This window comes from Dasypus novemcinctus, chromosome 1, assembly GCF_030445035.2.
Source record: "Dasypus novemcinctus isolate mDasNov1 chromosome 1, mDasNov1.1.hap2, whole genome shotgun sequence".
NCBI lineage: Eukaryota > Metazoa > Chordata > Mammalia > Cingulata > Dasypodidae > Dasypus > Dasypus novemcinctus.
Window position 1 is genome coordinate 18993097 of NC_080673.1, and position 144179 is coordinate 19137275.

Consider the following 144179-nt stretch of genomic DNA (forward strand, 5'->3'; position numbering starts at 1 on the left):
TTTAGATTTATGTTATTTTATATTTTATTTCTATATTGTTTTGAAGAACAGAAAGCATTGATGTGAAGAACCATTTTCTTGGAAAAGCTGATGAAAAAAAATGAAAATCCCAGTGACCTCAGTTTTTCCATTGTTAACAACCTGGGGATTAACTTTTCAGCTTCAAGGAGATCTCCCAATAAGGGTCCCTTAATCAGAATAATAAAAACAAATTCACCAAAGAGGAACAGAGTAATATATAAATATCGTTCTTAGTATCCCTAGTGCTTCTAGGAGAGATGATACAGTAGAGATAGATAGATAGATAGATAGATAGATAGATAGATAGATAGATAGATAGATAGAGAGATAGATAGATACCTAAATATATAATTTTTATCAAGTTAACTGTATATAATTCTTGTCCCATATTAAAATTGTTGTAGTATTTTTCATAAATAATTTCTGCTAGTTTGTTAAAATTCTGAGTTTAAAATAACTTTGGGTATTACCAGAGATATGTAAACCCAGTGGCACTAATTGAGCATTGCATTTAATAAGTATGTTTGGGAGGCAGATGACCAAGTAGATAGCGCACCTTCCAGAATGAGTGCGGAAGGAGGCTGAATCAAGGGAGGCTATGCTTAAGGTTCTTCGAGTCTGTTGTTTATGTTCTTCATTTTACATCATTATAGTAAGCTGCATAGCATTTTTGCTTGTAAGGGTGTGTGTTTTATTCAGTACAGAATTCTCAGTTCCTTTTAGTGAAAGATATAGAACGTGAGTTAATTAACTCAGGGAAAGCATTCTGTAGAGAATAAGTATCCATGATCTGGGCCCATGGGTTTTTCATTATTTACCTACTTACTCAGAAAGATTTAGATAACTTTGAGAATTTTGTAACTGAGGGTTTAAGAATTAACAAATCATTATGATTACTGAGTCATTGCAAAGTTGTCCTTTTTCTTCCACTACATTAGAAAAGAGCCAAAGGTTAATATCTGAAATTACCGAAACTGGCTAGTGACCTCCCCCTTTGCACATGGTCTTCTCCAACTAAAAACCTGCAATTGTGAAGATTATGCTAGACAGGACTTACCTTTGTATATTGTCACTTCCAATTAAGATCTGCCATTATGATCATTAGTCCACATTGTTCTTACCACTGTATATGAACATTTCTATTGAAATGGTAATGACCCTTCTTCTGTACCCTTCCCCTATACCCAGATGCCTTCATCTCTATTAAGGATTGTTTCATGATGGTAATAACTTTGAGAATCACCCTCCATCATGTTCAGCCCCTTAATTATATAAATGAAGGAACCTGAGTCAGCCTCACCTCATTTATTAGCCTAAACTACTAAACCTGGATATTATAAAACTACCAGGATTACTGCAGTTTCAGGAGGGACTTTGGGGGAACTTAGGTGAATGTCCTCCTTTACCATGCACAAGTAAATAAACTCTGTCTCTTTCAAACCTCTGGTGTCTAAGGAATTGGTCATTAAAGTGCATTGGGCGGAAGCAGACTTGGCCCAGTGGATAGGGCGTCAGTCTGCCACTCGGGAGGTCCGCAGTTCAAATCCTGGGCTTCCTTGACCCATGTGGAGCTGGCCCACATGCAGTGCTGATGCCCACAAGGAGTGTCATGCCATGCAGGGGTGTCCCGGTGTAGGGGAGCCCCACGTGCAAGGAGTGCACCCCGTAAGGAGAGCCACCCAGTGCGAAAGAAAGTGCAACCTGCCCTGGAATGGCACCGCACACATGAAGAGCTGACACAAGATGACGCAACAAAAAGAAACACAGTTTCCCATGCCTCTGACAACAACAGAAGCAGACAAAGAAGAACATGCAGCAAGTGGACACAGAGAATAGACAACTGGGGCAGGGGGCGGGGGGTGGGGGAGAAGAGGAGAGAAATAAAAGAAAAGAGAGAGAGATTTAAAATAAATAAAGTGCATTGGGTGGAAAGAACTTGCTTTTGCTTGGTATCAATTTCAGCTCTCTTTCCCATGCTTTCTTGCTCTTGTTTACTCTCTTTCTCTCTCTCCCTCTTTTTTTCTTTCTCTGACACACACACAGACACAAATTTACACACCCTTATTATATTCTGGGTTCCACATCATTACTCTCTAAATGAGACATCAATTCTACAAGGTAAGTGGTCTGGTTTGGTTGTTATAATTATAACATTATGTCTGGTAAAAGAAAAAAAATGAGATTTAACTATAATTATGCCTCAAATATTTCAAAACTGAATTACAGTATAGTCCCTAAACAGGATTGATCTATTTTAGAATAGGTGTGTGATGTTAGGTAAAATACATAATTCTTCTTTAGAACTGTATATACTGCAAAATATTTCACAAATATCTTGCTGAGATTCTAAATATTAGTGTCATTCAAATAGGAGAGAGACTATTTGCTGAAAAAAACTTAGACCTGGTGTCCTTGCTTGTCAGAAATTATCTCAAAATAACCCATGTACAATTCATTTCATAGAAATGCATCATTCAGATGAGTTCGGGACAAAATACTACCCAAATTATTTTTTATTTTTATATTGTCTTTTTTTGAAAGATAAATAGATCACACAAAACATTATGTTAAAAAGCATAAGAAGATAAGAGGTTCCCATATACCCCAATCCCCAATGCCCCAATGCGCCCCCCCCCCCCCACTCCTCCCACATCAACATCCCCTTTCATCAGTAAGGCACATTCACATTGGTGAATACACCCTGGAGCACTGCCACACCACATGGACCATAGTTTAAACTGTAGTTCACAGTCTCCCCCAGTCCATGCAGGATAAACAATGTCCTGAATCTGTCCCTGCAATATCGTTCAGGACAACCCCAAGTCCCCAAAATGCCCTGTATCACACCTCTTCCTCCCTCTCCCTGGAATGGAGGAGATTGCCTTGCCACTGTACATGCAGGGCAACACCTATTACTGTGATGAAAGGCAAAACGTCAAAAACAAAGTTTTATGATATTTTTCATTTTTTAATAACCCAATTTATTTTTTATTTTATTTTATTTTTTCTGAATTATTATATTCTATTTCTAATTTTAAACCTGTCAATATTATTTCATTTTCCTACTAATTGAACTTGGTAATATATAAGGCTTTATTTTTGAAGAAGTTTTGGATCACAGAGGAATTCAACTATGGCAGGGAAGGAGCACTGGTGTGGAGTGTCATTAATAGGGGATGCATGGATGGGAGGGAGTTCTCCAGGGCATGCATATAGGGTATATAGATGTGTTCAGATGTTTGTTGGGTATTGTTATAGTGCATAGAGTTACACATGAGAACTGGGGAGTGCTGAGTTCCCATCCTGGGGAGCTCTGCACATTCCCCAATGGAACAGCAACAATCCCTGAAGTGCCAGGACAAAGACCAGTGTAGAAGGATGGTCCAATGATGGGTCCTTGATACTGCTGACTATGCTTATGAGCCTGTGTGCTTGAAATTTCAACTAGGCCCAGAGCTGTAGGGTGCCTAAGATTTACCTCCTGAGAGCCTCCATGTTGCTCAAATGTTGCCACTTTCTAAGCCAAACTCAGCATGTGTTGTGGGAAACTGGCTTACCTGTTCCTTATTTGTTGCACTTGTCCCTAATTAATATACTAATTAATAAACGTTGCCGTGCTGATGAGGAACAGCTCCTTTGGAGTTCCTAATAAACAGGATGTGGAAACTAGGGTCTATGCTCTCAGTCTAGAAGCTGGGTAGTCCCCTAGACCCATCTTTATCTCCTCTCATGTCTCTCTCTCTCTTGTCCTTTATTTTGTAAAGTTCTGCATTGCCTTTCCTTTGAGCAAAGCTATTGCTGAGCTGGCTTGCAGCAAGGATGTAAATGCATTACCTTCCCCTCAGCATGGGACATGACTCCTGGGGATGAACCTCCCTGGTACTGAGGGATTATTACCATCACCAGCTGGTGATGTAACTAGAAAGACTTTGAATAAAAGGGGGAAATAGTAAAGACAAATGAGTTTATATGGCTAAGAGACTACAAAATACCTAAATTATTTACTCAAGTTTATATTTTGGTGCTGTTACCCAATTTTCTTCATTTAAGTATAGAAGAAAGCTCATCATTTACAAATACTTTTTTGCATGTTTGTGTGTGTGGTTTTTTTTAAGTTGACCTTTAATAGAACTATTTATGTTGGTTCTAGACATTTTGAATTGGGAGAAAGTCAACCCAACTAAAACAAATTTGCTTAATGTTTGTTAATTTTAATTAATGATAAATTTGATTTATGATGTGTCCACCCCAAAGTTCTATTACCATGTTCGCATTTCCATGTAGAATCCTCTGCAAACATTAACATAATTGTCTCTCTAAACCAATCTCTTGGTCTTTTATGTATTTTAAACCATTTCATCTAAAGTCACTCATGAATTGGCCCCTAACTATCGCTTTATCCTTATTTTCCACCCTTTCAAAATAACATAGATGAAGCTGTTTATATTCTTTAAACATACAATCATTGCAAAACAAATTGATTTGTAATCTATAATTGCTATTTTAAAACATATTATCTCCTACCTTGAAAGATGTGGTGATCAGCATTTTACAATTCTTTCCACAGCCCATTGCCAGGTTCCAGCAAGTTAAGGAAGCTATTTCTACTCTCCTATTCTGCAGCCATGGGCAAAAAGCTTGCTTGAAGTTATATAAAATCCCATGCAATTCAGCTTTCTGTAAATACGGACAAAAAAGCTAGAAAGGCCTGTGGATAGTTCTCTGAAGGAGAGGTGTAGGTGTGGATTTGGGGAAGCAAAAACTTACTAAAGCTGAAGAGAATATCCAGAAATTATGAAAAGACATGGAGGAGATCTGTGTAGAGCTCTTGGTAACAACACTGGGTTTCAGATATTAATGAATTTTTTTTTAAGTGGACAAATTCCCATCGTTCATCATGCAATTCTCATGACATCTTTCAATAACCTGTTTTCATTTCCCAGTTATACAATTAAAACTTCAGAAATATAATGAAAGAGCATCTAATTTGCAAAAATTAGGCTTTGAGTATCAGGTTTGTGTCCTGATAGTTACGTGGCCTAAGACAAGACATTAGATCTTTCTGAATCTCAATTTCTTTATTTGTTAAATAGAAATAGTAATACCCACTTTATTCAACTATTTACCAAAATTAAAGAACATAATACTTCTAAATGATTTTTATATTTACTGGACTAAAATTGAAAGTTAATAAATTATTGTTTTATCCCATTGTCTCTTTTAAAAACACTGGAGAATCATGATTTATAAAAAATATCTAAAGAGATATTTCTTTCTTTCTTTCTTTTAAGAATGTATGGGGATTGAACCTGGGACCTCGTACATCTGAAGCGGGCATTCAACTACTGAGCTATACCCATTCTTCATTACATTAATTTTTTTCAGGACAGTGGCCTTATCTTTATTTGCAATCCACACCCCTTACAAGAGCATAGAAAAAGTACCACTAAACACCTTTTGATTAGCATGGCTCTAACAATTCTTAGGCCTGAGTAGACCAACTTAAATGTTTTCTACTGAAGATACTCTGATTATGAATTCAGAGTAATGAAGATACACTCAAGCATGCTTTCTCCTAAATTTCCCTTGTATAACTGTGACCAGTAAGAAACTACAGAGAGAGTTAGTATGTAAGTGAGTAATTGTTGAGTGATAGATATGTGCAAGAGAATATTTGGGGGTTAAAATTAGAAGCATGTGGATTTTGGTTGCTCACTTACTGTAATCAACAAAGGTTGATTAATGGCATGACCTCATGATATATCACATCATTTTGTCCTCTGCTTGGCTTTTTTCGGATAGCTTGATCAATGACTTGAGTGAATATTATAAAAGGTATGTCTACCACATTTACTGAAAACCCACATGTGTGATGACAAAATAAGTCCTCAAACAGAAACTAGGTAGTGACTCCTCAGGTTTACTTGAAATGAATTCCTGTGTTGACTAGTTACTTGGACTAAATATCCCCTCAAATGTTTTCCACCTAAGTTACATTTTTCAATTTAGCAGTTTACATTCTCAATACTTTTATTTTTAATCTTGAGCCTCCTCCTCACAAACAACCATTTATTTATTATAAACATAACTTTCTCTCTTTTGCTTTTTCCTAAGACTTCTTTTTGTCTTCTCTTTACTCTCATCTTTAGGGATTTTAGAGGGCCCTGGTTAAAAGTAATCTTTATTTTGCTCAATTCAGTGCTATAAATTGTTTATCTACTATTTTCAGTGACATAGTGACTTTAGGCAACTGAAAGTTCTCAGATAATTTTTATTATCTGATGAATCTTATTCAGAATTGAGCAATAATTAAGACATATTTTGTTGTGAATCCTTAGATAACCCATTTCTGTATAAATCTCCTGAATCCTCAACTCTCGAGATAGAGAGTATATATTTTACCTCTAGGTCAACAGCACCTAGCAATGACATTAATATTAACAGCTAATTTATATTAAGTACTTACTATCCATATGGTAACTTATTTATTCTGACAATTTTTTTTTAAAGATTTATTTAATTTATTTATTTCTCCCTGCCCTCTTGTTTGAATTTGCTGTGTCTGTTTATTGTGTGCTGGTCTTCTTTTTTTAGGAGACACTGGAACCAAAATTGAGACCTCCTATGTGGAAGGGAGGTGCCTAATTGCTTGAGCCACCTCCACTCCTTGTCATGCTGTGTCTCTCATTACATTTTCCTCCATGTGTCTCTTGTTGCGTTTTCTTATTGCATCAGCTCACCATGCCAGCCCATCACATTAGCTTGCTGTCTTGCTTGTCTTCTTTAAGAGGCACCAGGATCTGAACCCAGACCTTCCATATGATAGGAGGGAGCTCAATCACTTGAGCTACATCTGCTTCCCTATTCTTACAATTCTGTAAAGCATGAGCTGTTATCATTCACAGTGTACAGATGAGGAGAATGGGTGAGTACTCAATAAATGTTTAAGTCCTTATTTAAGCTCATGCCATTAAAGAAGACTGATCTATATGTACCAGCACAATAAACAAATATATGCTGTTATGACAATTTGGAAGCAACTGGGAAGGTGTTCCGTTCTGGTCTGTAACTGTCACCATTTGGCAAGATATTTTTATGTCACTCAACCAGATTCATATTTAAAAATAATATAATAATTGGTTTGGATTCTCATGGGTCATAATTTACTATTGGGACTCAGTTATGGTGGATGACATTATGATATAGTAACAACAGTTATGCACCAAATAGAAGGAAACATGGATCTGACAGAAGGTAAAAGAAAACATTTTCCAGTATCACATCTGTTTATTATGTAGAAAGATAGCTGAAGTTTGCTACCTATAGAAAAAGTTGTATTTAAAAGGGAAAATAGAGAGACTTTTGCAGTTCGTTAATACTCTTCTTTTAGAATGGCAGTGACTCAAACTCCTGGAATTTCCACTTGGATGACTGATGTTCAAAGGGACGAGTCTGTCTCTTGCTGAAAGTGTTACAGTAATTACATAGTCTACTGTGATTCCAGATGGAAAGGGAATTGACAGTTTCCACAGAGGCTTAGTTAAATGTCTTAGACATTTATTTGCTCATTTCAAACTCCTGCCTATTAAGGTATATACCTGCATCTTCATTATTCACACAAAAGTTCATTCTTATTTGATTATTAGTAAGTAAAGTTGATATACTGTCTAGGAGAAATCAAATTAAGTAAGCACATTTACCTGACTATCAAAACACAACACATGCATTTGAAAAATAAAATAAAGTATATGTATGTTTTTGCTGTCTTTGCTATTTAGTATGTGTAGTGTTATAAACTTAGTGAAAAGTAGTTTTTATTCGTTATAATTGTGAGATTTGATAGACAGTTGGTGTTGTTATGCAAATATTTTTATTATTGGGAAATGAAGAATTACATTTCCAAATTGTGACTGGGATATTTCTATTTTGCATATTCAATATTGACAAGAGCCGATATAATTGATCACAGATTGCTTTGCTTCTCTTTGCTTTCATGAAATTAAACTATGTATTTTATTAAATTTTGTAATAATTTTAGTAATTTATTTTGAAATGGTCAGTGTATTTTATGGGGCACATGATTCAATCCCCAACAGTTGGGATATTGGTTATATTAATAAATAAGTAAAATGATTGTGAAAATAAGTAAACATGTTGAGGATAAGGGCAGATGAGTTTATCATTGTGAGAGAAGAGATTGATAAACACGGAAATGGGGAAAGTAAAAAGAGCCCTGGAGTGCTGAGTTGGAAACAGAGCTTTCAATGTGAATTTGTTTATATATATACAGAATCACACACACACATAGTATACATACATATGATATTGTGGTTGTGAACTCATTTGTAAATAGAACACTCGAAGCTGTTATTAGTTAAGGTGTGCCCAAACTGAACTGAATGAGAGTGGGTAGTTTTTTTGCTTTGTTTTGGTTTTTTAGGATAGGCAAGAGAATAAGGAGTTTATTAAGAAACAAGAAAAGAAAAGCAGTAGACAGCTCTAGACATGGTAGCAGTCATGCTACTGGATGAGATGTGCCAAGAGTGGGTCTTACTCCACTATGGCTGAAATAGTTTTAAGCAAAGGAAATTTGGACACAAAAGGAGAAGACATTGGGAGCTGCCAAAAGCTGGAAGTCAATAGAACCGGGAACAGTAAGGAGAAGATGCCACCTCGTGCTATCATCATGTGATAGAAAAGCCAAGAAATCCCAAGGGTCTCCAGTCAGCGAGAAGACACCGGCCCTGGGAGGAAGCAAGCCTTCTAGCATCTGACAGAGCAAGCTGATAAATTCCTGCTTTTAAGCAAACCCATTGTGTGGTATTTGTTTTTGCAGCTTGCAAACTAAAACCGATTTTCATACAATAAAGTGGGCAACTGTTATTGCAAATACCTAAAATTATGGAAATCCCTTTGGAATTGGGTAATGGGTAGAGGCTAGAAGACTTGTGAGGAGTCAAAAATGAGTGAAGGCTATAGAGAAAGTTTGTATTGTTAAATAACGGACAAGGCCTTGAGAAAACTTATCCATATAAGTCTAAAGCAAAGGCTACCATATATGTACATGGTGAAATTGCCCACACTTACCTTAAATAAGTTATCTGTAAGATAAATTATTAGAGACTCCTAGATCTTGCTCAACTGGTATGTTGTTCTGACTTTCCTTGAACCTGAGACTTGATTTCCCTGAAACTAGGATTTTTGTTGGGGGTAAATAAGTTTAATTAATTAGCATTCCATCCCCTTATAACACTGGCTTTTCTTTTCCTTTTTGCTTAACCAATCATATTTTTGTTGTGTAACCTCATTGTACTTACTACGTTGCCTTTCTCAAAACAGTGTTCTTGTCATGGCATTGAGCATTCCCCAATTTGGAAATTGTATCCTTATGATAAATAAATTGTCTCTCATTTTTAAATTATTAGAATTTGACTTTAATTTGGCAGTGTCATCTTAGAGAATATATAATTTGTCATTAACAGAATATTGGTAGAAATATGGATGTTAAAGATACTTCCAGCAAGGTCTTAGAAGGAAATGATGAATATATCATTTGAAATTGGAAGAAAGGCAGTGCTTGTTTTAAAGTCATTGAGATCTTGGTATAACTGGGTTCTAATGTTGCATGGAAGGCATAACTTGAAAGCAATAAGCATGGATATTTAGTTGAGGAGATTTCCAAGTTATTTCTGGAAGGTGTCCTCCAGTATCTCCTTGCAGCTTATAGTGAAGTAAGAGGGGAAAAAGATAAATGAGAGAGGAAGGATATTGAACTGTTAAGGACAAGGAAACCAGAAATGAATGACTTGGAAAATTCCTGGCTTATTCAAATAGTGTGCTCTGAGACTAGGTTCATTAGCTGCTCTAGCAGGGACCTTCCTGAGCTTCTGGGAAATGAATTTCCAGAGAACAATGCTCAAAATGAGCATTTAACTTAAAAAACCTTTGCTAAAGAGGTTTATTGTACTTGAACACAAATCCAATCAGACATTTCAGAGGAAATCAGGATTCAAAATACAGTTATCCAGGAAGGATATGTGGAACTTCTATTGTCCAGTGGTTTGGACCTCCCATAACTACACACAAAGTCAAGAAGATTTTGGCAAAATTTGCATGAATGTAACCACTGCCGACCTGAATTTAAAGTGGCAGAAAAGGGACAAATTGAAAGAAGAATGACTTTAAGGGCAGAACCATGGGAGCAAATGCCTGGACCAAAAAAATTCTTCAGACCAAGAGAGCAAGCCCACTCTCATGAATAGAGAGGAAAGATCCATCCCTGTACTTGGAGGGAGAAGGACATCTGACCCTTTGCTTGAAGGGAGTGGGCCTTGTGCCCCATTATTCAGGAGGAGTGCCACTACCCCAAAGTTCTGAGATGGTGGGGCCTGTGCCCTGACATTCATAGAAAGCCTGGCTGCCTTCCCAATGCTTAGAGAGTGTGGGGTCTGGGCCCCAGTGTTAGCAGGGAGCACAATCATAATTCTGATGTTCGAAGTGTGTGTAGTCTACACCTTAGTGTATGGGAGAGCATAGTCATTGTGCCAGCCCTTAGAAATGGTAAGAGTGCCATCTCATCAGGCCTAGAGGAGAAAAATCAATCCTTAGATGATTCTCAGACCTTGAGAACTAATGGAGTTTTCCCTGCTTGGTCTCACATTTGTTTCGGAACCATGAGCTTTGTTTTCCTTATAAAATGGGAATGTTTTTCCTAAAGGAATTTTGCTCCAGAACAGAACGCACACATACTGATTTTGATGAGACTTTTTTCTTAAATGACTTAAGGCTTCTGGGATGTTGCAATGGAATGAATATATTTGCATGTGGGAAGAAAATGTGTTTAAGGGTTCAGAGGGCAGACTGTTGGGGATTGAATCATGCCCCCACCCCCCACCCCCCCAAAAAATCATATTCGGGTCTCAACCCCTGTCCTGGGATATGAATCCATTCATAGACAAAGACCTTTGAAGATGTTGTTTGTTAAGGTCCATATGATGGTTAAGTTCATGTGTCAACTTGGGTAGATTATGGTGTCCAGTTGTTTGGTCAATCAAATTCTGGCCTGATCATTATTGTGAGGCTATTTTGTGGATCTTAGTCAACAGTAATTTGATTATATCTAAGGCTGATTACATCTACAATCAACAAAGGAGTTTGCCATCAGCAATGAGAGAAATTTCATCTTATAAGTTGAAGGACTTAAAGGGAGAAGTGATGACTTCAACAATCCAAAGGAATAATTTCCATCTCTACTTCAAACCATCTTTTCCTGAGGAATTCATCAAAAGCCTACAATAGAGTTTCAAGCTTGCAGCCTGCCCTACAGAATTTGGACTTGCCAAACTGTCATGTTTTGAAGCTGTATGTACCCCAGAAAAGTATGCTCTTAAAGTTAACCCATTCCTGGGGATGGGTACCCATTGTAAGTAGGATCTTTTGGTAAATAGGATCTTAAGTTAAGATGTGACCCACCTCATTCAGCAAGGTCTTTGTTCCCTTACTGGAATCCTTAATAAAAGAATGAAATTTAGACAAAGAGAAAGCCACAGAAGCAAGAAACTGAAAGCAGCAAAACCCAGAAGAGAAGGAAGAGATTTGCAGATGTTGCCATGTGCCCTCCCATGTGCCAGAGAAGTCCAGGATGGCCAGCAGGTGGTCTTCAGGATAAAACATCATCTTGATGAGGCCTAGTAATATTTTCATGACTTCAAAACTGTAAGCTTTTAAGCCAATAAATTCTTATAGGTAAAACATTTATGGAATCTGCTTTCAGCAGCTTAGCAGAATAAAATACAATTCCTACAGTCGTGTGAGTCAATTCCTATAATAAATCTCATAATAATTTCATTCTGTAAATATATGTGTGTGTGCTTATATCTCCTCTTGGTTATGTTTCCCAGGAGAACCCTGACTTGAACACAGAATGTTCAACCTGAATAAGGGTGGGGCATAACTTATAAGCAAAGAAAATTTGACATGGAAAGAGAACCCAGGGTGGAGCATCCAGAAGCTGGAATTCATTGGAAACCAGTGGAGAATGAAGATACTGCCTTGTGCATTGTCATGTGGTCGAAAAAACAAGGAACCCCAAGGATTGCCAGATAGCCAGAAAATAGTGACCTTGGCATGAAGCAAGCAATCTAACCTCTGGAATAGTGAACCAGTCAACCTCTACTTTAAGCCAACCCATTGTGGTATTTGTTTTAGCAGTTAGGAAACCAAAACGATGCCAGAATGACTATCATCTCTTCTACCAGCCTTTGCTGCACCCTCTAAATCCCTTTTATGACTATCTGCTGGTGTTTCTTCAATCTTCTATGACCTCACATCCACATCATATTTCCTTGCTCATAAGACACCGTGCTAACATCTCTTCATTAAAAAAAAAAAAGGGTCATATATATTTTTAAAATACAAAGAAGCAGAAAAATGACATAATTGGTGTGGTGGTTTGAAGCTGTGCTTAGCCCATTAAAACATTTTCTTAAATCTTTTCCATTCCCGTGGGTGTGAACCCATTGTAGGTAGGGCCTTCTGATGAGACTACTTCAATTAAGGTATGAACCACCTTATTCAGCATCGGTCTTAAACCTTTTACTGGAGTCATTTATATGTAGATGAATGCAAAGAAAGAAAGAGAAAGCCATGAAAGCAAGAAGCTCTAGTCAACAAAATTCAACAGAGAAAGGGAAGACAAGGAGATGTAACCATATGCTTTGCCATGTGGTGGAGAAGCCAAAGATCATTGGCAGCTGGTCTTTAGGAAGAAAGCATTGCTTTTATGAGGCCATGATTTGGATAGTTTCTCAGTCTCAAAACTGTAAGCTAATATATTCCCATTGTTTAAGCTAAACCATTTCATGATATTTGCTTTAAGCTGCCTAGAAAACAAACAATTGATGACAGGTACTCATATTCTATATAGACTTTTTTAGGAAGATATATGAATTGGCTGATGAATACATGTTGATAGAGTAGTCACAAGTGACTCAGAGGTTTTGGCTTGAGTAAGTGAGTGATTAAATTGGCATTGATTGATATAAGGAATAATTTAGGAGAAAAATATTAAGGTGGATTGGAAATTTAAAGCTCTTTTTTTTGACATATTGAGATTAAGATGCCTCTTAAGTATTAAAATAGAATAATAAAGCAAAGATTTGCATAAATGAACCTAAGTTTTAGGGAGGAGGGCAAGCCAAAAGAATTAAATTCCACAACATACAGATGATGCTTAGCAGTATGGACTAGATAGTTTCACCAAGGTGATTACTGAATGCAAAGTAAGAAAAGAAATAAGACTGTCAAATACTGAGAGGACAAGTAAGATGAGAATGAGAATTACACTTGGATTAGTTCTTTAATCTGCTTTTGGTAGATGTGGTGATAGGAAAATAGAATGTGAGAATTTGAGACAAGTATAAACAAGTCTTATGAGATATTTTACTGTGACAGAGTAGAGGAGTGTGAGTTGCAAAAATATGGAACCATAAAGGGTACCTGTATATCAATGCAAGAAAGTTGATAGATTTAGTGATATACTAGGAAATTTTCTTCTCCTTACTTCAATTTTCTTAGAAGGAAAGATCAGTAGTGGGTAGGGAATAGGAAAGGAGTTGGCTAGTTATAGGGATATAAGAAATTTAGAAAAACAGTATTGAAGAGTAAATGAGTGAACAGTCTGTGAAAACCTAACCATATTGCAAATATTACCAAGGGCATACTTCAAATTGTGGTGATTAAATTTAAATAAGAAAGGGATTGTGTATTTTTCAGGTTCAAAACAGGGAAGACAAAAATTGAACAAACTAAGTTTGGGATTTTTGCCAGATAAACTCTGTCTTAGTTTCCAGGCTAAGACAAATTCCACACAATATATTGGCTTAACAATGGAATTTATTGACTCACAGTTTCAAGGGCCACAAGATTTGCTTCTTCCTGGAGTCAGTGGCATTTTGGCTGGCCCTCAATCCTTGGGTTCCTTGGCTTTCCCACCACATGGTGATGGCCTCTCCTTTCTCTACAGATTCTGTTGACTTTCAGCTTCCCATTTCTCCCACTGGCTTTCTACCTATGACCCTCCCCAACAAGCCTCCATTACTAGGATCAAGACCCATCTTGGCTCAGCTGGCCACACCTAAAATAAAAAAAAATCTTTAAAAAGTCCTACTCACAATGGGTTCACACTCATAGGAATGAATTTGATTAAGAACGTGTTTTGGTTTTTTTTGTTTTCTGACATACATAACTCAATCTTCCACAATTCACTAGAAGAAAAGGTTTGAGGACTGGGAGTATGTGTAGGGCTTTGATTTTAATGATGAATGCTAAACCAGGGATGTTGAATACCTGTGTTGTATGTTAGACCACTAAGGTTATATAATTCAGTGGGTTAGAGTCCCCGTTGTGTTGGAAATTGTAGGAATATGATTTCTTGAAAACATGTGCTGAAAAGATAGTAGAATATGGTGAGAGATATTACTTGAAATTTGAATTTTTGAGGTGATGAAGATATTGGCAATATCCAGGCATGGGATATAATACAAGGATGCTAAGATCATGGCATGACGAATAAGATCATTAGACATGATGAAATCAAACACCTAAGAGGCTGAGCTAGGTCAGGTACTGAAGATCAGCAAGAATAATATCTTGGATCTAGGTCAAAGTTCTTTCTTCTTCATTTAAATATAGATTTTGCCAAGGAATATAAATGCAGTGAATATAAGAATGTGAGTGAGTAGACACAAATTCCTAATCTTTAAGGTAAATTTTTTAGATATGCAGCCTGATAGGTAGTTCAGATGAGTCCACAACTGCTGCCCTGTCTACCATTGGACTAAGAACTAGCCTTGTCAGAACTCAAGAATCTTCTATCCCCACGGAAATTCCTTTCTGTGCTCTACCTACATGCACACTTTATGATAATTTTAGTCTACCTACATACATGCACACTTTATGATAATTCTTAATCATCTTGCTTATAACGTGTACACATGACTAATATGAGGGTCTACGTGAATACTCAAATCATTAGAAATTATGATATTAATAATCATGGAGAGGGAGATGGGTAAGGAAGCTAAAACTCTCAAGTCATAGTACCACCATAAGTAGTTGTGGCAGATAGTGCAATTTGATTTCCTGTGTTTCCAAGGTGCTGCATAGCTGTAGTACCCATGGAAATCTAGGAGGAAAGTTGTACCACCTACAGCCCTGGTATCAGATAAGGGGAGATAAGAAAAAGCAGCCTTAGCTTGTTAGGCTAGAAAGAGCAAAGTACTCAGATAGAAAACCTGAAAAGTTTGAGAAGTGAGTCTTTTTCTGGTGATAGACTGTTAATTCCCATGAAAGAAAGTGAGTAATCAGGAAGGGATGAAAGATTGGGTCAAATTAGAAGACTTACAGAGTCTTATGAGGAAGGGTGCAGATGTTGAGGAACAAGCTTTGTGGTGACCCAAATAACTAAGGATGTTAAGTCATGATAGGAATAGACCTAATGGGCTTTTAGATTAAGGAGGATAATCAAACGTGATTATATCCTCCTAGTTAGAAATAGTCTATTAGGCTGTGGCTCTACTGAGATGAGGAATGTTAGGTAAGGGTGAGATCTCATCGAGAGCAATGAAAGGTCTGTGGGCCTCCTCTTCATTCCTAACAAAGGCAGCACTGGGGCTGAATGAGACTTGTCTCATCAGGGACACCATTTCAGAACAATGACTAAACTTTGTTTAATCATTGTTATACCCTCAGACTTTCTTTCTCTGTATTTAATCATTCTGAATAGCTGTAAGTTTACTTTCAACTAAAGAGAATACTGTTAGCTATTTAGCATCACCTGTACTAGTCCATGTGGCTTGAATAAGGCTTGCATAAATTTTAAGGATTGATACTCCTACCCCAGGTATATTACCTTGTAACACAGAAGAAAGACTGATGTAACTAATTGAAATTGTATGGATTCAGTAACCACAATATTATTAAGGAATTGGAGGATAAGGGGAAACACTTTTTTAAAAATAGGGGAGCAGATATAGCTCAAGTGGTTGAACGCCTGCTTCCCATATACAAGGTCCTGGATTCAATCTCTGGTACCTCCTAAAAACAAATAAATGACAAAACCAACTCTCATTGAGGAGCAGATGTAGCTCAGTGGTTGGGTGCCTGCTTCTTATGTATGTGGTCCCTGGGTTCAATCCCCAGTATGTCCTAAAAATATATATCTATATCTAAGAGGATTGTGGGAAGACGATAGAGTATAAAACTCCAGGAATCAGTCCTTCCACCAGAATAACTATTGAATTGGCAGGAACTATCTGAATCAACTATTTTGAAACTCCAGAGTATAGTAGAACACTGCACAGCATCCAAAGAGGAGTGAGAAGAGGCTGATAAATTGCAATAAATACTGCTGAATTTCACCATCTCCCAGCCTCATGGAGGACACCAATGGGGACTGCAACCCAGGCTCCTGGCACAGTTTGCTGGTACCAGGGTGGGACATAAAGACCTTGTACTCCAAACTCCAGAGGTGTGAGGTCTGATCCCTAATCACTACTTTTGACTAGCTACTTCACATCTCTAGGGGAGGACTCCAGAGGGAAGCCAGAGTTCTAACCTGCCTTGGGCAAAGACAGCAAAAGAATCTTAAGGACTGTAATCTTTCCTTAAAGGGTTGCAATAAATGGGCAATTGCTGAATCAGGATAATGCAGCTTTAAAAGTCATAGAAGAAGGTTCTGGTGACCTTGTTGTCCCTCCTCACCACTCTACAATGAGAAGTGAAGCCATGTACTTGTATTGTGGCTACCTGGCTTGTTCCAGAAGGAGTAGAGTGAGCCCTGTATGCACACTAGAGTATAAGTATGCCAGTGCCGATTGATCTAATGGAAATCTGAGGGACCAAACCAGGAAACTTGTTTCAGCTTTCTCTCCTAGAGTTTATCCTGGTAGCAGAGAAGCAACTTACAGGCATCTAGAGTTGTGTGAGAAACAATTAATTCAGAGAGGCTTGGAGCAAATGACTACCTGCATTAAGTCACTCAAGAGACCACACAGGAGTGGGTGAAAGTCTATTTCAAAGAGAGTAGAGGAGGCATTCACTCCTCTACTAAATGCAGGGGATTCCTGTATACCCACCTCCTTTACCTCCCACACTTTCCCACATTAACAACATCTTTCATTAGTGAGGTACATTTGTTACAGTTGATGAACATATACTGAAGAATTGTTACTAACCATTATACTTTACACTTTACCCTGCACAATTTTGTCTCAAGCTGCTTTGGCCTGGATGGCATATATTATTTGGTGGTGGTGGGGGGGGGAAATCCACTTAGAACTCTCACAAGGGGGTTTCTAAGGCCACTAGGAAGCACAAGCTCAGGAAAAGAAGGCTCTGTAGCCACACAGAGCAGATAAGACAGAAGGTCACTGAACTTTGCTTTACCTCAGGCTGATCTTGACAGAAGTGCTAAATTCTGAACAAGACCACTGCCCAAAGCAGAGCCAATTTGCAACGACAATGAAAGGTGATTTTTTGCTTTGTTTGTTGGTGTTAATTAGCTCCTGGCTTTAAAGAGAATATCTGTCTTATCTCTAGCTAGACACAAATTTATGCAACAAAGAGTTCAGGGGATGAATCCCAGTATTAACACTTTAAAATATGACAATGTACAGCATAATGTACAACAAAAGATTTCAAGGCAAGCAAAGAAGCAAAAGATGATGGCTTATCCAAAAGAACAGGACAGAAATCCAGAAACCATTAACAAAGAGGACCAGACTTTGGACTTAAAACAATGTTTCTCAGTGTGCTTAAGGAAAAGGGAATTTTGGGAAGATGAAGAAGTAGGAAATACCAGGAATCAGTCCCTGGAACAGAACAACTATTAAATGGGCAGGAACTGTTGGAACCACTTATTTTGAAGCTCTAGAGTCTGGTAGAACACTGTACAGCATCCAGGAAAGAGCAGAGGGAAGAGGCCAGTAAATTGCAGTAAATACCAGTGAATTGCTCTTTCTGTGTGACTGTTACTGTCCCCCACCCCCTACTACCACAATGGGCAGCAATGGAGTCCAGCCTCTGGAACAGCTTGCTGGTGCCAAGAGAGGGGCATAAAAACTTCGTTCTCCATGATTTGAGGGAAGGGGAGCTCCAGTCCAATCACAGATCACTGTTTTTGATTAGCTGTTTGGATCACAGGGGCCAGGCTCTGAGGGTAGCATTATTCCAGCCAACCAGGGATAAAGGCAATAGAGAGAATTAAAGTATGCTTTTTCAGAGCAGCGGAGGACAGGTGATGGGCTGTGTTTACTGGACATTTGCCAAGTCAGGAAAACAAAGTTTGGGAGTCATGGAGGAAGCTCCTGAGGCCCTTCCTAATTCCTCTCTCATTCCCTCATTAGGGCAGATTGGAGCTGGCCAGAAGTCCCTTTGTTGGTCCATGACCTTGAAATGGCTGAGGAGGACTGACTGGGGACACTACTCTCTGGATTGCCCCACCACCACCACCAAAAAATAGATGCCATCCAGGCCAAAGTAGCTTGAGACAAAATTGTGCAGGACAAAGTGTAAAGTATAATGGTTAGTAGCAATACTTCAATATGTGTTCATCAATTATAACAAATGTACCACACTAATGAAAGATGTTGTTAATGTGGGAAAGTGTGGAAGGTAAAGGAGGTGGATATACAGGAATCCTCTATATTTTTAATGTAATATTTTTGTAATCTAAAGCTACTTTAAAAATAAAAATTAAAAAAAAAAATAGAGACTAGTGACCTGGGACAAAGGCTTACTCTGTTAGGGTTCTCTAGGGAAACAGAACAGGCGATATCTGTAAATATTATGAGATATTTATAAGAATTGTCTCATGAGACTGTGGGATGTACAAGTCTAAATTCTATAGGGCAGGCTGCAAACTGGGAACTCCAATGAAGGTTTTCAATGAATTCTCCAGGAAAAGCTGACTGGCTGAAGTAGACATGGAAATTCTCTCTTCTGACTGCTGATATCATCACTTCTCCTTGTAAAGCCTTCAGCTGACTGGTTGAGATGTTTCATTGTTGAAGGCAATCTTCTTAGCTGAATGTAAATGTAATCAGCCATAGATGCAATCAAATTCCTAATAACTTAAGTCCATGAATGTCCTCACAGTAACAATCAGGCCCGTTCTTGATGGAAACCATCACCTGGCCAAGCTGACACATGACCCTAACCATCACACTTACCTAGTCTACATACTACAGCAGAACACACCCAGAAGAGCAAGAAGGTCTGTCTCATGGAAAGTAGAAGGGGTAGTCAAACTCCTGTAAGGAGAGAAAACCCTAAATTTTCATATTAAAAATCTTTATCAAGAAAGCAAAAAGACAGCTTACAAATAAGATAAATATTTGGAAACTACATATATGACAAGGCTTTAATATTCAGAGTATGTAAAGAGATTGGTCAACTCATCAACAAAAAGAAAAACAACCAAATTAAAGTATGGGCAAGATAATTGAATAGATATTTCTCCAAGGAAGTTATTCACATGGCCAAAGAGCAAAAGAAAGGGTGCTCAACATCATCAGCCATTAGGGAAAGGCAAATGATACGTAAATATAGATATTGTATGCTCTCACTGATATGAAATTATGAGAATAAACAAATTTATAGAATCAGAAACTAGAATTTAGGTTACCAGAGGTTGTGTAGGAGTAGGGAATGGGAGTTGTTTTAGTTTGCTAAAGGCTGCTGGAAGAAATATGCCAGAAATGGATTGGCTGTTAAAATAGGAATTTATTAGGTTAAAAGCTTGCAGTTCTGAGGCCATGAAAGTGTCAATATCAAGGCATCACCCAGCAAAGTTCTCTCCCCAACATTGACTGCTGGTGATCCTGTACTCCTGCCACATGGCAAGGTACAGTGGCAGCTCTGCTGGTCTCTGCCTTTGCCTCCAGACCCACTTTCTTCCTGTGTTCCATTATGGGCAATTAGGCATGTGGCTAATCTCTCCCTTCTCTTCTGGGTCTCGTTGCTTCAGCTTTATGCTGCTCTGTCATAGCTTTTCTTTTTCCTGGGACTGTTGATATCAACTTCTGGAGACTTAGCTCTGTCACTTCAGCTTTTCTCTGTGTCTGTGGGCTTTTATTCTTCTGTTTATAAAGAAATCCAGTAAAAAAATTGAGACCCAGCCTGGGTTATGCCTTACTGAAGTGATCTAATCAAAAGGAAGTTCCCTTAATAGAAAGGTCCCATCTACAATAGATGTACAAGTACAGGAAAAGGTTAGCTTTAAGAACAGGATTTTCTGGGGTTCATGAGACTCAAACTGCAGTAGGAGTTATTGCTTAATTCGTAGAGTTTCTATTTGGTTTGATGGAAATGTTTCGGCAATCTTTGGTGGTGATGGTCGTATTATATTGTGAACATAGTTAACAACACTGGATTATACATGTCAATGTGTTTCAAAGAGAAGATTTATGTTGTATTTATGATACTAGAATAAAAATTAAAATAAACCTATACACTATACAACACAAAGAGTGAAACCCAGTGAATACCATGTGTGCTCTTTCATTAGTTATAACTAATGTACAATCCAAGGTGTTGCTAATCACGTGGTACATGGGAGCTCTGTATTTTTTCCATGATTTTTTTGTGAACCTAACAACTTCTCTAATAAAAAATATTCTATAGGCAAGCAGATGTGGCTCAAGCAATTGGGCTCCCTTCTACCATGTGGGAGGCCCCAGGTTTGTTTCCTAGAGCCTCCTGGTGAAGGTGAGCTGGCCCATTCCACAGAAAGCTGGTGGCCCATGTCACGGAGAGCTGGCACAGCAAGACAGCACAACAGAGGGAGACAGTGAGAGACACAGCTGATGAAGGATCGGAGGTGATTCAAGCAGTTGAGTGCCTCTCTCCCACACTGGAGGTCCTGGGATTGGGTCCCAGTGCCTCCTAAAGAGAAATATGAGAAGAAAAGACAAGCAGACATGGGAAGAACACACAGCAAATGGACACAGAGATCAGACAATGAGTAAAAACAACAACAAGGGGGAGGGGTGGTGGGAATAAATAAATATTTTTTAAAATTCTATATTCATTTTCTAGAACTAACTATAAAATCTAAAGCATTCCATATTTAGGTTTTGTAATAAAGCCTTTGAAGAATTTTATTCTACATTTGCAGGGATATATTGCAAAATAATAAATCAACTTCCGAACTGTGTCAGATAGCAACTGGCAAAGCAACATATATGTAGTATTATTGGGTTTTTTCAGTTTGACCAGGTAGAGTTAATAATGAAAGATTTAAATGATATTTATTTCATGTATAATTTCAATTTGGAGGAATGCGTTTTTGCATATTTACTGTTGAAAAACACTTTAAAAATACATACAAACATTAAGCACCGACAATAAAAAGTAAATATCCCATTAGTTGCATAATTATTTTACAGACACAGAGCTTAAAATTCCAAGAATCTTGAATATGTTCTGAGATGTCAGGAGGAAATTATCATTTTCTTATGTAAGTGAATGTGACACAGAATCACATATATAAATGAATTTCATAACTATATCCACTTTTCTGGTCATATCTTTGCTTCCATATATTTTCCTAGTTTCAGAACTTATGTTTTTTTAATTTAACATGTTTATTATTTTCTGCCAACTTTTATAATTTTTCTAAATTCTGTTTCATTCAGTCTTTTTAAAATCTAAATAGCATCAGTGTGTATTGGCTTTGAGGTAGGATTTGCAAAACTATATAGGAAAGTCCTTTCAATCCTATACATTAAAAAGAGTGGTCCTTTTTCTTGTAGAAATTGCAAGAGGAAATTTGGTGTGCCTTTGCAACTGAGTAGGGAGTTCATATTCTCATTATATTAATCCCTCTTTATTGAACATTAACAAGGAACAATGTTGGACATTTGCAAAAACACAATTTTGTTCCTATGTGTTTATAATGTGGTGTGTGTGTGTGTATTTACATGTGCTAAGGTGCTAAAGTAAGACAGTTCTCAAATAAGTATTCAATAAAGAAAAAAAAAGGCACATGCCACAGGAGCAGAATAGTGTTCCTTTGGGCTTATCATATACATTTTAAGCCACACAAAATATTTTTACTTTGGTTTTAGTCTCATTTTACTGTAAATCAATTTAGATTCAGTTTCCTGAAGTGCTTTCAGGAGTGATTAAGTTAAGGATCTTGAGTTAAGACTATCACCTTGGATAGTTCAGATGGACCCTAAATCTAATGACAAGTGTCTTTATAAGACTGAGGGAGAAGATTGAGAGGAGATTGAGAGGAGGAGACCACGTGATCTTCAAGGCTGATTGCAGTGCTGTGGCCACAAGTCAAGGAGTGCCAATAGCCACCAGAAGTTGGATGATACAAAGAACAGATTCCCCCCTAGAGCCTCCAGAGGGAGGACAGCCCTGCTGGTAACTTGAATTTGGATTCTGGCTTCCAGAACTGTAAAAAAATAAATTTCTGTTGTTTTTAAGCCACCTGGTTTGTGGTAGTTTGTTATAGCAACCATAGGATATTAATAAGCTGATCGTGTCTAAGCATGCAAACCAGAAGAAAACAGAGGACCATTTTAAAGTTCTGGGGAAAACGTACCAACTCAGAATTCTATACTAGTGAAAATATTTTTCCAAAATCAGGGATAAACAAGAACTTGTTTTAGATAAAGAGAAACCCGAGTACAACAGACACATACTATAGTAAAGTTTGAAAGAAGTTCTCCAACAGAAGAAATATAATATCAGATGTAAACTTGGATCTACAGAGAAATGATGATCAACAGTAATCATTAAATAGAAATGAAGGTAAATATATTTTTGCTTGTTGTTAATTGCTCTAAGAGAAAAACTGAGTGTAGGTAAAAAACAGTAGCAAAGCATTGTGAATTTATAACATATGTAAGGGTAAAAATGTGTGAAGGAATAGTCCAAAAGATGGGGGAGAGGAATTAGGAGCATATAGTTATGAGGTTCCTTTACTACATGTGAGGCAATATAATATTTTTTAAAATTGATGGTTTGATGGTTATTAAGTACAAAATTCAAGAATTAAACTCTACAAGTCACAAAAATTATTTGAAAAAGTAAACTAATCAGACAATGTGAATATATATTAGAAACGTAAAATAGTAAGTTAATCCATAAGCAGGCAGAAAATGAGAAAATCTGTACAAAGGACCAATGAGGCAAACAGCAAACCATCAGCAAGATGGCAGATTTTACCTTGCTCAGTTCACCCAGGTGAAGAGTAGGCAGTCTGAGTTCCAACCTCCTACTTTGCTTTCAAGCCTGGTCTCCCCACGACAGGTGGCCCTGTGAACCACATTTCTCACTTCATTGCGCATTTGAAGGAGTATGCTGAATAAGGACAGGATGGGCATAATGGTCACACCAAGCAAGAATCCATCAAGGACCTTGCTGCTTTGGTCATGGCGGGCTGGACTCAGACTCCCAGATGGAACTATAGTCATGCTTTCAAGTAGTGATTGATGAAGTGAGATTTCAGTCTATAAGGCCGTTGTCAGTCTTCATTTGATGAATGACTTTGGCAGTGGAGCTTTTTATGAAAAGTGCAGTAATAATAAAAACCACTTGGGAAATAAATGCGTTTAACTGTAACAATGTTACATAACCAAGCTTTAGTCTTCTTGGAGGTAGAGGCTCTGTATAAAAATAATTTTTAAAAATGCCAGGTTTTGATTCAACCAAATCAATAACTACATTTGGCATAAACAACATATACACACACACACGCGCATATATGTAGTCCATCAGATTTGATATATAAGCAGGACCAAATCTGTACACTGTTTATTAGAAAGCATATAAAGATAAACACAGATAAATACACATATACATATATGAATAGTAAGAAAAAGGAAAATGATATAAAATGTCAATATGAATCAAACCAAAGCTGGAGTAGCCACATTAATGGAAGACTTCAAAAACAAGTGTTTTATTGGGGATAAAGAAGGCTATTACATAATGGAAAAGGGATTGATTCACCGAGAAGAACTCGTGCTCCTAAATATGTATGCTCCTAACAACAATTTCAAAATATATGAAGGCAAAAAAAATTGTTAGAGCTTAAAGGAAAAATAGATCAATCAAAAATGATAGTTGAAGACATCCATATTCTTCTCTCAATAATTGATGAAAAGTTAGATAGAAAATCAATAAGGGTAAAGAAGACAAGAACAGTGCAATCAACCAACTAAACCAAATGGGCATTTATATTAATAGAATCCTTGAACCAGCAACAGCTGAATGCTACTTCTCTTTGCATGCACAAGGAAGATTCACCAAGATAGGCAATATGCTAGCTGTGTTGTTTTGAAACTGTATGTACCCTAGAAAAACATATTTTTAAACCTAATCCATTTCTGTGGGTGTAAACACATTGCAAGTAGAATCATTTGGTGAGTAGGATCTTAAGATGTGACCCACAACATTCAGAGTGGGTTTTAATCCTGCTCCTGAATTCCTTTATAAACAGAATGAGATTTAGATATAGGGAGAGAAAACCATAAAGGGAATAGCCAGAAGCTTAATGTCAACAAACCCAGAAGAGAAGGGACAGTTCAGGAGAGGCCACCATGTGCATTGCCAGGTGATGAAGGAGATAAGGACAAGGGACCACCAGCAGCCGGGCCAGAATGCCACAGCATTTTGGGGAAAGTATCACCTTGATGATGCCTTGATTTGAATTTCTATCAGCCTCAAAACTGTGAGCTCAAATTCCTGTTGTTTACACCAACCTACTGCATGGTATTTTATGGCTAAAGTACTAGGCTATAAAACAATTCATAAAAATTTAAAAAAACTGAAACAATGTGAAATATACTTTCCAATCCTGATGGAATTATACTCAAAATAAATAAACATATCTAAAAGGCTCTTAACACTTAGAAATTAAGCAACATATTTCTCAAAAATAAATGTATATATTGTCAAGTTCCCTTTGTCATGAAATTTAAAAATATTTTGAATCAAATGTAAAGAGAACACTATGAATCAAAATATTGTGGGATGCAAATAAAGTAATACTTGATAGGAAAATTGTAATATTAAATGTTTATGTTATAAAAAAGAAAGGTCTAAAATGAATTATCTAAACTTTTACATTATGAAAATAGGAAAAAAGAGTTAATTAAACCCAAAGCAATCAGAGAGAAGAAAATTATAAAGACGAGAAGAAATCAGTGAAGTTATGAAGGGAAAAACAATTGAGAAAATCAGTGAGACCCGTTCTGGTTTTTAAAGAGATTAATGAGTGAGACTAAGAAATAAAAAATGGGAAAAGGCAACTAATACAAGGAATGAAAGAGGAAGATTGCTACCAATCACCAAAATATTAAAAGAATAACTATATGAAACTCTTCTGGACAACTTTATACCTATTATTTTGACAGTTTAGAATAAATGAACAGATTCCTTGAAAGGCACAAATTAACAAAGCTCACTTGAGAATAGTTAGATTGACAGGCCTATATCTCCTAAAGAAACCTCATGTATATTTAAAGATATCCCAGAAAACAAACATCTCTCAGCCAAGAAAAATCTCCATTGGTCTCTCTGCTCCTGCTATCTAACACAATATTTTCTGAACATGGCACATATTTTCTCATCCTGGTCCCTTTATTTGAGCTATAATTTTTTGTCTAAAATGCTCTTCTTCCAGATATCTGCTTGGCTAATTCCCTTACTCCTCCAACTTCTAAAAGAGGCCAACCCTGACAAACTTATTTAACATTGAAATATGCCCTACGTCTCTTCCAGCATTCCCAATCTTTCTCATTCTTTTCTGTCATTTTTTTCTATAGCATTTATCATCATCTAACATACTACTAAAACATACATATAAGTTTATTGTCTCTCTCTCACTCAGGTAAAATTGAGCTATTCAGTGGGGCCTAAGTATTTTTAGAATGAATGAATATTTTATGTATTCCATTTTTAAATATAATTTCATAATACAATTAATTTATTCTTATCTTTGCATTTCCTGCTAGATTGGGGTCCCTGGAAAGAGAGTTCTCTCTATTACATATCTTTGAATTCACAGTGCCTGGCACTAATAGATACTCAATAATATTGTCTTAACTATGGAAAATGAGTTAGTGAGAAAAACTGTGATTTCCTTTCCTACTCTAGCCCCAATGAGCAAGCCTATCTTCTATTTTAAATCAAATTCAAATTATCTTTGGTTAAATTTTGTAAAATTATTTATAAGTCTAAGCAAAGTGTTTGAACCAGTCACCATTAGCCTGTATGCCTTTGATTCCCTATAAAAACACATGTAATAAATTATGTATAATTTTCATCTGTGGAAATTATTTGAATTTATCCAAATGTTTCATGATATTTCTATATTCTACAAACTTATCAGTTTATAAAATGTATGAAATATAACTCAAAAATACAGGGAGAAATACATTTTAGATTAATTTTATATTTATAAAATTTAATAGATTTTAATGGTATCTGAAAATTATAGCTTTCAGCTTTCCATATCTAATTTTAAAATGTTCATGAGTGGCTTGTTGAACATCTGTTTAAAGAAAATAAGATAAGTTTTTATAATCCTTTTTATAAGTTTTTCATCGAGTAACTAAAGGATTATATTACATGTCAAGGTACCCTTGTTGTAAAGGGGATGGAATGAAATGATGTCTCTGCATGTTTTCAGAGTATTAATAAAATGAACAACCACTGAATGCAGAAACTCACACAATGTTGTTATTTTATTAATATTTTATTATATCTTCCTTCTAAAAGTTTAAATCATGGAAAACAAAATTTTTTGTTATATTTGCATATTTTCATTTATGTGTTTCTCAATTTTTTCAAATATTTAATTTCATTATAGTCAAATACAATGTAAAAACAAAATTTAACTTTGCTAATCTTGACAAATCAAGACAAAAAGCCAAAATTACAGTAAAAATACTGTGCCATGGTTAGTAAAATTCATACAACCAGTATGGAAATCACATATTTGTTATGTAATAGTTCTAATACATTTATTTATGCAATAATGGTATCACATTCAAGTCATTGTTACCATTTAAAGTCATCAGATTATGAACAAAAATATTCAAATGATTACTTTTCATCACACAGAGTTTATTTTGTCCAAAATATCAACTAGTTCTTTTGCAAAGTGCATTAAATAGGAATTAATGATTCACTGTCATCATAACTTAAGCTCAATGTGCATTTCTTGCCAATTTTTACTACTTTGATTATAATGTTATAAAATAATTTATTTCATGTGACTCAAATAAATTAAACCAAATACATATACTGACCTCGTATTTTGGCTTCAAGAAATTTTTGCTTAGACTCAATTAGTATTTCAAGATTTCATTGTCCTTATTTCTTCCACCATAGTTGTGGGAAATAGCTCTTAGTAAAAACTGCGTGAAAAATTTAGTGAAGAGTTTTCATAGATTACCTTTTATAAAAGACACAAGTCACAGGAACATGTAATAATTCTAAACTCATTTGCTCCTACTAGCATGGTAGAAAAGACACAAAAGTTTTACAGAAATGCCCAGAAAGATTTGTAAAACTGGCAATTTTATACGATATTTTAGCATTTTTAAATTTTTATTATCCTTCAAATATATAAATGAAATAAACATTCTTTTGCATCTGTATTATTTCTCATCACATGTTTAACTAAAACAAACAGCAATAGCAGCAAAATACCCACGCTTCCCCATACAGAACAAAAGCTGCAGAGCAAGAGGGCCGTCATGTGTGTTAATCAGGGTTCTCTAGGGGAAAGGAAATGACAGGAGATATATATATATATATATAAAAGATTTATTTATTTATTTATTTCTCTCCCCACCCCCACCCTCAGTTGTCTGTTCTCTATGTCCATTCACAGTGTTCTTCTATGTCTGCTTCTATCCTTATCAGCGGCACTGGGAATCTGTGTTTCTTTTTGTTGTGTCAGCTCTCCATGTGTGCGGTGCCATTCTTGGGCAGGCTGCACTTTCTTTCATGCTGGGCAGCTCTCCTTACGTGGCACACTTCTTGTGCGTGGGGCTCCCCTAAGCGGGACACCCCTGTGTGGCAGGACATTCCTTGTGCGCATCAGCACTGCGCATGGGCCAGCTGCGCACAGGTCAAGGAGGCCCGGGGTTTGAACCGCGGACCTCCCATGTGGTAAGCCAACACCCTATCCATTGGGCCAAGTCCGCTTCCCAGATATCTTTAAATATTATGAGATTTTATGAAATTGTCTACCATGACTATGGGAATGCACAAGTCCAAATTCTATAGGGCAGGCTACAAGGTGGGAACTCCCATGAGGGTTGTCAATGAATTCTTCTGGAGAAGCTGGCTGGCTGAAGTAGAGATAGAAATTCTCTCTTCTGACAATTGAAATCATCATGTCTCCTTTGAAGGCCTTTAACTGCTTGGATGAGACATCTCTCATTGCTGAAGGCAATCTCCTCAGTTGACAGTAAATGTAATCAGCCATAGATACAGTCAATTTACTAATGATTAAAGTCTGTGAAATGTCCTTAGCCACAGCTTGGTTGACTAAACAACCAGGTACCATTACCTGGACAAGTTGTCACATGAGCCTAACCATCACAGTCCACCCTTGTCAACTTGGGAGTCATACACATAATTTAAACGATTCTTAATCTATAAATTAAAACAATAATAAACATATTTTTCACCTAACACTACTCAAGTGCCCTGTATACAACCAGAAATGCATGGGATCTCTCCAGAAAAGGGTGCAAATACTTGAGTAATATTCACTCTTAAATTTGACATTCTATAACTTAATTATTATGACATGAAACCAATACAGTTTATGTCACATGATAAGGAGACAAGATAGGGAAAAATAAAGATATTTTCTTTTATACATATACAAACATACTCATAACAAAACAAAGAAGAAACATTCATAACCATTAGAGACCTCCTTTCTGTAACTACTCATATGATTGTAGTTTGCACTGATCAGTATCTTCTTCCACTACCTACGTGGCCAGGTGGCAATCATAAATTCCAGTTCAAGAGAATAGTTGTGTCTCCTGGTAGAAGCACTCCTCCTTTTGGAACTAAGACCTATAGACCAGCATAGCTTAATGTGACAGGAACAGGAAGAAAAATGTTTCTGTTGGATAACTTTTGGGTAATTGTGAGTGGTTCCACTCCCATCTCCACCCCTTGATTTCTGATCCCATGAATCCTGGCTATTGGAGAAGCAGCATAACAGAGTGGATGCTGATTTAGAGCATACACAGCCTCCTGGAGAACATTGCTCCAATCCTCCAAGGTACTGTCACCTGGTTGCTGCTGTAGTTGGGTCTTCAAAACCCCATTCCACTAGTCTGTCAGTACAGATACTTCAGGGTGATGGTGAATATAGTAAAATCAGTGGATTCCATGCCATGTGCCCATTCCCATACAGCATTTGCTGTGAAGTGGGTTCCTTGATCAGAAGCAATGCTGTGTGGAATACGATGACAATTCTTTGAACTCTTTCAAATACAGAGATACCTTGTGATTTTTATTTTTCTGTAAGTGACAATTAGAGAAAATAACTGTCCTATCTGCTTTACATACTGCATAGCAGAGAATCGAGACCAGAAGCAGGATCTCTGTGCTAGGCACAACCATGGCCATGAAGGTTCCAGCAATGTGCAACAATCTAGGGGGAAATGCTAGCCCATCCTGAGTGTGGAATGAGATTCAGTTTCAGGGTAACTAAATATCAGGCGACATGGAGACCCTTGTTGATATCTGGGTTACAGTTATTTTTTCTGAATGCTATGAATAGTGCTTCTCTATTCATCTGAATTTTATAATTCATTAGTAGATAGGTGTAACCGTTAGACATTGTTTATGAACTACAAAAATAGATGTTGAATTTTGTTTGAGAATTACATTCCTCTGGGCATATTAGATTATATTGGATTCAGAGGTTTCACTTTTACTTGATTAAATAATGATTAAAGGGAAACGGACTTTGGCCCAGTGGTTAGGGCATCCGTCTACCACATGGGAGGCCCGCGGTTCAAGCCCCGGGCCTCCTTGACCCGTGTGGAGCTGGCCCATGCGCAGTGCTGATGCGCGCAAGGAGTGCCGCGCCACGCAGGGGTGTCCCCCGCGTAGGGGAGCCCCACGCGCAAGGAGTGCACCCATAAGGAGAGCCGCCCAGCGCGAAGGAGGGAGCAGCCTGCCAAGGAATGGCGCCACCCACACTTCCCGTGCCGCTGACGACAACAGAAGCGGACAAAGAAACAAGAAACAAGACGCAGCAAAAAGACACAGAAAACAGACAACCGGGGGAGGGGAGGAGAGTTAAATAAATAAAAATAAATCTTTAAAAAAATAAAATAAAATAATGATTAAAGCTTTAATTGGGGCATGTCAGTAGGAAGTTGACTCCCTGCCCACCAAGGGTGCACCACAGAAAGGGGAGGTTAGAGATTTGATCCTGAAGCCTGGGAAGTAAATACACAGAGAAGCAGAAACATGAGGAAAGAGAGAGGCTTCATTAGACATGGCAGAGACCCCAGAAGAGCCATGCACCTGATAGTGTACAGCTGGCCCTGTAGAGAGAACAGAGTAGTTGAACCCAGAGAGAAACATTCCTGGGAAGAGAGGAACCCAGGAAGCCTGAACCTTTGCAGACAGCAGACATCTTGCTCCATCATGTGGCAACAGACTTTGGCGAGGAAAATAACTTACACTTCATGTCCTGGTAACTGTAAACTTCTACCCCAAATAAATACCCTTTATAAGTACCAGATTTCTGGTACTTTGCATCAGCTCCTACAACAGGATATGTCTGATATGTTCATATCGGTATACTCAGTGCCTTTTACAAGTTTCCAGGAAATGTCAGGTAGTTAACAAATGGTTTGAAGACCAATATGTGGAAAAGATAAGGAAGGCAATTTCTACTAATTAGAGCTGTCTAGGGCATCACACTTTTTCAAAATATAATGCATTCCTCTTTGCTAATATTTCCATAATAAACTTGTGTAAGTATCTGTCATGAGTATTACAGAAGAAATTATGGGGTAGGGCTTGATTCTTATGTTTCCCAACACAAAAATGTAATGAGCCAATGAACCAGAAAATATTTTTTCCTACTTTAACTACCTTGGATCCAAGGAGAAGTTAGAGGAAATAGTGTGTGAAGTATGATCTCCCTTAATAAAAGGATAAAAACATTTGCAGACCAAAAAAAACAAACAAAGAAAAGAAGACAGTGTTAGAGGGAGAGATTATAAAATTGTGGTCCCAGGGTGGTAAATTACTTGAGAATAACACTACTTGTTGAAATTTATTACTGTAATAAAGAGATCATTTCTTAAATGTAAGAAAGTAATAAGAAAAAAAACAAACAAAGAAAAGAAGACAGGGTTAGAGGGAGAGATTATAAAATTGTGGTCCCAGGGTGGTAAATTACTTGAGAATAACACTACTTGTTGAAATTTATTACTGTAATAAAGAGATCATTTCTTAAATGTAAGAAAACTCTTTTCTTTTTAATCATAGACCTATTTTTCCAAAAAAATAATTAATTAATGATTTTGCCTTCCTCAATATTGACCTCTATCACCAAAGAGTCACTGTGTGATTTTGATTTTAAAAGTGCTTTCAATCAAGATATTTTGGTTTAGAGGTGGAAAGTAAATATTGCTTCTATAAGTTACTTCTATTTTCTTTAGGATTCTCATGCACTGTTTAGTTTTGTCTTTTCTCTTTCTCTTTCTTCATCTCTTGGGACTTCATTATATAGGCTGTCTTGATGACCCTTTTCCCTAGCCTTGCCCTGTAAGGCCACTTGAGGCTTTTCTAAGTAAACCCCTTTATATTATCTCTTTTTGAAGTCGCCAAGGTCACATCCTTTACACAGTCATCTCAAACTTCTGTGCTTCGCTCTTTCTGACAGTGTTATCAGCATTTGCTCTTTTATCACATTTGACCTAGATCTCTCAAGTCGTAGCCCTCTGTCTTTTTCCTGTTTTCCATCCTTGACATTTTAGAATGTGCACTTTTGCATTCTAACAATAGGTGGTATTGACAGATGATGCAAATATAGAGTTTCTTTTCATCAAATATAAGTGCAATATTTAATCCTGGTTTCCCCAATTCATTTCAGTATAACATTTCTGCAGCCTAACAAGATTTCTTCCACTTTCTAATAAAACCAAAACTACAACTAACTTAAACATAACCTTTTACAGATAACATGGAACTGGCCTTTCTTTAGATTTCCTTAAAGGTATTGAAACACCATTTGATATTTCTCAATAAATCTTCAGGGAAAAATGCGCTTTTCTACAGTGTTTAATGAATTGGACATAAAAATATTCTTTATTATTAAATATTACTATATCTGCTTTTATTACGTATGGACATGTACACACACATTAAGGGGCTTAGTTGATAATTCTGTAATTTGTCCTTTTTAAAAATACAAAAATAAGACACTTGGAGATTCAATTATGTGACATTTTAATCAACTTTTCTAAAACGTAATTGTACTATAAGGTTTATGAATTTGACATGTTTCGAGATACAGAGATTTATTTATGATAATACAGATTGCCATATTTTTTATAAATTAGAATATGATGAGAATGTGTTGAAATCCAAGGGACATCACTGAACATAGTCTGTGTTTTTCAACAAATTTCATTAAAAATTATGATCTTTTATGGTAATAAAGTGATAGACAATTTGAGATTTTTTTTTTTAACTTAAAAAAATATTTTTATTAGAGAGGTTGTGAACTTACAAAACAATCATGCACATGTGTGGAATTCTCATACAACACCCCTCCACCAACACACTGCATAGTTATGGAACATTTGTTACAGATTATGAGATAGTATCAGAATATTACCACTAACTATGGTCCATGGTGTACATTTGGTATATTTTTTCTATATCCTTTGATTATTAGCACAGTATATATTTGGCATTGATGCAAGAATATTACAGTATTTCTGTTGACTAGAGTTCATAGTATTAATTGTATTCTTCCCATGCTTCACATTCTTACCACTTTGCAATAATGATGTACATTTGTTGTAGTTCACAGGAAAACATTCTTGGATTTGTACTATTAACCACAATTCTCATCCATCTCTGGGTTCACTATGTTATTCAGTCCCTAAATTATTCTCTAGCTTTCTTTCTTTTTTTTTTTTTATTGACTTTGTAATAATATTACATTAAAAATATATATGTGAGGTCCCATTCAACCCCACCCCCCCCCCCCCCCCCCCCCAACAACACTCGTTCCCATCATCATGACACATCCATTGGATTTGGTAAGTACATCTTTGGGCACCTCTGCACCTCATAGACAATGGTTCACATCATGGCCCATACTCTCCTCCATTCCATCCAGTGGGCCCTGTGAGGATTTACAATGTCCGGTGATTACCTCTGAAGCACCATCCAGGGCAGCTCCATGTCCCAAAGACGCCTCCACCTCTCATCTCTTCCTGCCTTTCCCCATACCCATCGTCCACCATGTCCACTTTTCCCAATCCAATGCCACCTCTTCTATGTGGACATTGGATTGGTTGTGTCCATTGCACCTCTATGTCAATGTATGCAAAATGTCCTGAAATAGTCAAAAGGGTTTAAAGAAATTATTATATTCATAATTTAACTTATTTTACCATTAACTTATATAGGTAAAATGACAGTATTCATCATTTTGAAAATATAGAACAGTAAGATAATTAATTTAAGTTAACCCATTTTATATTACATATCTTCAAATATAAATCTAAGTAATATGCATCAAAACAATTTATCCATCATCTGAATTTCAATACATGGAAAGTAATAATTTATATATTATACAATTAAATAATATTTAGTGTATTCAAATACTGCTTGTATGATTTGCATATATTAAAAAATGCAGGTATAATTTGTTGCTATGCATAAACAGTAAGTATAATAAAACAAAATTAATGTATTTGGTTGCAAGAATACAAACTGGAAATAAGGCAATTTATGCATTTTGCACTTGTTCTACTCCATATAGCATAATGTATTGAACTGCTACGATAAGTAAAAGTTTGTTTCACTATAAACAGAAAGCCTTTTACTGTTCCAATTTTAACATTTTATTGATTCTTTTACTTTGAAAACTTAAAAATTTAGTAAAAGTTAAGAATATTATTCTAGATATTATATTATAAATACAGATATACTTTAAAATAATGTTCTAAATACTCTAAAAAGTTAAATTCTGTGTAGGTAGTTAGCTTCACAGCCAAGGACAGAAAGGACACACTATTCTTTTTCGTGAACTCTGTACACTTGAGTAACAATCTATTACTGTCAATTTGAGGTTGAGTGAATATCAGACAATATTAGTGCAAACTCCATTTCTCATTCTAAGGCTATCCTTCTGTTGAGCTGAGCTGCATCAAAAATTACAATGGAAATTGCAGCCCTCATAAGTAATCCCTCTTTAGAAAGGAATATGTGAACTGTCCTTCTGGGAATATTTAACGTCAAAATCTAATACAGTGTACAATGTTTCTCCCCTGTGGTTTTTTTTTTTTTTTTTTTTTTTTTTTTTTTTTTTTTTTTTTTTTAATTTTTTTATTTTTTATTGACTTTGTAATAATATTACATTAAAAATATATATGTGAGGTCCCATTCAACCCCACCCCCCCACCCCCCCTCTCCCCCCCCCCCCAACAACACTCGTTCCCATCATCATGACACATCCATTGGATTTGGTAAGTACATCTTTGGGCACCTCTGCACCTCATATACATTGGTTCACATCATGGCCCATACTCTCCTCTATTCCATCATGTAGGCCCTGTGAGGATTTACAATGTCCGGTGATTACCTCTGAAGCACCATCCAGGGCAGCTCCATGTCCCGAAGACGCCTCCACCTCTCATCTCTTCCTGCCTTTCCCCATACCCTTTGTCCATTATGTCCACTTTTCCCAATCCAATGCCACCTCTTCTATGTGGACACTGGATTGGTTGTGTCCATTGCACCTTTATGTCAAGAGGAGGCTCAGATTCCACCTGGATGCTGGATGCAATCCTCCCATTTTCAGTTGTAATCACTCTAGGCTCCATGGTGTGGTGGTTGTCCTTCACCTCCATCTTAGCTGAGTGTGGTAAGTCCAATAAATCAGATTGTAGGTGCTGGAGTCTGTTGAGGCTCAGGATCTGGCTATCACATTGTCAGTCCAGAGATTCAAATCCCCTAAATATATCTTAAACCCCAACATTAACTGCACCTCCAGCACATTAGCATGAAAGTCTTATGAAGGGAGATCCCATCTGAGTCCAGATTCATCACACATACACACCATTTCCAAAGAGGGGCCATCTGCCCTGGTAGTTAACCCCATCGGCCATGACCATAACTCCCATGGGTCTCTTTAGCCCTCAAAGGAACCAATATCTGGGGGTTGTATCTGCTTTATCTGTCTCTCTGACTCTGCTCAGTTGTGCATGAGGGCAAACCTTCTGCCAGCCTCCAGACTCTTTTTTAGAAACTCGTAGCCATATAAACTCATTTCTCCTTTCCATTTCCCCCTTACTTTAGGTCAAACAGCATTTTAAAGTCATGGTATTTTATGTAGACATGGATATTCTGCTGATCCGCATTGAACCTTCCGTATAAGGTCATTTTCCAGTTGCATCATCAGTTGGTAGTTGATAGTGGTCCCTCGTTGCCAGGGAGGCTCATCCCCGGGTGTCATGTCCCACGCTGGGGGGAAGGCATTGCATTTACATGCTGAGTTTGGCTTCGAGACTGGCCACATTTGAGTAACATGAAGGCTGACAGAAGGAAATTCCCAGGCACAAAGTTGCTCTAGGCCTTGTTATTATTTTGGGTTTATCAGCTCACAAGCATAGTCATTAGTATCAGGGGCTCACTGTTGAACCCTCACTCCCTCCCGGTCCCCACCACTGTACCTGGGAGACTGTCGCTGCTCCCCTAGGGACCACGACAGAGCACCACTGGCCGGGAACCCAGTACCCCCCCTACTGTGGTTTTTAATTGTTGCCACTATGAGTATATCCAAACATTGCCATGCACCCTGGACATATGTTCTGTACAGCTCCCTGTCAGTCATATATCATCTGTCATTGGTATCCCATACCAGTATCCCTCCATTGCCATTGTTGAAACACTCTGTGATCCAGAACTCCCCGAAATTTGAAGCCCAATATAATGTCATGGTCCCTTACTAGGGAATGGCATATAGCGATGAGTTTAAAGGATAGATAAAGAACTTGGATAAAGTTAGATAAAGAACTTAGATAAAGAATGTTGACTTGAAAAAATTCCACATCCTATTTTTCCCCCCCCCCCCCTAATTATTCAGCTTTTCTTCACAGGAGTCCTAGACCACAGCAATGTATATATATAATATACAGCACTCCCACACATCCACCAGAAAACCTTTTCCCTTCCACAGTGATACTCTTACGCCCTATTCATATCATATTTACTTAAAGTGATGTACAGAGTCTGAGACATTAGCTTTCTAACAAGGTGACATCTGTATTTACATTATGGTGCATACTTTAGGATACACAGTTCTTTACATTTTTAGTTATCCTATGTTTTACATTATGGTTTACATTATCAGTCTGTCATCTCCTATATGTTATGGTGTAATATTACATGTTTTATATCCATCCTTGTGTACTCTCAAGAAACTCCTCTCTTACCCCCCATTTACTTTGGTTCCACACATTTAACGTCCATTTTCCCTTCCACCTTAGTGCCCTCAGTGATAGCCAACCTCTGTTTCCTGAGGAGCCACTTCCAGAGATAGATGGAATAGTGTTCAGGGCCTAACTTGCTCAACTGCCCCAATGCCCTGGGAGCCACCCTTTCTCTCGAGGGATACATTTCCCTCTATTGGATGGCATTAGTCCTCCCCAGGATGTGGGTCCACCCCCACTCTCACTACTTGGGTTTCTACCCCATGGTGTCACCCACTCTGGCAGAATGAGCATTTAGACATTCCCCAGGAGCCCGTCCTGCATCAGACCCTCCCCTCCGAGCATTCTAAACAGGTAACCCTCTTTATTATATTTTGATATGATTTTCTCGGCATTTTACTCTCCACCAACACCTGACCCTCTCCTGGTTCGTATGCTACCCCTCCCTCCCCCCACTTTTGGGCAACGTTACCCACCCGTCCCTCCCCAGCCACCCTCAATCCCGCAAAGCCCCAAGCAAAGGCAACCCCTTGCCCCCCTTTTATCTCTTCTTTGTGTTCATACTTACCACCATCTCGTCTTAAATTCCACCCCTGCAGACATCGGCTCATATCCTTCCTCCACCCTCCGATTTCCTGCAAGCCTATCGTTCAGTCTCTTGCTATCTAGGGCAGCTTGTTTATTTCATATCATTGAGGTCATGTAGTATTTGTCCTTCAATGTCTCGGTTGCTTCACTCAACATAAGGTTCTCGAGATTCATCCATGTTATCACATGTGTTTGTAGTGTGTTTGTTCTTACAGCCGAGTAGTATTCCATTGTGTGTATATACCACATTTTATTGATCCACTCGTCTGTTGATGGGCATTTGGGTTGATTCCAACTTTTGGCAATAGTGAACAATGCTGCTATGAACATTGGTGTACATATATTGGTTTGTGTTCTTGTTTTCAGTTCTGCTGGGTATATTCCCAGCAGTGGTATTGCTGGGTCATATGGCAAATCTATGGCTAGTTTTTTGAGAAACCGCCATACTGTTCTCCAGAATGGTTGGATCCTTCTGCATTCCCACCAGCAGTGGATGAGTGTTCCCCTTCCTTCACATCCTCTCCAGCACTTGTATTCTTCTGTTTTTTTCATAGCTGCCAATCTTATGGGTGTAAGATGGTATCTCATTGTGGTTTTGATTTGCATTTCCCTGATAGCTAGAGATTTGGAACATTTTTTCATGTGCTTTCTTGCCATTTGTATTTCTTCTTCGGAGAAGTGTCTGTTTAAGTCTTTTTCCCATTTTTTAAATGGATTGTTTATCTTTTTATTTTCAAGATGTAGGAGTTCTTTATATATGCAAGTTATAAGTTTCTTATCAGATATATGATTGCCAAATATTTTCTCCCACTGTGTGGGCTCCCTTTTTACTTTCTTGACAAACTCCTTTGAGGTGCAGAAGGCTTTAATTTTGAGGAAGTCCCATTTATCTATTAGTTCTTTTGCTGCTCGTGCTTTTGGTGAGATATTCATAAATCCATTACCTATTACAAGGTCCTGTAGATGTTTCCCTACACTGCTTTCTAAGGTTTTTATGGTCTTGGCTTTTATATTTAGGTCTTTGATCCATCTTGAGTTGATCTTTGTATAAGGTGTGAGATGGTAATCCTCTTTCATTCTTCTACATATGGCTATCCAGTTCTCCAGACACCATTTGTTGAATAGGCCACTCTCTCCCAGTTGAGAGGGTTTGGTTGCTTTATCGAATATTATGTGGTTGTATATGTGAGGTTCTATATCAGAGCTTTCAATTCGATTCCATTGGTCTATATGTCTCTCCTTATGCCAATACCATGCTGTTTTCACCACCGTAGCTTTATAGTATGTTTTGAAGTCAGGTAGTGTGATTCCTCCAATTTCGTTTTTCTTTTTCAGTATGTCTTTGGCTATTCGGGGTCTCTTTCCTTTCCAAATAAATTTCATAGTTAGTTTTTCTAATTCCTTAAAGAAGGCTGCATTGATTTTTATTGGGATTGCATTGAATGTGTAGATCAATTTTGGTAGGATAGACATCTTAATAATGTTCAGTCTTCCTATCCATGAACAAGGAATAGTCTTCCATTTATTTAGGTCTTCTTTGATTTCCTTGAACAATCTTGTATAGTTCTCAGTGTATAAGTTCTTTACCTCTTTAGTTAAATTTATTCCTAAGTATTTGATTTTTTTATTTACTATTGTGAATGGTATTTGTTTCTTGATTTCCTCCTGATCTTGCTCATTATTGGTGTACAGAAATGCTACTGATTTTTGCGCATTGATCTTATAACCTGCGACTTTACTAAACTCATTTATGAGTTCTAGAATCTTCGTTGTAGATCTCTCAGGGTTTTCTATGTATAGGATCATGTCATCTGCAAATAATGAAATTTTGACTTCTTCCTTTCCAATTTGAATGCCTTTTATTTCTGGTTCTTGCCTCAGTGCTCGAGCAAGTACTTCTAAGACAATGTTAAATAGGAGCGGCGACAGTGGGCATCCTTGTCTTGTTCCTGAGTTTAGAGGGAAGGAGTCTAGGATTTCTCCATTGTAAACAATATTGGCTTTAGGTTTTTCATATATACTCTTTATCATGTTCAAAAAATTTCCTTGTATTCCAATCATTTGGAGTGTTTTTATCAAGAAAGGGTGCTGTATTTTGTCAAATGCTTTTTCTGCATCAATAGATATAATCATGTGATTTTTTTCCTTCAATCTGTTTATATGGTGTATTACGTTGATTGATTTTCTTATGTTGAACCATCCTTGCATACCTGGGATGAATCCCACTTGGTCGTGGTGTATAATTCGTTTAATGTGTTGTTGAATACGATTAGCAAGTATTTTGTTAAGTATTTTTGCGTCTAGGTTCATTAGAGAAATTGGTCTGTAATTTTCCTTTCTTGTGATGTCTTTGTTTGGCTTTGGTACTAGGGTAATGTTGGCATCATAGAAGGAGTTGGGTAATGTTCTTTCTGTTTCGATGGTTTGGAATAGTTTCAGCAGGATTGGTGTCAGTTCTTTCCGGAATGTTTTATAGAATTCACCTGTGAAGCCATCTGGCCCTGGGCTCTTCTTAGTTGGGAGATTTTTAATAACTGATTCTATCTCTCTGCTTGTGATTGGTTTGTTAAGATCATCAATTTCTTCTTTTGTCAATATGGGCTGTTTATGTGTTTCTAGGAATTTGTCCATTTCCTCTAGATTGTCATTTTTGTTGGAATATAGTTTTTCAAAATATCCTCTTATGATAGTCTTTATTTCTGTGGGGTCAGTGGTGATATCGCCTTTCTCATTTCTTATTTTGTGTATTTGCATCTTCTCTCTTTTTTTCTTTGTTAGTGTTGCTAAAGGTTTGTCAATTTTGTTAATCTTCTCAAAAAACCAGCTCTTGGTCTTGTTTATCTGTTCAAGTGCTTTCTTATTTTCTATTTCATTTAGTTCTGCTCTTATCTTTGTTATTTCCTTCCTTCTTCTTCCTGTTGGGTTACTTTGTTGTTGTTTTTCTAATTCCTTCAAATGTGCAGTTAGTTCTTCAATTTTTGCTCTTTCTTCTTTTTTGATATATGAATTTATGGCTATAAACTTCCCTCTCAGTACTGCTTTTGCTGCATCCCATAAATTTTGGTATGTTGTGTTATCATTATCATTTGTTTCAAGGTAGTCATTGATTTCTTTTGAGATTTCCTCTTTGACCCACTGTTTTTCTAAGAGTGTGTTGTTTAATTTCCAAATCGTGGTGTGAAATCTGGGCTTCTTTCCCTTGCAAATCTCCAGCTTGACTCCACTGTGGTCAGAGATAATGTTTTGTATGATTTCAATCTTTCTGAATTCGTTCAGCCTTTCTTTGTGGCCTAGCATATGATCTATCTTGGAGAATGATCCATGTGCGCTTGAGAAAAATGTATATCCTGCTGTGTTTGGGTGTAGCGATCTATATATGTCTATTAGATCGAGCTCCTCTAATATACTATTCAGATGTTTTGTGTCTTTGGTGATTCTCTTTTGAGATGTTCTGTCCAGAATTGATAGTGGTGTATTAAAATCCCCCACTATAATTGTAGATGTATCTATTCTTTCACTTAGTTTTTCCAGCGTTTGCCTGACGTATTTAGAGGCACCCTTGTTAGGGGCATAGATATTTATGATTGTTCGATCTTCTTGACAGATTTTCCCTTTGACTAAAATGTAGTATCCTTCTTTGTCTCTCACAATTGTTTCACATTTAAAGTCTATTTTGTCTGATATTAATATAGCTACTCCTGCCTTTTTTTGGTTATTGTTAGCTTGTATGATTGTTTTCCAGCCTTTCACTTTCAATCTCCATGCGTCTCTGGGTCTAAGATGTGTCTCTTGTAGACAGCATATGGATGGGTCATATTTCCTTATCCAGTGTCCCAGTCTGAATCTTTTGATAGGTGAGTTTAATCCATTGACATTCAGTGTTATTACTATCAAGGAATTATTTGTGTTAGCCATATTTTGATTGGATTTGTGTTTGTCATATTTTGTTTGTATATTTTTTTTTGTCTTTTTTGTTGTTGTTGTTGGTCTTATACTCTCCTCCAACTTTGCCTTTCCTGTTTTTTCCTTTCTTCCTGCAGAACTCCCTTTAGAATTTCTTGAAGGGGAGGTTTCTTGTTGGTATACTCTTTCAGTTTCTGTTTGTCTGCGAATATTTTGAACTCTCCATCATGTTTGAATGCTAGTTTAGCTGGGTAGAGTATTCTTGGTTGGAAATTTTTTTCCTTTAGTACCTTGACTATATCATACCACTGTCTTCTTGCCTCCATGGTTTCAGAAGAGAAATCAGCACTTAATCTAATTGAGCTTCCCTTGTATGTGATGGTTTTCTTTTCTCTTGCTGCTTTTAGGATCTTCTCTTTGTCTTGAGCATTGGATAATTTGACAAGTATATGTCTTGGGGTGGGCCTGTTGGGGTTTATGACTTGTGGAGTGCGCTGTGCTTCTTGGATATGTACATCTGTCTCTTTCAGTAGATTTGGGAAGTTTTCAGTCATTATTTCCTGCAACACTCTTTCTGACCCCTTTCCCTTCTCTTCACCTTCTGGAATGCCTATAATACGTATGTTTGAGCGTTTTGCATTGTCATTCAGGTCCCTAAATCCTAATTGGATTTTTTCTATCTTCTTATTGACCCCTTCTACTATCTGTTTGATTTCTGATGTACTGTCTTCCACATCACTAATTCTCTGCTCTGTCTCTTCTAGTCTGCTGATATTTGCTGCAAGCGTATTTTTGATTTCTTGAACTGTGGTGTTCATTCCCATCATATCTGTTATGTTTTTGCGTATGTCTGCAATTTCCCCTCCAAGTGATGTCTTCATGTTGTTAACCTCTTTCATTACTGCATCAAATTTGTCAGTGATAAATGTTCTGAGATCTTTCATTGCTTGTGCCAAGTTTTGCTCCCCTTCGTGATTATTGGTTTGTTGATTGGATTCCGCCATGTTTTCCTGATTATTGGTTTGGTTCGTAGATTTTTGTTGCTTTCTGGTCATCTCTTTATTTTGACGAATTTAATCAGTTCCTTAGCTTCTTTGTCTGCTCTTGGAGGGTAATTAGTTGTTATTTTTGCACAGGTGTTATATCTTCTCTTTGTCACTTTTTTCTTCTTATTCTAGTTACTTGTTGTTGGTTAAGTTCACTTTAGAGGAAAGTATTAGTGTTGGGGAAAGGCAATTGTGTAAGCAAGGGAAAAGTGTAAAGTTGTATTGGTGATGTATGTTAATAAAGCAGGAATATGAGATCTGGAAGGATGGAGGTTAGATTCATGTAGATTGTATAGAGTTATAGCTGTAGGTAGAGTACCTTTTATGAAGTTGATGACTGAATTTGGGAGGAATATGGTATGAACTACACAGCTATTGTTTTCATGAGAGAGGGAAAAAGAAAAGAAAAGTAATAGTTTCAAGAGTGGATAATAGACAGAAAACAGAACAAAGGTATTAGAAATTAAGAGTTAGACACTTTGTGGATCAAAGAACGGGAGGTGGGGGGTGGAATATAGGAGAGACAGTAGATGATAGTGGATATCAAGATGCAGGGGAAGGGGGATAGTGTAGGTAGCCTAAATCAGTTCACACAGAAATGAGGCAGTGGAGGATGGGAAAACCCAGCAAATGTGAGGTGTTCCCTGTAGCACCTATTGTATACTTGAATTAAGGTAAAAATAAGTGGAAGATGAGGGACAAGAGGGAAAGAGAAAACCGAAAAAAAAACAAAAACAAAAAAAAAAAAACAAACCAAGAAGGGAATCCTCTGCAGGTAGCTGGGATCTCCGTGTATATTTCACAGACGAATCCTCTCTGTTACCTTCCCTCCAAATCGATGTCCAGACACCTCCGGACCAGCAAAAATCCCGAAACAATCCGGTCCCAAAGAGTCTCCAACGCCGCCCAGCCGATTCCCTGCAGAAGACTCTAACAGGGATGTTCACTCAGCCGCCATCTTGCCCCCTCTCCTCCCCTGTGGTTTTAATCTGACTAAACCAATACTGCTGAGTGGATTCACCACTTCATGCTTTGTTGTAGCTAATTTTTAAAAAAGTCATGAGAAAGGAAGTGATAAATTTGAAGTTTCTTCTAGTACTAAAATTCAGTTCAACATCCAAGGTTTTATTTTTAAAAGGGGTTATGAACTCATCGCTATAGGGTAAGGCAGCCAAGAGGCAAGATAAACATAATTGGCAGTCTGAAAGGAAGAGTATGTTCATATCTTTGCCAATATACTTTTGCAGCAACAAGAAAAAGAAAAAAAAATATTTTGAGAAATCATTAATTGTCACAGACAATAAGAGATACATAAAACAAAGTGATCCTACCTTCTGTTCAGTGCGGGCATTAGCTTCTAAACACATGTTCCTGGCACCAGCCCAGATCTACTAGGACTGACTTTTAAAATCTTGAACACCAAGAATTATTTATGATTGATTCTAGGAAAATATAGAAAATAAAGTGTTGCCTGCAGAAACAGTGAGCATTCCTAGCTGGTAGTGGGCGCACATGTGCCACAAACAAAAACTAATTGTTCACAAATTTTTTAAAAAATTATTTGTATCAGGAAGATATTGAGCATGATAGAATCAGAGTTTTATACACTGTGTTATGTAAACACACAATTGAAAATTTTTAAACTCAAAGAAAACTGATTTACAGTTTCTTCCATTTTGGACATGAAGGTAACTATGTCATTCCACATGCTCAGTTTCAGTCCTTTGTGGCATTACAGATTGGAGGATGTTGATAAGGTTCTTGACAAAGCTTACCTGTGTGCAGCCCTGGAAAATCACTAAACTTCTTTGGGCTACATTTTTAAAAATTTGTTAAAGAAATAGAAAGGTCGTATTATAATCTCTGTGGTTCCCTTCCTCAGGAGAAGTATACTAATTTATATCCATTTATGATTGTGCTAATTATTCAAAGAGAAAATAGAGTATAATTGTCAACAGAGGAGGTCTTTGACTCTTAGATTTCAGCAAAATTTTGGCCAGCACTATAGATTTCCTTGATAATCACTAAGTTTTCTGATCTGTATTGTAGTATTTTTCTAGACTCCATTGCAGGTAGGACTTTCATGTGGTGTAAGTTCTACAAAACAAGATTAAACATAGATATGTTCATGAACAATGTGAGGCAGCAACAGGAAAGTGGAAATTAGAAGCTCCTGGAACCATAATGGTAAATAATTTGGTTTTCCTGAGGCCACAGTGATTGAGTTTCTAGTGTGCATCTTCTGCCACCCTTGAGCCCAAGAAGTAGGTGTTGGCACTGGTCATTTTCTACTAGAATAGACTCTAGGAATGGTGAATGGTCTTTGTGGTAACACTCCTGGTTGTTTCTTTGGCCGTTGGCTATTTCTGAAGCTTCCTTGTACTCCTCTGTTTTTTAAAAAAAAATTCCTTTCACCTGTTTTTGTTTGTTTATTAGTTTTGTTTTTGGTTTTGTTTTTTTTATTCCTTGTACTATCAGTTAAACTTTTCTTCAGTTAAAGTTCTCTATCAGTTAAAGTTCTCTTCAGGAAAAACCCCAAAGAAAATTTTGAAAGGTGAGAAGTGGATCTTTTTTTTTTAATTTTTAAAAAATTTATTGAAGTATGTCACTCATACATAAATATACATAAACAATAAGTGTATAGTAGTAGTTGTAAAATTACAAAACAAATATATAGAACATCGTACATGACTCCTATAACTCACTCTACTGCTAGTACCTTGCATTGTTGGCAAACCTTTTTAACTAATGATTAAAGAACATTGTCAAAATATTACTACTGATCAAAGTATTTTTCCTCCAACCCACACTATTATTATTATCTTTATATCACTTATATATGAACATGCAATGGATCATTTCTTACTTGTTACATTACAGTTGGTATAATATTTGGTGATTACTTTCAGCCACCTTTGTATGTCCTTGGGATTTGGTTATCTTATTTGCTGGTCCGTCTAGTTTTATGTGAGATTCAGAGAAATTTTACTACTTCACTGCTGTTGTTGTTTTCCCATAATTCCCCAAGAGTTATTTAAAGTCATAGTAAGACAAAAATATGGCATTGTAATTAAAATGATAAGGAGAAAAAAATGAACATAGAAGAGAGGCAGGAACAGTTGCATATGCAGACAGCCAAGAGATTGAAAGTTGCCTCCTATTTATCAAGAAGTAAAGATTTCATTTTATAATTATTCACTTTGACATAAACTTAAACTTTGAGGAAATTTCAAAAATGGTGTGCAGAAATTCCATATATTACTCATTCAATTTTTCCAATTGTTTACATTTTATATTTTATTCCTTCATATATGTGAGTGTGCGAATTGAATGAATGGTTTTTAATGATTTTTTTTTAAGTTAAGAATAGGTTGAGTCATGATGTCCAATTAATCTTAAATGCTTTTGTAATGCCTTTTTTCCAACATTTCCCCTGCTCTGGTCCAAGACTGATTTAGTTTAACCTGTTACACATATATGCTATTTCTTCTATTATACATACTATTTCTTCTTAATTTGAATTAATCCCTCAATCTTTCCTTAATTTTAATTACCCTGGCATGTTTTAAGTGTTCATAGCAGTTCTTTTTGCAATGCGCTAAATAGAGAGCTTTGATATTGTGGTTAAGATGGTGTATCCCAATTTTCTCCACTGTAAATTTACTATTTCTCCCTTTGTAATTAATAAATATTTTGTGGGAGATAATTTTACTGCCTAATTTTAGCATCACGTGACAATTCTCATTAATTGTTTATGACTTTGATGGTTACCAAATGGTAATTTTCTAATTTCATCAGTCTTTCTACATTTGCTGGCTGGCATTCTACTCTAAGGAAAAGTTTTCCCATCTCACTTATTTACTTATTTGTTCATTCATTTATCAGGTTAAACTCAATGATTCCTATTTTATTCCAAGGTTCCAATTAAAACTTAATTTGATTCTCATATCATTACAGATTTGTTCAGAGGAGTCCCAAAAAGCTAATTCTTATGTGCCTTTTTAATGATTTCTAAACATTTTTTTTAGTGCTTCCTTACTTTCTCCCACAGTAAAGTAATTCAGACTCATCTTACAATTCCCTGCCCCTATCCTGAAATCAATCATTTCTCCAAGGAGTTGTGATTCTTTGTAGGGGAAAATGGTATTTTGAAACCAAGCTCTGGGAAGTAAGAGTCTTCATTGCCACTGAGCTGTCATTGCTCATTTCAGTTGATAAATGTAGGAAATATATGTATTATACACATACAAACACATACATGTTTATATATATTTCTATACCTACTATCCATATTTATATATACCTACATTCGTATTTATATCCATATATATATATATTACTATTTATCTACTTGTTTTATTAAAACCATGAGTTTGCACACGTCCCTCCAACTCCAGTCCAACTCAGTAAGTTTTAAACTAACCTTCCTCATTCCCATATTTGTAATTCTCTTCCCTAGCAGTCAGAAACCTGAATCCCATTAGCCTCACTGTATGTTCTCACTTGTTCACTAGAGCCAATCCAAAACACAAGCTGTGTCCTAAGCTCCCACAACCTCCTCCGCCCCAGCACCATTCACTCCAAACAGCTCATGTCTCTTCACCCAGACCCCCTGACCTTAGCCCAATCATACCTGCTACCCGCCTTAGCCTCAATTGCCTTCTCAGTCACAATCACATGAGTCCCCCAGGACCTGTCCACCTCTGTGACCCTAACCACTTTTCTGATCCAGCACAGACTGCCTCTCTACCCTAACCACATCCTCTGTCCTTATCCAACATGCCCCACCAATCCTGGTTTTTCAAGGGAAGGGAAAGGAAGAGTAGAGTAAAAAGAGGGAATTCTCAGATCTTTAAAGCGTCAAATTGTTGCTCAGCTAGGGGTATGTCCATTAGTCTTCTTTGAAGGTTGATGTGGCCATGTGAATAAGTATTGGCTAATTACATATAAATGTTATTTGGTACTTTCAGGAAGCCTACAAGGAAGAGTATAAAACCTTTCATAAGGATAGCATACAGTTGTACTTCCTACCTTTTCCACATGTTCTGTGAGCCAGGCAGTTGACCTGTGTGGACTTCATCAATAGAATAACTTTCATTCTTTCTTTTATTTTCCATTAAGCAATAGGAAACCATGGCAGGAGATGAGAATGAGGAGAGTGATGACAGTATATTTATTCTCCAAAATTCCCCTCTATGTAGTTGCATCTGTTTGAGTGAGTCTTTTCACTGACGGTCACTGCTTTCTTAGCCCTCTTTGTACCTATCTCTCCTGCATTTCAGGGACTGCTCCTTCCTTCCCCTCCTTCTTTCAGGCCTAGGGAGAATAGCAACTTGTTTCACAAGTCCTAAGATATTGAACTTTAGGTTGTGTTTTGCCTAGAAACTTCTCACACATTTGTCAAAGTGCCTTGAATAAATCAATTTATAATTAGCCTAATTTGAGATCACTAGCTATTCCTGCTGAAACGCTTATTGATACATGACTTGATATCAAAGTGGCCCCAGAAAATAAACTATCAGAATCGGCTTAAACAATTGGACGGTTCATGTATTAGAGGGGCATAAATAGAACCTATTTGCTGAAGGGAAATGGCTAATCTGTATCATCTGGCAGTTCATGCTTTCTGAGATTATCAACAGCCCAAGCATGTGGTGAATGACTATCCCATTGTTACGGCAGCAATGGTTATAAAGGTTCTGTAGCCACCTGATTTCTGACTATAGACCTAGAGACAATCTTGGGAAAATATAAGTTAAAATACATAAATACAGAATTAGAAAAGCATGTTAATAACTGAAAGATCTTTGTAGTCACAAGGCAGTGAAGGCTGGAGACCAAGCATAAGGTATAATGTTTCACTGGCAATGGGAATGCCACTTATGCTAAAGTAAGAATATTAGTTGCAAAGGAGTAATAGCCAGAGATACAGGATAAGGGCATTTGAACAGACATAAATAAAATGTAGAATTTGATCCTCCAAATTTCCCTTTAATTTTTTCACTAGTAGAGGCAACTTCTAACTCTTTTTCTAGACTGAGGGAATCATCCCTCATTTGCATCAAAACCACTATGCCTGACCCTCTTGTCTTACAAGTAGATGCTACGTCTCCTGAAGTCCCATCCCTAATACATCTCTTTTTTGACACCTTCAATGAAGTTTAAATACTAATAGAGACTGGGAAGAGTGGTACAAAGACTGCAGAAAAAGGAGATAGCCTACATATTTAAAGATTTATTTCTTAGTTTGCCAGACTATTCTGACAAATACCACACAGTGAGGTGGCTTATACAAGAATTTATTGTCTCACAGTTTTGGAGGTTAGAAAATCAAAATCAAGACATGGACAAGACCTTGCTTTCTCCCCAAAGTCTGGAGCATTCTGGTGGTGGTTTGCTTAAGTCCTGGGAATTCCTTGGAATGCAATTTTGCCTCCCATCCTTTCTCTGAGTCATTGTGTCTGAACTTCTTCTGCTTGTAAAGGACCCCAGTAATACGGATTGAGGCCCACCCCGATTCAGCTGGATTTCACCTTAACTAAAAATAATTCCTTCAAAAGGTCATATTTATAATGAGCTCATACCCACAGCAATGCAGATTAAGAACATGTCTTTTTAGTGGGTACCTAATTCAGACTACCACAAGATATGACCCATTACCAATCAATATTCAATTGCAGCCTGGGGAATATGTGTGAGGGTGGAATCTGAGGCTCAAATCAGATAAATATATTTGCGGAGGCATTCACCCAGGATTAATGATTTGATATGTTGTCTTGACCTCTTGTGAGTAGCCCTAAAAACCTGGTAGTTTGGCTGATGAAAATCATGACTCAACTATGGGTATAACAACCATGATTAAATTTGCAGAACTTCCTGACCATTTTGTAGAGGAAAACATATGAAAGTTCAAAGGGTATGGAAAAATGGACATGGACCTATTGGTTTTAACTTGCTTACCACAAGCTATACATTAAAGGATTGATGGATATTTTTGTTATCAAGTTGGTAAGGGAGGACATCAGAATCTGCGAAGAGCTCTGTGGTAGTTATCTTTTTTGGCCTAAAGTGATGAGAAAGGATTCTCTAATACAAATGGGTTTTCTGACTTATCAGAAATAAAGGATTCCAGAATGATAGAACAGGTAGTAAGGGCCAAAATTGAAGCCCCTAAAATTGCTTTGATCCAATAAGATGGTTAACCTAAAACAATGCTCCGTTTCTTGGGAATTACAGAAGAAAAATATCATTAGCAGAGACATGAAAAGTGCATGGATATTGGTTTTTATTACATTCCCACTTAATTGGCATGTTCGTTGAGTGCAGAAAGTAAATGGGCTATGGATAGTGACCATAAATTTGTAAAATCTGAATTATTTGGTTATGGCAATTGAAGCTAAATTTCCAAAATAGTCAAAACTTCATTAATAACTGCCAGCCTTCCTATTTTTTGCACCAGCTCCCAACTCAGGACCATCCAGAGCAAGGCAAATATGCTCCCCAAATCAATCACATAAGATGCTCCACTTTGGCTATCCAGCCTCTTGCCATGCCTATAACTTACAAAGAGAGCACATCTGATGATTTCCATTTTTCTCATTAGAATAGTTTCTATTCTCCTACATGCTTGTTGAGACTCCTGATGGTGGCTGACTTACTTCCAACTTCAAAATAAGCTATTTGATTAGCTTTGTTTATTTCCACAGTATTCCGAGTTGCTGCAGGACAAAATAAGGTCTGAATTTCCTGTAACTTCAGAGCCCAGTCTTCGACCAACTTTAGTACCAATGGAGGCCCTACATTGCTGCTTGTGCCTTGTTGAGTGCACGTCCATGCTGATGTGGTAAGACAGCACTTGAACTTGTTTCTTTCCGTTGAGTTCCTCAGTTATTTATTCTCAGTTTGGTTCCCGGTTTTTGTAATTGCTTCCCATTTGTTTGCCACTCTTGGTGGGATCAGACCTTTCCTTCTCATCACTTTTGCTTTCTTGTGTGCAGTGTCTTGAGAGCTTGGCTTTGATCCAGAATGAATGTTCTCTGCTTTTCTGTCTGTTGGTGGGGTGGGGTGGGGTGTGGGCAGGGGAGAGGAAGAGGGGAGGAGACAGATTTTTGACTCTGTTGGAGGCAGCTGCCAGATTGAGGAACCAAGACATCAAGTGCATAAGCATCACTTTTCTACTGAAGATGCCAGTTCTTATGGGGTAATATAAATCTAAATCCTTTCTTCTTCCAGGGAAACTCCTATTTCTTAAGCCTAATTCTTTCATTTGCCTCTCTAAATGGCATAACTTCACATAGAATGTTTTGGCCTCCAGGGCCCACTCTGGGAAACATTTGACTTGAACAAAATTGTTAATTTGAGAGAAGTGCCTTAGAAAAAATGGAGTGAGACTCCTCAGGCCCAACGGGCTTATTTTTTTATTGATATGCAGAGATATGCAGAGGCCCTCAAACAAAATTCTGATTCAAATTTTGCTTTATTGTAAGAGCCTTTGGCCAAAGCTAATGAGCAATTTGGAAAACATAAGCAAAAATAAACTAGACCCATTTCCCAAGTAAATTCCCTGCCACTTAGTTCTCCAGTTGATTCCCTATTTTCAACTCTTTATCTTCTCCTTTTTTCCTATATCTTTTCTTTTGCACCTCTGTTGACTTTCTCCTCCACCATCCCTTATTTTGACTTCTACCTTTTCTCCATGACTCTCCTTAGAATTCCAAATGCCAGCTGCCTCTGAGGTCAATCCTCCCATGAGCCAGGTATGCAGGCAGCTGTAGAATTTAAACTTTGTATCTGAGCTGAATTAAGGGCTATAATTAGGGATTTCTCTAAGCCCTGACAAGACCAGCAACTATTAATGAATTTAGAATATTTTGAGTGCATACTATACAAGTTTACCTGACCTATAACAATTTGTACATATGTTGGTGAGAACCCCAGATGCTAAATACTAGATTGTAAAACTGATTGGTCTGACCTGAAACTGAACTACAGTATCCCTTTTTCTACAGTAAATCAGAGAGCTAAAAAAATCTCCAAAAGTAGAACAAAGTCTCCTAAAAGTCATGCTTGAAAAACTTTCCAGTAAAAATCAGTGTAACTCTAAGGCAAGAGTACAATTTGCAAAAGATGAAACTGTAGGAAATTTTTGAAATTGAATAGAAAATACCTTCCAACAACTTTCAGCAGTTTAGGAAGGTGCTGATGTAACTGTCCCTTTCATATTAATTTGAAAAGTATCCTTTTCATATTATCAATAAAATTGAAGACCACTTTGAATACAGCAAATAGAATGGGAAATAGTCCCTTTACTAAACTACAATTGCCAGAACATTCAAAAGGTCTATGGAACCAAATGCGATAGGATCCAAAATCAACTTATGGTCCTGCAGTTCAGACTGTTTTGTGTCCTACTTCCTAAACAGAAGATACCTTGTATAAAAAGATTATCCTATCTTATAAAGGAAAAACAAAGACAAACAAAAATCCCTCAATTTTTATCAGTGAGGCGCTTTGAGGAAAAAAAGTTCTCAATATCAGCCTTAGCCTTAAACACTCAAAGCAAATTAACTATAAATATAGGATGGTAAACCTCATTATAATTCCTGGTAGATATAGGTACTATATTTCTACATTAAACAAGGCCAACTTTGTTCAAATTCTTCTTTCTAATAAACATACCACACAGGTGGTAGGTATTCTAACATCTCAGAGATGTTCCCTCTCTCCCAGACCTTGACTGTAAACCTGGGATCTTTGACTGAAAATTTCTCTTTGCTTTCTGTAATACCTCTCCTGAACGTTAACAGAGCATGTTAGGCATCATAAAGCCACCGCCAAAGATGAATATGTCTTAATTCCCTGGTACCTGTGAACATGTTTGGTTACAAGACAAATGGGAATTATGTTGCCGATGGAACTAAGGTTGCTAACCACCTGGCCTTAAAATAAGGAAATCATCCTGGATTATCCTGGTGGGTCCAATGTAATAACAAGGGTTCTTCGGAGTAGAGGCAGAGAAGGTAAAGCAGAAGGAGATATGACTATGGAAGAATTATAAAAGGGATGCACTGTTGCTGGGTTTGAAAATGTAGGGATGGGGCCACAAACCAAAGATAGTGCAAGTCTCTAGAAGCTGGAAAGGAAAAGGAAAGGGATTCTTCCTTAGAGCTCCAGAATAGAACGCAGCACTGCTGACCCCTTGGCTTTAGTCCTGTGAGACTCCTGTTGTACCTTTAACCTACAGAATGGTAAGATAATAAAGTGTGTTATTTTAGGCCATTAAGTTTGTGAGAATTTGTTAAAACAGCAATAGAAAACTAATACATATAGAGAGATTTTACTTGGCAAATGACATTGTAATATTAAAGCATACCAAAGGAGCTATTTTTTATGGTCCAGAGAACTGCTCTAAGACTCAAGATGTGTCTGTTCTCTGTATACGTTTGTCTTCTCCATGACATTTGATGCATACTCTAGATAAATATAAAGATCTTGACATAGTACCAAGCACTCTATGGGCTAAAAAGTTTACTGACATAGATCCTGCCAAACTGAAACCCAAACTTTCCCCCTATTTCCTGAAGCAACTAAAGAACTCAAACCTCCTCTAGCTGAAGGTGTCATATCCAAAACTCTTCTCATGCCCTCTATTTGCCTTTGTAACACTACTGCACTGGCAGTAAAAAAAAAAAAATACACCAAGTACAAAAATACAGGATATGTATTTGTTTGTGACTTCTGTTATATACCATCTTCAATGTAGTAGATTTTTCTTCTGCTTTTATCAGTGTGTTTCCATACCTGGAGAAGCAATACCTGTCTGCCTTTACCAGAAGACAGCAATATACCTGAAAATTCATGATCCAGGGTTCACTGAAATGAAACCGTTTTTTTTCAGCTCCTCAATCAAGATTTAAAAGATCTAAATTTCTCTTGTGGTTAAGTTCTGAGATAATGTATAAATTACCTCATACTTTGTTCAAAGAACAAGGAATTCCATAAAAAGGATTCTTTTCACTTGTTAGTAGAAAAGGGACATAAAGTTTTAGAGAATCCCATGGGAAATCCTTGCCTAATATTATTTAATTATGTATTGCATCTCAAGAGTGAAACTAGCTTATAAAGCATTATCTGCTATTATTAATTTAAGCTCTCCTTTAACTTTACCTCTTGTTAAACCACCCCAGAGGGCATAATCCACTGCTTTCCTTAGAGTTTTTCGACTATCTAAAGACAAGAGGAAAATGTGTATACAAATAGCAGGTGTGCTTTTGGAGTAGTATATGAACTTAGATTGTTTTGGAAACAAAGGTAGCTTCTTATCCCTGAAGAATGCCCATCAAAAATGGTGAAGAAGTTAAGGAAGTTTTGAGTATATTCCTAGTTCCAGGACAATGGCTATTTTATAGGTTGAGGCTTATACCAAAGGAGAAAAAATGGATGATAAAGGAAATATTCTAGTAGATCATTATGCCAAACAAGCAGCCTTAGCGAAGAATATGATCCTAACTAAATTCTTAAAGGATAAACCTTTGAAGGAATTAAGAAAGATCATTATAAAATATCAACATTTAGCCCGATTTTCAAAAGAAAAAATGGGAAAAAATCTGTTTCCACACTTCATTCAGATACACTTTAACACTCCCAAATAGCAGTTTGATGGCACCAGATGCTCCCAAGTAGATAACTAAATTTCTCTATGAAACTTCTCATCGTAGCACAAAAGAATTGGTTAGTATCTTAAATCATCATTTGGTGGGGAAACTTTAAAAAGACAGTTGAGGGTTTTTTGAGCAATATGCTACCTATCAAAACATAGTCCTGTAAGAAATGTGAAGGTGCTGCATGGTCAAAAACCAAAGCTTCAAGGGTCTTCTGAACAAAGTCAGATGAATTTCATCCAACTTCGATTCATTTCTTGCATTTAATTAAGAATCTTTGGAGGAAGTCATTCAAAAAAGTCAATAATTTCCCGGTTACCAAAGAATGTACTCTTAGGAATTGAATTGTGTCCCCCACAAATGACATGTTCAAGTCCTAACCCCGGATCCTGTGGAACTGAACCATTTGTAAACAGGACTTTGAAGGTGATATTAGTTAAGGTGCCAAACTGAATGAGGATGGGCTTAATCCAATATGGCTGAGGTTCTTATAAGGAAAAGGAAATTGGACATGGGAGAAGAAGTCATGTGGGGCAGCCAGAAGCTGGAAGTCTGTGGAACCTGAAGAGGAAGAAGACACTGCCATATGCATTGCCATGTAACAGAAAAGTCAAGGAATCCCCAAATGTTCTGTCCTGATTCAAAATACCAACCCAGAGAGGAAGGAAGCCTTCTACCTTCTGACATCATGAGCCAATAAATTTTTTTATTAAACCAACCCATTGTATGGAATTTATTTTACCAGCTGGGAAACGAATACACTAGTAGAGTACATTGGAGTTTTCAAAAATAGTGGAAAGAGAACTTGAAACATTTTGTATAGATTAGAATGGCATGGTAACCACAGTGTACTAGTTTTCTGTGACTGCTGTAAAAAATTACCACAAACTTGGTTGCTTACTATAATAGAAATTAATTCTCTCACAGTTCTGGAGGCCAAAAGCCTGAAATCAGTTTCACTGAGCCCAAAACAATACTGTTGTGGAATTTAAGAGAAGTTCAATTATTTGAGAATAGAGAGGCCAGGACTCAGGAATGATTTTGAGAAGGAAAAATGGTTTATTGACGGCCGGCCGGACTCGGGAACTTTCTGTTTGAATCCCGAGCCCTGAACAAGATTTTCAAACGTCTTTTATACAGAGAGGAAAGGCCAAATGGTCCCCTTGTTTCAGTTCTCAATAGGCTTCAATTAGCATATATCTCTTTCACATCTTAGGTAAGCTTTTAGCAAGGACTCCAGACATTTTAGATAAGCCTTGGTTTTTGCATTTCCCCTAAATACTTAAAGTTTATAGCCCTTGCTTTGTTAAACATTTCCTGGGACTGGAGCCTGCTGGTCCCTAAGAGCAGGACTGCAGCCTCTTACCGTTTCACACCCACAAGTCAAACAACTTAGTTATCTCTGAAGAGACAAAGAGCCTTCCACCCATAGCCCACATCATTCCCCCCCTTTGTCAAAGTTTACTTGCTAAGCTTTGGCATAATTATTGTTGTAGCTATGAGGTGGATGACTGTTTGTTGTCTTGACTGATTATTTATCAGTCTTTAGTACAGCATCAAGGACCGTTTTTAGAAGTTTAGAACTTTTCATTCTGGACAGCAGAATCTTGGGCAGGGGCCTCCCGCAGTTATTCTGTTGCCACTGGCACTCACGTGGATTTCCAGTCAGGTTCCAGATCCATCTATTACTTTTATTTTACTCTTAAAGAGTTTACACCTTTAATTTAAAAGGGGTGCTGAAGGGAGACGATCTCTTTTCTGTAACTGCTTCCTGCTGGCCATGGGCTGTAGTCATTGCCTAATAAGGTGTAAAAACTCTTTAATTTATTCTAACTGGAGGAAGATGGATCTGGCATTCTGTACGAAGTTGGATGAAGTTTTCATATGGTTAATAAGATGTTCACTCTGAAAGAAACAAACTTAATTAAAAATTTGGAATACCCGTTTTTAAAAGAGGACACATTGGATTACAGAGATAGACAAGATTAGATGCCTATAAAGATGGCATTCCTTAAAAGCTGGTGGGAACAGCATATATATTCTTTTTTAAGTTATCCATCTTTAGAGAGAAATTGCAACAGACACTTAGCTTTGTCTGAAGACACATTCCAAGCTGTTCAATGATTGACACTCATTCGCTCTGTCAGATGCTCCTGGTGAACTGGCACTCCTTGGGCAACTGGCTTCACTCAGGATTAGAACACTAATTTGGAAATACTCTTAGTTTTCACCTGTGGGAGTGATCAGAACTACAGAATAAAGATTTTTACACCTTGGTTTTCATTGTACAATTTCTAGCAATTTTGACTTGTTCAATAGGTGACTCACCCATCAGCAAGCAAGCCTCACTTTTGCTAACTGAGACTGGCTGAGACTGCCACCTTATTCTATAGACATGTTATTAACTGTTTAGAAAATGATTTTACCAGGAATTTAACATGTCTAATATACTTCTGCACTTGATCCAAAATAGAAAAGATAACATTACAATTATTAGGCATATATTTAGTACAGGATAAAAGTACAGCACTTAATATTAGCTAATGTATTACTTAATGCATAAGGATTCAGAGTTGCCATTATTAGTTTTGAGTTTCAGGTTTGTAATACTTTACATGTTATCTCTCCATGAGAGCAGGCCATAATGCCAATTGTGTTTAAGTTTTACTTACAGTCTCCTGGTATCATGGCTCCACTTAGCATGTTCTTCAACGCAGTGAGCAAGTTGCAGCATCCTTCATCTTAGAGAGATTTTCCAGTATTCTACTAGCCTGGTGCATAGCGCTCTCTGGCACCATGGAACAGTGCCAGTCTGGAAGCGATATCCATTGTACACTTGGCTGTACCGAGTCATTATTGGCTGCAGGAGCTTGAAACTGCAATATAGTTTCCATCAACTTCAGGAGCAGAACCAGAGACTGATATAGCACATATTTTCAATTGAGGGGTCAGTGACCAGCCCAGCCAACAACTCACATGGAGAGGCCACCTGTAATGTATACAAGGCCTGGTTCGAATGCACAAGAGTTTGACAATGTTAAAGTCTATTCCTTGTTTTATATATATTTTAAACAACTTAACGCAATACATATATCAAATGACCATCTACTTACACAATTTTACTATGAAGATAACAGTAGGTACTTCACTTTAGTAATAGAGGAAAAATATTATTTTTCATTGTTAGAATGAAAACAGAATATTTCCAATAGAATCAAGACAACTTTTTATTACCATTTACTTAAATGTGTATTTTGCAGTGGCCTTCAGACAGGTTTATTATCATGAAGTTATTTCTGCTACCAATACCAATCTAAGTTTCTTTAGTTAACAATGACTTCTACAACTAGAACTATTTAAACATTTTCAGTTTGGAAGATGTTTTACAAACTCTTTATAATTGACTATAACCACATTGACTAGCCACCTCATGTTTAAATAAACTTACTAAATTACAATTACCAATGAAAGAAATTTACTCTTTATTTAAGAGAGCATATCTACAATCTTTTTCCTTCAGCCTAATTTCACTCACTAAAGATTTCGTACATAATGTTAATTTAGTTTATAAATTAACTATGGGAGATTACACTCAAAAATAAAATTGAAACCATAATAGTTTATGCAAGGAATGTTCTCTTTTTCCCTTACAGGAAGCTAAAAACTTCTTTTCTTTAAGTTATGAAAATTATTAATTTAAAAGCATAACTGACTACCAGGTTTCAAAACACATTACACAATTACTTAATTTTTTTTAAAATCATAACCCAGGAAAGATCTCTCCATAGTTTTTATGGACTTTCCTTTACTTACTGAAATTTGTTAATAGAGCCACTAATTACCTTATTTTGTTGGAAAGAAATCTTCTGGAAGAAAATAAGGCTCACCAGATTGTGGAGAAGAAAATACTTTATTCTCAATCTTGCAAGAAGGGGCGCAGAGCCAGATATGGCTGGTGCCCCGAACAAAGAAAAATGACACAATTTATACCCCTAAGCCTAGCATGCAAGCTCTTCCTGTTTTTCCATAGATTGGATACTTCAGAAGTTACAGCTTATCTGAGATTTAACTTTCCCACGCAAAAGTTTGATTTAACTGCTTCTTCTATCACATTCCAACCATTTTAGTTTTTACCTGCTCCCCCCTTTGTCAAATAAGGAATAGAATTTAGTGCTGAAATGGCAGCGACTTAGTTAGCTCCTTCTTGGGCATCCTTCCACTGCCCATAGGACTGGCCTAAACTGGTCTCCTCCACTGCTGTCCAACCCGGGAGTGGGAGACTGAGGCAGCAGGCCGCCGGGTTACATCAACATTTTTCTTCTGTGAAAATTAACCTAATCTTTGTTTTGTTTTTTTTTTTCCAATTTATGGCTGACAAAGGTTTAAACTGGGAAATTACCTGGCAAACTGATTCTTAATTCCCTAGCCTAGTAGATAGGTTTAATCTGCCACACCTAGTCTTGCCTTAAAAGCTCTTGCAAAGAGGAGGCCCTTTCCCAATTGTTTCCATAATCAGATTTCTATGACTTTTTCATCCTACTTAGTTCAATTTGGGCTTTAAGAATATTTATAAATATAACTGCATATTTAATTTTTAACAATTTGAGCAAATAGGCAGACATGAATAGTTTGACACAACAACATGACTTTAGTTACTTTAAACTTTTCAAAGACTTTTGAAACTCTTCTTAATTTGCACTATGACCATGCAGTTTACCACAAGAATTTTCTTTCTTACTTAATGGATTGTAATAACCAAAATGTTCTCAATGCAATGCCTTAGCACCATTTTGTTTTAGAACTTCATATTTTACCTTGAAATTAGCAGAATTTTGGATAAGCAACAAGATTAATTTTATATATATTTACTGAGGCTATTTGAAGCCTCAGGGAGACAGACTGCTTTCTCTCATGAATTGCCACTCTTAGGAACACTGACCGTCAAGGCAGGAGACTTCTCCCCCTCCACCCCCCTTTTTGTTTTTGGAGATAATAAAACTCCAGTGGCCATTTAACCTTATTCTATCAGGCAGCACTTTATTTAGTTTACACTTGAATTCATGAGAGAAAGGGTTACTAATACCAGGAGAGGAGACAGTGATGTCCCAGCTCTTCTCAATTATGAAATAACCATAGGCAAAGGCAAAGGGTGAGGTTAGGCTTGAAGTAACCATAAACAAAGGAAAGGTTAGTGTAGAATTTACACTTAAATAATAGTTTCAGGCTAAATTCACCCAGCTATAATCTCAGTTATTGTCTTTCCACTGTTTTATAATATAAATGCATTTATAAATGATTTAACTCTTAGTTACAGTTTTTATTAATTTTTTTTAAAAACCTATTAATTTTATAACACCTTTAAATACCTTTCATTCAACTTATAACATATTAAATGAACTTAACCATTACTTTAATTTTTCCTTTAAAGTGAAAGAATAAATCTCTTGCAGTTAGTTTGAAATAAAAGGCTACTTTTCAGGATTTGATTTCTAGAACATAAAATGTTCTTTTAAAAGAGGTAAGACTCTTCTTCAAACATTGAGGATATGATGAGGTTAAAGCACAAGAAGCTATTGATAAAATATTTTCTTTGTATATTGATCTTACTCAATTTAATCATAAAAATTTCCCTTCCACAAACCTTCTACACTTTCAGTATTCATTCAGGTTCTGTCCCACACTCTACTCTTTCCAATAATCAATCATTTTATCTTAGGACAAAATCATCTTCTGTTGCCTTAACAATAAAAACACACTCCATATATCCCACATACTAAGTTACCAGGCAAACGTCTTGCAACATATAATTGCCATTAATACTAACCAAGTTTGTTAAAATAATGAACTTTTCTTCACTTTAAATACTTAGTAGCATGTAATACCAGAAACAGTTTTTTTTGGAAGCAAGTTGGCAGGGGAGATTGGCTGCCGAATGAGTTTGTTATAAAATTGCCTTTTATTATTATTATTATCAATTCAGTTTTGTTAAATAATGACTTTCTGCAATTAGCCACTTAAATACCTTAAACAATGCTTTGTAAAACTTTTATATTTATACCCTTAACACAAATTTTACCTTCACAGAACATTCTCTTACTTAAGGTTACTACAATACCTTCTAAGAACCTGAGCAGAATGCAAACGTATTTTGGCTTTGACACCCTAAGGAGGGAACTTTACTGCATTTATTCTGATTCTGCTTTTCACCTCCTTCACTTCCCCCCCTTCCAGGCAGTCGGGTGCACAACAAACAGGAATGCGGCTTATGAATAGAAGGGTGGACTCACTGGAAAGGGGCAAGCCGCTCCCCCCTTTCCAGCTTTCAGCCAAAATGGGCAGACAGAACCTACTCAAATTTGGCAACTCTCCCAGGAACCCAGCCGCCCTGACTGGGACATTCCCAACAGACTTGGGTGCTTGGCGCGGACACAGATGGCCTCCAAGCCCCGGCAAAGGGCCAGACCAGAGACAAGACACCAGAACATGCACAAACATCTAGACTCCTCAGCTTTTGCCCCAGAATCATTTCACCCCCTTGCCAATGGCAAGGGAGGGCTCCAGCTCAGCTGTAATTCTACTTCATGTAAGGACACAACTCCAACACTTACATTGAGCTGACACAGACAGAAGCACAAAGGTCACTAATCTGACTCACAAGTTTATATATTTATTTTCACCACGGCTGCCCCCACAGCCATCACAAACCTCAGAACACTTAACATTTGGTATAAAGCAAATTCATTCACAAATTAGCACCATAACAAAAGATTTCAGCTAGACTTTTCCACTGTTTAAACTTTACACCCAGACCAAGCTCCACCAGAAAAGCCGATCCATTTTCCTGTAACCAAGTTTTGTTTTCCTTAATCTAGACCAATTTCCAGGATATTAGGACTCGAACCTATAAATACCCTTCCTATTAAAATCGAGACTCCACTCCTTTAGTGGATATAAGACCAGTACCAGATTCTAACATGCAGTTAGACAAACCCAAAACACCAGGGCTTTTCCCCGGTTTTCCTCCTTTTCCCAAGCCTAGAGAGAACGGCTTCCCCCCAGCCTTCTGGGGCTACTAGGGTTCTCTCGGGAGGTGATCAGCCTCCCCTTCCTAGCAATTAAAGCTAGGGCCTTCCAGACTCTGCTCACCCGGGGAGTCTTACCTTCTTCCATGTTCGGAGTTCTTTTTCGTTCCCAGAATCTTTCTCTTCAGACCTTCCATTGCCCCTTGATTTTGTCGGGAAGATTCTGGTGGAGCCCACATCTTTTCTGGATTAAATTTAATCCAGGGGCGCCCAGATTTGGGGTTCACCCGAGTCCTCCCGGCTTCCTCGGGGATTTGGAAGGGGCAGCAAAATGCTACCGTCTCTGGCCTTCATTTTTGTCCCTTCGCGGTCGCCATTAATGTTGTGGAATTTAAGAGAAGTTCAATTATTTGAGAATAGAGAGGCCAGGACTCAGGAATGATTTTGAGAAGGAAAAATGGTTTATTGACGGCCGGCCGGACTCGGGAACTTTCTGTTTGAATCCCGAGCCCTGAACAAGATTTTCAAACGTCTTTTATACAGAGAGGAAAGGCCAAATGGTCCCCTTGTTTCAGTTCTCAATAGGCTTCAATTAGCATATATCTCTTTCACATCTTAGGTAAGCTTTTAGCAAGGACTCCAGACATTTTAGATAAGCCTTGGTTTTTGCATTTCCCCTAAATACTTAAAGTTTATAGCCCTTGCTTTGTTAAACATTTCCTGGGACTGGAGCCTGCTGGTCCCTAAGAGCAGGACTGCAGCCTCTTACCGTTTCACACCCACAAGTCAAACAACTTAGTTATCTCTGAAGAGACAAAGAGCCTTCCACCCATAGCCCACATCAATACCATAGACTAAACTATCATTTCTTAAGACCACAATATGAATTTTATAAATGTCTTCATGTACTTTTCTTGCCCCTAACCTAGAGTTCAGGAAACTGCAGTCTGCAGACTAAATCCTACCTTGCCTGTTTTTGGAGATAAGTCTATATTTGCTTGCTCATTAATCGACATTGTCTATGGTGACTTTCCCATTACAACGGTATAACTGAGAAGTTACAACAGGGACTTTACTATCTGGCCCTTTGCAGAAAATGTTTACTAACCCATGATGTTCTAAACCATTATCCTATTGTAGGGAATGTGATCAATTGAAATGCAAATTTACTATAACTCTACCTAATGTTATTAGTGGCTTCAATCGCTCTTTGGAGAAACAGCAAAATGTTCAACATGGCCAAGGAGGACCTGCCTGATCTCAGCACTTCCGACTCTTGAGATCCATCCTGCATTGTTGTCCCCACACACTCAGATTATATTCACACGGGTCTTCTGTCAAAATCTTATGTATTTACAACTGCCTCAACACTCATTCCTCTGCTCAGATATTTTCTCTCCCTCTTGAGTTGATTAATACTCCTTTCTCCTTCAGAGTTTGTCTATATGACCCTTTCCTTAAGAAATCCTCTCTTGATTCTCCAAATGTGAGCTATATTCCCAGCATGTAATGTATAAAACTGTTTATTTCGCTATCATAGTATTTATTATGATCATAAATATTGGTTGTTGTTCATCTTCTCCATGAGAAATGTAAATTCTTTAGTGCAGGTATCACCAAAATAGCTATGTTTGTTTGTTCAGTGCCTAGGATGATGCCTGGTATGGGGTCGAATCTTAATACATGTGATGGCATGAGTGAGCTTTGTGTTGCTCAATACTCCTATTCCCACTACCAAGAATAGTTCTTTGGACATAGTATATGCTCAGGAGATATTTGCTGAATGAATGAAATAACATGAACATTTTATAATAAACTTTTTATTAAAAGATAAATTCAGGAAATGCACAAAAAGAAGTGTGTATTGTAATTAATTATCATGAAGTGAACACAGCACAGCTCAGCACAACACAGAACAGGATGTATAGCATTTGCCACACCCAAGAAGTCTCCTTCGTGCATACAATCAACAGCCTTTCTCCACTCCAATGTGACCACTATCCTGACTTCTGATAACTTAAATCCATTTTGCTTATTTTTAAACTTTGCATGAGTGGCAGCTTGCAATGCATATTATTTTGTTTCCGGTGTCTTTAACTCAATATTATGTTTCTGAGATATGTTATTGCTATAGCAGTAGGTCATTGGTTTTTATTTTTGTATTCCTTCAACTGTAAATCGTGTTTGTTACTCTCAAAAACAGTTTTTAGGAACATTCTCAATATGAATTCTGAAGTATATATGTAGAATTTTCATTGTTATAACACAATACACATATATTCAAATCTGCTATATTTGCCAAACAATTCTCCAAACATACTATGCTAAGTTATACATCTGCCAGCATTATATGAGAATTCCAATTTTTCCACATTTTGCCAACTCTTGGAACTTACACTATTAAAAATTTTATCTATTCTTATAATTGGCAGTGGAATCACATTATGGATTTAATTTATATTTCCTGATTAATAGTGAGGTGGAACACATTTCATAGTTAATTGCAAGCAAGAAATATCTAACTGACTGTGAGAAAATAGGTATATATACCAATTTTATGTAGACTAACCAGTTTGACTATGGAGAAGTCCTGTGAGCTAGGATTTTTCCACTTTCCCAGAAATAAGGACTCAGAATCTTTCACTTTCTCTGCAAAAGCATTCACTCTTTTATAAGGATCTGTTTTTTATCACAAAAGATTAGTTTTGAATGATATCTGGCAAAATTTCTAATTATTTCCTCAGCAGATATTGTTACTACCTATATTCATTGGCCTAAATAAATGGGAGTGAATGTCAGTACTATAGCCTATTTCTAGCATAGTATAAATGCCAGCCATGTAGTCATTTTATGAATAAATAAACATATACTGACAGTTAAAAGTAAAAATAACAGTTGTTGAAAAATATGTAGTAACCCGGTATTGAAAAACCTTTAGATTTTTAAATACGGTAGAAAAAATATTTATTGAAATATATGTTTCAGATATATTTATATATATATATACACACATATATGTGGCTAAATAAAAGGCAAAAGTAATAACCCCTTCAGGAATAAATACACTATTTTGAAATAAAATCTGTAAAATTAAAAATAATTGTCAAAATGTCATTACTCACCAGCCCTGAAACATGTTAGGTAGATTTGCGCTTTGACAATGATAAGAATCTTGTTGATTGCTCTGCCTGGTGAAATGGCCTTTCACAGTCTTGCAAATATGTCAGTGTTGCTCATATTACTGAGCTTTATCCTATCATCCATAAAATATCATTAAGGAAGAAGATAAATGCTGTCTTTTAACTACCTTACCTTTAAAGAAACTTTTTCTTGAATTTCATTGACCTTTTGGAAGTTTTATTGTCTACTCATTAGCTTTCTCAAAATTTTCAGAATTTCGGAAAAGCCTCTAGGGCAATTTCTTGCATGAGATGATGCTATAAAATCTATCTCAAAAGAACCTTATTATTTTCCAGTATGCGGAACATTTTAGAGAGAGAGAATTTAAAATTAGAAATCTGAAAACTCATCTCTGAATCCTCATCAATTAATTATAGGTTATTATGTTATCAGCCAATCGAGTTTGTATGTCGCTGTAAATACATATACTCTTTAAGGTGACATCGTCAACATGATGACATAAGACATGCCTTGGAAACAACCCCCTAGAGAGTCAGTGAATAAAAGGAAAAATCCTACTTGCTTAGAATTCAGAAAGGCAGTAGAGAGTGGAGGAGGGCTCCCCAAACACTGAATCACAGAAAAAGGAAAATGTCGGGTAGGAAACATCTGTTCTAGAAAAGAGGGTCCACGTCCTCTCCTTCACTATGTTCTGAGCAGCTGGGGGAGTTGCTCAGAGGGAACAGTCCAGATCCCTCCCACCTGGGACAGCAGTGGTAGAATTCCAGACAAATACAGGCAAGAGGGCCCAAGTCACTTAGCCTCAGGGTGGAACACAACCTGCTGGAGAATGCGGCATACAAAAGGGCCCCCAGGAAAGAAAAAGAAAGAGAGAAAGAGACAATGGTAAAACCGCAGCTGGAATGTACTGCACTCACTCAATCTAGTTTTTGTTGACAGGACCACCTAAATACAAAATGGACTTTACTAGAGTCCCCATCTGGCTCCCCCGAGCAGAATGCCCTGTCAGGGAAGAAACCAGAGACAGTAAAACTTCACAAAGAAAAGAAAAAAAAAAAGGGGGGGAGGTTAAACTGAATTGCTCTAAGATAGGAGGGTCCCAGAAACAAAAAGAGTAAGGAAAACAGGACACTAGGTGAGGGAGAGAATTTAAACAAATCACACAGCTGGGGAGAAAATTCTGCACAAAAACAAAACGGAACAGACCAAGATTCCAGAGAAGGAACAGAGAAAAGGAAGTTTCCTGGAGGTGAAACAATTTCACAAAAAATTGCAATCTTCACAATCATAACACATATGCAGGGCAAGAATCAGATGAAGAAGAGCTGAGAAAACCAGATCAGTGAACATGGACTAAACTAAAGGTCTAGAATAAGTTGGAACAAGATTCAAAGATTCTTAACACAAAGGCAATAATAATAAATCCCTAGATAAGAAGGAAAAACTGACCTTCAGCGTTAACTGATCAAAGTAATCAGATGCTTAGATATCAGCAAAAATAGTAAAAGCCAAAGTAAGAAAGAGGAAGCTATGCCTCAGTTAAGAGAACAAATTAAAACTTCAGAGGAGACACAGAATTTGGAACTGATCAAAGAAGTTCAAACAAATCTCCGAAATCATGTCAAGGAGATGAAGGAAACATGCATTAAAGATAAAAGATATTAAAAAGACAATGCGTGATCATAAAGAAGATTTTGAATAAAATATATAAAAAATTATGGGGTAGATTGAGGGAAAAATATACCAAATGTAAGATATGGATTAGAGTTAGTAGTAATATTATGATAATGCTCTTGCATTGTTTTTAACAAATGTTTCACAACAACGCAAGGTGTTGGTGGTGCAATTCCAAACACTTTCTCTTTTTTTGTAATAATGAACTTTATTTTAAAAGAAAACAAAACAAACAAAAGAAGAATAATTTGAAAGTTTGAACTGGAACATCACAGAATTTTTGGGGATGAAAGGCACAATAGTAGAGATTTAAAATACACTTGTAAACCAAGAGGGGAACAGATCCCACATGGTTGGTGGATGGAATTCTGCTTGCAGTTGTAGACTCTCTCAGTTCCCTGGTGTGGTGGTTGACCATCCTTACCTCCCTGTTAGCTGACCTGGGTAAGTCCAATGAACCAGAGAGAAGGAGTTGCAACTTTGCTGAGACTCAGGGCCCAGCTGGTACAGGGACAGCCCAGAGATTCAAGTCTCCTGAGCATACATCAAACCTAGTGCCAACCACAGGCTCATTAAAAATGACAGAAGAGGCATGTGTAGAGAGGTCACATCTGAGTGCAACTCCATCAAACTCAGGAGTACAAGTTCCAAAGTAGGGCCCATGGGTAAAGCACTGAACTCCAGAGCCATCTGTCATAAACATAGGACCTGGGTGTTTCTCAGGAGCATCACTACCTGGGGTTGTATCTACTTTGGCTCTCTCTAAGATTCTGCTGAGACATGTGTACCTGCAACCCCCCTGATGATCTCCTGACTCATTCTGAAGTCTCTTAACCATATAAACTCATTTGTCTTTATCAGTTTCCCCTCCTCAGGATAGAGGAATAGAATATGGAGTAGATTTACTGGTATTCTACTATAGAATTATTGTGACTCTAGCAATGGAAGAAACTGTGTCATTAATGTGGAGACAGTGGTCATGGGAGTTGCTGAGGGCAGGCAAAGGGAAGAAGAGGTGGGGTATGGGGGCATTTTCAGGACTTCGAGTCTTAAATGATATTGCAGGGACAGATGCTGGACATTATATATCCTACCATAACCCACTGAATGTACTGGGGAGAGTATAAACTACAATGTAAACTATAATCCATACAGAACAGCAGTGTTCCAAAATGTATTCACCAAATGCAATGAATGTGCCACTATGATGAATGAGGCTGTTGATGTGGGAGGAGTTGTGGTGATAGGCAAGGACAGATGCAGGAGATTATATGCCCTGCCATAACCCACTGAATGGACAGGGAGAGTGTAAACTATAATGTAAACTATAGTCCATGCTGTGTAGCAGTATTCCTAAATGTATTCATCAAATGCAATGAATGTGCCACACTGATAAAAGAGGTTGTTGATGTGGGAGGAGTGTGGGTGGGATGGGGAGTGGTAGTATATGGGTACCTCTTATATTTTTTAGTGTAACATTTTGTGTGATCTGTGTATCTTTAAAAAAAAGGTAATATAATACATACATAAATAAATAAATAAATACACTTGTATACAACAGAGGATTTGAACAGAGGAGAAAAATATCAATGAACTAGAAGACAGGGTAACCAAAATCATACAGTCAGAAGACTGAGCATAGACAAGAATATTGAGCAGTGTCTCAGGCATTTGAAGGACCACACAAAGCACACAAATATGTGTTATGGGTGTCCCAAAAGGAGAAAAGAAGGAAAAAGAGGCACAAAGAATAGTGAAGAAACAATGACCAAACTTTTCCCAACTAGTATGAAAAACATATTTATACATGTCCAAAAAGTACAACATACTCCAAACAAAATAAATCTGAATGGTCCTACTCAAAGATAAGAATTAATCAGAAAATTAAATAATAAAGATAAAGAGATTCTGAAAGCAGGGGGAGAAAATCAGTCCATCTCATACAAGGGGTCCTCAATAAGAATAAATGCCGATATCTTCCCAGAAACCATGTAGGAGAGAAGGCAGTGGTATGACATATTTAAGGTACTGAAAGAGAAAAACTACCAGCCAGTTATTCTTTATCCAGCAAAACTGTCCTTCAGAAATGAATAATAGAGGATTATGGGAAGATGGTGATCATCTAACAGGCGGAGCCGAATACTCTCACAAAAACAACAGAGAAAGAGCCAAAAGCTGTATGAAGGACCTGCTTTGGGGGTCAGCAGACAAGGAAAGTGCTACACAACTCCCAAGAGGGTGAGGGGCAGAGAGATGAGGAAGCCAAAAATGTGAGTTACCAAACCTCTGTGTCTGCTGGGAAGAGCCCTCCCACAACCCCAATATATTAAGTTGGGGTAAAATCCATGGCTCACTGTAGCTGAATGAATTGAAAGAAAAAATGACTAAAGAAATAAAGACTATTAAGAAGACACTGGGAGAGCATAAAGAACAATTTGAAAACCTGCAAAGAAAAGTAACAGACTTTATGGCAATGAAGACACGATGGATGAGGTAAAAATACATTAGAGGCACATAAGACCGATTTGAATTGCTTGAAGACAGAAATAGTGATTTCAAAGCCAGAATATCTAAACTGGAAAAGACAGGAGAACAGAAAGAGAAGAGGATGGAAAAAATGGAATGGAGTTTTAGAGAATTGAATCACAATGGAAAACACACAAACATTCACGTTATTGGTGTCCCAGAAGGAGAAGAGAATGGAAAAGGGGAAGAAAGAATATTTGAAGAAATGATGACCAAAACTTCTCAACCCTTACGAGGAACATAAATATCAATATCCAAGAAGGACAATGCACCCCAAACAGAGTAAATCCAAATAGACCTACCCTGAGACACCTACTATTCAGAACAGAAAATATCAGAGATGAAGATAGGATTCTGAAACTGCAAAAGAAAAGCAAGTATTGCAAATAAGGGAAACTTGAAAATATTTAATGCCAAGCTCTCATCAGAAACCATGGAGAAGAGAAGAAAGTAGTATGATGTTTTTAAGGCACTGAAAGGAAAAAACTGCCAACCATGAATTCTGTATCTGGCAAAGCTGTCCTTCAGAAATGAGAGTGAGTTCAAGTCTTCACAGACAAACAAAAACTGATAGAAAATTTTACCAAAAGACCAGATTTGCAGGAGACACTAAAGGGGGTGCTGCAGCCTGAAATGATAAAAAAAGGTCAAGAGATTTGGAGAAGAGTTTAGAAATGAAGATTATTAGGAAGGGTAAATGAAAGGATAAGAAGACAGGCAATAGAACAATATGACATCAGAAAGTCGACAGACAAAATGGATGAAACAATTTGAAGTTTTCAAGTAATCCTTCACATCAATCCAAGGAACACTGAAATATGGAAAAAAGACCTTTATTGCGCAATTTCATTCCAGGAGCAGCAGAAAGTGCCACAGTAGATTAAAAAGAGTGAATTGTCCTCAGATTTCTCAACAAAGTCAATTACTGGCTATAACTTTGAAAGTGATGAGATTGTTGCTGTTTGTGCAGCTATTGCTGAGAAACAGAAGATAGCTTCTACAAATATAACAATGGTTATTGTGCCTGCTTCTGGGACTGTAGAGATTGTAACTGAAGATGGTGCTCCAATACCAGATGGATCTTTTTGTATCAAAGATGATGAATGAAAATGCATAGCATGAAATATTTGAATCTGTCTTTTTTGATTATCATTAAAATTTTAGACATAGGCACATTTATTCTGGAGAAACAGGGCAAAACTCTTGTTTGTAATGTAAGTTTTTCAGATGAATCATATATATTTAAATGGTGACATTATTACATAATAGTTGGATTACACTTTGATAAGTTATTGTTTACACTTAGAATTCTGAGCAAAATATTTTTTATGTATAAATTCAATTTAATCCAAATATATGGATGGATACATTTTAAAGACACCACTTGAAAAGCAGATTCTTGAATATTAAATAACTTGATCAGTGTTATAAAAATGTTGACTCATTGACATTTGTTTTGTGATAAAGGAAATAAGTGATGGCTTTCTCTTCTAGAAATACATTGCTATTACTATATGCTGTTTTCCTTGCTTCTGTAGAGTAAGTTTATCACAAGACTTAAAAGTTTTTAGAAGTAATTTTGATTCAAAGTTGTCATTTTATTATATTGGGAATCTTTGAAAGTTCAGCCAATAATGCATGCAAATGTGAACATTATAGATTTTCTCTTAATTCTGATTTGTGTCTAAGTTTTTTTTGGTTTAAGGAAGTTAAAACAATGGTAGTTCCCTCCTTCAGTAGTTATTATATGTGTGAATAACTGATAAATGTCACAATGATGTTTTATTTCTTAGATTATTACTATATATTGGTTAGTCCTTACCACAAGTTAAGTCATTTTTTTAAATGTGCATTTTTAAATGAATGTCTTTTTCAGATACATCATAATAAATGGTACTGCTGTATTTTTAAAAAAATAGAGGATGATGTGGAAGAAGGAGTGTACATGGGAATCCCTCATATTCTCAATGTAACTTTTCTGTAATCTACAATGTCTTTAAAAATAACATTTTTTATATTTTTAAAACTGAGAGATAGTTTAAAATATTCACAGATAAACAGAAACTGAGTCTGTCAACAAAAGATTTTGTCTATAAGAATTATAAAAGGGAGTTCCTCAGATTGAAAGGGAGAAAAAAGAAGAGTGTGACTTAGAGTAGTGTGAAGAAATGAAGAGTCTCAGTGAAGATCACTAAAACAGTAAATGCAAAACCCAATATCACAGTATCCTGAATATACAACTCAACTTTTTAATTCATATGAGTCAGAATACAATTAAACAAGAAAAAGGCATATTTCCTGATAGTGGGCATGCAAAATATAAAAAGGTAATGTGGGATAAAAACAACGTAAATAGGTGAAATAGGAAGATGTGGGAGTGAATGTGTAACTGAAGGTATGTTGGTATCTTTTCAAATTAGTAGCTTATAGATGTAAGTTGTATAAGAGAAACTCCAGGGTAACCACAAATAAAATATTTTTAAAATATACAGAAACAGAAATGAGGAAGAGATCAGGCAAATACATCACCAAAGGTCAATTAAAAACAAAAACAGTTTGCAATAAAGGAAGAGAGAGACAAAAAAGATATGGTATGTAAAAACCAAAGGACAAAATGACAGAAGCATGTATTGACATTACAGGAATAACACGGAATGTTAATGGTTCAAACTCACCAATCAAGAGACACAGAGTGGCAGAATGGATAAAAAGCGTGATCCAACTATTTGATGTTTACAAGGCAATCACCTTAGACCCAAAGTCACAAATAGGTTAGATGTGAAAGGTTGGAAAAAGGTATTCCACACAAACAGTAACCAAAATAGAGCTAGCATAGCCATACTACTATCAAACAAAATAGACAAGTCAAAAGTCATTAGATAAGACACAAAGAAGGAAATATATTAATAAAAGGGGCAATCCACCAAGAAGAAAAAACTACCATAAATATTTATGCAATTTCCCAAAATACATGAGGCAAACCCTGCAAAACTAAAAGGAGAAATTCATGTCTCTACAATAATAGTTGGAGACTTAATTCACCACTCACATTAATAGATAGAACATTTAGACAGATGGTCAATAAGGAAATAAAGAAACTGAATAATTTGATATATAATCTTGACCTACCAGATGTATAAAGAACAATGTACCCCAAACAGCAAGCTATACATTCTTCTTAAGTGCCCATGGATCATTCTCCAGGATAGATCACATGTTGGGACACAAAACCAATCTCAATAAATTTAAAAATAGTGAAATTTTATAGAGCATCTTCAAAGACTATAAAGGAATGAAGTGAGAAATCAATAACAGATGGACAACTGGAAAATCTTAAATGTACGGAAGTTAAATAACACTCACAAAACAATCAGTGGGTCAAAGAAGAAATTGTAGGGGAAATCAGGAAATATATTGAGATGAATGAAAATGAGAAGACAACATAGCAAAACTCTGAGATGCAGTAAAGAGGAACTTGTAGTCCTAAATGCTTACATTAAAAAAGAAGAGGGAAGAAGCCGTGCCTCAATCAGTTGGGCTCCTGTCTACCATATGGGAGGCCCTGGGTTCTCATCCTGGGGCCTCCTTGTGAAGGTAGGCTCGCCCACACGCCATGGAGAGCTGCTGGCCTGCAAGCACTGCAGAGTGCAGCCCAGCCCATAAGCACCACGGAGAGCTGACTCAGCAAGGTGATGCAACAAAAAGGGAGACAAGTAAAAAACACAAAAGAGTACACAGTGAGTGGACACAGAGAGCAAAACAACAAGCAAACCACAAGGGGGAGGGATAAATAAAAATAAATACAGACACAAAGAAGAATGCAGAGCAAATGGACACAGAGAGCAGACAGCAAGCAAGCTGCAAGGGGAGGAGGGATTAAAAAAGAAGAAGAAAAAGCTAAAGTCAAAGACTTAAATGCATGCCTGGGAGAAACAGAAAAAGAAAAGCAAACTAGCCCCAAAGCAAACATAGGAAAGACCTAGCAAAGATTAGAGCAGAAATAAATAAAATTGAGAATAAAAAAGAGAGAGTATTAACAAAATCAAAAGTTGACTTTGAAAAGATGAATAAAATTGACAAATCCTTAGCTAGACTGGCAAATGAAAAAAGAGAGAGGGTACAAATAAACGAAATTAGAAATGAGAGGGGAAACATAACTACTGACTGCAGAAATAAAAGCATACTATGAACAACTGTATGCCAACAAATTAGACAACCTCGTTGAAATCAACAACTTTCTAGACACATCTGAATAATTATACTGACTCTAAAAAAAATAGAAGACATTGACAGACAAATTACAAGTAAAGAGATTGCATCAGTCATCAAAAACCATCCAAAAGAGAAAAACCTAGGAGAGGAAGATTCTACCAATCATTTTAAGATGTTGACTATTGATGCTGCTCAGACATGTCTAAAAATTGAGAACACTACCTAACTTATTCAATGAGGCCAACGTCATCCTAATATAGAAGCAGATAGAGTAATAAAAACTGACTTCTCTATCATTTTTGGTGAATAAAATACGGGCATATATGTTTATTATCCCCATATTTTTCATTCATTGAGACAACATTTTTATCTTATTGGGGAAGTTGTGGTTTTACAGACCAATCATACTTAAATACATTTTTCCACATACCACCCCACTGCCAACACCTTGCTTTGGTGTGGTAAACATGTTGCAATTGATTACAGCACTTTTTTGTAATCATACTAACTTGTTTTTAACATTAATTACCTTTGTTAAAATTGATTAAAACTTATTAAAATAGTACTATTAACTATTGTCCATAGTTTGTATTAAGTGTATTTTTCCATATGCCACACTATTATTAAAACCTTGATATTTGTTATTGATATATATATAAATATTATTTATATTTAAATATATATTCCTTCATGAATTATAACAAATACAGGTGTTATATATATATATTTGTTATTTGTTATAATTCATGAAGGAACATTCTTATAATTGTACTTTAAACTATAATCCATTGTTTAAAGTAGGGTTCAGTGCTATACAGTCCTATGCTTCTTAATATTTAATTTTTATTCTGTAATGTATATGACCTAAAGTTTCCCCTTTTAGCCACATTCACCTATATAATTCAGTGCACCTCACAATAATGTGGTAGCATCATCATTATCCATTTCTAAACCTTCACAATGGATTTAATTTAAATTCTGTACAAATTAAGCATCAACTCCACATTCTCTAACCCTAATCTATTTCTTGGTCAACGATATATTCTAGATTATAAATCCATGAGTTTATTTATAATTAGTTCACAACATTGAGATTATATAGCTGTCCTTTTGTGGATGGCATATTTCACTGAGCATGATGTCCTCAAGGTTCATTTTTGCTGTCATATGCATCAGGATTTCATTCCTTTTCACTGAATAATATTCCATTGTATATAAATACCACATATTGTTTATCTATTCATTTGTTGAAGGACACTTAAGTTGACAATTGTGAATAATGCCATGATGAACATTGGTGTGCAAATATCAGTTTGTGTCCCTGTTTCAATTCTTCTGGGTGTACACCTAGTAGTGGGATTGCTGAGTCATAAGGTAATTCTATACTCAGCTTCCACCAGAAAAGAATGAGTGTTCCTATTTCTCCACATCCTCTCCAACAGTTGTGATTTTCTTATTTTTAATAGTGGACATTCTAGTTGTTGTGAAATGATATCTCAACGTGGTTTTGATTTGCATTTCCATAATAGCTAGTGATGTTGAGCGTCTTTTCATGTGCTTTGCTGACATTTGTATATCCTCTTTGGAGAAATGTCTATTCAACTCTTCTGTCAAATTTTTAATTGGGTTGTTTGTCTTTTTGTTGTTGCATTATAGGTTATCTTTATATATTCTGAATATTAAACCTTTATAGGATATGTGATTTAACAATATTTTCTCCCCTTGAGTAGGTTGTCTTTTCATTTCTTGCCAAAGTCCTTTGATACACAAAAGTTTTTAATTTTGAGAAGGTCTCGTTTATCTATTTTTACTTTCATTGCTTGTGCTTTGGGTGTAAAGGCTAAGAAACCATTACTTAATACCAGATTCTGAAGATGCTTCCCTACATCTAGGAATTTTTTAGTCCTCATTCTTATATCTATGTCTATGATCCATTTTGTGTTATTTTTAATATATTACATAAGATAGGGCTCCTCTTTCATTCTTTTGCATACGGATATCCAATTCTCCCAGCACCATTTGTTGAAGAGACTATTCTTTTCCAATGAGTTGACTTAGCAGCCTTAGCAACAATCATTTGGCCATGGGTGTGAGGGACTATTTCTGAACTCTCTATCAGTTACTTTAGTGAATATGTCTATCTTTGTGCCAATACAACACTGCTTTGAGCACTGCAGCTTTGTAATATGTTAAAGTAAGGATGTGTGAGTCCTCCAATTTCATTCTACTTTTTCAACATATTTTTGGCTATTCAGAGCCTAACCTTTCCAAATAAATTTGATAATTGGTTTTTCTATTTCTGCAAAGAAAGCTGCTAGAATTTCAATTGGGGTTGTGTTGAATCTGTAAATTATTTTGGGTAGAATTGCCATCTTAATGATATTTAGCCTTCCAGTGCATAACCACAGAATGAATTTTCATTTATTTAGGTCTTCTTTGATTTCTTTTAGGCACATTTTGTTGTTTTCTGTGTACATGTCCTTTACATCCTTGGTTAAAATGATTCCTACATATTTGATTGTTTAGTGGCTATTGTAAATGGAATTTTTTTTAAAATTTCCTCCTCAGATTGCTCATTACTATTGCATAGGACATTACTGATTTTTGTGTATTTGTCTGACATCCCACCACTTTCCTGAATTCATTTATTAACTCTAGTAGCTTTGTTGTAAATTTTTCTGGAATTTCTATATATGAGATGATCTTGTTTGCAAATAGTGAAAGTTTTGCCCTTTACCCTTCTAGTCCTATTTTTCAAAGTGTTTTTATCAAGAAAGGATGCAGGATTTTGTTAAATGCCTTTTCTCCATCAATTGGCATGACCAGGCATTTTTTCCTCCTTTATTTTGTTAATGTAGAGTATTACATTGATTGTCTTATGTTAAACTACCCTTGTCATCCTGGGGTAAAACTCACTTGATCATGGTGTAAAATTCTTTTAATGTGACAGTGTATTTGATTTGCAAGCATTAAGGATTTTTGTATCTATGTTCATGATAGAAATTGGTCTATGGAAAATATGACCAATGTTGAGAGAGAGAGCAGGTCTTTCATTTATTCTTTGTCCATTCAGTAGGTTTCTGTGCGTTTTCCTTACAGGGGTGCAATGGTGAAACTTTTAGTATTCTACATCACTTCCCCTAAATTTGCCTCTTATGTTAGCCAGAATTTCAAGGAACAGTTCCATGCAAGCCTAAACTCATGCTTTCTGCCTCGTCACAAGTCTGTACAGCACCTATTTCCACTTTCTCCTTCAGGAGTTTCTCTAAACCACTGTGTCCACTTAGGCCACAGACAATTAAGATATCAAAGCCTATGGAGAAACTATCCACTTTTGGGACAAGAGTGGATAGATAGGTACCCCTATAGATAGGTACCTCACATAGTTCAGGTTCATGATTCTTGGAGACATTATCTGTGCTTCTCAAAAGGTCTTGTAATTGAGTTCCTGTCACCCATCGCAGTAACCTCAATAAGATCTATTTATATTGACATCTCCTTCTTCTTTACTATTTCATCTCTTATTCCCTAGTCTCATTACTGCTTCTTGGAGAACTCAACTGAATTCTAAATCTTTGTTTTGACCTCTGCTTTTTGAAAACTCAATTTAAAATATTTGATACTGTACATGGCCCTAGAAAGCAGAACCTCAGTATCCTATTAAAGAACTAGACCATTCACCTGCCCAAAGGAAACAATGACCTCATTGTTAGTAATAAAGCAGTATTGGGAACTCTAAGTATGACACAGCATGGCAATTTGTTAAGATATTCATCTGAAATGGTTGATATTAAACACAAAAGAATTAATCACTGGTCTTTTTTTCCTAGAAAAGGAGTGATGTTTTTATAGTCAAATTTATACAGATTATGAAGATAGCTGGCTCTTGTTAAATGCTTTGGAAGGCTGAAAGTACGTGCACAACCCCAAAGAGTCAGGTCACCCAACTATTAGATCAAAATGTGCTATAAAAGTCACAAAACATCTTTGGCAGCCATTAAAGAAATAATCATCTTCTGTATCTGGGGGCAGACTGTGCAGAAAATCAGGGCCAGGAATTAACTGCAAGTAATGTATACCAGCAAAGGAAATTGAATGCTAAATTCAGGGCTCTGAAGAGAGGAATGGGTAATGAGAGATGGCATGAGAATATTTTGAGTTCATGTACTTGATGACGTTGAAGACTCTGATTCCTTTGAATGCTTTGGGCCACTAGGCCCTCTTCTAGAGAAAATTGGTTTCCCCTTGACTATTGATTCCCCCAAAATTCGATCCCCTTTCCTTTTGTGCAGAACTATGAAAGGGCTGGTTTCAGCCTTTACCTAAAAGGAAAATACAGCCCATGATCAAAGAGGAAATAGCTTGCTCAGTGAAAAAATAATTGAATAGCCTAGAAAATATATACTAGCAACAACCAGGAAACACAAGTGGGAGTCTACTTTGAGGATATTTAACAGAGGTATGGAGTGTAATATAGTAATAAGAGTAGTTTATTATCATGGGCACAAACTATTGCCATTCTGAATTTAATATCCTGGCAAGTAACACATAAAATCTCTCCTAATACATTGCTGAGATGACTCCTTAAAGTTTGGAATGCATGATGCCTGTGTCAATGAAGTGGGGATGGTAGAACTGAGTTGGCAGAGTACTGAAGAAGAAATCAGATGGCCAAGGGTGGTAAGAATGTTAGAAAGAATTTAGTCTGTGAGGCCATAATACCTTTCACCTGATATATTCTTCTGAGGGAATACTCAACACTCATTTCATTGAGACGGAAGTTCACAAACTATGGCCTTGAACCAAATCATGAGTGTGGCCTGTTCTTGTATTGTCTGCAAGCTAAGAATGATTTTTAGAGTTTCAAAGAGTTGTAAAAATAGGCAAAGAAGAACATGTAACAAAGATCATATGAGGTCCACGAAGTTTAAAATATTTAGTACTGGCCCTTTATACCTAGGGAAGACAAAGGTTACTCTGGGTTGCAAAGTATTTGAATGCTATTTACCAAGAGAATGTAGCTCTAAGCATCAATGGAATATGAAATATGAAATGTGTCACATTGAATTAAACTTTCCAAAATTGAATATATAAATATACGTAAATTAATACATATATTCAAAATTTTTTCCACACTAAAGAAACACCCATAATCTCTTCCTAATTTAGCATCTACCTGTCAGTTTTTAGGAACACTCATCCTATGATAGATGATGCCTTCATCATCAAGGGAAACAGAAAGAGTCTGCTTTTAATGTGTGTCCTGAGATCTCATTCAATCTTGTGTCCTTTTTAATTTTTCTAATTTTTATTTTTTGACCCTTGTTATAGATGATTTACAGACAAACTCTTTTATCAATATGTGGGAAATCCCCACCGGAGAGACTGTGTGACTCAACAGATTTTCCTTCCAAACATAACATAAGGTTATATATATCTTACAAACCTACATAGTAAGTATATGAAAGGTAACTGAAAATATATTTTAATCTCAAAAGAAAACTATAAAATAGTTCAAGGTAAAAAGAAATACTGGAGGGACACAAGAACACAGGCCTAAAGTACTTTGTATAACTGAGTAAAATTCAGATGTAAAAGAAATTGTTGCGTTTGTTTAAAATGAAGTTAGATATTACATTTTACTGGCTTGGCTTATCTCAGATAAGGTGAAGTGAATTTACTCCCTTAAAAATTGCAACCATTTGTAGCATATGTAGTTTGACTTAGGAGAAAAGGCACTATATTTGTATGATATATTTTTATGTATTGATTTATACATGAGCTCTATAATTTATATTGCACTTTACAAAATGACACTAGAACATCATTTTGTACTTTGATTCTTTCAGTTTCCTATTCCATACCCCTTGCTTCTTATTAAGTCTTAAAATTTGTTGAGGTATAATTTATTGATCATTAATTTCACCTATTCTGAGTATACAATTCATTGATTTTTAGTAAATCCGTAAAGTTGTACAATCAACACCACAATCCAGTTTTAGAATATTTCCATTGCCCTATAAATTTCCTTCATGCCAATTTGTAGTCAATTCCTATGGCCATCCCCCATCCCAGACAACCACTGATTGAATTTCTGGCTATACAGATTTGTCTTTTCTAGTCATTTCATAAAAATGGAATCATACAGTATAAAATCTCTTGTGCCTGGCTTCTTTCACCTAGCACAATGTTCTTAAAGTTCGTCCATGTTATAGTATGTATTTGTAGTTTGTTCTTACCTATTTCTAAATAGTATTCTACTGTATAGATACAACACATTTTGTTTATAGCTCACAAATTGGTGGGCATTTGGATTGTTTCCAAATTTTGACTATTATTTGTGTACAAGTCTTTTTGCAGACATATGTTTTCATTTTTCCTCATAGATACTCTGGAGTGGAACTGTTGTTTTGTATGGTAGGTTTACCCCTAACTTTTTAAGAAACTGCCAAACTGATTTCCAAAATTTTGCATTCCCATCAGCAGCAGTGTATGAGAGTTTAAGTTTTTCCATACCCTTCACAAAACATGGCATTGCATGCCTTTTTATTATGATTGTGATTATTAGGATTATTATAATTATTCTATAGGGTGTGTAGTCGCTCCTCATTCTGGTTTTGTTTTTGGTTTTTTTGAAGATTTATTTATTTATTTCTCCCTCTCCCTCCGTTGTCTGCTCTCTGTGTCCATTCGCTGTGTGTTCTTCTGTGTCTGCTTGTATCCTCATTAGGTGGCTCCAGGAACCGATCCTGGAAACTTCCAGAGTGAGAGAGAAGTGATCATTTTCTTGTGCCTCCTCAGCTCCCTGTTGTGTTACGTCTCTTATTGTCTCTCTCTGTGTCTGTTTTTGTTGCATCATCTTGATGTGTCAGCTCTCCACATTGACCAGCATTCCTGCATGGGGCAGCACTCCCACGCAGGGTGGCCCTCCGCATGGGCCAGCACTCTGCTTGGGCCAGCTTGCCTTCACCAGGAGGCCGTGAATGTCGAAGCCTGGGCTTCTTATATAGTAGATAGGAGACCGTTTGCTTGAGCCACATTCACTTCCTCATTGTGGTTTCAATTTGCAATCCCCCTAAAGATGCTGAGCATCTTTCCAGTTGCTTATAGCTACTCATACACAGCTGAAATGTCTTTCGAATCCTTTGTCCATTTTTTAGAGTTCATTATATATTCTGGATATGAGACTTTTCCTTATTTTTTTTAAACTAGAATTTTATTTATGGAAAAGCAAGTAATTTCCATTAGAGTTTGAAAATGGAAATCTATCCTAACCTAGTTATTCCTCAGTTCTGGATGCTACTAACTTTTAAAAGGATGATCTATGGTTTAGGAACTCTAAAATTTTAAAATTTATTTTCCTAATTTCTTAGTCCAAGTTATGTATCTTTTTCCTAGGAGCTGCAAACTTTCATTCTAATTAAGTTTTAAATTAAACACACCCGTATTTAAAGTTAGCTTTTCAAAATGCTGACACAGGATGGTGAGTTCAAGATGCTTTAAACTCTGGCCTGAATTGTTCACTCCCAGTCATTTCAGAGAAACACACATAAGCAAGGTTCTGCTTGCCTCCTAAAATTAAGTTGTGCTGCTTCCATCCCCTGTCAGTAAATGCACCCCTCATTGACTTCCACCAGAACACTTTTCATTTTATAGTTAACACTAAAATACAGAAAATACCTAGGATATAGTTGGATAAAGTCACCAAATATGGAAAATAACTCAAAATATATCTTATGGTATAAGAAATAAGAATTTGCCTAATTTGTAATTCTGCCTCTGTATCTACAGCAGGCATTTACCAGTTCCTAATCTCCAATTCCTCTTAGTATAAATCTGTTTTCTTATTTCTAGTGGTCCTCAGCTTATCTAGAATTACTTCCTCCAATTATAGCATTACTTTCCTGCATCATTAATTTCTCCATCTCTCATACTATTCTCATTATTTCACAACAATGTTCTAATATATTTCTTCTCAAAAACAGAAACAAGTTTATTTTAATCTATGATTCTTGCCTTGTCTGTTGGAACTCTTCGGACCTTTCATTTTATTATTGTCTTAATTCTAGAAACTAGGGAATGGATTTAGAATTTTTATTGTACTTTTATATGAGCCTTTTGTTAATCATTACAGTCAGTTTAACATCTGTCTTTCCCTCTTTTCCATCTCCAGAAAACCCTGCAGGTTTCTGGCCTTGCTACCTTTGAATTTAATCATTGTCTCCTAGCCTATAGAATTAATGATTACTAATATCCCAAGTGAAACTAGGGAGACCCATTTAATGGAGCATCTACAATCATCCATCTCTTTCTATCCATCCATTACTTTCAGACAAATGTAAAGAGTGTCCTCTCTTTCCTCTATGGAAGACAGTCATGTGACCTTATACAAAAAAACTCTAGTGATAGATTGATAGGTCAATTGCCTCTCCCTCTCAAATTTTTGCTTGTATGTTTATTTATCTTTTTCTGGTTACATATTAGCATTTCATTGAAAATTGGGACTGGAAACATCAGACATCATTTGCCTGTCAAAGTCTCTTGAATCCAAAATAATATTGGTAACTCATAAGTATTTTAGTCAGGATTCTCTAGGGAAACAGAATCAACAAGAGATATCTGTCGATAGTATGCAATTCTATAAGAGTCTCTCACTCAGCCGTGGGATGCACAAGTCCAGGTTCTGCAGGTAGGCTGCAACCAGGGCTACAGTGAAGGTCCAATGAAGGTTCTTGACGAGTTCTGGGAGACGTTGGCTGTCCAAAGACAAGCTGGGAAATTCTTTCTCAATGCTGGAATCACTTCCCTTTTTAAGGTATTCAAATGATTGGATAGAGCATCACTCATTGCTGATGGCAATCTCCCTGAATGATGTAATTGTAATCAGCTATCTATGATTTACCACTGCAATAGAGTCAATGGTGACTAAAGTCCATAAATGCCCTTGTATTACAGTTAGCCCAGTGCTTGCTTGACCAAACAACTGGGCACAATTACTGGGCAAGTTGACACATTAGCCTAACCATCACAAGTTTTTAGGATTTAATATTATATATAGTTGAAATCTTGTAATTGAGGTTCTTTAAATGCTCTGAAACTTTTACTTCTAAATGAACAGTTTTCTCCAAAGCATATTTTGAATTATGCTAATGTTGTTTAAGGCTTTTAATAATTTCCTTTCAAAGAGTGTTCACTGAAAATTTTCACAAGAGCCATAAATGTCTCATTTCTCTAGAGTTATATGACACTTTTTAAGCCTAATAATGTCATGTTCTTCCTTCTTTCTTATCTGATATCTTCATCTCCTCAATTCATATCCTTATATAGCCCATCACATTTATAGATGAGCTCTGGAATTATAAAGGCTGGAAATCTGTTATAAAATGAGCTTTTTAAATAAGAAGTGAAGGAGAATCACCTTGGAAGTAACAATGTTTATCAGAGAGAAATAATGGAACTGCAAGAGTGTATGTCTTCTTAGTTTAATTCTCCATTATACAAGTATACAGTCGTGATAAAGTGCTGTGAGAATTAGTAATGTCTAGGGAGCTCTGGGCTTCCAAACTGTTATAAATTTACAATAGAATGATGTCTATGTCAAACAAGGTCAAAATTGTTCTATTCAGAATTGAAAATGCTGTACTCTTAATTTGAATTTTTATCATTTTTTTTCAAGCTGAGTGGAGAAAATAATTGAAAAGAGTTCATAAAATAATGTAACAGTAGAAAACTTTTTGAGAATAATCACATGTAAATTAAGTGGTTTGGGATTCACAGTGACAGAAGCGATTTGAGATTTTGTACATGTTAATAGCATTATGGAGAAAATTAACCTAACATTTATTCATGCTATGTTAGGTAGAGGACTGGGGTGATAATATCCCTAATATATGCTTCCTCTTTTTTTTCAATGTTTGAATATATGCCAGGCTTTGAGTTTGTCATTTTAGGGATGAGAAAGTATCCACATAAAGTCATGCCTTTGAAGTTGCTCTCTCTTAAAAGAGGAGAGGCATGTACATGACCACATCTAATTTCTTCTTTTCTAAAATTACTGTCCTCTTTGTAGATTTTTCTAAATTTTAGTTTAATGAAGAGATTGCCAAAAAGTCTGAAATTATTAGTTATGGAATTTTAATTTGCTTTATAAAGTAACGTTAATAATATGCATTTTACTGAGGGCCTCTCACGTACAAAGAACTGTAATAATGCTAATGACTATCTCAACATTTCACACAATTTTACAAAGGAAATACTGTTGCCATCTTCATTCAATATATGAGAACACATTTTTGGAAATGTTAAGTACATGCTCAGATATAATCTATTGTTGATTGAGAACTGTCAGCTTTGTGTTAATTAGGAAAACTAGCCCATAATTAATAGCCCCCACAATTCAATAATATTTTACAATGTAGTATTATTTCACACTGTCAATTCACTGTTGAGAGACTATTTTTCTGTACTTTGTGATTCAAACAAATGGCTCTTTGATTTTATGATTTTGACTCCCATTGGGTCCTTAAATTGCCTCCATTCAGTGGCAGAACGAAAAAGACAAATGAAATGTTGAACCCACTTGTCAAAAGTCCCAACCTGAAAATGAGTCACAATTCTTCTAATTGTGTTCTATTAATGAAGCTAATCACCTTTTATCACCTGACTCTCGTATGGGGAAAAGCCTAGAAAATGGAATTGCTATCTGAGAAGCCACTTATAAATAACCCTACTTTGTAGAACGCAGAGTGCAAATATTTTGCTAGACAATTTTCTTCTCCATCAGACTCTCACTGCCTTGTTCTTTCTACTTTATTGTACTGTCTCCAATAGATGATGTGTATACACTATTTAAGTTTGCATTTAAACATTTTATTCAGTAATAAAATTTTACCCTACAGATGTTAACTGCAATTCATTAATTGCCTACTGTGATATGATAGAGAAAAGTCTCAAGAGCAACATTTGGATGCAGCAGGTCTATTTAACTTCATTATAATCAATAACATTAGCATGAGCATTCCTAACTCCTCCACTATGATATTATAAACTGAGGACTTTATGCAACCATACCAGTTTACATTATTTGTTTCAATTAAAATTTTAAAAACCTAGGCCCTTGATGTTCAATATGGGTAAAATCTATGATAAAGTGGAAGAGGGTGGTTGGGCAGTGAATGGGGGAGAGAGTGGTACAGTGATTGACGTGTTTAGGGTTGACAGTGCTGCAATGTGGGGTTGAGTAGGGTGGGGGCGGGCTGGGGTTGAACTATCCCCGGAACTGGGGTAAGGCTGGAGGAAGAACCAGGTGAACTCTGGGGATTTGCTGATCTGTGGCTAAAATTGCAATGGTGGGAATGTTCTTTTGGCAAATATGGCAGGGAGCGTTATTGGTGTAGGGCATCAGGAGTGCAGGGATACGTGGGACAAGGCCAGCCTGGGGCATGCTTCTATGGAATATGTAAGTGTGCATGTTGTACTGAGGTCTTATGTCAGTGGGTGGAGACCCACACAATAAACAAGAAAATATTAAATTCCCATCCCTGGGAGTCCTGCTATGTTCTCAATTAGGCAAGAATCTCTTGAGAATATAGGCAGTGCTTAATAAAAGAAAACAAACCCATATGTTAAGCCTTCAATATTAATGCATATAAATATGTGCTTTATTCTTCAAAAATTGAAACTTAGTGGTTATCATAGGTTTGTGGGCAGCTGTGGGCCTCCGGGAGGGTCGACGCAGATGGCTGGGTGAGCTCTCCGGACAGGGGCTGCCCCACGGTCAAAGGAGAGGAGGGGGGTCGGCACGAAGCCATTGGGCCCTCGCTCTCTCTGCTCAGGCACGGGGGACGCGTGGTGCAAGCAAAAACACCACGGAGATGAGGTCTGGGCACAAGTCTGCTTTATTGTAGAAGGGGACATGGTTTTATAGGGTCTAGGGATACGTAAAGGGACTTGATTGGTGCCGGCGGGTGCTGTTGCTTGCGTAGACGGTTACTGGACAGTAGGCGGTTACTGGACAGTAGGTGGTTACTGGACAGTAGGTGGTTACTGGACAGTAAGCTGGCTAAGGGGTTAGGAGCAAGGGAGGGGAAGGGGAAAGTGTGGGCTGTCTAGATAACGGCTAGGCGGAAGACGGAGAAGGAGAGAAGGAGGGGCAGCGCCGGCTGCCAATACTGGGCGGGAAGGAGACGGGGACAATTGCTCCCTTTTGTTTAAAAGTATGTGCTTCGGGGGAGGTGAACTGGTGGCAGCAGGGGCAGTATGGGACGGGGTACTGGGGTAAGATGAGGGGAGGAGGGAGACCACGAGGACCGGCTGGCGGCGAGAAGCAGAGGGCCCTCCCAGCTGCTCTCAGCTGCAGAGGACACAGCGTCTGGCCAGGACGCATGTGCCTGCTGCTGGGGTCGGCGCACACCGGCGCCTGGCGCGCGCCGAGCTCTGCCAGCAAAACGGGGTCATGATGTTCCTGAACCCCTCTCCTGATTGGGGGAGAAGGAGGGAGATGAGTGAGGAAAGGGAGACAGGAGGTTACAGGCGTGTGGTTCGGTGTTTGCGGCAGGGGCGGGAGGAGCGCGGCGGGTGGCTTGGTGGTGGCTCTTTAGTGGCGAGGCGTTGATAATGAACCTGCACAAAGGAGCTGAATACTGCGTTGGCTTGGTCTTTGGCGAGGCGGACTATTTTTTTGACGGCCCAGGGTCCTACAGTGAGGGCTAAGATGATGATGATGAGTGGGCCTAAAAATGGAAGGAGGTATGGGAGGAGGGTATGGAGAACACTGGAAAAATAGTTCGCATTTTCTCGCTCTTTGCGGCGCTTATCCAATCCCTCCTGGACCTTTCTCAGGTTGTCCTCGACTAAGCCGGTGGAGTTGGCGTATACGCAGCACTCCTCTCCAAGGGCGGCACAGAGACCCCCTTCCTTAAGGAGGAGGAGGTCGAGGCCGCGGCGGTTCTGGAGGACTACCTCAGAGAGAGAATTGAGAGAATTTTTTAGATGTTTTACAGCATTTTGAAGGTAGGTGATATCTTTGTCGATGGCCTGTCTGAGAGAGGAGAGGGCAGAGGACTGTGTGGCGAGGGCGGCGATCCCTGTGCCTGCCCCTGCAAGACCTAGAAGGGTAGCGACTGTCAGGACTGCGGTGACAGGCTCTCTCCTTTGTAAGTGGAGGGAGGTTTGTCTGCTCAGCACGCGGTGGAAAAATTCGTGGTCAGAATGGTAAACGACTCGAGGAGTAAAAAGGATGAGCAGGCAAGTCTCATGGGTATCGTTGAGGGTGGCGACATTGAGGCAGGGGGTTAGCCCGGTGGAGGTGCAAAGCCATTGGGAGGTGTTAAGGGGGATTAAGAACTTGGCGGAAGCGCTGGGAGAGGAGTAGCTAGAGCAAGCACTAAGGGAGGGGTGGGAACCTTGACGAGAATGAACACAGCGTCCTGTGGAGGAAACAGATTGAAGGGTTAGGGGGACGGAGGAAGTGTTCCAGTTGCACTCGGCTGCGTATACTGAAGTGGATTCGTCGAACGTGAAGTTAACGGCGACAGGCTCATAGATAGGAAGGGAGGGGGAGAGGCAGAGCCAACAGTTCTTGGTGAGGTTGGGTTGAGAAGTATTTAGAGATAAGTAGGATGCATAGATTAACGTGAGAAGGGGACTGGAATACTTGGTAGGGGGTGCCATAGCTGGGGAGTGATGGACGAGGGGGGGGTGCCGCTGGAAGGGGGGGGGAGGTGGGGGGATTGAGGACTTTATTGGGGCCAACGGCGAGGGGTGGGGATTCAGGCGTGGGCAGTAGTTTTCTGATGATGAGGAAGGCTTCCTCTTGCCAGCGCTGGAGGGTCCAATTGGAGCGTTGATGGGGCGAGTTGACAACGGCCGGGGAGATGAAGGGAAGCATGACAATGAGAGCAATGGGAAGAACGGAACTACCCGTGTTGCAGCGAATCATCTGTGGAGACAAAAGAGTGAGAGAAAACTACAAAGGAAACAGCGATGGGAAGGAGACAAGTTAGGTAGGCAAGTCGTTAGGAGGATCATTGGTGTCAGCGTTAGCAGAAGCCTCGGCGGTGTGGGGCTTGATGAGACGTCCTGGGACCCAGATGGGCTGCGGCTCTGATTCAGGGAAAACACAGGCAAATCCCCGTCCTTGGGCTAAGAGAGGGGCAGGTCCATGCCATTGGGTGGTCTGCGGGTCACGCCAGAGGACAAGCAGTGCAGGGGTGGGCCGGAAGGTAGGCCCCCAGTGCATGTGGACCGGTGAAAAGCCTTGGGCATTGAAGGTCATCAGGTTGTGTCGGATTAGGGCCTCTGTGATGATGTCGCGAGGGGTGCGACGTGGCTGGTCGGCAGATGTCTTGAGAATGAGGGTTTTGAGAGACTGGTGAGCACACTCTACTAGGCCTTGTCCCTGCGGATTGTAGGGAATGCCGAAGTGATGGGTGATGTCGTAGAGTTTGAGGAATTTGGCAAAGGAGGCGCTCCGGTAGGCAGGTCCGTTTTCTGTCTTGATGTCCCATGGAACTCCCATGAAAAGAATAGATTCTCTGAGCGCTTGGATGGCGTGCTTGGCCGTTTCTCCGGTGAGCGCGGTTGCGTAGCAGAGATGAGAGAAGGTGTCGATGGCCACGTGGAGGTATTTCCATCGGCCAAACTGGGGGACTTGAGTGACGTCCAGTTGCCATCTGGAATTGGGGCGGAGCCCACTAGGGTTAACTCCCTGCGGTTGGAGCGGCCCCAAGGGCAGCAATGGAGCACACGTTCGGCATGACCGCACAAGGTGTTTGCAGGTATGGATTGGGAGGTCTGGAAAGAGTTTGTGGAGGCCAGCTGCTGAGAAGTGAAATCTGGCATGCAGCAGCTTGGCCTGATTGATGAGGTCTCCGACTGCGAAGGTGGTCTTGGCTGGAAGCAGTTGAACGGCCTGATCAGCAAGGTGGCTGCCGTGGGCCAGGGGCCCAGGAAGGCCAGAATGGCTGCGGATGTGAGCGATGAACCAAGGCTGTCGGAGGTTCGCTATGAGCTCTTGAAGGTCCAGGAGAGCGACGTTAATGCTTTCACTCGCTGAGTTGTCGGGCGGAAAAAATGCAGAAAAGGCAATGACTTGGCAGACTTGTAGGCAGTAGAGGCTGTCTGTAAAGATGTTCAGTGGACAGTGGGGATGGGTTTGGAGTGCTAAGATGACAGCACGCAGTTCGGCCACTTGCACAGAGGATTGATGGAGGCGTACGTGTGAACGTGGCTGGTGCTCGCCGGGTGCGAAGACAACGGCGGCAAACTTAGTCTTGGAGGCGTCTGTGAAGATGATGGTGGTGTCTGGAAGAGGCTTGCTGGACGGAAAAGGGAAATGGCCGGGGGCGGCGATTTCTAGCAGGGGAAGGCCCTGCAGTAACCGATGCTGTGGAAAGTGGTTATCGAAGTTGCCATGATAAAGCTCCATAAGAGTTTGCATATCAACGGAGCTGCGTAGCAGGGTGGTGACTTGCCCGGTGGTGAAGGGCCACACAATGGTGTCAGGTGGGTACCCATAATGATGGGTGGCTTGTGTGACTAGGGCGGTGGCGAGCTGAACGAGTAGGGTGGTTTGAGGTCCAATCTTTCGGAGCTTGCTCTTTGCCATATGGACCCAGAGGAGCGGTCCATCTTGCCAAAGAAGGCCAGTAGGTGTTCCCCGAGTGGGTAAGACTAGGCCTAACAACGGTTTCCCAGGCTCATGTCGCTGGAGTTGGCACTGTTCGATGGCTCTATTTACCCGGGCCAGGGCATTTTTGGCCTCGTTGGTGAGGCGAATCCTCTTTCCGGGTGCGGATGATGGCGGAGCGTTGGAGCAGAGTAGCCGGTACAGGGGCTGGAGTTGCTCTGTGGTAAGCGGCAGCGCTGGGCGCAACCAATTGATCTGTCCGCAGAGTTGTTGTAATTCGAGGAGCGTAAGCAGGTCAGGAATTCTGATGTGTGGCGTTTGGGGCGCAACGGTGGAAGTGATGGAGAACCCTAGGAACTGGTAGGGTGGATGAACCGTTAGCTTCTGTGTATTGACTTTGAGATCTAGGTCTCGAAGGTGGCGCAGCAGTTGCTCCAGGACTGCGTGCAGGCCTGACTCTGAGGGATGGGCCACAAGCAAGTCGTCCATATAGTGGATGATGTTAGCGTACTTCACGAGTGGCTGGATGGCTTCGCGTACATACGTCTGGCAAATGGCAGGGCTGTTTCGCATGCCCTGAGGCAGAACGCGCCAGTGGTATCGCAGTGCCGGTTCCCGATGGTTGGTCTGAGGAACCGTGAAGGCGAATTTCGGTCGGTCGTCCGGGTGCAACGGGATGGAGAAAAAGCAGTCTTTAATATCTATCACTGCAACAAACCAATGCCGGGGCACCGCGGTAGGGTGGGGGAGGCCGGGCTGCGGCGATCCCATAGGCTTGATGTGTTTGTTGATTTCTCTTAAGTCTTGAAGTAGACGGGACTTCCCGTTCTTCTTTTGAATGAAGAAAATTGGCGAGTTGTATGGGCTGGTGGAGGGCTCGATGTGGCCCGCGTGAAGCTGCTCATCAACAAGCCCCTTAAGAATGTCCAGTTTAGGGATTGGGAAAGGCCATTGCTCCACCCAAATGGGCTCCTCTGTATCCCATTGCAGAGGAACGGGTGCTGGAGGTCGAACGCGAGCAATGGCCGAAACTATTGGGGGGGCAGCTGCGGTGGCGTGGCAGTGAGAACGGCTCCCGACTGATGCAGGATATCACGGCCCCAAAGAACTTGCGAGATTTCCTTCAGAACGAGGGGGCGGAAGGTTCCCTGTCGACCTTCTGCGTCTCTCCAGACGACGTCCTGGGCAACTTGCTGGGAGGGCGCTTGGCCGGTGGCTCCCACCTCTAGGGGGCCATCGGTCAGAGGGAGGTGCCCGGCCTGGTCGAGTGAGATGCAGGAAATTTCTGCTCCTGTGTCGAGTAGCCCTGTGAGCCAGCGGCCGGAGACTTGGATAGAGAGAAGAGGCTTGGTGGAGGGTGCGATGGGAATAGACCAGAGTTCTTTCATGGGCGGGGGGCGCTGAGTCATTGCGGCCTCTTTGTTGTGGGGCTGAGGCCTGCCCCCATGGCCATTTAAAGGCTTGCGGCTGGTGTTAGGGACGCGGCAGTCGCGGGCCCAGTGGTATCCTTTTCCGCACCGCGGGCACGGAGTGGAAGGAGGCCGTGGTGGATGGCCTATGTTGGGCACGTCCGGCGGCGGCCGTGGCTTGTTGGGGCAGTCTCGAGCGAAGTGGCCAAGTTTGCCACAGCGGAAGCATTTGTTGGAGGCCGAGACGGCAGTGAGGACAGCCTGGGCCACGGCGGAGGCCTGGGCGTTGACTCCGGAGCAGGCGAGGACCCAGTCGTGGAGGGACTTGTCTCTCAGCGGCCTGATGATCGCCTTGCAAGTTGGGTTTGCGCCCTCCTGAACAATGTCCTTGATGAAGGAGGTCTGGGCCTGCGTGCCGACAACCTTGTGCTCGGCCGCAGCCTGGACACGCGGCATGAAGTCGGAGAACGGTTCCTCTGGTTTCTGGAAAAGTCTGGTGAGTGGCTCGGGCGCGGAGGCGGCGCAGTTGCGGAAGGCACAGAGGGCACACTGCCTTAGCTGGATGTAGAAGCCTTGAGAGAGGGCAACGTAGCTCTGTGGCATGGCGTAGCGCCCCAGTCTGAGGAACGCGTTGGCAGGATATCGGGTGCCATCGCGGGCATTCTCGGCGATTTGTTTTTCGTTCTCAGCAGCGAAATGTGCGCGCCAGTCAATAAACTGCCCCGAGGGAAGTATGCCTCTCGCGAGGGATATCCAGTCGTAGGGGAGACAGCGGGCAAAGGTCATACGTTCAAGGAGGTCTTGAGCATGGGGGCTGGTGAGACCATCCTCTCGGATAGCGCTGCGGAGGGTTTGCACGTCTTTTGGGGAGAAGGGAACCCATATTTCGGGGTTTGCTTGAGAACGATTGGGATTTAGCGGATACATATCAGCGATTGGAGCAGTGGGGGGCTCGAAGAGAAGATTATTAGAGCGCGGGAGGGGGTGTCTATTCGGCGGCACATAAGACGGCGGGCGCTCATACGCATCATCTAGGTCGTCATCAGAAGATGGTGGATGAAGCGCTTCCGGTCCCGGGTAAGGGCAAGATGATGCCAGTTCCGGGTAGGGGCAAGATGGTGCCGAGGCAGGAAGGGGAGGGTACAACGGCGGATAGTCCTTCCGTGAAGAAGCAGGAAGGGGCGGGGAGTGCGGCTTCTTCCTCTTTTGGGAGGAAGAAGGAGGGAGCGCGCCCTCTTGGGTGGGCTTTTCTTTGTTTCGTGAGGAAGAAGGCAGAAGTGCGCCATCCTGGTCAGAGTCAGAATCAGCGGCGCAAGGGGGGTCAAGCTCAAGCGCGGCCTCCAACTGAGCCGAGAGCGATTCGGCATCGGAGTCGTTACCGGGAGCGCCGTCTTGGCGGCCGCGCCCTTCCCCTGACTCATCCACGGTATCGCACGGGAAGGCCTTGGCCTCGGGAGCAGGCACGCCTTGCAAACAAGCGCGAATGGCTACAAGAGCGGGGAGGAGGCCGGGGGGAAAGACCCGGCCCTCATGTTCCATGGCTGAGGCTACTCGTTCGATTAGCCGGGCATAAGTCTGAGGATTCCAGAGCAGGCAGGTGATGAGCCAGGGATTGAACGGGAGAAGTAAGTCCCAGTAGCGCTGAAGCTGGCGGACGGAAACTCTAACCTGGTTAGTTTCCAGGAGGGCAGCCAGGGCCCGAACCTGCGGAACCTGACGGGAGGAGAGTGAAGCACCCATTTTGGTTTGAATGGGAGACGCCGAAGAGTCCCTACCTTGAGCGAAGGGTGGGGGGTAGGCGTCAGAGTGGGCCCCACCCACGTTGGGTGCCAAATGTGGGCAGCTGCAGGCCTCCGGGAGGGTCGACGCGGATGGCCGGGTGAGCTCTCCGGACGGGGGCTGCCCCACGGTCAAAGGAGAGGAGGGGGGTCGGCACGAAGCCATTGGGCCCTCGCTCTCTCCGCTCAGGCACGGGGGACGCGCGGTGCAAGCAAAAACACCACGGAGACGAGGTCTGGGCACAAGTCTGCTTTATTGTAGAAGGGGACATGGTTTTATAGGGTCTAGGGATACGTAAAGGGACTTGATTGGTGCCGGCGGGTGCTGTTGCTTGCGTAGACGGTTACTGGACAGTAGGCGGTTACTGGACAGTAGGCAGTTACTGGACAGTAAGCTGGCTAAGGGGTTAGGAGCAAGGGAGGGGAAGGGGAAAGTGAAGAATAGAACAGATGGAACACAGGGCATTTTTAGGACATTGGAATTGTTCTGCATGATCTTATAATGATGGATAAAGGTCAGTAAACATTTTGTCAAAACCTATAAAAGTGTATGGTGCAAAATGCAGGCCATTCTATAAACCATTGACCATGGTTACTAGCAATGCTTCTATATTTGTTCATCAATTGCAACAAATGTAACATACTCATGTAAAATGTTATTAATGGGGGAAAATGTGAGAGGAAGAGGGGTTGGGGATATGAGAATCCCCTATATTTTCTGTGTGACTTTGTTGTAAGAGAAAGCTTCTTTGAAAATAATGTGAAAAAAAATAGGACACTGAAGGAGCATACAACAGAAATTGTCACTGTACATAAAAGATAAGAGATTTTATGGAGATCAAAGACAGAATCCAAAAAAAGTTTTTATTATTTTTTATTTTGTTACTTTATTATTATTATTATTATTTATGTTTTGTTTTTGTTTTGGGGAAGTTTTGGATTACAAAAGGGTCACAACTGTGGTGGGAGGGATCACTGGTCTAGTGTGCCAGGGAGGGAGGAACGTGGGGGAAGGGGCGTACCCGGGGCATGCTTCTTTGGAATGTGAATGTGTTCAAGTGGTCAGGCTGAAGACCACACAACAAACTTGGGGATCCTGCTAAATTCCCTAGTAGAGTGGCAAGGATCCCAAGAGAACATGGCAATGTCTAGTGAAAGAGGACAGAACAATACACCAAGTCCTTGATATTGAGGGTTGTATTTATGAACCTTGTTCTTATGAAGTTGAAACTTAGCCTAGTAATATAGATTGCCTAAAAGTTACCTCCTGAAGGCCTCCTTTTTGCTCAAATGTGACCCCTTTCTAAGCCAAACTCAGCATATAAATGCATTATCTTCCCCCTGGTACAGGACATGACTCCAGGGTTGAGACTCCCTGGCACCAAGGGATTATTACGAAGCACCAAGTACCAATGCATTTAGAAAAAACCTTGACCAAAAAGGGGAACTATCAAATACAAATGAGTTTTTATGGCTAAGAGATTTCAAAGTGAGTTAGGAGGTCATTCTAGAGGCTACACTTATGCATGTATCAGGGGAATTTCACTGACTGCCACAGAAAACAGTACCTCAAGAAGGGGGCCTCAAGAGCCTTAGAGACATCTGGACACTCTAGGCAGGGAGGCAATCCCAGGAATTCAGCACCCTGTCATTGAGCCTTACCTTGGGATATGTTACAATGTAACAAAGTTAGACTCGTTTACCATTCCCCTTCACATGGCTCTTCTGACCCTTTATTTGAGCCTATAATTAGCACTATACTTGTTAAATATATATCCAGATACTTAAATCTTTGGGTTGTTCATATGCGAGTTGATCCCTGAATCTCAGAAGAGTTGCAACACCTACTCTCCAGTTCATTGGACCTGTACAGATCAACTAACAAAAGGATGAGTAAACTAAGAAAAGAGAGTATCTACAAATACAAACAGCACAGTTCCATCCATCTGCCTCATGCACTCTAAGCCCCCTCCTCTCAATCTGAAACAGAGTGGACATCACTATCACAAAATCCTCAAGATTGAGAAATAAGCAAACATAAGGGAGGAATGCAGCTGTGGACTAAATTGACATAATTATTCAAGTAATGGAAGAACATGTAGCATTGATATATAGGCAGTGCTCACCAGAGATTCTGGCAGGAAGAATAGGTGCAACATAGGGCATTTTTGGACATTGGAATTCTTTTGCTTTTTATTGCAATGCTGAATACAGGTCTTATAAATTATGTGAAAACCTATAAAATTGCGTGGTGCAAGGTGTAAACTATACTGTAAACTAAAGACCATCGTTAGTAGTGATACTTCAACATATGTTCATTAATTGTAACAAATGTACTACACTAATGAAAGATGTTGTTAATGTGGGGAAATGTGGGAAGAGGAGGTGAGGTATATGGGAATCACTCTATATTTTTGATATAACATATATGAATCGAAAGCTCCTTTAAAATTAAAAAAAAGAATTACCTCCCTTAAGCACCCAAGTTACGTAATTCTATTAAATCTTGAGCATTGAGAACACATCTTTCTACTACTCAGTGCAATGAAATAAGAAGTACACATAAAGCATTTCTGAGGAAAAACCTTTTATATCCTCCGACTTGTAAGTTGAACTAAACATTCCTTTTCATTAAACACTAATTTCCCTTCAAAATAAATGACACACACACACAAAAACAAACTAGACCTTATTTTAAATTACTTAAGTGTAAGGACACTTGCCATTGGATTAAGGACCCACCCTAATCTAGTATGATTCACCTTAATTTGGTAACATCTACAATCTCAACAGACCCTATTTCCAAATAGGGTCACGTTCATAGCTTTGGGAGGGAGGGGTGATCAAGACTTCAACATATCATTTTGGGAAACACAATTGAACTCTCAACAAATGATGATATTCTAATTCTATCATTTTACCTTCATTTATTAGCTGCAATGTTTTTTATAAGGAAATTTTTCTTCTCACTATAGTTGCTTTACTTTATTTCTTTTTTTCTTTTTGTATCAAATAGTCCAAAATACGGACTTGATCCTTCCTTTTACTTTATTTTTAAAAAATGGTCAAGATATTGAACATCATCCTCCAAAGTTGATCAAATAATTTTTGGTTGTTTTCACATCTTTATGCACTCATGGATTTAAACACATGGGATGTATTTCAAAGTATTAAAATTACAAACCTCATTGAAGATCAAATTGACCCATCACTGTCAAGAGGTAGAATAATAAAGTGGGTTACTTGAGTTCTCTTGACATTATCCTGTAGTGTTTCATAGTTTTTTTGCTCTCTATTATGACAAAAAATTCCATGTGATTTTGTGTATTTCCTACCTCAAACCTGCAATGGTTGTTTCTCCAAGAAACCCTGATTTCTTTTCATGGGAAAAGCGATTTCAACAACACAATTTGGGCCTAGGGATTTTCATTGCAATTGGATTGTTTATTGTTTCTAGGCCTTTTCATTGAAATGAATTAGAAAATATATACATTTTTAAAGATAAACTGTCATTAGTTTACATGGATTTTTTTTCAAATTCCAATTCTAAACAAGTTTTTTAATATAAACTTATAATTATGTTTTACATCGAGTTTCTTTTCTTCCACAGCATGCCTGATTCTCAATAACACAGGGAATGGAAGAATTACAATATCTCATAACTCATTTGATTGAACCCACGTTACATCAGTTTCACAATAACAATACCACCACGAGTTATGATTGCTGAAAGACACAACATTTGTGTACATTCTATTCCCATTTTAATACATTTTAAGTTATGGTATTATATCTGTATCATTGAGAATATACTTGTTGCATGTTCTGAACTCTTGCTCTTTAATCCTTTATCTTATTCTGCTAATAACTATATATTTTGTGCACATTAACCACCTTTCTCTTGAGTTGTTCTAGTAATTTGGTTGCAAAAATCTCATTCTCTAGATTTCTCAAAAAGGCCTCTTGGAAACTGTCTTACCTGAGTTCTTGCATTATGATAGCAGCTTTTTGTGTGTGTGTTCTTTATACTTAAAGATAATTTTTGTCAAGAATAAACTTTTGGGCTCACATTATATTTTCCTGAGCACTTTGTTATTCCAATTTATCTGGCATAAAGCTGTACTGTCTATAAGTTTGATAATACAGTTTTCTTTCTTCCTTTATAAGGTATGTGTCTCTTTTGGATTATATTTTTATTCAGGTTCAGTAATTATACTAGAGTATGCTTTGGTCCTAGTCATTCTGAGTTAATATTCCCAGATACATAGCTTGCTTTTAATACTATATAGTTTCATTTTTCCCCTTATTCTTCAATTATAGTTCAAGATTTCTGTGCTGAATTGTGCTGCTCTCTTGCTTTTTCTTTTTCTCTCAAGAATCTTATTATTTATATGATGTCTCTTCTTTTCCTCTCTTCAATGTGAACACTTTTCTCAAATTCTTCTTATATTTTTCTTTGTTTTGATGTTTAAATATTTCCTCTTGATATTTTCTATTTCTCTTAGAGCATTATGTACTGCATCTAATAACTTTTTGTAATTCTTTCATTTAGCTTTAATCTCTAATATTTTTCTTTTATTTATATTTTTTCTTGGGTTCTGTCATCTCATTTTTGAGTTATTTGAATACTGGTTTTTTGTTGCTGTTTTTCATGTCTTTTATTATTTAATCATTGTGTTTCAATTTGTTGTGTAATGTTTAGTAGTGTTGATCTGGCCAAGTAAAAAAGACAATCACAGAATAGTTCTGGGTTATCAGACAGACTACAAATGGAATAGTCTGAGAAAGATTCAAGTTATTCATTTAAGAAATACTTATATAATGTTTGCTATGGTCCACATTATGTTACACATTTGTCAAATGAAAAATTATTTACTATTTGTAACAACCTTGTGTTGTGGATTCTATTATTAACCCTGTTTTAAGGATGAAGAAACTAAGACTTGGTGATGTTGAACAACTTGCCCCAAATCACAGCTCTACTAGAAGCCTTGGGATTTGCACATATATAGTTTGATTCCAGACAAAGGCTATGCTCATTAGGTGTATAAGATCAAGAGTAAAGTAATAGGATGAGTCATTTGATTCTGAGCAGACAAAATATGTAATTGAAACGGCTTAAGCACTTCGTACCTCGTTAGGATTCCCCCTAACAACAAAGAATGGGAACTCCAATGACTACACTTTTAGGAAACAAGAAAGAGGCAATGTGCAAAGTCAGCAATTGCAAAGTCCAGAAGTCACTTTTTTACATAGTAACACTGAATTGTTGTCAATCCTTCTCTTCAAATCATGAGATACTGAATCAATTTGCATACAGTGCTAATTTACTTACGCTATACATGCTTGTGTAAAATCACCAAGTTAACATTGAGGAACTGACATTTCTAAACTGCCTCAATTTAGAAATACATAAATAATTTTTTAAAAATCAGATACACTAAATGAAATTGAGCAATATTTTTGAATGAATATTTAAATTTATTCCATGTTATGAGATTTTTGCAATTTTGAGATTACATTATTTTCTCAAAGGAATCATAAATTATAGTTTGAGTAATTGATGCTTTTGATGTAATCATTATTTATGCACTTAGTGTAATATTGCATTCATAAATCATCAGTAACCAACATCTCACACAAATTTGAGACATTGCTTTTACTTAAAAGAAATGGAAGGGTGGTTTAAGATAGTACTTGACAATATACATTGTCAAAACAAGCTTAAGATTCTTCTTGTTTTTATTTTTCTTCTTTATTAGAGTATTTGTGAGTTTACCAAAAAATCATGCATAAAATACAAAATTCCCATATATCATTTTATTATTGACACTTTGCTTCATTGTGGAACATTTGTTACAATTGATAGCACATTTTTATAATTGTACTATTAGTTGTCCATGGTTTAACTCAAATTTCACTGTTTGTGTAGTGTAGTTCCAAACATTTGTGATTAAACACTTTTTAATGTTATAAAACACAAACATTTCCCCTTTGAGTCACATTCATATATATATTTCAATGTTGTTAATTACATTCACAGTGTTGTGCTACCATCGCCACCATCAATTACCAAAATTTCCATCATTCCAAATAAGAATCCTGTACATTTTAAGGCCTAACTTCCCATTCCCTATCCCCACCCTGTCCCTTGATAACCTATATTCTAGATTCTGACCCTTTGAGTTGATTATTGATTATTTCAAATCAATGAGATCATATATTTGTCCTTTGATGTCTGGCTTATTTTACTCAACACGATTTCTTCAAGTTTCACTCATGTTGTCACTACTTTTTATGGCTGAAAAGTATTCTATGTATGTATATACCATACTTTATTTATCCATTTATCAGCTGAAAATTGTTTATAATGCTATGAACATCAGGGTACAAATATCTGTTCAAGTCCTCTTTAATCTCTTTTGAGTACATACCTAATAGTGTGATTGCCAGGTCATAAAGTAGTTCTATATTTAGTTTTTTGAGGAACTGCCAAATTGTCTTCCACAGTGGCTGCACTGTTTTACATTTGCAAGATCATTGACTGCACTCTGAGAATAATATCACTTCCAGTTTTGATAAAGAATCAATATTTGTATTATAATTAGAATAGTTCTCCTTTTGCAGCTCCTTCAGATTACACCCCCATTTCCATTATACTCTCTTTGTGATTATACTCTTTGTATGTATTTGTGTATTATACTCTCTTTGTGATACCCCTGCAATCAGAGAAAATCATCTGAATTTTATGCCTACCCAATAATGTTACAAGTTCATCACATATGAAGCAGTTGTGGAAGTCATAAGAGTAAATTTTAAAAGGATGTAATTTCATGTTCTTCCAAACACTATAAATTTGTGTCATTATTTTTAATTGGTTTGCATTGCTTCTTCTCCAGAATTTCAATGTCATTTTATTTTTTGCTATTACAATTATATTTCATTAATTAAAAAATAAAAACTATATGTCACATTATAACATTATTTTTAAAGGAAAGAATTCACTATTGATAATTTCCATATTTCAAAAATAGGTTATTATTAATTGCCTCATCAGTACTTTAAGTTAAATTCTTTTGAATAAATGCCAATTTGTTAAATTCATAAAATGGTATGGCAATGTATTTCCTTACTTTATTTAAGAAGAAATATATTGGCATAAATAAAATCCAATTACTTTAGATAATGAAGAGAAATACACACTTTCATATGTCTATATGTATTTGACCCTTGGAGGAAGCAAGCCCTCTAGCTTCTGAAACCATAAGCCAATAACTCCCTGTTGTTAAGCCACCCCATTGCAGCTAGGACACTAAAACCATTTTTGGTACCAGTAGTAGCAGGGATGCTGCTATTGCAAAAACCTAAAAATGTGGAAAGAGCTTTGAAATTAGGCAATGGGTAGAAGCTGGAAGAGTTTTAAATTTTCAAAAATGAGTGAGAACCAAAGAGAAAGTCTGTATCATCTTAGAGGATACATAATTCATCATTAACAGAAGGTTATTAGAAATATAAACATTAAGGGGAAATGATGAATGTGTTATTGGAAATTGGAAGAAAAGTGATCCTTGTTATAAAGTTGTAGAGAACTTAGAAAAATTGAGTTCTGATGTTGGCTGGAAGGCAGAATTTGAAAGCTGTACGCTTGGATATTTAGCTGAGGAGGTTTCCAAGCCACGTGTGGAAGGTGCAGCCTGGTTTATCTTTGCAACTTATAATGAAATGAGAGAAAAGAGATAAACTGAGGATTGAACTGCTAAGGAAACTGGCAATTAATAATTTGGAAAATTCTAAACCTATTCAGATAGTGTCTCTAAACCTAGGGATGGAAGCAACTCTATCATAGACCAGCCTTAACTTCCAGGAAGTAAGTCTCCAGAGAACAGGGCTCCAAGTGAGGGTTTAACTAAACAAAACCCCCGTAAGCTTATACAAAAACATGGATCCAGTTAGCCATTTCAGCAGAAATCAGGATTGGACATGCACTTATCCAGGAAGGACCATTTAAATTTCTATTGCCTGATTGTTTGGACCCTGTGGTCCTGCACTCAAAAAAGACAAACTTTCTTTGAAGTTTGCATGAACAGAAACAATGTGAGACTAAGTGAAGAAAGAAAGAGTTCAAGAGCACAACAATGGAAGCTTCTATCTGGACTGAAGAGAACTCCTTGGGCCAAGAAAATAAATCAACCCATGTAAGTGGAAGGGATGGGTCCACCCTGTGTTTGGAATGGGCAGGGAACATGCAACAGCACTTTGGGAGGGAAGGCCTTGAGCTCCATTGTTCAGGTAGAGTGCCAACACCCTAATATTCATAGATTATGGGACCTGTTCTCCAGTCGTTCATAGAGAAGCTGGTCACCATCGCAATGGTCAGAAAGAGTGGGACCTACACCCCAGGATGTAGGGAATGCATGGCCACAGTGCAAGCACTTGGAAAGAGTGGGGCTCGTATTTCAGCAGACCTGAAGAACAAAACATCAATTCATAGATGACGGTCAGATGTCAAAATCGAATGGAATATGCCCTGTAGGGTTTCACGCTTGTTTAGGACACATAACCCCCTGTTTTCCTTCTAATTTCGTCTTCTGGAATGTAATAGCTATCCTCTGCCTGTCCCACTATTGCATATTGGAAGCAGATACCTTGCATTCTTGGCTTCACAGGTCTGTCATTCAGGAATTTTGCCCCAGGACAGACCACATCCATAGCTGATTTTGATAAATTTTGTGCTTAGCATTTTGTCTAAGTGACTTCTGAGATGTTGTGTTAGAGTAAATTTATTGTGCATGCAGGAAGAACATGCCCTTTGTGGATCCAGAGGGCAGAACTGGGGACTGAATTATGTCCCTCACAAAAGTCACGTTCAGGTCCTAACCCCAAGTCCATGAGTGAGATCTCATTTTTAAATAGGACTGTTGGAGATGCTCTTAGTTAAGGTGTGTCCAAACTTTGTGAGGGTGGGCCTTAATCAGTGATGAGGCTGAAGTTCTTCTAAGCAAAGGAAATTAGATGCAGAGAAGATATGGGGGGCAGTAGGAAGCTAGAAGTCAAGGAACTCAGAAGAAAAGGAGAAGACACCACCATATGCATTGTGATGTGAATGGAAAGGCCTTAAGCCCCAGAGATTGTCGGTCAGTCAGAAGGTACCCATCCTAGGAAGCAAACCTTCTTGTTTCTGAAATCGTGAGCCAATACACTCCTGTCATTAAACTTACCCACTACATGGACTTGGTTTTAGCAGCTAGGAAACTACACCAGTGAACAGAGAAGAGTTAGCAGTTCATTATGTGCAGGAAGGAAAGTTAAGAACATCACTGAGTACATTCCAAACCACATAATGAAACATAGATCTATTTCATCCACTTTATTATATGCATTCTATTCTGATTCCTAATATAATAAACAGTGCTATTAAAGGTCTATCTTTTTATTTCAATATGGAAATGTTTAAGAGACAACTGGAAGGTAAAATGAATGATAAATTCAGTGGCTTCACTCCATTGGGTCTCTTTGAATTGTCGAAGTGAGATCTCTCAGTCCTGGCTGCTTACAGGTCTATTTGGAAAGATGGAAATTATTCAAAATGTATGTGTCATTTATTTATATTTTATTCATAAATATACATAGGTATAATTAATAAGAACTCTTTATTATTGCAATACATTATTTATGATCATTTCATAATTGAAAATAAATATTAATAATATATATAGTGTCATAATACAACTTTCAGAACACATGATTTAATGGTACTTACACGAGAGGCTACAGTCAATTTCTGTAATGTAAATTTCCAATAGCCTTTCTTAATCTGTAATTAAGTATCAGAAATATGAAGAAAAGTAAGGAAAATACATTAGAAAGCAGTCTTCTGACTGCTTTGCAGAAACAGTCATCTTGAAGTAGCTAAATCATTGCTGAGAATCTCTTCACAGCATATTCCAATCTAATTCATGTCTCTTACTTTTAGTACCCTATGGAGCTCAGTCTTTATATTAGAGTTAGATTACAGCAAATAATGTTTTGATTTCAAGATGTATTTGAAAAATTTAACAACATATAGAGCTTTTTATATTATGAAATACATATGATTATGAAAAAACAGATTTGCCATTACTGATATTTACACTTTTAAATTGTGAATTTTGTTCCAAGACCTCTTGTTAATGATAACATATGCTTTCCCTCCGACTTCAGGCCAATGTACTGTTGAGACTCTGGTCTCCTCCACCTTTAAATTGTTATGTGTCTTGTCTTGTTTACTGCTCATTGGTCTTACAAGCAGCTTGTGATTAAGCAAGTATATTCAATGAGCATTCAAATGATTGTTTTGTCGAATCTGCTTTCTAGTCTTGAATATTAAGCTTCAATCTGCTTTCAGTTTGTTATGACTATATTTGTGCAACAATTTGGTTACCATATTTAGAGAAAACTTGCCTTGAATTTGTAATATGCTAAGAGGTAGCTTCTGAAGATGTTCATTTGATAAAATTTGCAACTAAATTTCATAAACATGTCTAAGCCCAGACTGATATAGACCCACCCACCTAATAAAAAATGATCTATATGGCATGTTGAACAAATCGTATTCAATATCATATTTTTTATTTCTCTAAGCTTTACCCTTGCAAGAATTTCATTTATTCTTAATGAATTTTCGATATTAATTATTTATGATTTAATATTCAACTATCCAGTCATCTATTTTATTGTTCATCTTATTTAATTTTACCACAAAAATAGCTGTGAAAAGAAAAAATATATATACACGAGTAGATTTTCTCATTTTGTTTCTTATTACAAAGTGAAAATGGTGGTCATGGCTTAAAATGTACATTATGAACCGATAGGGAAAACTGGTAGTAAAAAGATGTCAAAGCCATGGTGTGAAGGATGGTTTCTGCAACAGCCAGGGCTCAGTCCAGGAAGCAGGGACACTGTGAGTGTTACGGATTAAGATATTTATTATAAGAAAAAAATTGTGGGAGGAGATAGAAGGAGCACAGTTTGGAAAGGAGAGTTGAAGAATCAGAGAAGGAATCACTAATCAATTCTCCAGAAGCCTTGATGCAGGTGTTCAAGTCAGAGCCAGGATTGTCATGTTGCAGTAGAAGGGGTAACAAGAGCTCAAGGAGAGGTGAGGAAGAAGAACCTGTCAAATTTGGGCAGCACCAGATCCCTGGGCCCCTGCGAGTAAAGCCAGCTGTTGGGAAGCAAGCTGGATATGGGGAAAAGAGCAGGGACAAGCTGGAAAACACTTAGCAATTCTTTGATTGCCTGCCACTGTATTTGATCCCAAAAACCTTCAGCAAGTAGTGATTGCTGCCTCATTTCGCCCCTTAAAATCTTCATCCCAGTTCTTCTTTTGGCTAACACCAACTCAGACATACAGGACAGGAAAATCTGGGGAAAGTAGATTACTGTTTTTAAATATGTTGACAGAAAAATTCAGCCCAGTATTATCTATAAGTGATAGAATGATCATGACTATTAACGACTATATTTAAGATATTAAACCATTTAAGTCTGTCTTTTTTGGCTTTCTGGAAACTTTAGAAAGCACTGATCTGGATGTTAAAAATAAACCTTAGATAAGGACAATTTTTAGAAACTTTGGGGTTGAATATCTATGCCAGATTCATCCATTTTCTCTGTATTGCACGTTTCCTTCTCCCTAACATGTAGAAAACTAGATGAATTCTGGGATTATGGAGTTTAAAAGATTATCAAAATATAACTTTTAGAAATGAATTTATTTTTAAGATTATTATATTTAAAAGTATGAACTTTTACAAAAGCACATTACTTATAATTTGGAAAATAAGCCAAATCTTTGCACAGTCAATATTTTTCTGCTTTAGTCTATTTTTCTCCATATACATTTACATAGTTATAATAATTAAACATTTACATATTTATAATATTCCAGTGAACGCATATTTTGCATTTTTTACTTAAATGTGTATACCAACTTTTAAAAAATCATTTAATAGTTTATCTATACTTACTCTCAAAATAATTTCAGCTAGTCTCATCTCATTAAACACCATCTATATTAAATATTAGATCTGACTTTGTTTTCTCCTATAACTACTGCACCTATATATACATACCTATTTGACATCTCCATTTCAATACCTATCTTTATATATCAACTGAGCATGTCTTTTATATTATGCCAAATGTATCAGAGTATATCAAACAGAGCCAGTCTTAAATAGACCTCTTTTCTTGACCCTAACCCTGCATAACAGTTTGATATTGTTTATGAATTCTAAAAAATAGATATTGGATTATGTTTGAACACTGGTCTATCTAAAGTTTCACTTTTACTTAATTAAATTATGATTAGGGCTTTGATTGGGTCACGTCAGTAGCATGTTGAGTCCCCGCCCCTTGGTGGGTGAGGACTTACAGATAAAAGACATGGAGAAGGACAGAGTTGAGAGGTTTTGAGCTGAAGCCTGGGAAGTGAGCACACAGGAGAAGAACACAGAGGAATAGATATGGCTTCTTAGACAGGGCAGAGGCCCTGAGGAGAGAGACAAAGCTGTTCACCTGATAGTCTACAGCTGGCCCTGTGGAAAAAACAGAGTAGCTGAGCCCAGAGAGAAATGAGCCCCAGGAAGAGAGGAACCCAAGAAACCTGAACTCTTTGCAGATGTCGGCAGCCATCTTGCTCCTACACATGGCAATAGACTTTGGTGAGGGAAGTACCTTATGCTTTATGGTCTTGTATCTGTAAGCTCCTACCCCAGATAAATACCCTTTATAAAAAAACAAATGATTTCTGGTATTTTGCATCAGCACCCCTTTGGCTGACTAATACACCCTGATACTACTTTTCTCTCTGTTCCGCAACAAAATAAACAGTCTAATCATTAAATCTAGTCACCCCAGCAAAAATCTACTTATCATCCATGAAGCCTCTACTTCCTGTATCCCCTATCCAATCTATCAGGAGTCTTGTTGACTCCTCCAAAATTTATCCTAAACAAGGACTATCACTACTGCTGCCACTGTAGCCTAAGCCACCAGCATTTTAGCCAAAAGGCTGCAAAGCCTCCTAACAGGTCTCATTGCTTACACTTCTGCTCCCCCACAGTTAGCATTTCATATGGTAGTCAGATTGTGTCATTCTTTTCTGCTCAAAACCATTCAAAGTATTGTCAGGAAAAAAAATTTCAAACACTGTGCCAGGCGCCCAGATATGACCTGGCGCCTTTTCCTCTATCTTGTACCTTGTCTATTATACTTGCCTTCATCACTCTGGTTATCACACTTACCACATGCAATGATAAAATTTACTTCAGGGCCTTGATACTTACTGTTTACTTTCTCGAGACCATTCTCCCACTGGCTACATCTCTTAATTCATTTAGATCTATGTTTGAACTCACCCTGTAATACTAAGTTGTTGTTTTTTAAATTAAAGTTAATAGATCGCAAGGAATGTTACATGAAAAAACACAAAAAAACAAAAAACATAAGAGGTTCCCATATAATGCACTCTCGACCCCCACCACATCATTTTTGTAAATTGTATTTTTTTGAAGACGTGCATCACAAAAAAAATGTTACATTAAAAATTACAAGAAGTTCCCATATACCCCCCACCCCGTACTTTCAGGGATCATTGCTATAGTTGTATATTGAGCTCTTTTGACAGCCATATCTAAAAAATTTATTCTCATTACACCTTCCTCTTGACTTTTTATCTTTGTCTCACTCTGTTCTGGTTTTGTGCCCTTATTGCTTCCTCACATTATACTTACTTGTTTGTTTGTTTATTGTCTGGTTTTCAACTAGTGTTTGTGCTCCTTGGTTACAAGACCTTTATCTGCTCATTCATCCTGTTTTCCCAGGAACTTCAGTCTGTCTCTTTAAGAGGAAGTGCCTTAATAAACATAGATTGAATAAATGAATACATGATGAATCATTCATAACAGGTTATTCACATAAAATTTTATAAATAACCTAATATAAGAAAGCCATGTGATTTTTTTCCTTAAAAAAACTTCTTCAAGCAAAAGTTACACAAAAAAATTAGAATAATTTAGAGGCCTCCATGATTTCAGTGTAACAGAATAAGCATTACACATTGTGTTTTTGAATCTCTGAAAATGCACCATAATCAAAATATTCCCAGTTTATTTCCAGCAGAGAGAAGAACCATGATATAATTCTCACCAGAGCTACAGAATAGCAAAAATTTCCATAAATTCTCCCCAGCAACCAGATTCCCATGAAGTCTGTTTAACTGATACTGACATTTAAAAGATATTTCAGAAGGAACTGTGATTACCTGAGGCAAGCACCTGCTGTTCAATCTCAGTAGCTTATATAACATATAGCATTTTGTTTTCTCAAACAGATCAACAACAAAAAGTGTTTTATACCACATTAATCAATGGAATCCATATTTTCAAGATAAATGTTTATTGGCTTACGTCTTTACATCATGTATATGCTCTAAGACATCACAACATGGTCGACATTCCTTGTCAAGTAGGGAGAAGATAGAGGCCACAAAAAGAAAGTCTGTATCACATAGATAAATCTATTTCTCCTGTTTATTCTATTAGCCCATTTTGTTCTATAGTAAAACTTTTAGGTTTATTTCCATGAAATCTATATCTATTAAAGAACCCTAGCCGTATTTATGAAATTTAAATTTTTAAAAAAATGGATTATGATATCCCAGAAGGGAATAAGAAGCTATAGCTTTGAGTTCAAAATTAAAAGTAATATTTTGTCTATGATAGATGGAAAAATTTCTCCTGAAATAACTGGTAGAAGCTGAGAGGAACTTTGAGTGTTACATTAAAAAAAAAAAAAAAAAAAACCCTGATATACATAAAACCTTGAGGATATAAAAGACAGGCAATGAAATTTAAAATAAAGTAGTCTATTTTGTAGTGTATAGGGTAGGTAAAAAATCTAAAAGGGAGAGAAATGTTTAACCATTCCTAAAGTGCTTAAAATGTGGTGGTGCTGCAGGGACATTACTGGACATTGTATGTCCTCCCATGGCCCACTGGGTGGACTGTGGGAGAGTGTGGGCTATGGTGTGGACCATTGACCATGAGGTGCAGCGGTGCTCAGAGATGTATTCACCAAATGCAATGAATGTCTCATGATGATGGAGGAGATTGTTGTTATGGGGGGAGGAGTGAGTGAGGGGGGTGGGGGGTATATGGGGACCTCATATTTTTTTAATGTAATATTAAAAAAATAAAGACAAAAAATGTCATGTTTAGAATTTCACAATTTTTTTCTTGCAGAAAATGGGATTAAGTAGGAACCAGGAAAGTCATTAAAGAGTATGCAAATCGATACCAGACTATAGAACAGGTTATCCTATATTCTGGGTGTCTAAAATGGAGTGGCATGTGAGAAGAACTACTGGTAAATTAAAGGAGGGGGGCACTTCATTTCTGAAACGTTAGGGACTATATAGCTAATGTTTAAAACTTGACCCCTCCCGATCAGTAGCAATGGTAAAATTATAATTTCAGAGCTATTTCAGACTTGGAAATACTTTGACTATTTCATTTAATATTAAAATACCATGACATACATATGTCATGCTTTTGTTCAGAACTTTCCAGATGGAAGACTGAAACTGAAACAGCCCATATAGCAAACTAAATTTTAATTATGGTGGTTTATCTTTAATAATTTATTAACAATATAATAATTATGACTCAACTGAAAAGGAGAACATTATTATTTGAAACAGTAAAAGACTATATTAATGTATAACTCTAAAATCAATTAGGTCGGTTAATTTCATATTACATTTCACTCTGATTTGGATAAGTAGTTGGATAGTTATACATTTTTTTTAGTACATTCAAAATATAATTGCATGTCTCTAATCATTTAAGTTGTTTTAGAGAAAAAAATGTGTACTTCCTTTTATCACAGTAAAAATGGGTTAGGTTATTTACAAGTAGTATTAAAATATCTTTTATTAATTCTGCTGTTGCATAGCTCCAATCCTCAGATAAAACATCAAGTCAGATTTTACCACATGCTTTGTTTACCTCATACATTTGGTGGTCAGGAACTTAGGCTCTAGAGTCAACTTCAATTCATATAATTTATAAATTTTATCATTGGTGAAAGGCAGGAGTTTTAAGTGAGTTTCCTATGTTAAGTCTGAAAAGTCACGTGCTCTTTAGGGTAATTATCAGAACACCTTCTGCTGTTGTCTGCTTTGCCTGATTTACTGTTGGCCTCTCTCCCTGCCCTTGCGCTGGCTGTTCCTGATTCCAACAGGATTTGCTTTCTCAGTCCCTCAAGACGTTGCTCAGATTTACCCAGGCGTCATGTATTTACACCATTCTGCTTATTGCACAGCGCGAGGCAATAACAGGGAATAGTTTTGAGGGAACTATCATGAAACAATGAATTTAACATAATTTGTTGGTTACATTCATAAAGCATAGGGGAAACTGATTTCTCAAGATCATAATAAAAGTAATGTTATAAATGTCAAATTCTGGGTTATTTTCTATGGTCATACAAAAGCATAACTAACAATAATGTTTTGAACTATATTTCATTATCAGAGCAGAAGAAGAGTTTTGAGTGAGTGGTTAGAGGTATTTAGGATGTTCCATCAACTTTTCAGTATTAGCAAAATCATTTTATAGAGTGCGCCATGGACCATACTTTCCCCAGGGTTCATTCAAGAAACATTGGCCTGAAAAATGACCTCTTTAAAACTTTGTTCTTACTGTGTCAGAATTTAACCATGAAATGTCATTTGCAGTGTTCAAATTTCATATGATTTGACCTTAAATTATTTTAATATCTTTTTAGGCAATATTAAATGCTGTAGTTTGTGAACAAAATCTAAAATAGCTGATCTTTGTAATTAAAAAATATAAGAAATTAAGAAGAATTTTTTTCTTTTCATTATGGAACCTTTGAAACACAAACCAAGTGTAGTAAATAGAGTAATGCACTTGTATGCACCACCACCTGCTTCAGGTTATCAGCTCATGGTCAATCTCACTCCTTGGCTATTTTGAAATAAATCATAGATATTTGATTTCATTGGCAGAAAATTAAAAGCAGATAATATCACAAAGGTAGTCAACAATGCAGAAAAAATTTCCCATGATATTCTGTATTTCTACATGAAATAGGAACAAATGCAAAGAATATTCAGGGAAAACTAACTCACTTCAAATGTCAGTCCCTCTTCTCAGAGGAAATCGCTCTTAAAATGCCTTTTATATGATTACATAAACTTTCTTTGCAAATGCAGACTTGTTACTATATCTATATTTACATCAGTCTCCAGAATTTATACAGGGAGAAATATACAGGACACCCTATTCTCTACCTTGTTTTGTTTCATTTAAATGTTTCAGTCATCTTCTATTACATAACAAACTATCCTCCAGCACTTAGTGTTTCAAAAGTACAACTCATGCTTTCTCATTATACTGTAAATTGCCTGGCTGATTCTCTATCAGTCTCGCCTGAGCTCATTCATGCATCTGTATCCAGGTGTCCAAATAGAGCTGGGGTCCACAAACATTTTCTTTAAAGGACCAGAGAGCCGATATTTTCAATTTCACAGGCCATATGGTCTCTTCAACAACTACTCACGTCTGCTGTTTTATCATGAAAGCAGTCTTAGGGAAAATGTAAACAAATTACCATTTGCTGTGTTGCAACAGAACTTTTAAAAAACCTGTGGTGGACCAGATTTGGTCCCATCACTGTATTCTATAGATCACTGCTCTGGAAGTATGTTATCCCGGATATAAATGGAATGTTACTCATTTAACAAACATATACAATTTTATTATAAAGCCTCTCAAACATTGCGGTCAACATTTTTAGGTTAGGTTGTGCATAAATATTAATAACTGCATATATGTACTATGAATGGAATTTTTATCAGTATAAATCAGATAATTTTTCCATTTTTGAATTTTTGATTGAATTTTATTTAATTTGAAATTACTATTTGAGAATAGTAGATACAATATGTGATAAGCTTAAAATGTTGATGAAATCAAAGCTTTTCTTAAAAAAATTAAAGTTGCCATAATTCAATCAAGAAAATATGGAAGATTTACGTGGTCTAATAAAGCTGGAAATTTTTTATATGTATGTACAATTATTATTACAAACTGTGAGTATGTGGGGGGAATACTTTCAAATTTCCAATATTTAAATAGCATTCAACAAATAAAAAGCTTTTTAAACATTCTAGAACCATATAAAGTGTTCCAGAATATTAAAACAAAGTTGGAAACTGACTCATCATATTTCATAAATTCAAAATGGCATATTTTTCATGTTTTAACATCTCTTATGTAAGTAACCTTACTTCAGTACATATTTCTTTGTTTGAAAAATGTCAGGAAACAATTTTAACATAGCTGTTATTACTTATTTATACACAAATTTGGTCATAACTGCTCATATAATTATAACTTCAATTAAGTTATGTGCACAATCTATAAATATCTGTACTCAAGAGACTTCACTAACAAAACATAACTTTTCAAGGCAACATGAAAGGGGAAAGACTTTCTTCATATGAAGACATTTTTTCCAGAGTTCAGGGAAATTTAAAGAGAAATGAGTCTGGTTAAAATTCATCTATACTGGATATCCAAGAAACCCAGTGAGGTGAGGGTTGTTGATATACTGCATGAACATGTATCTAAACAATTAAAAGAATAACCTTGCCCAAAATAGAGTGATCTACCATTCATTCTAATTAATGTAAGTGGACAGCTGCCAACCCTTGTAATTTAAGTTAACAAATCAATACGGATCTTTTGAAGAAAGAATATGAATACTAGCCCTTGTTTGAAACCCTCTTGTTTCTACATTCTAAAAAAAGTCCAGAATAAATGCATTGACTTCAAATAATCGTTTTTCTGTTTTTCATTTGTCTTTTGAAATTTTGACTTCGATTATGTTGTTCCTTGATGTATCAGGGGAAGTATTTTGCTCTTTTTTTCCCTATTACTGATCTGCCACCCCGAAACAAAAGAAAACAGATAATATGTATACTGGCTAACAATATTTATATTGAGAATTGTAAAGTCTACATAACATATAATGAAAGCAGAAGAGTCTGATTGCTTAGTAGGTTGTAAAAATACCATAAAAAAAGGAAAAACTATAAATTAGTAACTGGAATTGTAAAAAGTATTTAAAATCTGTATTAACATAAATATTTTCTGTGAAAGTTGATGGTTTGAACATATTCTTTTTGAAAAGAGAAAGAATTTACAAATTACACAATAATAAGACTGTGATACTAATCGATTCCTCATCAGAATAATCTAACAGTTGCCTTGATCAGAGCTGATTAAATTAGCTTAATTTTTAAAATAAAGACCACAGATAGGTAACAGTTAAGGAAATAGATAGTAAATGGCAAGCCGAAGGCGTCCTTAAATTACTACCAGAAGTAACCCCAAACATCTCGTGTTCAAAGAATTATCTAGTAATATAGCATAGTAGGAGGTAAATGAGCTAATAAAGTAAGTAATATAATTCTATGTTGGAGGCCAAGCACAAGTGTTAAAATAACATTTAACATTAAGATTGCAGTAATTTATATAAGATGTTCGGCAGGAAGAGAGTGTATTGTTTTATAACAGAACTTGTAGCAGAAATAATCTCATTATTTGAGTCATTTTGGTAGACTGAATTTCTACACGTGATATTTGGAAAATATTAAATACATATATGAAAAAAAAGTATTATAAAATAAGTCTGGAATGTTAAACTATATAGTGAGATAGTTCACCTGTCTTCTGAAAGCTTACCATGAAGGTACATTTAAGTGGAAATTATTAGTACTACAGTTTAACATATTTTCATTTACATATACATAATTCTTTCTTTAAGTGACTGATAATTTAGGGGCATTCTGTAAATAATTCTCCTTTGTTACATGCCAATCTTTCTCCTACTTTATTTAGTATCTAAACATCTCTTCAGTCATATTTTTTAAATCATTTTACTGCTATGTCCATCTGGGGACATTTCTTAAGTTTTGGGCATAGCATTTGTACTTCTATTACAGCTCTACATAAGTGAACTCAGTATTCATATCTTCAGAAAGGTCTTCCAGATTTTCTTTATCTGATCAAATCTCCCCTATAATGACCTTGCTAGCACCATAAACCTTTCTTTGTAAATTTAATTGTGGTAATCTGTGTGTATTATTTAATTAATACTCATTAAACCCATAAAATTTAGATCTCCTTAAGTGAATTAGCTAGGTTTGCTTTTCTTAACCTTTTCATCCATCATATGGCATAATAATTCGTTTTGCATAGTAATAATAAATACCTATTGCACGAATGAATAAGTAAATGCAGTGAATCTATTTCCATTTTATTATTATTATTAAAGAAGTTTTAGATTATATAAGTTTACATCGGAAATATACAGGATTCCCATATACCTTAATATGGAGTTCTGTTTTTGTTTTTATTTTTTTTAGGAGGTACCAGGAGATTAAACCAAGGACCTCATACACGGGAAGCAGGTGCTCAACCACTGAGCTACATCCACTCCTTTCTATTTTCTTAAGTCCATCATTTCAGTTAGTGATACCTCCATGTTTCTTTTCCTCATTCTTGGAAAACACAAATTTATCTGTTTGTTTTCCCTATTTTAATTCCTACATTGAGATTTCTACTCAGTGTTCTTGTTTTTCAAAAAAAGGCTGGCAGGTAATAGTAATTCTTAAATCCTAGCTCACATTATTTTATTATTCTTGTTACTACTATCTATTGATTATTCAAAGTATTTTATTTCCTCCCTTATCTTATTCTGGGGAATGCCTCTCAATCCTAGATTGTGGGAAGACGAATTTCACCAGTTCTATTGTAGATGTTGCCTTATTGTAGGTGTTGCAGTTGTTCTCTATTATTGTACATGATGTTGCAGTTCTGATAGCAAACAGATGCTCAATAGTTTCCAATAAATACAGGTGGAAAACAAGGGTCGAGGCTCTCAGTTCCAGAAGCGGTGAGCCCCCTGGTCTCACCTTTATCTCCTCTCTTGTGTGTCTCTCTCTGTCCCTTTATTTTGTAAAGTTCTGCATTGCTTTGCCTTCAAGCCAAACTATCGCTGAGCTGATCATACCACTGGATCACTGCAATAAGCTCCTAACTGGTCTTCATTGGCATATCATTGACATAAGCCTGCCAATCTCATCTTATTTTCTCTCTGCTTACATCAGGTCTGTAATTTTACCTACCAAACCAGGTACAAATAACCAGACCTCCAAGTCACATAATTTTATGTCTGCACTATGCAACCAGCCTTATTTACCATATACTTATCAACTTCTATCTGAATAGATTTAGCTTACTCTTTATTTGCCATGTCCTCTTGTGCCTTTATTTTTCTTGTCTTATATGCTCAGAATCATTTTCACTCTCTGTCCATATATCCTTTCCCCAAACCATGGTATTTATGAATTATTAGAGTACTTTTAAAAAACAAAATAAAACAAAACAAAAATTATTTTAAACATGCTGGGGAGGAAAAGTCTGAAGGTTTGTGTATAACTGTAATTGGGAAGAGAAATATTTCATAGATGCCATTGTAATAAATATTTTAATCAATAACCATGAAACAGGAGAGAAATTGTAAGTATAAAAGCATTTGCTATTCAGTCAAATAGTTCATAAATAGTAATGAAGTGATATTAGTAAATTTCATCTGGAGATGTCTATTTGGAACATGTTGCTGATGTTAGTATTTTTTATTCAATCGTGAGATAACTGTTAATCATATAATTCCTATGTTGGAAGATTGAGAAGAGTATTTTTAGAGCTCAGTCTTTCAGAAACAAGTAATTTTTACTGAAGTAGCAAAGAAATCCCTTCTTCCTTTGAATTCAGGTGCTTCTCCGACTCCCGCCCTATTAAATTGTAAAAGATTCTTGAGAAATGCTTAAATGTTCTAGGAAAAACCTGTTTTTATACTAATTACATTTAAAATTTAGATAAATAATTATTATATAATGTAAATCAGGCAATTGAATTCATATGTTTGGTTATAATGTATTCTTAAAGTGAATCACACCTGCTATTTATTAAAAGGTGACTCTGATTAAGCTCTTGGTGAACTTCATCAAGGGCTCCATTTTACCAGAATGACAAATAATTTTAAGTTATGTATGTTGATTACTTAACTTGTACTGTTAATTTATGACATATTTTAAGTACATCTGTTCTAAACTAATCTGAAGTTCTAAAAATAACAATAAACAATACTTCAGCAGAGTCACTCATTAAATTAGAGAACTGCACTAAATTAACCCTTCTTAATGGTAATAATAATCTTTCATCTTAATCAGTTTTTAATTTCTAATTGTTCTATTAAAAGAGATTTACATATTCAACAAAGAAAATTTTGAAAAAATAAAAAGAGAACCAATCCAAAAAACATGTTCTACATATAATTTATTTATTTATTTGTTAATGGCATTATATATTTTTATTATGTTTTTTGAAAGATACACAGATCACACAAAATGTTACATTAAAAAATATAAGACTCACTCTCCCCCTTCACTCCTCCAACATTAACAACCTCTTTCATCAGTGTGGCACATTCATTGCATTTGATGAATACATTTTGGAGCACTGCTACACAGCATGGGTTATAGTTTATTGTGTAGTTTACACACTCTCCCCAGTCCATTCAGTGGGTTATGGCAGGATATATAAAGTCCTGCATCTGTCTCTGCAATGTCATTCAGGACAACTCCAAGGCCTAAAAAATGCCCCCATATCACACCTCTTCTTCCCTCTCCCTGCCCTCAGCAACTCCTGTGGCCACTGTCTCCACATCAATGATACAGTTTCTTCCATTGCTATAGTCACAATAGTTCTATAGTAGAATACCAGTAAGCCAACTCTAATCCATATTTTATTCCTCCATCCTGTGGACCCTGGGATGTAGATGTCCACTCCACTCTAAATCGAGAGGGGGCTTAGATCCCACATGGCTGATGGGTGGGATTCTCCTGCTTGCAGTTGTAGACTCTCTCAGTTCCCTGGTGTGGTGGTTGACCATCCTCACCTCCCTGTTAGCTGATCTGGGTAAGTCCAATGAACCGGAGAGGAGGTGTTACAACATTTAAAAAAAAAAAAATAGAGAAGAAAAGAAAGTAACAAAATAATAGAGTAGGATTTTAAGGATATTGTGAAGATTTTGGGTTTTCCTTTTGTGTTAAAAGAATTCCTCTTTCTACTCTGCTGATAATAATGAAACAGGACACCAGTTAAGAGCAATTGGAGTAATTCAAGCAAGAGATGATGGTGTTTTAGTAGGGTGGGAAGTTAGTATATATTTTGAAGGTAGCACCAACATAATTTACTGACAGACTGGATGAAGGGTGGGAAAAAAGGCCCAAAATAACCAGAAGGTTTTTTACTGTAACAACCAACGACTAAAAGGATTGAGTTTCCAATATCTGAGTTAGGACATTTTTCTCATCTAATTGATAACTAATATTAATTTATTGACGTAAGCCAACTTGAGAGACACAAGGGCATAAATTACTGTGATACTAAGTATCTCTTCTCCTATTAGGAGAAATCCAATAAGAAAGATGGCTGGATATTTTTTAAATGTTAAAATATAATGCCATTGCTGGGGTTGGTGTATGCTCAGGAGACTTGAATCTCTGGACTGTCTATGTGCCAACTGGGCCCTGAGCCTCAGCAGAGTTGCAACATCTACAGTATAATTTAAAATCATTAGCTATAGTTTTACTCCCTATTCTCATTTTCGCATCTCAATGGAGAAGGAATGAGAGCCATATTACTTATTATTTGCACACATACATATACAGAAACAGTTTTTGCTTATCTTCATTTAGTGTGGATTTTTAATTTCAGTTTTTTGTTCTTGATTCCTTTTTGTTACACATTCATTCCACTGGAATCATTTCCTTCTATCTGAATTACATTTCATTAAGTGTGGGTCTCCTGGTAGTGAAACTTCTTGTTTTTTTCTTATCTGAATGCCAGTTGGCCTCTACACTTGAAAGATATTTTCACTGGTTATAGAAATCTAAGCACACACATACTTTTTCAGCTTTAAAGATTTCATTCCACTGTCTTCGAGCTGTCAGTTTTACTCATTTGAAGGTGATCTTTTCTGTTCACTTTTATATTTTCTCTTTATCTTTAGTTTTCTGTAATTTCAGTTAGATTTATCTGTCATCCTTTCGGTGTGTTGCTGTTTTTAAAAAAATATTTGTACATTTTTGTTTTCTTCTTTGTGTTTATATTTACAGTGGATTGATTCCAATAAACTATCTTGCCTCTGGTAGGAAAAGGAAGCCCCATGTATCTTTCATTAACATTTTGCATGTTTTTTTTTACTTTCTGCTTCCATTTTTTAAATAGTTTAGATCCAGTCAGATGTATGTTTTCATGAACATGAAAATAAAATTGTCTTTATTTATTTGCTTCTAAAAGTATAAATTTTCTAAAGATCCCTGGAAAATTTATCATCCCAAATTGTAGCTTGAAATAGAAAGACATTATTTACAGTTCAAAATGAAAAAGTATTTCCACAATTTGTAATGTTTCTATTATAATTTTTCAGGCTTCTTTTGGTACTTGTTTTCTTTTTCTTCAAATTTTCATTTTAAAATATTTGATTAGTTCGTATGATGGATTAAATTCTTTCTTCTATTCCCAACATTTCTGGCTATTTTTCTAAACAATAAACATGTGGAACATTATTAGCATTATATCAATTTCTTAATCAAAGACAGTACCCTTGAAACGTGGAGAGTTGCAACCTTGCGAAGAAAAGGGCAGAACTGTCCAGTGTATAAAAACCATGTATTTCAGATGTGAATTCACCTTTAATTTTAATTTTTCAGTTCATATATTTTATTTAAGGTCATGAATATATAATAAGTAGCAGAATATAATTAACATTTTAATATCAATGAACAAGATTACTACTTAAGATATGTTTGCCATGAATGGAATGCATTTTTTAGTTAGAAAGAAAACACACACCTTTTAAAATTAGCTTTGTGCCTAGTTATATATAGTATGTAGTTTATCTTTGAAAACCACAGAATATCCTGAATTAAATATGCCTCCAATCATCATTAAAATAATTGAGTGCTAGACAGGGGATTTAAGATAAGTTAGTGGATAACCATTCACTTGCCTCCTGATAAAATTACTATTTTGTGACTGTTGAGAAAAAAGAAATTTATATGCTTATCATCTATATCCATATCCATCATGTATATACCTAAAGTTTTGTCAGGGTTAAGATTGGGTAAGCTTTTAGGCTAGGGAATTCTTCTGTAGAATGTGTAATCATAGAAAGCACTGTTGTTCTTATCTCATCTCAAAGCCCTTTATAGCATCATTTTAGGTCTTTTAGAGAATCAAGGGTATTTTGTTCATTAAAAAAAATTGACTATAACAATCTGATTATTAATGAGTTGATTATCACCTATGTTACCAGCCAAGGTTATTTTTATTATTTAAACATTCTATCCACCCACTTTAAGGTCTCTTCCCTTATTAGTCCACTCACATTTTTCTTTTATTTTGCAAGTATCTGACATATAACTAGATAAGAATCTGTATTAAAAAACTCATGTGCCAGAAACCTAACTGTTTCTCTAGGGAAACAGAACCAACAGGATATATATGATGAGCTTTTTTGTTATAGGAAGTGACTTCCATGACAGTGAGGATGGGCAAATCCAAATCCCCTAAGGCAGTTTGCAAGCTGGCAACTCTGATGGAGCTTTCCTATGAATTCCCAAGAAGCTGGCTGGCTGAAGTAGAGATGGAAATTCTCCCTTCTGAATGTTGAAATCATAAAATCAACACTTCTCCTTTTAAGTCTTCATCTGATTGGGTGAGATGTCTCTCATTGTTGGAGGTCATCTCCTCAGTTGATTGTAAATGCCATCAGCCATAGAGGCGATCAACTTCATATAAAACCATGAAATATCCTCACAGTAACAATCAGGCCAGTGTTTTCTTGGCCAAACAACTGGACACCATAACCTAGCCAAGTTGACACATGAACTTAACCTTCACAGAGAGTTTTAAATTTCTAAATGAAATACAAATCCGATGTGAGCATCCCACTTTCTCACCAAGGATACTAAGGCATATGGGTAAACTCTATGGTGTGGCTCTCTGCCCATCTCACTGGGTAGCACATATTCCAGGGCATTTATATCATCCCAGAAAATGAGAAAAAGCCTTGCTTTGTTATGAGCAATGTTTGCCTTTGCTTCTGCTCTTAGAAGCCGTGTTAAGGCTTGTCCTCTGTTCTCTCCAAGGCTTGGATATTTGGACAGACTTGCTCTTCACAGTGGCCTTCTATGAACGAAGCTCAGGAAATTTTGCTGATTTCAATGATTCTGAACGTATTCATCAGCTGGCTGAAGATTTTCTTTAAATAAGCATAGGAAATTCAAAGACAGTAATTCCACTTTAGAACACCTAAGCTTGACAAGGATGTTTTTAATGAATGAGAAGTGAGGAAAGGAAGTAATAGACAATATCCATTTCATTCTTCCATTATCATGCATATGAGGAGACAGAAATTAATTGTGCAGTGTTTTACCCAGCCACATATACAAACCATGTTTCTGGGGCCAAGCTGTACAGGTAAACATTTCACCTTCTTTCTCATAAGGATCTTTCTGAAGGATGGATCCCAAAAATACAGATGACTTTCAATACTCTACCAAGTGGTAGTTTCAGAGAAAAAAAAAGAGAAATGAAATATAATTTTGTTGATGTATATTTTAAATGAAAGATCAGATGTATTTATGCATGCCCAATTCATAAAAGCAGATCAATAATCACTGTTAACTACAAATGTAGCATTATAACTAAGAATAACTTTCTATATTCAAATGAGAATATATATAGTCTGAATCTGTATGTTCTGGTGTAAGTGAAATTGAGAGAGCTATGTTTTTTAAAGAAGCAGAGGTAAAAGAAAGGTATATATATAACAAAGGGGTTTTATTGGACCAGCAGTCTCTAGATCATTGACTATTGAGAAGCTTTATCCAATAGTAGAATAAAGGATCAAAGCTTTGCAGAATTTTCTAACCAAACACCAAATCTTTTGATAAACCATTTGATTTATTTCCTGAGTAAGTATAAAACAATGCCTTTTGGGATAAGCATTTAAAAATTCATCTCTGTAAAAGTACAGTCCAAACCTATATAGTATTCTTCAGAATTACATTTATTGAGCAAAAACAGACAAAGGAACACTATTGCTGAACAGACTGCAAAAGAAAGCCCCAAGTTACATTTTTTCAGAAAGAAAGTTAATTTCCAAATCCATTTTTCAAAGAGGCTCTTTCAAAACACCAGTGTTATTCTAAGAGATCATACCTGCATTGATGACCACCCAAATAACCATCTGCCTGCCCAAGGTCTTTGGACTTTCTAACCACTTCCACTAGAAATGATATACAAAATGGATATCCCAAGGATAAGTGACAGAAGGCCACTCAATTAACTGAGTTTACATTTCTAACACCCAGAGGAATTCGGACTCATAAAAGAAATTAAATTCAGATATGGAAAAATAAAAGGAATTCCATTTTTCTAAATATATGTGAAGGATTAAATATTACTTAGTTCTGAGAATCCTGCTGTGAGCTAAATATTATTTTCTCTCTTCTTAATCTGAGGACCCTGAGGAAAAAAATGTAATCTTTTTCTCTTTCAGCATAACACATGACCATAACCTTAGTAGCTTAAAACAGCAGATGTTTATTACCCATATGTGTCTTGTTTCTATAGGGCAGTAGTCCTGGCACATAACCTAGCTGGTTCCTCCCCTTCAGGGTCTCACCCTGCTGTTCTCTGGATATCGTCCAGGGCTGCAGTCATGTCACAGTGCCTCTAATGGGGAGAGATCTACTTCCAAGATCCTTCTAGTTGTTGTCAGAATTCGCTTCCTTGTGGTTGCAGGTTGAAGGTTCCAGTTTCTGGCTGGATACAGTCCCTGGCTACTAGCACCCATCTTCAGCTCCTTGTCACATGGAATACTCCAATATGTTTCTTCAAACCACCACTGGAAGGAGGGGGAGTGACAGAGACAGACAGAGAGACCTATTCTGCTACCAAGATGACACCTTATATACCACCACGTAATCACAGGAAGGAGCGACAAACGGTCAACTTTGCCATATCCTATTGGTGAGAAGTGAGTCTCAGGCTATGTCTGCATTCAAGGGGAGTGAATTACACAAAGCGGTTAACACCACAAGGCAGGACACATGGAGACCACCTGAGAGTCTGTCTGCCATGGGGAGGTTAAGAACACACAGCGTGTAGATAAACAAGTACAGTCACAGCAAAGGCACATGGAGCCAGGACCTGCACTCTTAAATCTGATGTATAATGTCTACTCCATGGTCATTAATTTTATCAGTTTCTGTTTACGTGGACCAGACATGCTAGTCCATGCAAAATTAATTTCTGAATCCCTCACTTATTCTAACTACTTCCTGATCTCTTACCCTAATCCTTCTGTTTTCAGCTTTTCTGGAAAAGTCTACCTGCTTGCTTAGCGATGCTCACTTCCTTCTCTAAATAAGTAGTACTTTTCCCTATTTCTTTAGTTAAGGTTATTGAGGTCTAATTTACAATGTTTAGCTCTCTGAATTTTGACAAATGTACATTCTAATAATCACCACCACATTCAAGATATAAAGCCATTTAATCCATTCAAAAGTGTCCTAGATATCCCTTTGTGGCCAATTCTATCCATGATTCCCAGTCCCTGTGAACCAGTGATCTGTTTTCAGTTTCTATGATTTTGTTTTGCCAGGATGTCATATACATGTAATTATACAATATAAGCTTTGGGCCTGACTTCTTTTACTTAGCAAAATACATTTCAAATGCACCCATATTTGTTGTATACATCAATAGTTTTTTTTTCTTTTTATTTGTAACTATTTGCAATTGCATGAATTTTAAGTTTATTTACATATTTAGCAATTGAAGGATATAAGGATTGCTTTCAATTTTGAGAGAATTTATTTTATATAAATGTGTATTATATGTGCATGCATAAACATATAACCAAAATTCCTAACTGATAAGACTACTATGCATATCTTAATGGAAATTTATTATTTAACAGATCATTGCCATCTATGGGTTAGAGGGACATGCTAATGTTCTTTTTAGAGTAAAATTTGCACTGAAAATTAAACATAATTCATTTCCTCTAAGAAAGAATATTTTGGAATAAGTATATTATCATTTCAAGAGCCAGGAAACATTATGGTTTAGAGACATTATAACTCTCGAAACATAGCCAAGGGCTTCTTAATTCCCCTGAGGTATTATTATTTCTAATAAACAAGTTTCCAGAGTAACACTGCTATTGCTCTCACATTAATATGTGGAATGCATTTAGCACTCAGATAACATGGTTTTACAAAAGTTTGTCAGAAGTTCGCCAGTGAATTTAAAAGAATAATGAGTAAATCAAGAACTTCTTCTAAAATTAGCTTCATCTCTTAAATTAGCCCCCAGTAAAGAAAACCAAAAAAAGTCAGAGATAAAGATACCAAAGAATAAGACTGGATTTCTCTATGATTTCAAATACAGTGCTTCCAAGTGTAATGGAGCTTTTGAAAATTTTAATAGCAATTCAAAAATGTATGTTCAAGCTCAGCTGCATTATATTTTTGGTAGATTGTGCAGTGTTATTTTTCTCCTCTAAAAATCTTGGGTTAGAACTATCCTTCATAAATGCCAACCATTATCCTGCTTAAATCATTCAAAAATTATGTAATACAATCATCTTAAATTTATCTTTCTAAGAATTAAACTCTATTTCCAAGTTTCTGCCACATGCAAAATTAATCACATTGATCAAGACTGTAATAATTACTTTGAAAGACCATGCCAGAATCTCAATAAATAACTGCCACAGGCTTAGTCTTTTGTCTTTTGATGCAAACTAGAGGAATACTTAAAAGAGAGGCCTTAAACACAAACCATATTAAATGAGAATGATTACCAAGAAACTCAGTAAACACTTGTAATATTCTCAGTGATAAAGCATTCAACAATTAATGCATAGGTTGAAATATCTCAAATGAAAAGAAAAGATAAAAACAAAGGATTTAAATTCAGACAGAGAAAGATCTAAAAATGGAGTAAGTAAAAGAGTGAGCTTAACACAAAGAATATGAGGAATTTATGGAAGAAATGAAGGAGAAGAAAGAGCTAATAATTTTTGGCATCTCCTAGCTCATTCACCACTCTTTGTGAAACATTTTGTTAGTTTTTCTTCATCAACTAACTTTTAAAATATGAATTCTCCTATGCTTTATTCTACAATTTTTTCTCTTCTTTAAATATATAAAGTCTCCACATGATCTCATCCTGTCTTGTGTATTTAAATACCGTATATGCTACTGGCTATCAAATTATATCTCCAGGATGCACCTATCCTCTGAATGGCCTACTGGACAGCTCCACTAGAATATCAAGTATAATCATCTTATAACAAACTACTATTCCAATCCACAAGTGTGTTCATTCTCCGGCTTTCAAATCTCAATACATGGGCAATTCTTTTCTGTTTAATAGGAAGTATACATGCATACATTTAGACTTCCTCTTGATTACTGGTTTTCTCTTCTCATCCACTTGCAATAAATCTCCATATAAAGTTGACACTGCCTTCAAAATATATCCAGATAAAAAACATGACTCAAATATGCTGATTATAAGAGACTCACATTAAATTCAAAGATATAAGAAGGTTGGAAGTGAAAAAAAGGAAACACTATACCTCACAAGTAGTAACAAAAAGAGAAGGACTGATATAGTTATACTAATATTGGATAAAATAGACTTTCAGTTCAAAATTATTGTGAGATTAAATGAAGTCATTATATACAGATAAAGGAATCAATTCAAAATGAAGGAATAATTCAAAATATATGAAGAAAATATTGACAGATTTTAAAGGAAGAATAGGAGCTTGTATTTATGAACTTTCTTCTTGTGAAACTGAAACGTAGCCTAGCCATACATTGTTGGAGATTTGGACCTGAAGGGTATTGGGAATGAAAGAAAAAGGTAAAGGAGAGAGAGAGAGAGAGAGAGAGATATCGGGAGGGAGAGAGCGGGAGGGAGGGAGGGGAAAGAAAGAAAGAGAGAGAGAGAGAGAGAGAGAGAGAGAGAGAGAGAGAGAGAGAGAGAGAGAGAGAGAGAGAGAGAGAGAGAGAACAAGAGAGCTGGAATCAGGGGGCCTGCGAGTAGCAACTCCTCAGACAACTTTATTGTTTACAAGAGGCTCTCTAATATACCCCAGTATATGTGACAGCAAGCAGCCACATGCAGTTAACTATTAGCATTACCAAGGAACTCAAAAAATCTTATCTCAAGGTACAAAGTCTAAGTGTTTTACTTACTACAATATTATGTGCTCATCTTTTCTTTCAGCCTTTAACAGCTTCATCCTGTTTGCTGGGAACTCTTTTTAATTTATTTCTCTTCCCACACCCACCCCCAGTTGTCTGTTCTCTGTGTCTATTTGCTGAGTCTTCTTTGTCCGCTTCTGTTGTTGTCAGCGGCATGGGAATCTGTGTTTCTTTTTGTTGCATCATCATGTTGTGTCGGCTCTCCGTGTGTGCAGCACCATTCCTGGGCAGGCTGCACTTTCTTTCACGCTGGGCGGCTCTCCTTACGGGGTGCACTCCTTGCGCGTGGGGCTCCCCTACGCGGGGGACACCCCTGTGTGCATGGCACTCCTTGAGCGCATCAGCACTGCGCATGGACCAGCTCCACACGGGTCAAGGAGGCCTGGCGTTTGAACCGCGGACCTCCCATGTGGTAGACGGACGCCCTAACCACTGGGCCCAGTACGCTTCCCGGAAACTCTTAATTACCGCATTCCTTAGGGTGCAAGCATAGCCATGGAAACAGCATGTCTCTCCTTGTGAGACTACTGTACCTCAGTTTCCAACAAATGTCCCAGAAATGTCCCATGTTAATCTATTCTTCCCTCTCCCTCCTCTCAGAACCTCGGATGACCACTATCTTTATATCTATGTTACAAGTTCTTTCATTACTAGAATAGTAATGTCTATTTTAGTCCATAGTTACATCTCTCGCTCTTAGTTTGTTCATTCCTCAGTCTTGAGGATTTTAGGGTGGTGGTGCCCACTCTGCTTCCAATGGAAGGGGCTTAGGTCCCATGGAGCAGATGGATGAACTGTCTTGTTTGCAGTTGTAGATCTGTTTTTTTAGAAAGGGCATTGTCCATCCTCTTCATCCTTTTGTTAGTTGTTGTGGGTAAGTCTGATAATTCTTAGCATAGTTATTGGCTGCAACTCTGCTGAGATTCAGGGCTCAACTAGCATATGAACAGCTGGAAGATTTAAGGCTCTGGGGCATATATTTAACACATATAGTGCTGACTATATATGTTCAACTAAAAGGGGCAGAAGGACATTGTATAGGAAAATTATAAATTTATAAATGAGTCAGACTCTGCTACAGTGGAGAAATAGGTTACCATGTATTCCAAAGGAAGACCCACTGATGGGGTGCTGAATACCAGGGGTTCTTTGCCCTACCTGTAATATCTAGGTATCTCTAGAATCCTCAGGAGAACCCCTGCTTGAGGCACTTTTTACTGTGGCAGTCAGTGAGAACCTCCTAAGATGTGTATAAGTGTAACCTCTGGCATGCCCTCCCAGCTCATTTTGAAATCTCTTAGCCATAAAAACTCATTGGTATTTAATATTCTCCCTTTTGGTCTAGGACTTTTTCCAAATGCATCACTAGTTGACACTTGGTGATATTCCTCGGTGCTAGGGAGTCTCATCCCCGGGAGTCATGTCCACACTGGGAGAAAGTCACTGAGTTTATATCCTGAGTTTGACATATAAAGAGACAGTCCACATTTGAGCAATAAGGAGGCTTTTACAGGCCTTAAACATTTTGTCAAAACCCATATAATTGTGCAAAGTGTAAACCATAATGTAAACTATAGACCATGTTTGGTAGCAATGCTTCAATATTTGTTCATCAATTGCAACAAATGTACCACACTAATGAAAGATGTTGTCATAATGGGAGAAAGTGTGGTAGGAGGAGAGAGTGGTAAATGGGAATCCCCTATATTTTCAAAGTAATATTTACGTAATCTAAAGTTCCTTTAAAAGTAAAGAAATGTTTTTATTTTAAAAATTAGGCATGATACATTAAATTATTTTCATGTCCCATTAATGAGTTTAAGATTTATGCCTGTACAAATTTTTCATGTATATTTTTCTGTTCTGATATTTGAATAATTATTAAATGTATTCAAAACAAAACTGAAAAAAATTGATAGGACACTGCTATCAATAATGGATAGAACATGTAGAAAAAAGATCAATAGGTAAATGAAGACTTGACTAATACTCTAAACCAGTTAGACTTAACAGACATATATAGAACATTTCATCTAACAGCAGCAGAATACACATTCTTCTTTAATGCACATGGATCATTCATTCTCCAAATTACACCCTATGTTGTCACAAAACAAATCATAATAAATTAATAAATATTGAAAGCATACAAAGTATCTTCTTCAACCACAATGGAAGGAAGAAATAAAAAACTGAGGAAGAAAGGGAAAATTCACAAATATGAGGAAATTAAACAACATATTCTGAAAAAAACAATGGGTCAAAGAAGAAATCAAGGAGATTAAGAAACACCTTGAGGCAAATGGAAATGAAAACACAACATACCAAAAATTACAGCATGCAGCAAAGGCAGTGCTGAGAAGGAAATTTATACCTCTAAATGCTTTCATTAAAAAAGAAGAAAGATCTCAAATCAGACATTGCCACAAAACTGGAGGATCTAGAAAAAGAAGAGTAAACTAAATCCTAATAGAATGAAAGAAAAGACGTAACAAATATTAGAGCAGACATCAATGAAATTGAGAATAAAAAAAATAGACTCTATAAAACTAAAAGTTTATTCTTGGGAAAGATCAATAAAATTGACAAATCTTCAGGCTGACAAAGAAAAATGGGAAAAGATACACATAACTAAAATAAAAAATGGAAAGGAGTGCATCACTACCAATCCCACAGACATAAAATGTGCTATAAGTGGATACTGCGAACAACCATACACCAACAAATTAGATAATCTAGATGAAATAGAAAAATTCTTAAAAACATGCAAACAATCTACCCTGACTCAAATAGAAGTAGATCTCAACAAATAACTATTAAAGAGATTTATAATCATAAACCTCTTCTTCACTGCCCCCCGCCCCCCACCAAAAAAATCTCTAGGACCACAGGTTTTCACAGGTGAATTTTATCACACATCCCAATAGGAATTATCGCTAATCCTGCTCAAAGATTTCCAAAAAATTTAAAAGGAGGGAACACTCCCTAACTCATTCTATGAGGCCAATATCACCCTCACCAAAGCCAGGTAAAGATAACACAAGAAAAGAAAATTATGGACCAATATCCTTTATGAATATAGATGATAATACTCAACAAAATATTAGCAAACTAATTCCAACAGCACATTAAAAGAATTATACACAAAGGTATGGTTCAACATTTAAAAAATCAGTTAATTTAATACATCAAGTTACAGAATGAAAGAAAACAACACATATCATCTGGATGCAGAAAAGGCGTTTTACAAATTCCAGTGTCCATTCTTGCGTAAAACACTTAGCAAACTAGGAATAGAAGGAAACTTCCTCATAAAACACACATAAAAAAAAAACACACAAATTGGCAACATACTTAGTGATGAAAGATTGAAAGTTTCCCCCTAAGATCAGGTACAAGACAAGGATGCTTACCATCGCCACTGCTATTCAACATTGTACTGCAAGTTCTAACCAGAGTAATTAAGCAATAATGAAATAAAATACATCCAAACTGGAAAGAAGCAACTGAAACATTCTCTATTTGTCGAAGACATGATCCAAAAAACAGAATACCCTGGAAAATTCACAGCAAAGCTATTAGTACTAATCAAGATATTCATGAAGTTCTGGGCTCCAAAACCCATCATGCAAAAACCAATATTGTTTCTATGCACTAGTAATGAACTATCTGCAGAAGAAATCAGGATTAATCCATTTAAATAGAAACTAAAAGGATCAACCACCTAGGAATAAATTTAATTAATGATGTAAAGAAACTGCACTCAGGAAACTACAAAACAGTTCTAAAAGAAATTAAGAAACCTAAATAAGTGTAAGGACATGGATTAGAAGACTAAGTATTTGTAAGATGTCCATTCTATTCAAAGCAGTTTAGAGATTCAACTCAATCCCAATCAAAATTTCAATAACCTTCTTTGCAGAAATGAAAAAGTCAATGGTCCCTTTTCTTGGAGTAAGGGCCTGAATAGTCAAAGCCATTTTGAAAAAAACATGAAGTTGAAGGACTCACTTTCTGACCTTACCATTTATTACAAAGCCATAATAATCAAAATACCATGGTACTGACACAAGGAGAGACATACACACAAATGAAATTGAATTTAGAGTACAGAAGTCAACCTCACACTTATGGCCAACTTATTTTTGACAAGGGTGTCAAGTCCACTCAATAGAGAAAGAATAGTGTACTCAAGAAATGATCCTGGGAAAACTGGATATCTATATGCAAATGAATGAAGATGGACCCCTACCTCACACTATATGCAAATATCAAATCAAAATGGATCAAAGACCTATATATAAGAACCATAAAAGAACTATAAAAGAACCAGAACTATAAAACCACTAGGAAAAAGCATAGGAAATCATCTTCAGAATTTTGTGTTGGGCAATGGATTCTTAGACTTTTCATGAAACTAAAAGCAACAAAATTAAATAGATAGATGGAACCTTATCAAAATTAAAAACATTTGTGCATCAAAGGACTTTATCATGAAAGTAAAAGGACAATCTATAATAGGAGAAAAATTTTTGAAACCACATACATGATAGGGTTTAATACCTGGAATATATACAGAATTCCTACACCTCAACAACAAAAAGAAAACCTAATTTAAAAAATGGGTAAAAGACTTGAATAGATGTTTTTGCAAAGATTTAGAACTGGTATAAAAGCACAGGAAAATATGCTCAACATCATTAGCCATTATGGAAATGCAAACCAAAACCACCATGAGATACCATTTCACACCCACTGGAATGGTTACTATTGACAAAACAGAAAATTACAAATGTTGGAGAATATGGGGATAAAGAGGAACACTCATTCATTGCTAGTGGGAATGTGAAAGGGTGCAGCCAATGTGATAGACAGTTTGGTGGTTCCTCAGAAGGTTAAATACAGAATTACTATATGACCCAGCAATCCTACTTCAAGGTATATGTCCAAAACAATTGAAACCAGGGACTTGAACAGATATTTGCCAACCAATGTTCATAGCAGCATTATTCACAATTGCAAAAAATGGAAGCAACACAAGCACCCATCAACCAATGAGAGGATAAATAAAATGTCTTATATACATACAACAGAATGTTATTCATACAAAAAGGAATGATGTTTGGATACATGCCACATGAAAGAATACTGAATACATTATGTTGAATGTAATTAGTGATGCAAAAGGACAAATATTGTATGATCAAAGTGATATAAAATAATTTTAATAAATTCAAAATTCAGAGAGTCAGAAACTAGAATGTAGATTACCAGAGACTGGGTTGGTGGTAGGGAATGGGGGAGTAATGCTTAAATTGTACAGATTTTCTATATGAGTTAATGTAAAAGTTTTGGTAATGGACTGTGATGATGGTAGCACAATCTTGTGAATGTAATTAACAGCATGAAATTATATGTTTGAATGAAACTAAAAGAATAATTTTAGTTTTTATATACATTGCAAGAAAAACAATTTTTTAAAAATCTGCTCTCTTACTCTCTGCAATGACTATTTCTTACATTCTTACTCATAAATTTTCCTGTCATGCATCACTTTAGCTTCTGATCTGTTCTTTGACTTTTTAGGAAATTCAGAAATCTTCATATCATAAATCTATTTTCTATTACCAGATGTACACATATGACCGTCTTCTTCTTTTTTTCAATGAATTACAATAAGAATTGCAATAGAAGTATGGTTGGCCCTTTATCACACTTAAGTTTCTCCATATGTGCTGTGGACTCAAAGGCCTTACAACTTCAGTTAAAACTTTACTCCTAAACTATCAATCTTTCTTACTCTTCCAGTACACAACTTCAGCTTATAAACAGATTCCCTGCTAGTATGTAAATTCTCCCTTGACACACATGCCTTACAGCCATTTTGCATTTTCCAGTGTTTCAAAAATAACTTACGAAATAAAGTTTTCGGTTTACCACATTTTTTATTCTTAAACTCAGGAAGGTCTTTTCTACCCTCAGCAATTTCCTGAAACTCCTCATGTGAAAATCGTTGATGTTTCCTTGGCTCTAATTCTTCTATTTTTTTTTTTCATTTAAAAATTATTGAAGTGCATCATTCATACGTGAATATACATAAGCAATAAGTCTATAGTAAAAATTGTGAACTTACAAAACAAACATTCATATAATCATAAAGGGCTTCCATACATCCCCCCACCATCAACACCATGTCTTGTGAAACATTTGTGACAAACTAGGAAAGAGCATCATCAAAATATTACTACTAATTACATGATGACTCTAATTCTTAAAGGGTACTTTGGTAACTTGATCTTACATGCTCCTTTATTTATTTTTTCTTCAAAGTTGTATACGCCACTTCTTTTTTCTTGAAACGCTCTTTTCTTGGTCACTGTGACCCTCAGGTTATTATCCTGATCTTTAAATTTCAGAGTGCTTGGTCTTGAGATTCTTTTCTCCTCTCTCTGTAACCTTCCCTTGGTAAACTCATGAAATTCAGTTATTTAAAATACCAGTCATATGCAGATGACTTTAAGTCTTGAAGAAAGGATTTTCTTTTGAGTTCTAGATTCATATCCAAAATGCCATTCGTAGATCTCACAGACATGGTAAAATTAGCATAGCCATGACTTCCCACCTGAAATGCCTTTCCCCAACCAGCTCTCCTCAAAATGGGTAAATGGCACCACCATCCACCTAGTCATAAGCCAGAAAACATTAATGGATTCTGTGACTCCTCTTTCTTTCTTGTCTCCCATGTCCAGTCCATAATAAAGTCCTGGAAATTCTACCTCAAAAAATATATCTCAAACTTTCCTATCTTCAACATCAAAAGCAAATTAGCAATAATTGAAATTTAACTAATTAAAAGGCATGATGCTAGAGAAAAGAGTACACTTTTTATTGTATTTTGATAAACAATTTTGATAATAATAAGGTAGGAAAGTAGAAAGTATCTCTATCACTTAATTCGATATACCAATTGTGTTATTTCCTTCTAAGTTTTAATATTTTCCAACACCTTCCCATTTTTTCTTGTCAAAATGCTTGTGAAATATACTTTTTGGAAAATGCATGTAATTATTATTAGTTTTTTTTACCTTAGACTATCTATTCATTTCTTCAGTTTATATGATTTTTCTCTTGCCCTACTATTCATTCCTTCACTTTAAAAATGTCATTCTTCCGTTATTTCTTTCAGTCCACGTAAAACAAGCATCTAACCCAACGTTTGATTTTAGGAACTACCACATGTCTTTCAAATAGATATTATCCATCCAAGGCACAACATAGTATAATTATTGAAAATCAAAAAGAAATAATGAAATATCATAGCATCTAGAGACAAAAAAAGATGTATTACCATCAAAAGATTTTTCAGTAATTATTGAGCTAGAAAACTGTGATGGAATGACATTTAAATTGCTGAAAGAAAATTAATTTTAAACCTAGACTTATATCTCAGTGAAAATATCTTTCAAAAGTGAAGATAAAATAAAAAATTTTTTTAGAAAAAACAGAAACTGACAGAATTAATCTCCAAAAAATACGGTACTAAAAGAATGTCCTTCATTCTTTTATGAACCCAGACATTTAAATGGAATTGCAAGAAACAATGAAGAGAAAGGGCTAATCCATGTATAAATATATAAATGAATATTGATTGACTACTAACAGAACAAAAAACAATAGTGATGTTTTAAAGACTGAGCCTACCTAAGGAGCATCTTAGCAATGAATGGGTATCACTATTGCAGCTGCTATGCTTATTAAATTAATGTGAAACTTTCAAAAATCATTGTGTTGTGATAGCTTTGACAGGTCTATTTATCCATATTATGTATCTATACATATGTATATTATATATGTTTATGTGTGCAGACACAACTTTATTTATATGGTCAAATAAAAACCACAAAACCTATGTTTTTGGTTTCATTAAAAGTAACACATCTTTCTGTTTCATTGCAGAAAGCTATATTCCCTTTATTTGTTCTAGGAACATTCCCCAAATCATGTGGGATGAAATACATTATATGGTATTTTCTCTCATTCATTCATTAGTTCTTGCTATAGTTCTTTCTTGAGATTTATCTATTTCCTACAGCATTTTATATCATTTCACTGTCTTTCATGTCATTCCCAAAGGTAGGATAAAGAGAGTTTTTCTAAACAGTGACAGAAATTGACTTCCTTATATCACAAAGAAATCAAATTCTCGGTTTTCATTGCAGCACTCTAGCTAATCAGCCCACCAATAGATATGTTTTCCATGAGAAAAAGCGCTAGTGCTTACAAGTGATATAATAGAGGAGCTCAGAATAGGGTATTGGAATCAGGTCGGCCAGCGTTCAAATCCAGGACCTATCAAGTGCATGATATTAATCGTCCATGTTCTCATCTTTAAAGTGGAAGCTTATATATGTACGGCATTGTGTGCAAATTAAATAAGACATGTAAATCTGTTAACCCTAAACGGGAGATAGTATGCAATCCTTAAATTTTAGTTTACCACACAATTGGCCCCATGATTATCATCGCCAGAGACAACTCATATAATGTCAGTTGTATGCTTCACTTCATGAGTTCAGGCAAGCAAAACGACCCAGAAGCTGGAAGCATGCCTAATTTTCGTAATCAAGTATGGAAATTAAGTCTTGATGGCTCATCTGACAAAGCAGAAATAGCCTTGATAGGCTCATTGATCATTGTCAAAGGAATATGCAGTCATAATCACTGACACAGTAACATCTTCTTTGCTCTTCCTGTGGTTATGTGTTACCATAGCAAATACTATTGCCAGTTTTATAGAAGGCTGTTTCTGAAGGGGAAAAAAAATGCCAACTTCAAACTATACTTTGAGAAACAGTAATATGTCATGATCCAAAAATTTCAAAAAATTGAATCATGCATCAACACCCAAGCTTCTGTTATTTACCTGATCAGTTTTTTGGTTAATAAGCCCCACAATTTAATCAGAACCTAAGCATCCTTACCCTATGGTATCTGCAACTCCAAGAAGAAATGATATAATTCTCATCTTATTTTTAGGATTTAGAGTATATAAATTGCAAAATGCATTTGTCTTGGCTAGGTGTTATAATACATAAAATGATTCTTTCTCCCAGCTGTTGAAAAATTCCTATGCATATATAAAATGTTGTAAACTACGTATTTAGATCATCAGTTAAGTTAGTGACTTATAAGCTTCAGACATTAAAATAAACTTGGAATCCATGGAATAGCATAACCTTAACTCTGTACCTCACCAAAAAAAAAATACTTCTCCCTTTCAAGTCACAAATATCACACTAAAACATGCTTCCTATTTTCCTAATATGACATACGGTAAGAAATCTGCTCAAATTACTCACTAGAAGAATGTCATTCTCCAGCACATCATTCTGCCTTTTTCATTCTGTGACAGGTGCTGTGCTTTTATTTGCTTCTAAGAAATTTATAAAAAAAAGAAAAGTGTTCCACAGCATAAATGTTATTATTTTTAAACTTCTCACCAGAAGAAATTCTATTCCTCATCTTAAAGGAAATATTAATTAAGAATTAAGTTGATCTGGAGCTTTCTGTAATATTTTATTTTAATGTATTCTTCGAATGGTACTTCTGTTCTATTAGGGTAGTTGTAGTTGAAAATGCATTTGGCCCATTTATATAGATATTTTTATAAATTGCTTCACAGTCTTCATTTGTGTTTGTCACATCTCCCTTTCTAATTGTAAATATTTAAAGAACTGTTACCACATATATATTTTGGTCCCCCCACATTGTCTGTTTATTATTTATGTCAAAGGCATACAACAAATGTTTCTTAAATGTATAAAGAAATTAATTTCTTCTACTACTATTGAAAATATTTAATGGCATTCTCAACAGAGTCTGTGGTTCTCAACCTTTGTGACAAGCCTTTTCATAAAGGAGATAAATGAAGACATTACAAATTCATATTCTTTTGACTGACATTTAATGGATCTAATGCAAATAATTTGAAAAAGCTCCTAGAATAAAAGCACTTTGAGGTTGTATCTTCCAAAGAAATGCAGACCTTCTTGTTTAGCTTATAAAGATGATAGCACTGTTACAATCAGTTTAGTATTTTTAGAATATAAATAAAAGAGATACAAGTGATATCCTCTCCAAGAATAGCTGGATTACATCCCAATTTGGACCTTTACCTGAAGGGAAAGATAAAGCTGTTTGAAATGAGGTTTTAGATTATACTTAGAGACAGATTTTTTAAAATTTACTGTGGCTGTTTTGTTTAAATGTTTTCCCAAGAAGAAAAAGAGGTGAAAAATTCAATCTTTAAGGCAGATTGCTTGTTTCTGAAACTCAGATCTTCTACTCTATGTATGGCAGATCTGAGATATATATATATATATATATATATTTCTACCTTACTTTCCACATTGTTAAAATCAAGATAATACTATTTTGTATGTAAAGTTAGTTGTTCGGATGATTAAGTGACTTAATGCACATAAAATGCATAGAAATATTTTCTATAATTCTAAGTTACCATCCTTGTTATTATAACAACAGGCAACACAGCCATTCAGATATTTTGTTGCTGAAAGACTCATGTTAAGTGTTAGTCTTAAGTTGATTAGATATATAAAATGGATAATTTTTAGATCTAAGCAGAGAATATTAATGGAAGTTCAAAATTAAATTTACATTGGAGAAATGTCTAGTGTTTAGAATACTAGATCTTTCTAATAAAGGTAATAAAATAGAGCCACAGAAAATAACATCAGAATTCATGTTTCTTATGGTAGACAAAACATAGCCTCAAGGTCTTGACTAACTCTTCCATTAAGAAATAATATCCCTGCACCTTGAATCTGGGCTAACATTAGCGACTTTCTTGAACAAAAGTATGACTGAAGTGATTCTTCTGAGGCTAGGCCATAAGATTTGCAGCCTTTAGGAAATCCCATGGTAAGTCATGGAGAGCACCCAAGGTCCATATTAAGAGAAGCCAGAACTCTTGGCTCTTATCCTCAGCTGAGAGCCCTGGCTGAGGTCCTAGAGGAGAGACAACATCAATTTACCAGCCAGGCGAATGAGCCATCTTGAAAGTGAATTCTCCAGACTTGGTGAAAACACCCCAGATGATCTGGTGATTTGAAGCTGGTCTTACACCTAATCCATTCCTACGGGTGTAAATGGTAGGACGTTTTGATGAGGTTACTTCAGTTAAGGTATGTCCCACCTCGATCAGGATGGGTGTTGATCCTGATAATTGGAGTCCTTTATTGGAAAATGAAGTTCAGACATAGAAAGAGAAATTCAGAGACAAAGCAGCCAGAAGCGAAACATCCATGGAAGCTTGAAGAGAAAGGGGAGACCAGAAGACATGGCCATATGCCTTATCCTATGACAAACTAAGAACAAAGGAACACTGAGACCAGCCCTAGAATGCCACAATCTTGGGGGAGAAAGCTTTGCCTTGATTTGGATTTTGTTTTTGCTTGAAAACCGTAAATTAATAAATTACCACTATTTAAGTCGACTCATTTCATGGTATTTGCTTAAGTAGCCTAGGTAATTAAAACAGATGATGTGACAGGGCACCGAAGTGAGGCATGCTATGGGGAACTGTCTGAGTTCCTGAGCTACAAAGCCATGAGCAAAATAAAATTCTTGTTTTAATTCACTAGATTTTGGAGTAATTCATTGTGCAACAGCAGCTGAATAAAGTAGCTCACAACGAGTTTGTTTTTTTCTTTTTTTTAAGTAGTTGGGTAACTTTCTTCTGCCACTATCAAAGATTAATGAGCTTGTGCTTCACAGACAATAAGAAACATTGTCTTTCTCCCTTTCCTTCTTCATGGTTTCAATTTGAAACGATGCAGTTTGTCAACTCTGAAGTACTATAATTTCAAGACAGCTTAGGAAAACCTTGGATTGTAAATTAAATATAAAACTACTATTTTAGAGGTGCAATGGACAACTCAGCCTTTATTTAAAAAGATAGTTTCTATTCTGAATCCATGCTCTCTCTGTCATAGCAGTTTTCCCTCAAAAGAACTCCTCCCTCTGTCCCACCCTCCCTTTACTTGGTCCAAATAGTCATCTTTACTTAAAATTACACTTCTCACAATCATGCAAACTCTATGTCCACAAATTTGAACATCAGTCCATCCTCCACTTTGTCAATTTTTCTGTTTATTTCTATTTATTACAGAAGAAGCACATTCTTTGTAGAAATGAGGAACAGCTTAAAAAGAAAACAAGTACATATAAGGAGCATGTTAGAAATGTAGATTACATTTTTATAATTTTGATGAATATACCTTCAATCATTTTGTCAAGTTCATCTGTCCATCTTTCTACTCACCAATTATTGTTGTATCTCTAAGTCTATTAAATTAGATATAAATATATGTATTTATATATTTTAACAAAAAGATATTACCATACACAATATTTTCTAACCTGTTTTATTCACTAATTTTTCATCATGTTTATGCTATATTTGTTCTTCTATATCTTAAATATTTAAATTGACATGTAATTGCATTGTATACTTATACCACATTTTATAATAATTTTTCTAAATTTTTTGCTAATTTTCATTATTATACACGTTAAAATATGCTTATAGTCAAATATTTAGATATTTATAATTCTTAGTTTAAGATTCAAATTCTAGAAACTATCACTACAGCAAAACAGTTTAAGCAAGTGTTTACTACATATTCTAAATTTCTCTCAATAAAGCTTTTTTACGCTTATGCCCCACAGGAAGAGAATATTTTCCTAAATATTTGAATGTTTAATAGAGGCAAAGTGACACTAATTTTTCTTCTTATTATTTTGTTAAATGTGTTTTTACCTAAAGAATCCATAAAACTGTTTCTTTCACCAAGACTGATTTATAATCGAATTCCATTGCTTTATGACTTTCGCTTCATTATTAATATTTACATCACTGTGGGTAAAAAAAATTGGCTTATAAAAATTCTTTTTTGGAGAATTTATTGGGGTTTCATATAAATATAAACTATAATTTATAAAAGAAATGCATTTTCTCTATTGGGATATCCAATATAATATAGAAAAATTGCTAATTTATGGCAAATCTACTCTAAACATATTAATTTGTATTATTTTTATATTTTAGTATTATTAATTTAATTTAAAATCTTTAAAATTAATCAATGGAAAAAAATATAACAAAGAAAGTTCACAAGGCTATGTAATTCCAAATCATCTTAAAGTAGTAACCATCATTTCCATTTTGGTGACCATAATACAAATCTTCACAAATGCTCATATAGAAATATACCTATATATTCATAACTTTTAATTTATTACAAAAGTAAATTTATTTATAATTTTACATAAATTGGTGTGTTGGTTTTATTATTGACATATATTGTTTTCATACAATTTTTGCTATCCACCCACAGGTAAGGCAACTCCAAACATACAAAACCCATAGTGGGCAAAAGCCCATGAGTGTAATGGAGGTGGAAAATCTTCGGCCTGAACACTCACTTTATTTCACATGTGAGATGTCAAAAGTCAGAGCATTCTATAATGTGAAAAATCTTTCCATCAAAATGAGAACTTATATATCAGAGAACCCTGAAGTATAAACAATAAAAAATAGATTTTGGTACAGTTTTACTAAACTAATACTGTAAAAATTTGACCTTCTAACACAATACCTACACAACTGCCTTGGCTGAGAGCATGGAGACCTAATTCTGATAATAAACCATTAAATGGGTAAGCTGCCTTGAGAAATGACCTGCAGAAGAAGGTGCTGATTTCTCCGAAAGGTCTGATCATTTTCTTCATTCTCTGCTTTAAGGCTTTTTACCATGCTGTAGGACGAATTAAATAATGATCCTGTCTTCCTTAATCGTTCTCTAACTGGTGCAGTCCTAGGTTGTGGCCTTGAACTATCGTTATGGAGAGAACCATTCTCACAGGCCTTTGGCTGCTAGATAACTTCTCAGCGGAGTCTGATGGACTTTCCGTCTTGAGGATGAAATCCTGGTTGACTTCTGCAAAAGTTGGGAGAATGGAATCAACCACCCTCCAAGCCTGAGGCATATGAAGCCCAAGCAGAGATAAAGTTACCCAGGTTGTTTTAGTAGAAAATAGACCCATTCATCAAGCTACCACCCTCCACCATTCCCAGAACACACAGAAAGCGCGTGCCTCCGCCACCGCGGGGACCCAGGGACAGAGCAGTGCGGGATGCGATGCGTGACTGGCTGGATTGACCACTGAGCTGTTCTGTTGTTAAAGCGAAGGAGAGCGGCGCTATTTGTGCCCGGCAGCCAAGAGCCTCCCCCAAGCTGGGCTTCCTTTAATTTTGATTATGACAAAGGCTATGACTAATCACAATTCCATCGGAAAATGTAAAAGTATACCTCCTCAGATTCTCAAGACTGGCAATTAAAATCTTTTTTTAAAAAGGGAGAAATGGAAAGGACAAGTGAGTTTATATGGCTAAGAGTCTCCAAAAAGAGAGACGGGAGGTCATCAGGGGTGACACTTACGCACACCTCAGCAGGGTACCAGAGACAGCCAAGGTAGATGGAAAGCCAGGTGCTGGTTCTCCTGAGGGCTGCAGAGACCCACAGGTTCTATGACCAAGGCAGATGACTCTGGAGTTCAGTGCCATGTCAGCTGGCCCTACTTTGGAGTTTGTATTCCTAAGTGTGATGGAGTTGGACTCAGATATGACCTTTCTACACACATCTCTTCTGTTACTTTTAACAGGTCTGTGGTTGGCTTTTGGGTTGGTGTACACTCAGGAGACCTGAATCTCTGAACTGTCCATGTGGTGGCCAGGTCCTGGGCCTCAGCAGACTTGCAGCTCCTACCCTCTGGTTTCTTGGACTTACCCTGGCCAGCTGACAGGGAGGTGAAGAGGGTCAACCACCACACCAGGGAGCCAAGAGTGCCTACCACTGCAAGCAGGAGAATTGCATCCATCATCCATGTGGAATCTAAACCCCCTCCTGCTGTAGAAGGGGACTGGACATAGCCATGCCAGGTCCACAAGATGGAGGAATAGAGTATGGATTAGAGTGGACTTACTGGTGTTCTGCTGAGGAGCCATTGTGATTAGTAAGGGAAGAAATTGTAGTAGTGATGTGGAGAGGGTGGTCACGGTGGCTGCTGATGGTCAGGAGAAGGAAGAAGAGATATGGTGTTGGGGCATTTTCAGGATTTGGAGTTGTCCTAGGTGGTGATGCAGGGACAGATGCTGGACGTTGTGTGTCCTGTCGTGGCCCACTGGGTGGACTGGGGGAGAGTGTGGACTACAATGTGGACCAGTGTCCATGTGCTACAGCAGTTCTCCAGAATGTATTCGCCGGGTGCAGTGGATGTGCCACAATGATGGAAGTTTGTTGATGTGGGAGGGGTGATGTGGGTGGGATGGGGGGTATAGGGGAACCTCATATCTTTTTAATGTAACATTTAAAAGAAAATGAAGAAAAAAAATCTTTTAAAAAGTATTTATCAGTCTGAGAAATAGAAAGTCGATGGCTCTTCATATTTCTTTGATTAAAAGTGAGTTTGAATACTTTCAAGCCTTTTTCTTTTTAGGAATTAAGATTTGTTAAAAGTTGTATCTATTTTTCTTTTAAGTTCTTTGCCTTTTTCTTAGCAATTAAAAAACATGATGTGTTCTTTACTTAATTGCATGGCAAATAACTTTCAAAATACTAGTTTTTTAAATTTTACTTTTAATTTTCTGATTGGGTTCTTTACATTCCATATAGTCAAATATGTCTAAAAATAAAAATATTATGTAATTAGGGTTTCAGTCCTACCTTTTTTGTTTCATACAGACAGCACTTGTAACATCATATGATGTATTAAGTAAAAAAATAATTTTCCTGTTGAATTGAACTAGCATTTTTTTTCATATATTGAATTCTCATTAAACTGGTATATATTTATGGCCAATATATTAAATTTCACTGATCTTATCCATTACAATATTTTATTATGATACATTGTTAAATACAGTTTCATTCTTGGTAATCAAGTCCTTTCTCTGTTCTTTTTTATAGTATTCTTAGCTATGCTCAGAAATTTAAACTTCCATGTGTAGGTTTATGGCATTTTATCCAATTCTTCCAAGCGTTTCTCTTCCCCCCCTCCCAAAAAAAATCACAATTGGGATTATAATTAGAATCACATTTTAATTTTTTACAGTAAATTTATGAGATTTGATAGAAAATTAAGTAATCTTCATCTTTCTAATTTTTTTAATCTCATGAAAATAACTTTAAAGTACCACCTTTATTCTTATATTTTCTGATGATTTTTTACTTCAGACATTTCCTTCTATTTATATTTTATTTAGAGGACATTTTTAGCTATCTGTTTAGTTATCTATTAGCTTCTATTCAGCTGAATTTTATTGTGTCATTTCAAAAGTTTTTAATGTAATGATTTTCTTCTGTTTAACTTGTTGATTTAAGAATTGCTTTAATAGAATTTGTGGATGGAATTTGAACTGAGAATCACCTCTGTCATCCTGAAACAAGTTTTAATTGCTCTGTATTTACATAGCAGTGGATACTTCACTTCACATAGCAGTGGATACTACTTGGCAATATTTCATTAGAATGATAGTTACATAAATAAGTAAAATTTGTCTCTCATTTTACTTTATTTCTTCTATTTCCAGGAACATTAAAAATTTGGCTTCTGTGGCATATAATATATTAAATATTATATATTTCTACAAAAAGATATAAAAATATATCATTTAATATATATGACATACACTGATATATTGTATATTAAATGATATATAATATATATCATAAATTATATATATTATACATATTAAATCATATTAGAATTATCTGTTTATTACAGACATGACAAAAGTCTATGCAAAATCATTTTATCCTGGTGTCTATGATAAAATTTTAATAAGAGCAAATTTTAATGAGCCCAAAAAGTATGTCTGCACTGCTCTTTCTATATCCTTAACTCAGAAAAGTATTTTTGACAGGAATTCATTAAATATTTGTTGAATGAAGAAAGCATTCTTTATTTGCTAAGTACTTTTACCTCATGTATTCTTTATAACAATTCCATGATCCAAGTAATAATATTTCAGGTGGAGAAGGTAAAATTTTAAAAGGTTAATTCCTTTTCAACTTTCAAAAGGGTGCTTGGTCATGGATTCGCCAAATAGTGGACTAATGATTTCAACCCAGGTATGACTGACTGACAATCCCAACACATATGATTTTATCCTTCTGTCAGTATTTTAAGTTTCTGCTACATTTATTCATACAGATTACATTTATTTTTCAATATCCTTATGCTTTCTGAAGGCACAATTTTTCAAAGTTCCACATTATAGCACAAATACTTCTCCCAGCAAATCTACTAAATAGAACATGGTTCATGCTACCAATCTCACATCCCCTTGACTTTAAAAAGAAAAAAATAAATAAAAACACTTCTAAAATTCAGCTATGTTTTATTATTTTGCATTAACTGTAGATACTTCAACATATGACTTTTGGGGCAAGGAGGTTTGAAAAACTCAGAATTATATTTCAGACTTGTATTAGGCAGGGTTCCCTAGGGAAACAGAATTGACAAGTGATAACTGTTGATAGTAAGAAATTTATCAGGGTCTCTCATGCAGCCAAGTCCAGGTTCTGCAGGCAGGCTGCAACAAGGAGCTCCAATGAAAGTCCAATGAAGATTCTTGACGAGTTCTGGGAAATGCTGGCTGTCCAAAGACAAGCTGGGAAATTCTCTCTCAATGCTGAAATCACTTCCCCTTTTAAGGGATTCAATTGACTGGGTTAAGTGTCACTCATTGCTGATGGCAATATCCCTGACTGATGTAATTATATCTAGCTATCTATGATTTAGCACTGCAGTAAAATGACTAAAGCCCATAAATGCCCTTGTATTAGAGTTAGCCCAGTGCTTGCTTGAACAAATAACTGGGCACAATTATCTGACCAATTTGACACAATAGCCTAACCATCACAACCCACCTCATGTCAACTCAGCAACCATACACATTACCTTAAACCATACTTAGTCTCTAAGTATAAACAATAACAGACATGCATATATATATATATATATATATATATATCAGCCTAACAATGTTCATCTCTCCTGTGTACAACCAGAAATGCATTAATTCCATACAGAACAGGGTTCAAGTTCTTGGGTAATAGTCACTCTCAAACTTACCATCCTCAAATATTATGACATAAAACAGATACAGCTTATAATATGATAAGGGGAAATTTTTGGGAAGAAGACAAAGAAATTCATTTTGTGTACATAAACAATCATCATAATGAACCAAGGAAGAAAGGTTCATGACCATTATAGTCCTAGTTTCTGTAACTGGTCACATGATCACAGTTCATCTTTATCACTACCTTCTTCCACTACCCATTCCATGTTTCCATTACCCTCAGCAAGCACTTTAGCGGGCCATGGTTCTTTGCCTGGTGGGTTGACCCAAACTTTCATTACTGAAGATTTGGGGACATTGTTAGTCCTGCCTGGATGGGGTTGTTACAATTTTCCATTGACTTTAATCATAGGACATGGCAGTTCTAGGAGATGCCCCAGAGGATCTCCTGTATTCCAGGCAAACTCTTCTTTACCCCCATTATGTAGATGAAGTGCTATTTCCCCTTGATAGTCAGGATCAACCACCTCAGCCAGTGGAGTAATTCCCTTCTTTGACTGTTGATTCAGAGATAAGAGGAGCCCAAAGTGGCCAGGTGGCAGTTTTAACTTCCAGTTCAATGGAGACATTGTTGTGTTCCCCGGTGACAGCACTCTTCCTTTTGGGACTAAAACATATAGACCAGCAGAGTTTGAGGTTGCAAATTTTCCTAGTGGGTAATATTCCTAGGAGTAATAGTGTGTGGTGCCACTCACATTTCCACCCCTTGATTGCTGGACCCATGGATCCTGGTGATGGGAGAAAGAGCACTACAGAGCGGACACTGAGTTAAAGCATACACATCCTCCTGGAAAACATTGTCTCAGCCATGCAAGGTAATGCCACCTAGTTGGCACAGTAATTGAGTCTTCAAAAGGCCATTCCACCATTCTATCAATCCAGCTGTTTCAGGGTAATGGGGAACATGGTAAGACCAGTGAATTCCATGGGAAATGTGCCCATTCCCGAACATCATTTGCTCTGAAGTGGGTTCCTTAATCGGAAGCAATGCTGTGTGGAATGCCATGGTGGTAGATAAATAAGTCCATGGATGGCAATTTTGGTAAGTCCACAAATGGTAGTTTTAGAAGAAGCATTGCATGCAGGAAATGCAAACCCATAAACAGAGTATGTGTCTATTCCAGTTAAAACAAATCACTGCCCCTTCCATGGCGGAAGTGGTCCAATGTAGTCAACCTGCCATGGAGCAATGGTGCCATGTTGGGGGCTGAGTGTGGGTCTCTACTGCTGGCAGACTGGGCACTCAGCAGTGGCTGTAGCCAAGTCAGCCTTGGTAAGGGAAGGTCCATGTTGCTGAGCCCATGCATTACCTCCATCCCTACCTCCATGGCCACTTTGTTCATGAGCCCACTGGGCAATGACACTAGTGGCTGGGGAAAGAGGCTGAGCAATAGCCACAGAGCAGGTCATCTTATCCACTTGATTATTAAAATCTTCCTCTGCTGAACTTATCTTCTGGTGAGCATTCATGTGAGACACAAAAATTTTCATGTTTTCTGCCCACTCAAAAAGGTCAATCCACACACCTCTTCCCTAGACTTCTTTGTCACCAATTTTCCAATCATGTTCCTTCCAAGTCCCTGACCATCCAGCCAAACCTTTGGCAACAGCCTGTGAATAAGTGTACAAATGCACCTCTGGCCATTTCTTCTTCCAAGCAAAATGAGCAACCAGGTGCTCTGCTCGAAGTTCTGCTCACTGGGAGGATTTGCTCTCACCACTATCCTTCAGTGATGTCCCAGAAAGGGGCTGCAGTGCTGCCGCTGTCCACTTTTGGGTGGTATCTGCATATTGTGCAGAACCAACTGTAAATCAGGCCCGAATTTTCTCTTCCTCAGTCAACTGATTGTAAGGGATTCCCCAAGAGGCCAAAGCAGTGGGCAGGGAAAGAGAAGATAACATGGCAAGGGTGGTGACCATGGGCATTTGGGCTATGTCCTCATGTAACTTACTTATGCCTTCAGGACCTACATGAGCCCTATCTTGTATATACCACTTCCACTTTATGATGGAGTGCTGCTGTGCATGCCCAAGTTTATGGTTTGGTGGGTCAGACAATACCCAGCTCATGATAGGCAACTCAGGTCTCATGGTAACTTGATGGCCCATGGCTAAGCATTCAATCTCTACTAAGGTCCAGTAGCAGGCAAAAAACTGTTTCTCAAAAGGGGAGTAGTTATCTGCAGAGGATATCAGGACTTTGCTCCAAAATCCTAAGGATCTGCATTGTGATTCTCCAAAAGGGCCTGCCAAGGGCTCCAGACTGCATCTCAATTTGCCACAGGAACTCCCAGCACCATTGGATCTGCTGAATCATATGGCCCAAGTGGTAGTGCAGCTTGCACAGCAGCTTGGACCTGATGCAGAGCTTCTTCTTGTTTTGGTCCCCAATCAAAACTAGCAGCTTTTCTGGTTACCTGGTAAATGGGCCAGAGTAGAACACCCAAATGAGGAATGTGCTGTCTCCAAAATCCAGAGACCAACTAAGTGTTGTGCCTCTTTTTCGGTCATAGGAGGAGCCAGATGCAACAGCTTATCCTTCACTTTAGAAGGAATATCTTGACATGCTCCACACCACTGGACACCTAGAAATTTCACTGAGGTGGAAAGACCTTGTATTTTAGTTGGATTTATCTCCCATCCTCTCTCACACAAATGTCTTACTAATAAGTCTAGAGTCTTTGCTACTTCTTGCTCACTAGGTCCTACCAACGTGATATCATCAATATAATGGACCAATGTGATGTCTTATGGGAGGGAGAGATGATCAAGATCCCTGCAGACAATATTATGACATAGGGCTGAAGAATTGATATACCCCTGAGGCAGGACTGTGAAGAGATACTGCTGGATTTGCCAGCTGAAAGCAAACTGTTTCTGGTGATCCTAACTATTAGCAAATGAGAAAAAAATCATTTGCCAAATCAACAGCTGCATGCCAGGTACCAGGGGATGTGTTGATTTGCTCAAGCAATGATACCATATCTGTGACAGCAGCTGCAACTGGAGTCACCACCTGGCTAAGCTTATGATAATCTACTGTCATTCTCCAAGATCTATCTGTTTTCTGTAATGGGCAAATTGGA